Below are 144,179 nucleotides of genomic sequence, written 5' to 3'. Positions count from 1 at the left end.
ATATAATAGCTTCATAATTTTTTTTCTTTGTGATTAGTGCTTAAGTAGACATTTCTTAACTGCCTGTATTATGGTATAGCTTGGCAGTACAAACAAAAATTTTCCTGTGTTTATTTGCATCATGTTCTTGCATTAATGTGTGTTGCTTGTTCAATTTTATTCTATAAACTGTGTTTTTTGATGTGATGAGAAAGAAAACTATTCTTATTATTTAAAGATTTATGCATGCTAAAATTGTCTTGTTTGAAAACAAGTTTTGGCCATTTAATGCATCTCTGAAAGGTAGTAAATGGTTACCTTATGGTTAAATGGTTGAATTTGGATAGTCAACTGAATTTTCGCGTTTTGTATAGATTGTTTTGAGGTAGATAGAAATCTAACTTTCAGCAACTAACTGAGAGAGGTTGCTTTTAAGGTGAGCATTTCGTTTTTTTAAGTATATCTTATAAGCTCATATCTTATATTATGTATGTTATAAACTATGCATTTATTTAGTTAATTAAATATTATTTTAAAGCTTTTAGATTACTTAAAAACTTGTGACTTTATATTGATTTGAAGGTTAGTTTTTTTTCTGACTTGGGTAAATATTTTTTTTTTATAACATTTAGTATTTTTGTTTATAATCGTCGTTGAACAGCCGACCCAATATTTTCTTTACACTTACTTCGTAGCCTTACAGTTTAGAACCCAATCCAGAAGACAAGGAATGTTTTGAATCAAGTATTGGGAGAAATTTGCGTTCGCGAAGGTTTTTCTGATAGATCTAACCCGCATTTGAGTTACATGGAGAGGGAACCCACGAAAACCTCCCACTGTTAGCCTTATTGGAAACTATGACCCATGATCTGTCTATCACTGAGGATATTTTACGTCAGCACGGGGGTTGGTGCAAGCCGGAAGCGGAATTCGTATCGACCAGTCATCATTAGAATTCGAATCCGGGTCACCTCATCGGAAGGCGATCGCTCTATTCCCTGAGCCACCACGACTCCATTTGAATATTTTGAGGTATCACAGCTGAAAACAATAAATAAATAAACGTATGCAAAAAGAATAACATTCAATAGTGTTCTGGTTCTCACTTTATTTTTTTCGTTCTATACTTCGAATATTTGAATAAAACATAATGATAATCGATGTTAGAGTAGAAAAATATTCAACTTTATTACTTGATTAAAAACTTCAGACGCCTGCAAATTGGAAATGACAGTCTACATGTTTCGATCGCTCAAAAACTGGCCCCCATTTTCAAGACTTGCTAAAAGTGTATGAGAAAAAACATCAGTGATCTAAAATGTAAGGTTTCCTCACCACTTCTCCATAGTGCGTAGGAATGCATTTTACCCAAGTTCGTTCCTCTCGGCCACTATGTTTTTTTTCGTTCTGTTTTTCTTCTTTTTCTCTCTTGGCTACTGTGGATTTTTCAGTTTTGTTTCTCTCGTTTATTTTTCCATTTTTCTTTTGAAACTTCAGGGTTTTTATTTCAAGGCACCTTTGTTCTCATTCTGGCAAGTCTTGAAAATAGGCGTCTGTTTTTGAGCGCTTGAAACACTTCGACTGTTATTTCTGAGTTGTATATTTTTGACGCAAATCAAGTTTTTTTCTTACCGCTTCAGCTTCTTGGGATAATTTATTTAGTTGTTGCTGTTGCTTATCCGCATAGATCTGACATTAGTCAGATCAACTCCAAAAAGTTGTTGACAGCCAGAAAGTCGATGACAAGAAGGGGATCGGAAGTTAAGTCCACCCTGGATAGTCGAACACAATCAAGTATATGTTTCGGACAGGCTGGATGGACACAGCAATTTTTACAAGTCGGGTAAATTTATCTGCCACGTTCGAATGTTAGACATTTTAGGCGACCAGTTCAGAATCTGGCCAAGGTAGTCTGGGAGCTTCGATTGCAATTCATTCCCAGAAGGGTGCCAGGAGATGTTGCTGTGTACCATTGGTGGGTAGGTGGAGTTTGCCAGAATTAGTTGACTCAAAAGTAAGGTATAAAACAAAGAAATGAAACGAATTAAATTATTTGAAATAAATCAATATATATAAAGAAACTTACAAATTATTGCTGCAGAAAGTTATTGCAGGTGTAATAATTTCATATGGGCTGCTTTCTTCAAGGCTAGTTGTAGTTGGAAATGTCCAATAAAATGTTAAAAATTCATTTGTCTGATACAAAAACCCTCCTGAGCAAATTAAGAAAACAAGTAATTTCCACATCGTTTTCTTCCATGATTGAGCAACAGTAGCAACTTGGGACAATACTCTAACGAGAAAATCCATAAGCAAAGTTTTAAAATATTTTCTAAACGACACCTTCGCCTTTAAATGTTTTTCAGTTTCCAGCAGATGTGAATCCATAAGAAAATCCTAGATGAGACGAATAAAGATTGGAGAAGTTTTTTGGTTGTCAATGCAAGTGAAATAATTAAAAAGCAGGAATACTTAAGAAGCATTACTTAATTTGATAACAAAGTCAGTTGCGCAAGTTTACCAGGCCTGCCAATACTACGGTTTTTGCAAGATATTTTATAGAGTGGTAGACAGTTAAAAACCAAAGCTTTCAGAACTTTTAAACATTTTGCCAACATTTAAGAGCCTTGAAGAGCTGTATTAAAATGGTGTTGCATATGAACTTTTAAGTCATTTATCGGCAGTGGTGCGGTAAACAAATTTAAAGGAATAAAACATAATACATTAAAGCTTAAACATAGTTATGCCTAGCATAAATTTTTACAAAAAGCGTAGAAAGTTGGCAGCTCTGATAGGCAAAAGAGTGTATTTGAAAAAAACTCATATACTTTTTTCTAATCCAGAAACTTGTTCAACAATCATATCTATTTTATGAGTGCAGCTGCAAAACTAATTAAAGAGAGGCTTGAGTTATTTTTTATCTTAAATATGCGATACCTTTTTCGATGTAGCCGTTAATTCTTCTGATATTACACGTATTCTTCGCTTATGCATCACATCATCAGGCATTTCGTTGGATAACATTCCTGAATACTGTAAACAAAATTTGACAATATAAGATATTTAGAAATTTCATGATCATTACAAAAGTTAAAAAAAAAAGAACTATTAAATTTTTTTTACTGATGTAAAAAAAAATCGAAAAAAATATATAAATATGGAAAAGATAGTTATAGCAATTTAGTTCAATTGTAACGCCCGATGGCTGAGTAATATTCCTTCGTGGTCCCATGCCACAGTTCTGGGGTTCGATCCTAGGACTGGTCAAAGTTGACATGGATTTTCATTTCTTTAGTAGGTCTAAAAATATGAGTACCGAGCATGCTTGATGACTAAACACTAAGGGTTCCGCTTTGGTTTAGTCTTCCTAACGGAATATTTGTTTCTGTACCTCAGAGCTCAAGATCAAGAAAAACTGTGACGGACACAGTAGGCTATGGTCTCCTTTGAGCTGTTACGCCACTCATTCTTTGAGTAATGCTCTTTACTTTAACTGTATCGTAAATAAAAACTTTTCTTTTCATTTATCTATCTACCTTATTAGGAGTTATTGACCTTAAACATATACTATAAATAGGAAAATATAATAAGAATAAGCAAAAAATTAATTGGATTTTAGGATAAAAATAGGTAGAGAGATTAGAATTTAGATTAAAATTTAAAAAAAAGCAGCAATATTTGAAAATGATCTTGCTAATAATCTAATAACACTCTATATTTTACTTATTAGTTTATCAAATATTTAAATTAAAGGATTTATTTAGAAGGAATAATTTCATCCTTTAAATGAATTTTACAAACTGTTAAAAAATCTTCTATTTTTGGTCAATACATGATAAGTGAATAAAACTAGTCAATAGCAATTAAGTGCAAATATTGGTACAAAAATGCACATGCTATAGATTCGTTGCTTCAAAATCCTTAATACTTGGCGGAGCACAAAATGTCTGGAAAAAAAGAGACAAACAATCTGCAACACGAAAAAAAAAATAGTTAAATCACCAGAAGAAGAGGAACAAGCTCAAAAAAGATAAACAAATAAAAGAAGTTAGGCAACATGCAAGTGTGTGGAAGTCGGGTGAGAAACCCACATGTATAGATTATAGAACAATAGAGAAGAATGAAACAGTGTGAAGACCAATTATTAGAAAAACTAAATCATTAGACATTTCCAGAGCATGAAATAATTTCCAGAAATCAAGGTCAGTAGCTGACGATCAATTATGAATTATTTCAGCTGTAGAAAGCTCATACCTATGATTAGAATTCCAATTATGTATCGTGATCGTTTAATATCCTCTTTTGATTATGACGTATGTATTTCATGTTCACCGAGTCGAAGTTAAAGAACGACTTACGTTTTTCCAATATACAATACCACATATATTGAAGTATTAACAATAGGGCCTTTAGAGTTATGTAATTTAATTTATTTTCAGGGGGCGGGGAAACGACATTAAACTCAAATTATTTAAAAACTTTGCAATTTGGGAAATGAATCTGAGATAATAAGGTAGAACAATCAAATTTTGAAAGTTCGAATTAAAGAGTTTGTTGGTTTGTGGATAAAATTGTTCCATCGATATGTCCCAGGAAAATTAACGGCGTAAGTAAAAGCCACTGGGAAAAAAGGGAAATTATTTTATTAACGGATAACATCAAATCTAACAATTAATTCTGATGACAACTTATGCAATTTAGGCTTAATATAGTTTTTTAAAAGGTAAAACTTTTTCTTAAAAAAAATATCCATTAACTTTTTTTATTAGAAAAAATATCAGATATATCGTGACTCAGCTAATGCTGCCTTTAGTTCGATGCAAAAGTATTGACATTTAAAAATACATCAATTATGATGTCACGCAAAAAATTTAATATCCAGCATGAATTGCTAAGTAGTCTCAAAAATTAAAATCAATTCCATTGAAATCACTATGCTAATTACGATTCTAGTTATAATACATTTATTTAACTATAATATAAGTTTTTATAAATTTCGTTTTACTTATATATGACTCTTCAAAAATTGTGACATTCAGGAAGAGTAACTTATGGTTCAGTTAATAACATTTCATACCTGCCAACTTTCACACATTTGAAGTAAACGTTTATTTCTATATTTAAAGTGGTAGTAAAATGTATGCTTGCGATATATTCCTTGCATTTATAAATCTAATTTATAACCTTTTTGAAGACCACTATTTTTAAAAAATTTAAGCAAAAATGTTAATATGTAATACTGTTACATACCAGCGAACTCTTCCGGATTTTCACAAAGATTTTATTTTCATATTTAAAGTGGTAACAATACTCGGGTTATTCCAATTAACTTTTTGAATTATAATGAAAATTATAAATGAGTTTGACCACCACTACATATAAATAATTACAATAAATATATCAAAGCATAATAATCCTTGCGCAAGCGAATTTCAACGAGTTCAAAATATAAATATATTTTTGAGTCAGATTGTTTTTCGATTATTGTTTTACAACCAGTCAGAAAATCCATTCTCGGAAAGAGTGAAAGTTGGCAGGTATGCTGTTGTGGTAGTCAATCAGCTTTTTCAAAATACAGTGCATGTTTCTGCCTAAAATTTGAATTTGAATTGCATATTTCTACCACTTAGGAAAATCATTCTCGAAAGGATTACATGTTGGCAGGTATGATATTTTATAAATATCGACTATCAATAAAATTAATCTCAATTTGTTTGATTATTATCAAATATAATTTGACACAAACTTTACATAAATATATATGATGCAGTCATTACTTGTTTATTTTCATGTTATTCAGATTAAAAAAAGTATCCCCCCTGCCTGAAATAGTTTCTAAATTACTAAATGAATATAGAAGACAGCACTAAGTCGGTTACTAAATGTTTTATTTATGCTTTACGTGTTCTGTAACTTAGTTCTCTATGTGTCTATGTTACGGTGAATGACTGAAATCTCGAGAATGTCGACTCTCACCGGTGAATGTCAACAATCACATAGTCGCTTTGGTGAATGTTCGAAATATTTGTTATATCCAATTTTATATTAATTTATTCGGTGATATTATTATATTTATTTAATATATTTATATTTATTCTATATTTTAATACTTACCAACGATAGATTAGAAGAAACATCAGTGTTTGGAGTATCGGGCAAATATATACCGGCAATGGCACTTGACCTTAAAAAAACATCAGTGTAGGGTATACCTGGCAAATGTATACTGAGCAGTGGCACTTCTTAAAAAAACATCAGTGTAAGGTATACCGGGCAGTGGCACTTAACCTTCAAAAGCATCAGTGTAGGGTATACCGGGCAAATATGTACCGGTCAAATGTAAATGTATGGCCCGATACTCCAAACACTGATGTTTCTTCTGATCTATCGTCACTAAGTATTAAAATAACAAATAAATGTAATTATATCCACGAATAAATTCATATAAAATCAGATGTAATAATTATTTCGGACATTCACCAAAACGACTATGTGATTGTCAACATTCACCGGTGAAAGTCAACAACCACCGATTTCGCTCATTCACCGTAAAATCTATATTACAAAAAAAATGTGTTTTAAAGCCGTCGTGGTAAGGCCGAATAGGAATTTTTTATATTAGCGTATTTTTAAATGAATTTCAGCTGTGTGAAACCTGCGAGAAATTAGATTAAATTTCAGGAGAATGAGATATTTAAAAAATCGATTTCTCAGGAGCTTTTCGACCGATTTTGCACAAATTTTATACTTTGCCATGTAAAATTATATTCTTTAAAATAATGCGAAAAATTGTGTACCGTACCATTCAAAATTTTTTTCAGTATTATTAAGTAAAATAATGATAAACAATAAATATTTACTGAAAATTTTTTTTTGAATTAAATTACCTTTGCACGAGCGAATTTTTTAATTGTATACTAAAATTTTTCAATAAGCTAAAAAAAATTTCGGGATATAGTGAAATACATAAAATGTAAAATTAATATTCAGGGGTTCAAACTTTGATCTCTCCTGAACAAACTAATCTGAAAATAAATTTCCCAGATTGTGGTAACTCCCTATATTTTGGGAGTACGCGTTTTCAGAGAATTATGCTGATTACGCCTGCTCTTTAGTACTAAACAATCACTGTCATCTTTTATGTTGAAATTACATTTAGGAGTTGCGATCTTTCTTTGTTCTGCCAACTAACACTGCAGCCTAATACAGTATAATGATAATCGCATGGTATGCGATGTCGTAGTTCCGCGTACGCACTCATACTTTCAATCGTTCTTACTTTCATCGCTTTAAGAACTCATATTTTATATTTCAAATCGTTCCATTTCGATAAAATTAGTTAAAATATTTTTAATAATTCCAAAGCTTCTGATGATTTTTAAAAGCAGGTAAGATGTTAAATTTTCAAGAAAAAAAAGGTTAAATCAAAGTCATATCGCCCGTAAATTTGACATATCCGACTCACAAATTTAGCCCATAGTGACCAAATATTTGCAGTAAAATTCAATTATTATCATTTTTTTAGAAAAATATCTATGACTGTTTTGAAATTTTCCCCTTTCTACCACTAAGAATGTTGCTTTAAGTATTGCTTTCAAAGCTGCTGTGCTAGATTTTAAAGAACTAAATATTTTTGCCCTTTTTCTAGCTTTAATTTAATGAGACCCTTAGAGGTATAATAAAATTCATCAAAAATGCTTTAACATTTTTTTTGTTTAATCTGATGATTAATTTTTTGGGTGACAACTTGGGTTACTTTGCCCATAATCTTCAAAAAGATTTGGGCAGACAACAACAGCCTACATAGTAGCAGTACTTACTCAACAAGTTATTAAGTATTAGGGTGAGTTGATTAGTAGAGTGTGATAAAAGCGTCAATAATTTCACAAATTTCAGTGAATATATATCATACTATTGTGCCATTGGAAGGAATTTCTCATTAACTATATAACTTTTTGTTTCCTCCAAAGTTCATAGAAAAGCCTCTTTATCTTATTTTTTAAAATTATTATGTTAGCTTCGTAAAATATTCAGAATCTCAAAAACTGAAGTGTAGCTCTATGTTTGTCAATGGTAAAATTTCATTGTATTTGCAAATGCAAACGAGGAATGCTAATGACTTGTCCTACGAAACTATTCATTTACTTTCCCATTTCAGTTTCAAAACTGTTTTCAGACTTGTTAACAAAATTATATTTTAGTCCATAAAGATCACGTTAGTAATGGCGCTAAATGCACGGTTTTTTCTTCTTCTCAAAATGTAAACTAACTCTACATTTGAAATAAATTAAAGGGTTTAATGTGGGACAGTGATAAACTATGCATCTCTGTTCTTGCCAGAACACTGATGCACAAATGTTCCAATTCAGTGTACTTTCGTATCTAAAAAGAATTTTAAAAATGTGATAGAAAATATCTTTTTGTAACATTTTACTAATGAGCTAAAAATATTTTTTTTAACCTTTTTGAAAAGTTTTACCTCTAAAACAAATAAACCAACACAAGTTTTTTTTATTTTTAATTTTTTTATTAATATTTTAAAAAACAAAAGCAGTTTGAGAAAGAGGAAATTTTTTTTGTTGTCATATTATTCCAAACATTTAAAAAAACATAAGAGAGTGAAAAGGAATTTATATAAAATTAAGAATAGATATAATTGAAAATTGAAGTAAAGATAGAGCATAAGTTTTTAATGTAAGCTTTGGATCCATGTTATTCAATTCAATTTTTATTTAGATTCCAATTTTTAATTTATCTTCAGCTTATTTATCTTATAAATTTTTCTTGAATATATTGTGTACCATCTATATTCTTTTTAAATTGTGCGTTTTTAATCTTAAGTGGAATTCACTAAATTATTTATTAAATCTTGCACATTGCAATGTTAACTAGATATAACTCAAGAACACATGTTTTGAAAAAGGATTTAACCACATCAAATATATGATTAGTTGTAGAAATATCTATTTGTATTTAAAAGAATAGTATAACGTAGTATAGTTATTTATCATAATCTACTAATATAACTTATTCATAAAAGCAGCCTTAACAACTTACCTTTTTCTAAAAGGAAAACAAAATGTTAAGTTATAAATTTTAGTTCTATACTCTGGAATTAAATTGCATTTTTAGTTATCATTAGATTTGATATCCTATATTTCAATCTGTTCTTAAAGTAATTCCTATTCTATCTCTTAAGATATAATAAGAAATACTAATAAATAGGATAGAGATGTTTAACCCGCAAATCTGGGACCTCATATCAATGATTATCACTAGAGCCCGGATTTTGATGACCTAAAAAATCTCAATTAATGCCCTTAAAAAGTGCAAAAAATGCCCTTACAAACTGCAAAAAAAGCCCTTAAAAGTGCAAAAAAATTCCCTTAAAATGCGAAAATTGCCTTGAATTGAAATGTCTTATGACATGACTTAAATAGAAGTAAAAATATTGAACTAAAACAATGCTTTACTCTTTAAAATTATTATGAGTCGTTTCAAAAAATATAAAGCAATGCAATACTTGTTCTACGTTCACTAAAGTTTGAAAAATATGTTTTATATCCCAAAATAACAAAAAAAAAAGGAAAATATATTGACACCAAAACATTTTCATTTTGAATAGAAACTTAAATGACTATAACAACTTCCATCTCATAATATTATTAAATATCAGAATTACAGTGGATTATTAATTTTTTTTTAATATTTTGAAATGTAAACGAGTGTCTCTTGCCTGAAAGCAAATTTTTATACCAGGAGAAGCTTCTTTCAACGTCTACTGATGTTATTGGTGAGTACTTGAACAGGACGGTCACACTTACTGACAATTCTTCTTCAATTTGAAGAGATGTTGCTTCACCTGTTAATATCCTTGAGATTTTCTTAATTGTTTAGAAACCAATGTAATAATAAAAAATTATAAAAAATAATAAAAATTAGGAAAAATTAACAAAAAATTTAAAAAATGCAAAATACCCCCCAAAATTTAAATAAAATACCCTATAAATCTCAAAAAATGCTCTAAAGGACAAAAAATGTCCAAAAATGCAAAAAAAAAATGCAAATGTCATCAAAATCCGGGCCTTAATTATCACATTAGATAGTCATATCAATGATTATCATATCAGATAGTCATATCAATGATTATCATATCAGATAGTCAGATCAATGATTATCATATCAAATAGTCATATCAATGATTATTATATCAGATAGTCATATCAATGATTATCTGTTAGTCATATCAGTGAAAGTCATGCAAACCACGTAAATAACAGAGAAATATAACATTTACATAATATGTATGTATTTGCTTAAGGAGATAATGTAAATATTTATTAAATTGAGTTTATTGGAAAAGTCAAACAGATTAAAATAACAAAAACAATTTTGATCAAATCACCTAAAGGGGTAACAGAAAAAAACAGAACTAAATAACTTTTTTAAAATTTAAAAAGAATATCGTTCTAGCTTCAATAATTTTTTTAACAGCACTGAATTTATCTCTGTTTGCCATGGAAGGAAGTGTCACTCATTTTGTTGCCTGGTGAACACCTTTTGACAAAAGTAATGGAGGCGGGCAACATAAAACAACGCCACAGATATCCGTTCATAGGGTGGCCACATTCATACATCCAACACAACACATGACTACACACACAGATAAACGTCCATGCCTTGAGCGGGATACGGACCGGCAGCCATTGGTTTCACAATCAGGCACGCTAACCACTCGGCCCCCTGGCCAGCTCCAGCAATAAAAGACATCAAAAGATAATCATTTTTAAAATTTTAATTATTCAAGAATTGCGGTTTATTCAATCATTTAAACTAATATAACTGAATTTTTTTCTCAGTAGTATGTGTTTTGTTAAACGCAAGTAAATAAATTTACAACTTTACTTACATTTTTTGATACATCTGTGATGTTGCAGGATCCAACAATACGATTGCGACTCTTACCAGACATTATTGCTCAAAATGAAGTATATTATAAATGAATTATATTACATCTAAGAAATTAAGTCATTAGAAAATCATTTTATATGCTAAAATAGTATCGTGCTATAAAATAGCAATTTCAGAATTATAAGAATCGATACAACTTTTAGAGAAGACGGGAAAAAAGCAATTTACTAAGGATATAACCGGCGTGATGGATTTTTTAAAAGTGTAGGTGAAATCATCCAGCAAAAAAAAGGCATGCCTTTATTGTGGCTTTTCTCAGAGGCTTGCTAGATTGCTGGTATGTTAACATGAAGAGAAAATATTGATTATTAAGAACACTTCAATTATAAGATCACGCAAATGATGTTTATTCATTAATTGAGGTTGCTTTATATTTCACTAATAAGTGCATTAGATGTTTTAAAGAAGTTCAGTAGCATTCTGATCTAAAAATGTTATCACCAATCAACAAATTATATTTGATAACATATTTCTATTTAAACTGTTAAAAGATGTTATACTTGAATATTTCAAAATTGAATTGTTACATTCTGAGATTTATAAACGACATCATATGTACACCTGGCATCTACGAGTGTTTTTGGGAATCGTTTTTTCATCGTTGTAGCAATAATGATAGTGGGTGGCATTAAGAGCAAATATAATCTTAATCTAATAGTTAAAAATGAATAGTTTTATGGTTAACACTAGTATCTCCCGCAATTGTTAACTTAAGTTGAAACCTGCATGGAGTTTTTTTGATTCAAACAAAATTTTATTTTAAGTAGTTCTTTCTCTTGATGCTATTTGTCACTCTTCTGAATTTGTCTCTCGAAATTTAGAATATTCTGTTTATAATTTTTACACATTGATTGAATTAAATAAATATTTAAAATACGACTTTTTTGAAATTTGATTTCTCAGGAGCCATTCAACTGATTTCGCTCATTTTTTTTTTATTTTTCCAAGTTAAATTATATTCCTTGAAATTATATTAAAAAAATTTTATCTTACAATTCAATTTTTTTTTCATAAGTATTAAATGAAATAATAAAAAATTATAAGTATTTAGTAAAAAAACTTTTTCGTATGAAATTATCTTTTGACAAATGAATTCGATAATTGTGAGCAAAATGAACAAGAACTGTGAAGATCCGATCATTCGATCAAAAGTTTTTCAGAGTGAGCCATTTTTTATTTATCATGTTGTACAAGTACGTAATACGAGAAAAGAAAACAATTGCACAGCAATAGTAGGGGTTGGTATAAGCTAAGCAATCAGGAGCAGAATTCTCCAGTTAGACATGTATTTCTCTTGCATATTGTTTCCTGGGAAACAAAAGTACTGAAACATAAGAAAATGTACAGAATTTCATACTACCACTCTGACCAGATCAGTTAGAAGGCAATGATTTTTTTTGATGGTATTAGGCTGGCCATATTTAAAAAATTTAGAGAGCATTCTTTGTAATACAATTAAATATCACTTAAAATAACATTTGAACTCACAAATGGTAAAATTTTATTAAAACTTTTACGCACTTTGCTATAATGCACCTTCAGCAGTAGGATAAATGTTAGCAACAAAATTTTCTATCTAAATTGTCGTATATATGGACATATCCCTGATGTACTGTGAATCATGCAATCGATTCATTGTGTATGTACAATGAATCCTGATGTACAATGAATCATGCAATCGATTTATGTCGCAATCATATGTGTCTACTTTTAAAGCAAGAAAAATTAATTTTTGAAAAATATATTTATAATTTTTACTTAGTTACCTATTTTGTGCTTTTTTTTATTTTAACTGTGAAAAATTTCGAACTGGACAGATTTTCAAAATTAGAATGTCTTAAAATTTGGACAACACTTAAGTATTTATAATATACCTATAATTTAACAAACTTTATTGAGCCTTTTAACAATAACCAGAAAAATGTTCATCCAAAATAGTATCAAATTTATGAACTTAGGCTCATCTTTTCCCAATACCAACAACTGGCTTCCAATACCAGCTGGGCTGACATTAAGTCAATTCAGGTGTATTACAGCAGATTTGTTAGCCACTCTTTCGAAGACACGAAATTAGGAGGGCCAACGTTGCTCCCGCAGTAAGGACAGTTAATGCAGAGACGGAAAGAACATCCATGCCTTGTCCGTGATTCGAAGACGGAACCTTTCTGATGCAAGGCCAGTATCCTAACTTCTACGCAGTCTGGTCGGCAACTTAGAATCACTAAAATACCAATTTCTTTACGGAGAATATAAAATTTTTTACAGCTGTTCTTAAAGAGATCATAAAAAGTTTATGACCCAAATTGCATTTGATTGTGATATTTATTGGTAGAAATCGAATTTCTAGTTGTATGCATGTGTATTTCATTTCAAATTATATATCCTTTAGAGAACCAGAAAAACTCACAAACGTTAAAAAAATATTAAAAATAATAAAGACAAAAAGTAAAAAAAAGAAGTACAATTTGCTTTGTAATGAAAAATACTTGATCAACTTTTTTTAATTCTAAACAAGATTCAAGATGAAGGCTTAAAAAGTTAGTGATATCAAAGAATACCAATTTCAGAATAAAGTTATTAGCCAACAGATCCCGTAATGTAATTACGATTCGTTGTTCTCTCACTTAGATATATTTGCTATTTTAGTTGTTTAAAATTTAAGTTCCACTTCCATAAAAATTTCACTCTATGAGGACGATACATATCAAAATCCTTCATAGCACCAAAACTTTTAATTCATAAAAGCTCCATCCATTTTAACTTCATCCAAATAAATACCTTACCCCAAAACAAAATTGCTCTTCGGAATTTTTTTGAAAAAAAATTCACAATAATTCAATATCAATCATTCGCAGAGAGATAAGTAATTTCAAGAAACTGCAGTGGTAAGATTTTACCTGATTGAAAATTACATTCGCTTCGAAGATTCGCTTACGCTGGTTTAAGTACGATTCTTGATGGTTCAACATATGTTGATGCTCACCATCATACAACAATTTCCATCCAGTTTTGATGGCCCATCAAATTTCCATCATTACAAAATAGAAAATGTTGCTTTATGTTATGATGGTAAGCCATCAAGCAATGTTTGATTTTTGATGGACCAACATAAACCTTCATATTTTGATGGCAGATGTTGTTTTACCATTATGATGGTCAATCAACAAGTTATTTTATTTTAATGTTGGACAAACAACGAGCATTAAAATATGATAGAAGATGTTGTATGGCTATTTTGATGGTCCACCAACAAGATGTGTTTATTAATGTTGGACCAACAACAACCATTAAAATATGATGGAGGATATTGTTTTACTATTATAATGGTTCAACCATTAAGTAATCTTTTATATTGCTGGGCCAACAGCAATCATCGCATTAAGATGGAACATGTTGTTTTAGTACTAGGATGGTTCAACCATCATGTGATGTTTGTTGTAGTTGGACCAATTTCAACCATCAAAATAAGTTGGAAGATGTTGTTTACCTTTATTATGGTCAACTAGCAAGTTATGTTTTTATTGTTGGATCAACAACAACTAACAAAATATAATGGAAGATGCTGTGTGGCTATTTTGATGGTCCACCAACAAGATGTGTTGATTAATGTTGTCTATCTATAGATAGGTGTTTTAAGTGCTTCAAAAATAGGGGCCCATTAATATTCTTATTTTTGAAGCACTTGAAAAAAATAGTTGGCATGTTTCAAGCTCTTCAAAAACAAGAATATATGAATTAATCAACGCATATTATTGAAGCGCTTGAAATGAGTCGACTGTTTTTTGATATTTTTTATGTGAATAAAATTTTCAATCAGGTTATATCCCTACAACTATTTCAGAGAGATGTTCTTAAGGTTCGCGAACCTTAATCTGAATTTGTTTGACAACTTAATTGTAAATTTTGAAAATTCTATGTTTTTGAATGTGCTTTTATACAAACTATAAACATTGAAACAGATGTTGATTTATATAATAAAAGAAATATTTAATTCGTTTCTTGAAATTTTGTAATTATCAAAGGGTTTAAATTTAACTTAATTAAATTTCTTAATTAAAGCCTCTAATTGAATAAATTTTTGCTCACGTAGCTTCTTCAAATGCTTAGAAAACTAAATCTACGCGAATATATAAATTAACGAAACTTTGAGTTTCGTACCATTTGAATCATAAAAGAGAATACGAGGTTGACATTTCACTGCATATTTAGTCTTTCATCTTGATTTTTGTTTATTGTTAAAATTGATGACCACTATGATGAACCTGATGACCATGACTTTAGTTATTAAACCTCTTTCTAAAAGAGATTTTTTCTTAAAAAAACCTATCAGGGTTTTATTTAATTACAAAGCAGTTTGTATGATTTTCAATCTCATTTTATTTTAATATATGTGTCTTTTTTTATTTTTTAAAAGGAATTTTCGAGAGGATAAATAATTTACAGATAAATGCAAAGATAACTTATTTTACTAATTTATGTTGATTGCAGACAAACATTTCTGGATCATCTTTGTCAATTAATGATTTTTTTAAAAAAATATTATGGATTATTTTTATTTATTAAGATGTTTCAAAAATATTATAATTAGTGAATTATCGTATGAAAAATGCAATCAACAGCAACATTTTTATTTGTTTTTCGTTGCGTGATTTCTTTATTGAAGAATTCCATGAAGTTGATACATTTCTGTCACGTTAAATTCATGCTATCTAAATAAATTATATTATGATCTCTATTTTTTGATGCATATAAAACTATTTAAAACTATATATTAATCTAATGTAGTTCTTAAAAAAATATTGGAAATTTTTGACGCGCCTTCAAGTGCATTGTACATAATTACAAACTATTCGTGCTGAGTTGGATTCATCTGCACGAAAAAGTACATTGTATTGTATAAATTACTAAAATTGATTAAGGGAGATAGGATTAAATATTTGAGACAATATTTTGTTTTAATCGCTTCGAATTAGTTAGGGAAAGATAGAACGAATGTATTGATGCGTGAATCGAAACAGTGAGTATCATTTTTCTCAATCCATTCTTTCTCTCATAAAAATACAAATGTTATTATGCTAGATAAATTTAGTCCTGGATTTAGGTAATTCAATGATATGGACTTTTTGAGATTATAAGTAATATCTTGCACAAAAAACTTTAAAATTTTTATTCATTTATTTCTGGGTGAACTTTTTTAATTCAATTTCATTCATTCTCTTATGTTGGCTATAGTTTTGAGAAAACTTCAATTAACTGTAGTTATTGAGTAAATAATCTCAAAAAGCTTCCAAGTCTTATCGATAACAAAACTCTCGAATACGATACCAGGGGAATTTTCATACTGGCAAAATATATACTATAATACTTTGATATATCATAATAATTATAATACTTTGATATATTATAATAATTATAATACTTTGTCATTATTATAATAATTATAATACTTTGATATATCATAATAATTATAATACTTTGATATATTATAATAATTATAATACTTTGTCATTATTATAATAATTAGAATACTTTGATATATTATAATAATTATAATACTTTGTAATTATTATAAAAAGCATAACTTTTTATTATAGTCATACTATTTATTTATAATAAACCAATTTAAAATTTAATTCCATTTGTTGTTTATAGACAAAGGAGAAGGATACTAAAATTACGGTTAAACAAAATATATTAGCATCCATTCTTCAATGGAAGAAAATTAAGTTTTTTTTTTTAAACAAAAATAATATAAATACTTCTTTCGATGATTTTCATTTTTTTTGCAATTTATTAATTTTGAATAACAATTTATTTTTTATTGTTTTTAAAGTGTTTCAATAAGTATAATTTTCAAGCCAACAAGTTTTTTTTTTCAACTTTGCATGTAAATAAAGCAATATTAATAAAATTTTAATATGACGAAATCACCAAATTTCTTGTAGAAGAAACTTAAAGCTTGCATGCATGTTTAAATGCACCATTATTATCAGTTATCAAGAAAAAATCAGATTTTACGATACGATTACATGTTCCTTCCCTATTGACAAACTCGCTTCTGCCTAGCTTAATAGTATGAGATTGCCGCAGCTGATAGGGTGAATTTCGGAAGTAATCACATTTGGTGAGAATGCTCTCTCTGGTTATTTCCGTTTCCGTTTTTGAAAGCGCTATATGTAGAGCCACCTCAGCTATATTTGGCATGTGACATTTTTAGCGGCAATCATTGGTCGATTTTCTAGCGTTGCCATTCGGGGAGTTGTAATGAGGCTTTTTTGTCGGCGTGTAAGAGAAATATATATATATAGATTTCCCTGACTTTGACTCTAGAAATTAAAAAAAAAAACACAAAATGTAACAAATTGAAAATAGTATTTTTATTTTGAACAATTTCAATAATTAAACGAAATATTTATTTAGCCGTATGCACTATAAATTATAACATTTGTAACAGAGCAAAACAAAATACTGACTACCATCACAGTATTTACATTTATTCCATATCTCATCTTGTAAAATCTTAATTTAAGCAGCTCTTGTGTTATTTTTCTTGAAATTAGTGCCTCTTTAAAAATCAGTATTATGAATTATTGCTTTGTATTGAGCAGCCATTTCTTTTATTTAAATTAAATTTTTTGAAACTTGAGACTGAAAAGCATGCTTAAAAATAATGTAGTTATATATCTTGCGACTGTAATAAAATTAATTTTAAATTATTCAATAGAAATAAAGAAAATAAAAATAAAATCTTGGTTAAAATCGTCTCCCTTTCACAAGTAGTGATTTCATTTTTGACTATTAGCGTGAGCCGGCCTAACGTAATCGCTTGTAAAAATCATGGTAGAATGGTAGAAATCACATAAATCTCGGTGCGCTGGTGTATGATTAAAATAAAGTAATCATGAAGATTATGATGATCGATAATATTAAGGAAGGTCTGGGTTAAATATAAAATATATATCTTTATATATAAGAGGAGAGTGGAATGATAACACATTGCCAATCACAGAAGACTTCTGGTTAGTAACGCACAAAACAGCCAATCAAAATTGAGAACTGTTGTCTTGAATAATGCTGTCTGCAGAAATGTTACAACTAAACTTACCAGCTAAATCTTGTTGGGATTGAATGTGTGAAATATATTGAACAGAGTTTACCATAAAATACTTATTTTTTATAAAAAAAAATAGATCGCCGTGAAAATTTTAGGAGATATCAACAGCGACATAGGGCTGAACAGAGTTTAGCAGTACAAAATAATCGCAGTACTATCAATACGCGACAGCGAAATGCGCGGCAAAGAAACGTTGAAGAATCAAGACGTTTAAATGAAAACGAATAATATGGAAAAGAAATTGCTAAAAAATGTTGTATATGAGGAGGTTTTGTAAATAATTTTTAATTTTATCATTGTTTTTTCAATTGTTTTTTACTTACTTTCAAAAAATCGTTTAGCCAGAAATATTAATTAACAATTCATATTTGTTTGAGATATTTCTTAAACAATGCATACAAGTGCAAATCATTGGTACACAAAATGATGTGAAAAGAAAAATCAATGAAAAATGTACATAGCTAGGTTTTGTGAATATTTAGAGATCTATTGTAAATAATTTTTAATTTTATTGTTTTCACCTGTCACTGTCATTTTTTTATAACAATTCAGACAAAACTGTTTATTGATCATTGATAACATAATTATTTCATTTTACATTTGTTTTTTTATTCGTATTCAATATGACATAAACATTAAATTGCTTAATTTAATTTGCCGAATTTCAGTTACATATGTTTTTATTACATAATTTGCTTTTTGTCTGATTGAAACTAAAATATTTTGTCAGTTGACAGTATTGTAGTTAATTGGGCAATTACTTGCAATGGGTTTTGCTTTTGAAATATTACTCAGCATCAACTTATTAATATTACATGTTTTAATTTGTTTGCCAAATTTTAAAGTTTTTTCTCATTATGTTTCAATTGTTTTCAGTATAAAATTTAAATTACTAGGGGGAGGAGATAAAGCACCATATAGGGAGCTTCCGGCATCCTCTAAGATCAACAACGATTTGCGTTAGTAGGGGTAAAAATATATATGGGTTTCCCCTTGGCGAAATTGGCGACTTATGTTTGGCGCCATTCCTGATTGCGCGGAACACCGTGGTAACAGGAATGGCTGCCAAAATATAATGATATTTCAATAAAACATTGGAAAATTTCAACGAAACATCGTCCAAAACTTTATAAAATTGCAATGAACCCGATATGAGCAAAATTAATAAACCCAAGAAAATGCATTTTGAATCGAAACAAAAATTAATGGAGTAAGCACAGAAAGAAAAGAAAAAAAACAACTCACTTCTTCGTTAAGCTTGAATATCCTCAGATTTAGGTGCACCGAATTCTCTAATAGCAGTTAGATACTGTCTAAATGATTTGTTAGATACTGTCTAAATGTTTATCATGAATAGAATCTGTGTACCTCCATCGCCACATAAATTCGGCGAAATACGAATAGAAAATGGCGTCTGTGGTACCGGACTGGCAACGACATTTTTTTTCTAAAGTCCCTTTTTATGACTGCCCACATTCCTTCGATAGTATTGACCAGAAGAAAAAGTAATCTTACCAGCCGGTATCCAGCTTAGAACTAGCGGACCTCTGAAATCACATATACCGTTGAACATTTAAAAATAACGCTAAAATCTAAACCAATCAGAATCACGATTGGATTTAAACATCGCCCAGGTTGGTGATCAACCGCGATCACAACTTGGTGAGAATCAAGGGGCACCCTCAAATATAGTCTACACGAGTTAGGCTCTGCCACGTGTGTTTCGAATACGGAGATTAATCTCCGGCTAATGCCCTATAGTAATGTGTTAAATAATATTGCTTCCTCGCTTTGTGTAAGTTGTATATTATTGTTTGCAATTAAATTGCTTTATATAAGTTTATAATGCTGATTATAAGGACCTCTGACATATTACAATCCTATCATATTCTCTCTATGTGATGCTGGTGCAGAAAAATTGCCAGCTAATCTCCAGGAAAGCGACTTTGATTTTGTTCGCGAGGCGAACAAAAATGTAATTGCGTAGCATTTATCGGGGGTTGGCAAACGGTAGCGAGCAGCGGACGGAGCCCTCTAGTGTTTATATATTTACAACGCACGATAATCAACCCAAATTGAATAAAAGATAAGATAAGAATAAAATAGATATGCACAATAGGAAAATAATCAATGAGAGAAAATTATGTCGTGAGCTCTGTTGCAGTGGTGACCCAGCCGTCCTGGTTGAATACCCACTCGTCTACTGGGTTGCTCACCACACTAGTCTTAATCATGCTACATATTCCTCTGGGCGACCCCTTGGGGTTGCTCGGCTTCCTCGGTCCACGTATATATTATGTAATTTTGATAGAAAAACCAAAGTTCGGCTGGGGCTGAGTGTATTTCGTGCACTAGGTTCGTAAAAATCATTATCATGTGAGCTCTATCAATTCAGTTCGACATTCAAAACGGTATTCAGTTCGCCCTCTTGAGTAAACCATTGAGTTGAAAGTAGGTGTTACTATTCTTATGTAAAGTGAAAAGGTGGAATGATGGGAGGGGAAAATGCAAAAAAATTATAAAACAAAAAAAAGGCCAGTAATTTAATAAGTGATTTGATGCACAAATTAGGGTCCATCGGAAGCTAATTTACAATCCAGCAACCCTTAACGATTCATTCACTTTTTTTGGAAATGTATCTGTTGGTTCTAGTTGGTCGCCATTATAATGCAAGCTTTTATTTCTTTCAATATGTGTAGCGAGAACTTAAAAAAAATAAAGATTTAAGTTTTTTTTATTTATCTAAATACCCACCCCATTACACTGTGATTGAAAAGGAGCCTTAATAAAAAAAGTTGTAAGCATTTACCCTAAAATGTATAAATATAAAAAAGCACAACCATGTGGCTCAAGAGATTGTGTGCATGCATATTCAAACGCGACACTAAGGTGACTTGACATCACTTTGCACTACTAAAATGACATTAAACATGCCACTGCTTACATTTTTAGTAAACGTAATAAGTAAATTCTCCGGGTAAATGCCTCACTACTTCTTTCCTTTCAAGTACAGTTTGCAAACACAGAAAAATAGGGCGTGAATTCTCTCGAGCAGAACTTTTCGGTAGATCTATAATTCATAATACCATTTGCGTTTGAAACCGACTGGTCGAAGCATATTTCACGAGTAGGAGTCTGGCTTTACTAACATCTATTGTCCTTCGGGTCCTTGCCCAGTTTAGTTACTAGCTGAGACTGGAGATGTTAATTATCTAATCGAGATAAGTAAGCAAAGCACAGTGGACTTTATTTTTGTTGATTACTCTCAACTCGTTTTTAAGTCATCTCACAGTTTTTCCTCATCATTGCAATGTGCCATTTTTCTCCCCACCTCATCCTTAGCATTGTGCTTTTCACCTCAGGGCTTCACCTCATCGATCCTTACTTCATGATGAAGGGGTAAAGGGCCATCTCGGCCTCAGGCATCCCGACCAACCAACAAGACCAGACCAGATCCATGATAGATGATTTGTTTCGTCGTAGCATCGCTCAGATAATCCTACAAGTTTTGTAGTGATAAATTTGAGCAAGATTAAAAAAGAAAGGAATTGTGGTATTTTCCCCCAACAGGAATCAAGACACTATGCCATCAGTTATTAATTGATTTCTTTTTCTGCTGCTGTGAATATCAGAGTTGAGTGTAACTGCCGTCTGGGAGATATGGCCCCTTTAATTTCACTTTTGCATATTTCACTATATCTCTGTACTGATTTAGTGAATTGCACTAATTAATTAGCATATTTGAGGCCACCCCTTTGAACCAGCGAAAATGAGCGTGAAGATGCAATAATTAGATCAAAAGTTATTCAAATTAAGTTTTTTCATTTTTTTTCTACGCATTGATCCCTAAATCGTTTTAACTTGCCTGGAAAAGTTAAAACAATGTAGGTAAGCAAGTTTGTTCCATGGAAAGTATAGTTATAAAGTTCGAACTGGAATTCAGAAGCTCAGATGGGTAATTTTACCCATTCATATTGGATATGGTGGTCGATCAATACGATAACAAGAACACAAATATGATAACGGAAAGGGTATGAGCGAAACTTCGCTGTAAGTTGATTGAGATGAAAATGATAAGTTTACAGAAACAAAACAATTGATGAAAATTAACAATTGACGAAGAGAGCAGTCACTGTAAGCTTCCAAAAAAGTTCACAATTTTGTTTTTCCAGTTACAAGTTCATTTTCCTAATTTTATTTAGAAAACACAAATGAAGTTAGGATTATGAACGATGCATCTTATTTTGTTTAAGTTTCAATTTTATTTGGAATAAATAAATTGTAGAGCTCCAAGGAGCAATATCAGCAGAGAGCCTAGCCTTTAAAGTAATTAAAATAAAATATTGCAAAAAAAATCAAGACATACAAATATTGCTACTTAGAGAATGAAACTCTCACAGAATCTCAATGATAGTGTCGTGGTGGCTCAGGAGATAGAGTGTTCCAATGAGATAAACCGGGTTCGAATCACATTGAGAGATGTCAATGCTGACGAATCACAGTGCTGACGTAAAGTATCCTTAGTGTTAGATGGTTCAAGGGTTAGAGTCCTTTTTCGGTCAGGTTAACCGTGGGAAGTTTTCGTGGTTTTCCTCTCCGTGTAATTGATTAGTTCAAAATTACAAGTCTACCGAGTTGAACATTGGTAGGTGAAAACCCTAAAGAGGGGTCAAGCAGTACAACGACGACCATAAAATAAAATCCATTTGATGCTAACAGAAAAAAAGGTATTAATTAATTCAAACTACGATATATATTTTAAATGAGTTCAGCAAACGTTTCATCTATAGGTAAATTGTTATTCGTTTTTTTATTTTTTTATTTTTAACTGCCGAAACTATATTTTCATTATAAAGCATGATTTTTATAATACCTATTTGAGTTGTATCCGGTATTCGACGAGATTTACCAATAAATAATTTATATGTCAACCGATTCCTGGGATAGTGATATATTGTGTAGTGATAAAACAAATATAGTGTTAGACTAATATAGTGATAGCGATAAATGTCACAATGATGTCTTCATTGTGACATTTTTGCTGTTTTCTTTCTTACTATTATATTATATATATTTATCAAGAGTATCATACATATATATTTATCAAAAGTATCATATATATATATTTATCAAAAGTTATCATGGATGCAAACATTGGTGTCAAAAATACAAAATATCCTTCAATAGCAAATTTTAAACCTTTCGATGGTTATCTTTTTGTTTTGTAAGAGAAGAAAGCTTGTGAACCTTTCTCGTTTTTAGTTCATCGTAACTGCAGCCAGAAAGTTTGTGGGGGCTGAAAACAAAAAACAAACTAATACCAATCTTCCACGCTGGTTTAAACATGAAAGATTTCCAAACCTGAAGAATAGTATCAATATAAACAATTAAAAGGAATGAGCTAACAATGTAAACAATAAACCGTTTCCAAAATTTTTCTGGATATTTCTCAATAAATTTTAGGTATTCATATATCGACAAAGAAATGGATCGGCTAAAATATTGGAATTGTTCCGTATGGAAACTCAAGATTTTTTCAATTCCCGAATTTCTTTGCATGCCGTTCAGACGCCTAAACACGTTTCCTTAGGTTCAAATTCATGGATACAATTTCCTTGATACAAATGGTGATAGCAAATTCTTTGAATCAAGTTTTCATTTCCTAGATTGGTCGAACTGTAAGTCTGAAATGTTTAGCTGGGAAACAGAATATTTTCAATTTTTTTTATAAATAATGCCAAAGTTTTAAACATATTACCGAAATTAACATCATTAGCAAAAGTTATTACAATTTAACCACTGCATTGAACAACTCAGCCTTTTAAAAAATTGAGTTCTTCAAAATATTTATCCATAATAATAGCGATTAGTTGAATTTACATAAGACTACATATCAAAAATTCACTCTAGTCTTTTGAAGGTTCAATAGAGTGCAATTATATACAGTAGAGTGATAACTATTGTTCTATTAGATAAGAAATAAAGTACTGATTTCCCATTTGAATATTTTATGGTCATTCGTACCATTTCACACACAACACAATTTCATGTTCTATTGTTGTGCTCTTAATAATCGTTGAAAAAAAGTTATCTACTCAACACGTTAAACAGGATTTAAAAATATTTGAAATTTTTTATTTCATTGCAAGATTTAATGATTTGAGTTTATGGCCATTTATTTTTATTTATATTTCGAAACTTTCTTTGCGTCAATTTTCATTAAAATAATAAAAAATTTGAAATCGAAAGTGAGATCAATAATGATAATGAGTGAAAGTGGCTTAATTATTTGGAACTACATTAAAAGTTTCGCTTGATAATTAAGTAAGTGATTGGAAATTACTGAAATTTTGGATAAAAATCGTACCAATTCTGAAAGCTATTAGCATTTCAGAAGAATATCCGACCTAACTTATATGTATTCACAAAAAATATTAATTAATTAATTTATTTATTTGCTTTGTTTTATTTTTATCTATTTATTTAGTTTCGTTCTTTCTTTATTGTTTTATTTAATTTTAAGAAACTGATTATAATTGAAAAAGTTTTTGTCATAGTAAATTTAGAGGGTAAATATGTGAACAAACAAACGCCTTAGTGTTTTTCCTTATAAAATTAAAGATAGAGTTCTTATAAAGATTCCTGATTATTTTGAAGAGGAAGATCCTTCAAAGTGACTCATAAAGGGGAGGAATATGATTTCTAACATAGCATTTATGCGCCACTTTGGTAATTTTTTCTCTTGAAAATGCTACGAGATCCCTTTTATTTTTCAAGTGTTGTTGTTCTCAACCCCATTACCAGCAGAGCTACATCAGGTCCATGAGCTCGTTCATTCTGAGAATGTCTTGCACCAACGGGGGAGCTTGAACCAGGTCCTGCCTGGTAAGTCCCAGACAAGATAAAATGTGGTCAGGGGAGGTCTGGGCAACAGAACACTTATTGCAGATTTCGAAGTGTTTATTACCATCGTTATAAGTCATTGATGACAGATGTCCACTGAGGAAACGAGTAATGGCAGTTTGTTCTCGTCTGCTGCTGCCCCGAGCCAAGGAGCCCCCCGGGCACCTACTCTGATACCATGAGTGTATCGGCGGGACCGTCCAAATGGCCATATTTTTTGCCTTACATTCAGAAAAGTGCTCAAAGTAAGTAAGAGGAGCGACACTCGTAATGGCATCTTCAGCACCTGCATTGGCCAAACTGTCAGCAATCTCACTTCCAGCTATATCGACGTGTGACAGAATCCACTGAAAGTGGATCCGATAAGAGAGGGAAAGATGTTTTAGTTTCCTGAGAATGTCAGCACCAACACTGTCCTTGACATTATGCCAATCGTCCAGGTGATGGATAGCACTTTTACTATCCGAAAAGATCCAGATATCAATAAATCGCGAAAGCGACATGAATAGCGACAGACCCTCTAGAATTGCAATAAGTTCGCTTCGGAATAACTGAGCAGAAGTCCGGATTTGTTCTCTTTATTTTTATTTCCTGATCCCGAAGTTTAATATAAATGCCACTAACAGATCTGTCACCATCAAGTCTACTGCCATCTGTATACAACTGAACAGCGTCCATGGGACATTTTTAATTCTTTCAAGCAGTTCTGTTTTAGTAGGACTGTTTCATGTAGCACGGCAAATCGATATGTTTGTTAACCCGGATAGGAAGGTCAACATAAAAGACCCTCAGAAGGGTCAATAATCTGTGATAGATAAAAATGTTCTACAGAACAGGCTATATGGTTGCCAGAGACAACCTGTCCAAGGGGACTACCATGCTTGAGTCTTTGGTTACTGCTCCATGATTCCGGAAACTTCAAAGTACGGTTCTGAGAGCCTAGACTAGAGAGCTTACTGTAGTACCTCACCAAACATGCATTTCTCCTAAATCTCAAAGGCTGCAGATCAGCTTCATAAAGTACGATATCTCAAGTGCTACTAGATACGTTAAAAGAAGATATAGTTAATTTTATAGAAGGACGATGCTCTTTGAGATAAGCATATAATTATTGTATTTTAATATTGTAATTTTCTCAACAACATGACTTATTTATGATTTCAATACAAATATTTAAGAATTTTTTTTATAATTAGAGGCATTGTTTTCATTTAATAAGGTTAAGATGAACTTTCTTTGTTACTTGGAAACATATCGTAACATATAACACACATAATATTAAATTACACATCATATTATAATAACATTCTCCTTTCAAAAGCAGAAAAAAAAATCTACAAAATTTAAATTGTTTACATATTTTATTGATACAGATGTACTTAAAAATGACTGAAAGTTTATATTTATAAAGACGAAAAAGTAGCAAATAAATTTCCTTTTCACTTTTATTTTTGAGCCGGAATAATAAAAAATCGATGAAGCCGAATCTTTTTTAAGGGATGCAATTTATATACTGAATTTCTTTTTCCCCGTGAAAGAATTGATAGTAATTAGATGATTTTCTCCTTTCTTTCTTGTTTTTAGGCTTGCTCGGAATGATCACTTGCAATGAATTGCAATGACGAAACGAGCGTTGTTCAATTGTTTCATCAAACTTTATTCATGTATCTGTGCAAGTCCATCTTAGTCTTTATAAATCCTGAGGAATTGTTTTTATTAAAAATATTGGTAGATTTATTTCTTCTACTTAATTAATTCTATTATTCATTTTTCAAATGCGTCTTGATTTATCGATTTTTTTCAAATGCGTATTTCAAGCTAAGCCCGTTGAAAAGTGCGTTTAGAGCTATGTCCAACAAAATTGTAGTTTTCGAATAACGTCTACACAGTTCAAAGGATACTGTGGTTTTTACTGAAATTAGTGATGCATTTCTCCAAACACCGTCGTTAAAACGTTAAATAAAAACTTTCAATAAAGGTCACTGCTATGAAGGCTAATAGTGTATCTTTCTTGGAATAAAGTTTTCATCCACTCCATTTTTTTTCAAGCTTCTAGCCATACTGAAATGGAAACGCCTATTTTCTACACATAGGTAATTGACCGATTCTAAGATTACTATATGTAGAAAATAGGGGTATGCATGATAGGCGTTCCTATAATAAACACTAAAATAAAAACGCCCGGCTTCTTATTTTCTACAAATTGCTCATATTGTCAAAAATGCTCGACTATGAACCTGTACTTATTTACAAGGACAAACCGAGCGTTGTCTACAAGGAGGCTCCCCCGAGCAGAGACGTTTCATTGCACTGCGATCGGTTGACTGCGATTAGTTGACGTTCGCCACATCCACAAATTGTGGTTGCTTGGGGTGCATAATTTTTGGTAGTTGGGACTGCGTTCGCGCTGTTCCTGTTTTTCATATAAATTCAGGAAACAATGCTAACTCTAGATATTACTCGTGGTTTTTTTAATCTTGAATAATCGACATTTGAGCGGCACTACTCTATTTCCTTCATTAGCGACTGTGCAATTTCATATATGATACCTAATTGCTAAATAAATAATGGATTGTTCTTTAAATGTAATTATAGGCTTCAAAGTCCATTATTGGTTGAAAAAGAAATTCTTAGCTTCTCTGTTTCCATGGTCATTATATCTCATGGAAACAACTACTGTAATCAGTTAAAAAAATCCATATCAACCAATGGTTCTTTAAGAATACTGATTAATAGGATATTTTCTTCCATCAGATGAATCGGCGAGAATTGATTGGTGCAGAGCAACAAGACAAGTTACAAATTCTGGGACGATTGTCAAAATATTCCGAAATAATTTCAAATTTTTTTAAATTGAGTACCTTGAAATTGCGTCAAAAGACGAATCTGAATTCTTGTAAAGAAATAAAATTGTGCAGAACAAAGGAGGAAGAAATAAATGAAAAGCTGTGCTGTCTGGTAAAATTTATTATTTTCAGTAATGTTTTTTACTTTTGTTCAGTCAATTGAGCACACGATTAGAAGTAACGCCCACATTCTACTCAAAGTTTTATTTGGAATTAAAATGGCATACAGTAATAATGATTGGCGATTAGTGTTAAAAATCACGGGAACTGAACAAAATTTCGTAGCTCATAAAAATCTACTATTCTCAATTGATTTAGCTATAATATTAAAATAATTTATAACTTATGGTTTATATTGAACTTGTTAGTTCCATCGAGTTTTTTTACGATGGCTAATTAGTCACAAAGCTTGAGCAAGGAGTTCCCTGAATTTGCGAGTTGAGGTCAAAACTACAGGGCTATGGATTTGCAGATCAGCGCAAGTTTTAAAATAAAGTAAAACTTAACAATTTGATTTTGATTTCATTTCATTTAGTGAAAAAATTTATGTTACAATTCAAGACCTCCCTTGTTTCTCCTAAAAAAATAATTTGCTTGCCAATTCTCAAAAAAAAAAAAAAAAAAAAAAAAAAAATGCGTATCGAGGTAAGTTTTTGAGTAATGACATAAAAAAGATCTTGGGTATTAATTTTTCCGAAAAACAAAATTATTTTACTTTTCTAGTATCCATTTATTGCGCTGTCTTACGCAAATAATTATAAACATATGCATTCAAGACATTTCTCCCTCAATGTGATTTTTTCGCATGCGAATGAAAGCTTATTTTAAGAAAATATTTCCACAAAGAAAAATCACAAAGCATGTTTGGTTTTTATGTATTTGCGAAAAGTTCTCTGGTCGATTCGGAATATAAAAACTCGGAAAAAATGCCAGGAACACTTTAGTTACATCCTCTTAACTTCTTGAACTAAACCATCTGGGGTTTTCGAAAAACAGTTCTTGCCCAATACTGTTTATATAAAAAATTTAGAATCCTTAGTGCTTCATTCAAAATCCGGCTATTTTCCGTTTCTTCGAACGGCAGAATAACCTTTAATCTATAAAGGAAGAATTAAGCGTATTAAGGAAAGACAGCCAATGAAGTTAATTTTATATATACCATAAAATATAAATTGCAAAAAATACTGGTAAAATGTGTTTAGAAAAAGTTATTTCTGTAGTACTTGACTGTTTTATAACTTACTATCCAAATCTGTTTCTCAAGCGAATGTGGTAGTTTTTGCCTGTTCTTTCAACAACAATATGTTCTTAATTATTTACGCCATTAGCATGTAAGCATTGCTATAGAATCAAGTATACTGTCTCTCCATTTGGTTAGCGCGTGTTCGCCTTTAGATTATAGTCGATTTGTTACTTATTGTTTTGATCTTAGTATATGTTATTTAATGTTGTGCTAAATGACCATGTTCATATTAGCAATATCAAAGTTTTCTGTTCAATTTAACTATAAATATTTCTTTAACCTTTTCTGGACGGGTGAGTCATTAATGTACTCGTACGGAATCAGAATCAGGATAGCAAAAAATAAAAAGCTGTCCCTTAAGTTTGGACTTATTTAAGTTGGACAGACTTATTTCTGCTTTCACTTCCAACTCATCCAATTCTTCATGGAATGTTGGAAATGATGAAAATCTCAGTATTCGGCGCGAAGCGCCGCTAACTGATTCGTCTAAATTTGATAGTCCTAAATTGCATAGGCATAAATTTCATAGTGAAATAAATGAAAAGTTCGCCACAGCCTGGCGCTGTGGAAGTCATGTGAGTGGTAGACTTGTGGGCTCTAATTCTTGGTCTCAGGGAGTAGAGATCTAAGTAGCTTCACTAGCTCTTCGTCCTTGAGTAGCTCTTTCATTTCTTGAAAAATTTTGAGGAATCTGGTTGCGGAGTTAGTGACTGTCTTGGGTTGTCTTTCAGCTTTAGGGATCCTCCTGGGTCTTGCACCGCAGCCTGTAAAACAGGCTGGGTGCTCACCATTACAATTGATGCAGGTCGCAGGTTCTGTAGGTGGTTTTGTACACTCGTACGTGTAATGTTCTCTGGCGCATTTCATGCAATATGTTCTTAATTATTTACGCCATTAGCATGTAAGCATTGCTATAGAATCAAGTATACTGTCTCTCCATTTGGTTAGCGCGTGTTCGCCTTTAGATTATAGTCGATTTGTTACTTATTGTTTTGATCTTAGTATATGTTATTTAATGTTGTGCTAAATGACCATGTTCATATTAGCAATATCAAAATTTTTTTGTTCAATTTAACTATAAACATATCTTTAGCCTTTTCGGGACGGGCGAGTCATTAATGTATTCGTATGGAATCAGAATTAGGATAGTAAAAAATAAAAAGCGGTGGCTTAAGTCTAAACTTAGCTAATTTGGCAGACTTATTTCTGCTTTCACTTTAAATCTTTTAACTCATCCAATCCTTAAGTGTTAAAAGTGTAACTATACAATTTTTAATTCGAACTAAGTAGTGGTGAATTAAATAAAGCAAACTATTATTTCCCCGCCCACAAATAAACTGCTATAAGAAATAATTCGGCTACGAGTTTCATCTTTTTTTTACCCTCATTATCGACACCCTGAAAATGCATATATTACTCGCCCGACTCGAAGAAGTTAATGTTTAACATTTAAGGAAGCGAAGTCCACATTTGTTCACCCAACCAAATACAGGGTACCCAGAAACTGGAAAAATTAAAGATTGGTGAAACACTTTTTTCAAGACTGCTGAAAATGTCATATAGGTATATAGTTAACCATTGCAAAATAAGTTTTGAAGTCCGTATGAATGCGTTCGTGTGAATATTTTTCGAAATTATGCTATTACTATCAAAAGATTTCCAGGCCGTGCTTAGGCGACACCTATCAGGTGAGCCGAGGATAGCAAAATTAAAATTGTCAAACTAGCTATTTATTTGAAATTTAGACAAGCGTAAGCTTTTATTAAAGTATCAAGATGTAAATAATTACGAAATATATATATATATATATATGAGGATAAAAAATACGCTGTATATGTGTTATGAATTGCAAATTTTTTTCAGTAAATTTCCTTATTCATTTGTATGTTTTATTAAAAATTAAATCAAGTGTTTCATGATATCGCCTCTTCAGATAGTTTATAATGTTTATTAATACATCTTTACTAAAATCGTCTTTTATATTCTATATTACACTTAAAAAGATATATCTAGAAAATTATTTAAATAAGTAACATGAAAAGTTACGCCCACTTTAGTATAGATGTTTTGTGTTTTTCTGAAACTAGATTCATCTGGATTGTTTGGTGTAGCTGGGCTCCTGAGTCCAATAATGGCCCTTTTCCCATTCATCTTGTAAATTCCCATTTAAAGACAAACTTATTACGGTTGTACTATTGGTTGAGATGAACCTGAGAAGAGAAATGAATAGGAAAGCACATCATGAGTTATGCTTCAGCATTATGGAGAGGCTCCACAACAACGTTTTTTGAGCTGGAATGACACCAGACCCAAGAAAACAGTAAGTGCCCTGTGTATGACAAACAGCATGCATACATATAGCATTTTTTAATTCCAGAAAAACAAAAACTGTTTTTTTTCTGTTCTTTTCTCGCGTTGGCAACAGTTTTCATTTTTAATTGACATGCTTCGGCACGCAAGAGCACGTAGTGAGCATCATATGGCTAATCGGGTGAATTCTCACCGAATTATCAAAATTATCTTCATCGAAGCCGATGCTTTACATCCGGCTTTCAGTACTATTTCATATTGTTTTACAACACATGGTTTTAGCCCTCTGGTGGGAAAGACTTTAAAACAAAACTTACAACAGTTACTTTTCTCAACAACTGAAATTTAGAATAGTGTGATTAAGAAAAATATGTGAACTGTTTGCAATTTCAAATTAATATTGAAATGCGCAGGTTTAGAATTTTCTACAGTGAAAAGTTTTCGGAACTTCAGTGTTCAAAAAAGTATACAAAAGCTAGACGTTAAGAACGTATCCAATGAGCGAGCATCGGATTGCAAAGCAATCCGAAATGAACTGCGAAAGCAGTTCCGGGGGCTGGTGAGCGCCAGCGAGCAGGGGGCGAAGCCTCCTAGTTTTTAATAATGCTGCTTGCTAAAATGTTTCAACTGAACTTACCAGCTAAAGCTGAGTGGCGATTTTTATTTTATTTTGAGTATGTCTAATGATGGTGTCACAGTATTCCATTTTTGTCCGTACCTTTCTATAAAAACAATACTTTTATGACTTTTATTATTTTTATGCTAGTGAGAACCAAAACAATATGGAAATGAATGAGGGAAAACTGGATCCTACCACGTGATTTCCAGGCCAATAAAAATGTAGCGTTAAACGTTTAACGCAACCTTGTTGGAAGTCGCATAAGAAGTATAACTTCAAAAAAAAAAAAAAAATCAACGAATGTTAAAAAAATATTCAAAATTGAGCTTTGTATATATTCGGCATTATTGTATGATAAGCTACTCATTATAAAACACTGTTTATTTCTCAATTAAATCTTACATTAATAGTTATTTGAAATTCTATTTTACCATTCAGAGCATTAACAGTAGAATAAAGAAAAGATTTGCTAATCCACTTTTTCAAAGTCTACCACGAGGCGTGTTTTTTCATTATTTTTAATTTTATTTATTTAATTATTATTTTTTTGTAATGCCCGGTAGAGTAATAGTTTCTTTGTTGTTCGAGGCCTTTAAGTACCGTAGGGTCCTTTTAATTCTCCATTATGTGATTCAATCACGATCGTTAGTCGCCTTCTGAAATATTTCTAAGGCACTATCATATTTACCTTGTGAATAAGCAAGTTCTTCGGCATTACCCATTATCGAAGTATTTTCATTTTTGTAATGTATATAGATAGACTTCATAGACCCCTTGATAGGCTTCAGAAGCCACGTTGTACTCCCGGGTTTAGGTAAAGGTCTTAGTCTTGCAGTAGTTAAGCGATAATCATGAATTAAGAGACGAAATTTAGAGAAAAGATTGAGTATAAAATCATGAAATAGATGTATGTACGTTGCAATTGCCAGTTTTGAAACACTCTGTAATAACAATATTTTTATTTATTTTTTTGGAATTCATAATTTGATGGAAAGGAAAAGCAACTTGAAACATAAAATAAAACATCGGTATTACAACTGTTCAGGAAGCAATATGTTACTTATGAAATAATGTTAGGCATTTCATACAGCAAAATTAACTCCCCAGCTTCAAAATGGAACTTTTTTCTTTCTTTCTTTTAAAGTTTTATGTTTGGAACTTTTTCAAAAATATTTAGAAAACTATGATGTTTTTTTTATTTTTTATTTTTTTATTTTTAAGTGTTTGCTCTTAGTCGTCGTGTAATGAAACTGCTTTCAATCACAATCTTATTTTTAGACACTTGGAGGGAAAGTGCTTCAAAATATTTTGAGGTTAGAATTTTTGTGTCTTTCGGCAAGAAGAATTTTATTAAAAATTGTTATTAAATCAAAGTAAAGACAATCCTACCAATAGCAAAACCATCAATCAATGAGCGTGCGTGCTTCTCTTGCAAATGAGTTCGGAATATTTAATTGAATACTAGATGTGTATGATTTTTCATTCCTTGCTAAAACGATTGTTAAACGAACAGCCATATCACTAGGTTCAACGACCCAACTAATACTAGGTACAACGACCCAAACTATATTTCAACGCTTAACTAGGTAAGTTAAGCATTAAATTATAGTTTGTCACGTCCTGTAGCATACCTCAAATCGAATAAATTTGTATTTGTAAGCGTACTTACTAGAAGAAAATGAAGTATAATTGAGCACAAGATTTTTAATTGAAAATTCTAATCAAACAGTTTTCTTTTTATTTTAGTGGAGGATAAATTAAATTTTTGAAGTATGGAAGTAGTTTTACTTTTGGATGCACGGAACTTATAAGGCTATAATATAAAAAATAAAATTTTAGGTTTAAAAAAAAATTCTTTCCTTCCACTTTTAATCTTTGAACTACTGTTTTTAAAGAAACGCCTATTTTTTATGAAGAAGTCAATGTAGATGATTTATAAATAAGTTTATTCTGAATTAAAATAAGTTCATCAGCGTAATGTTATATTTTCGTGTGAATAAAGCATGCAGAAGAAAGTATGCGTTAATTTTCCTAGCATATAAAATTTTAAAAATATGACATCATAAGAGGAAAAACAATCTTAATTGAAGAAAATGTTAGCCATTAAACAACAAATTATTCAAAAAACCAAAAAAAAACAGAAAAAAAAACTATTTTCCCGCTATCGGGCATTTTTGATTGTACTCCAAGACATGAATTTTTTAATTTTTAAAAAACATACCAATATATGTTTTAAATTTTAAAGTATATAGATTTATAATCATAAAAGAATTTGTCTAATCCTGACGTCCTTAAAAAAATAAATCTCGGGGAGGTCAACTTCAGTGAAGTGGATTTCCCTGGGTATGAATTTTATTAAACAAATCGAGTAAATATAGCAAGCTGATTCTCTTCTAACATAAAAAGCTTTCCGTGGGGATTAAAAAGTTAGATGAGTGTGTTTTTACAGTTACATTTGGCCATTAATAAAAACAATATAAATGAATAGGTACAAAATTCTGAAAGGTTTTATAGTCGGTCATGTCTGAGTTAATGGGGCTTTACTTCTGTTTATTAATGATGACCCACTTTTCTTTCTTTGTTTGTTTTATTGACACTTTTATCTATATTCATCATTCCCCCCTTTGAAACACATTGCTTAGATGTTTTCATGATTCTGAAAGAAAGCACAGCGTTACAGAAATGGAAATTACCTTAACTCAAAAAGCTAGGCATAGAAATCAGAGTTGGCCGTTGATTACAGTAATCGATTACAACTGTAATTGATTACAGATAATTACAGCTATGTAATCAATTACTTGTAATCACGATTACAAGTAATCAATTACTTGTAATCATGATTACAACTTTCAAAAAATTTTGATTACAGCTGTAATCATGATTACAATTTTGATTACAGTAATCAATTACTTGTAATCACGATTACAAGTAATCAATTACTTGTAATCGTGATTACAACTTTCAAAAAATTTTGATTACAGCTGTAATCATGATTACAATTTTGATTACAGTAATCAATTACTTGTAATCATGATTACAAGTAATTGCGATTACAAGTAATCACAACAAAAACGATTACAAGTAATTATGATTACAAGTAATCAAAATATATGATTACATGTAATCATGATTACATGTAATTTGATTACATGTAATTGTGATTACTTGTAATCAAATTATACGATTACAAGTTATTACGATTGTATACTATAGTCAAATTTTTTATGTAAGTATTCATGTGTTTACATATTTTTATGTACATAGAATGTACGCACGCATGAACGTACAATTTGCGATTCCTATACATACAATGTATGCACAAACGTTGTTTGTACGTACAATATTCATAATTATATTGTAATATACTTAATGCAATGCGCATATGCTTAGTACATATAATTATGCATTTATGATACATGTACGCATGTATGTTAGTTTGTACAAAAAGACAATGTTTTGTATCTTTGTATACATAGACAATGTATGTATGAACGTATATGAAAATAATGTTTATGCGTTTGCATGCTTTTATGCACTTAAGTGCATATATTGTATAAATTTACAATAATAGCACGTATATACAATGTACGTTTGTATATAAAATTGTACGTATTTGCATACAATATGTAAAAATGTTATTTATAGGTACAATATATGCACATAGTTGCGTAAATAAAATGCGTACATGTATACATGCATATTTATATGTACATCGATATATGTGCACGCAAAGTATGTACTTATGTACAACTTACGTATGTACTTGTATAACTACATACTTTGTTAATACTTATGCGCATGTAATGCATGGATGTACAAAAAAATAGTTATATGCACAATGTATGCATGTGCATACAACGTATACATGTACATAATTACAAGTAATGTACAAATGCGTGCGTACATTTAAATATATGTAATTACAATATACACATACATTGTGCATACATTAAAAAAATTTATATGAGTAAAGTTATTAAAAAATTTTTTAAAATTATTCTAAGGTATATGAAACTCGACCTCATATATTTTAGAAAGCAAACGATAATTTTATTTGGAATTTCTAAATATTAATTCCACACATAAAATTTACCGTTTTTCTTACCATTTAAAAAATTTCTATGAATCATGCATTATGTTATAAAAAAATAAATCTGTATTGTCAAACATTTCATGAAAATACCTGAAAATAATTTTTTATTCAGAGAATTTCAAAATGATATAGAACAATTAAAGCTGAAAACTAAATTTAAATATCGTTTGATTTTGTCATTTAACTTGCTTGAGTCATTAAAAGTTAACTTACATGCATTTTATTTATTGCATTGTACACATATTTAGACATAAATGTAATGTACATATGTATACGTGTAATGTATGTACGCATGTACAATGTATGTACATACATTCATGTATTGTACGTGCATATATAGTACATATGGATATGCATACATGGAACATACGTGTATTGTACATGTGTGGATACATTCATTGTACATATATACATTGCACCATATGCATAGATAGGGATAGCATGCATGTACACATGTAAAATTTGTACGAAAGAATTATGCCCAATATATTTATGCACATACGCACTGTATATGTACACACATATGTACATTATATGAACATTATATGTTCATTTCATCATATGTACATTATATGAATATACATCTGTACGCTATATGTATATACATCTGTACGCTATATGTATATACATCTGTACAATACAGTGGGTGATCGGTTAACGAACTGATCGGTTAACGAACAAATCGGTTAACGAACACTTTCACGAAAGATTTTTGTGTTCAGATAACGGACACATATTCGGATAACGAACAATTTCAAGAAAGATTTTTTGTGTTCGGACAACGAAAACATATTCGGTTAATGAACAAAACGAATTCTAACGAACACTTCTCGGCCTGAAAAAAATTTATATTAAACATTTGTGATCATTTTGCATACGAAATAAGATCACTGAAAGGAGAAATGTTTAAAGAAGATGAACTAACGACAGAAGAACTCCAAGAAATTTTGAATGAAGAACACCAAGAAACACAGCGAAATGTGTCTCCTACTCTTGATGTACTAATGATGAAAGAGGACCAATGCCGACATCTGCCATTAAAGATATTTTGAAAAAGTGGGAGGATGTCAGAGCAATGGTCTTAGAATGGTACCCAAACCAAGCTGATGTCAGTAGGGTTGGGAATCTTTACAACGACAATGCTATTAGTTACTTCCGGAAAATCCTGAAAAAGAGAGAAAAGCAATCGACATTGGACCGCCCCATAAGCATAAAATGAAAAGGATTGATTAATATGCAAGACTATATGTATGTATAATTTTTTAAAAAACTTATTAAGAAATTATACATTTTTTGAAATTTAATTTTTAGGGTCTCCAGAACGAATTAATCGATTTCACATAGAAGTCCATGGTAAATCGATGATCAGTTAACGAACAATTCGGATAGCGAACATAGTCTTGGAACGGATTATGTTCGTTAACCGATCACCCACTGTATATGCATCTCAAATGTGTGTACGTACGTTATGCATGTCGAATGCATGTATGAATATATGTGAAATATAAATACGCCCAATGTACGTACAATAATTCACAAGTGTATTATGCATATTTGGATACTTACATTGAGCATGAACATATTATGTACATGTACATAAATACACTGGACATGCATATCATGTACATGTATACATACATATATTGTACATCCAACAGATATACCTATATTGTACATGCATACATATATTGTACAGTTCATAAATAAATTGCACATACATGCATGGGACATACATTGTACAAACAATGTATGTATGTTCGTACAAACACAAGTACTTGTATATACATGCGTACATGAACATAGATATACATTTTACATACACAAATATTTGCATAAAATGCATATATTCATTGTGTATAAATGTACATGTATACATGTACAGTGTATGTACATGTGTGTGATACTAAAATGTCTGAACATATGCACTAGATAAAATCATATGTCATACATTTCAGTTACATTCACTTATACGTATACAAATACGTACAAAATGCAGTACATGTTAATACGTGCAAAATGTATCTTTATAAAATACATTCTACTATCTACTGTAAAATATAATCATTTATAAGAATACAATAGTCTTGTAATCGTGTAATTAGATTACATGTAATCATGATTACATGTAATCAAATTACATGTAATCATATATTTTGATTACTTGTAATCATAATTACTTGTAATCATTTTTGTTGTGATTACTTGTAATCGCAATTACTTGGAATCATGATTACAAGTAATTGATTACTGTAATCAAAACTGTAATCATGATTACAGCTGTAATCAGAATTTTTTGAAAATTGTAATCATGATTACAAGTAATTGATTACTGTAATCGACTATGTACTCATGATTACAGCTGTAATCAAACTTTGTAATCACGATTACAAGTAATTGATTACTGTAATCAATATTGTAATCATGATTACAGCTGTAATCAAAATTTTTGAAAATTGTAATCATGATTACAAGTATAGAAATTGGTACATATTATAGTGCACATAGTAATGCATAAAATAACAAAAAAATTAACAAGACCTTTATGGTGTAATAGAAATTAGCATATGAATAAGTAATATGCTTCAATTTGAAATAGAAAAACTACCTTCAATGTGGAGTAAGATCACCTCTAGCAGCAATTCAGCTATGCTTTCAATTATGCGGTCTGTTATAAGCGCGAACCAATGTCTGGAAAACAATTGCAAGCGTGACAAGGTTCTGAGGAGGATTGAGAGCAATGAAATTAACACCATATATGCAATGCAATTAGCATTTAAAGAAATTAACACCATAGCTTCATAATGGCATTTTTTTCTTTCTCTCTTTAAAAGTTTTATGTTTAAAATTTTTTCGAAAATATTTAGAAAAGTATAAAACTTATTTATTAATTTTTTAAAAGTGTCGTCGTACGGTGAAACTGCTTTTAATCACATTCTTATTCTTAGATATATGGCAGGAAAGTGCTTCAAAATATTTTGAGGTTAGAATTTTTGTGTCTTTCGACTTATAAGGCTATTTTAAAAAAATTTAAATTTTAGGTTTAAAAGGCTTTGCTTCCTATTTTAATCTTTGAACTACTGTTTTTAAAGAAACGCCATTTTTCGATGAAGGGGTCAATCATGATGATTTTATGAATAAATTACTTCATTATTAAATCAGTTCAGGAGTGTAGGATTATATTTTCCTGTAAATAAACCATCCAGTCGAAAGTAGGCGTTAATTTTCCTCGCATATAAAGAATATGAGCTCATAAAAAGTGGAAAGTGAAAAAAAATGTTCAATTGAAGAAACTTTTAGGCATTGAACAACAGACATACAAAGTGAAAGAAAAAAAAACTGTAAAATGAAATTTTCTTCCCGTTACCGGCATTTTTAATCCTACTCCAATTTCCCAATTCATTTTCGAAACTGTTACCAATATATTTTTTAAAATTTAACATATAATAAAATTAATATCAATGTCATGTTCGACAGTTCAGTATACTGCCGACTTGTAATAACATAACATAAACTCGGGGATTTTAATTTCAATGAATTTAAATACCCTGGGTGTGAATTTACATTCGATGGTTTTCGCTGCTCTGAATCTGAGCACGGATGAAAGCGAGACGGAAAAGAGAAAAGGCTGGTAGTAAACCCATTTCAGTTATTGCTAGTTTATGGGAGGAGTTAAGTTAACTATTCTTAATTTAAGCTATTTAACAATATTTTAACTTCGAGGCGAAGCAGATTTATATATATATGCTCAAATCCTAAAGAAATCTTGGTACTTACATATATTTTATTTTTCTCGTAAAAAATGCTATAATAAAATATGTAGCGTACCAGTTTTTCATCTTTTCCGTCTTGTTATATAAGGGCTTTCAGCCATGACTCTGAGGAGATGCTGGCTGTAAAGTGATAGTTAATAGATTACGGTGTAAACTAGTACTTTTTTAAATATTAGTTTATGCCAATAATAGAAATAATTGAGTTTAATTTCTTTTAATACGTTGCATCGATTAACTTCTGATTAGTAAAACAGAAAAGTACTAAACGAGACGTTAATATCTATCATGAATACGATGAAAAGTAACGCCTATTTTATGGAGTAACAGCAATGGGCGTGAAGTCGTTCAGCTTACTCAGTTCAGTCCATAGCTGAAAGCCTTTATATAGCAAGACGGAAAATAGTACAAACTGGTATGAAAGACATTTCATTCTAGTATTTTTTTCGAGAAAAATAAAATATATGTAACTATCAATATTTCATTTATAATTTCAACATACCTAAAAAACTGCTTCGTTTCCAAGATTTAGTAGAAATTGTTAAATCGTTTAAAAAAAGAATAAGTAAGCTCCTCCCGAAAACTAACAATAACTGAAATAGTTTTACTATCAGCCTTTCCTCTTTTCCGTCTCGCTTTCACCCCTAGTTCAGTCATCACCTTCTACATCAGAGAGCCACCACACGCTTTTTTTTATACACGGTGCACCTGAAACAAAATTCTATTTTAAAAGTAATTGAGAAAAAGTTATCACATATATTTAATAATTGAATCTTTCACGGTTGAGAAGTAAATAAGAAAAATCAATTAAATCCACGAATTTGAAAAGAAAAATTAGACGTATATTTACCTTAATTTTCTTATTTTCACTTGATATTCCATGAAATGGCTCTTTCGTAAACTGGTTTACCTTTATAGTGAGTACGTATAAAAAACCGTGTGAAGTGGCCTTCAGTTATGGGAAGCGTTGGTTCAGTACCTACCCTCACTGCTTTATGTTATCTGACATAACTCATAGAGATAAGATAATGACATAACTTATCAAATGGAAGGTGTTTTCTAGGATGCACTAAATTGTCTTTACTCCCGACTCGCTTTTTTTGAGGAAATTTTGAAGCCATTTGGATCACAATCTAAACATTGTATTTTGAGACTCTTTTGAGTAGTATTTCATACATAAGTGTATTTATTACCTGATTTATTGTTTGTAATTTACAAAAGAATCGTTTTAAAACACTTTTTACCTTCTCAACAATATTTGAAATTTAAACGTTAATGATAATTTGTAAAATGAACTTAATTTTGCCACTCGAACAATAGGTTAACACTAACGTATGATAGTGCACGGTTTGCATGAAGGACACACCATAATAAACAAGTCAAAAGAGGTCATATCGGTTCTGACAAAATATGAGACAATTTATTTACATACAATTAAATACAATTTATTTCTTTTATTAAAACAAAGTTATCTCTTTGTAAATTTCACCTTTCAAAGAAAGCTGTCGCAAGCAGCTGTATACTCTCTAACCGGAAGTAGAGCAGGTCAAGAGCTCGAGTTTGTTGTTTACATTGAAAACACCATCCGGAGGTGCACGGTTAATACCGTAGATAATAGAAACCCACCAGAAGAAGTAAAGTGCCCATCTTCTGGGTACTACATACATACTAAACTACAGTCCTAGAATTATTTCCTCGGGTAGGGAATACTAGTACAAGGCAATATATTACGTGGTCCAGTTTTAATATTATTCGTCAATATTAAGGGGAGATATAAGGCCATGTAGTCCTACAGAATACTTCCAGGTTAGCTTTTCCGGTGTATTTCAAAGTCATTTGGCTCACAATATGTTCATTCTACTTTGAGACTCTCTTGCGTAGTATTTCTTGTATACATGGTATTTGTAACCTGATTTATTATTTGAGTTTATAATGGGTTTTATGTCTGAAATTCGAAATGATTCTTGCTGTGTAGCTTAGCATTTGAAAACTTAACATTTAAAAAAAAATACTTGTTATAAACTGCTTATTTCCTTCACAGGAATGTACCAACTCGAAAATTTAAGCTTAAATGATCTTTTGTAAAATTAGCTTAACCTCGTAGCTCGAACAAAATGCTAGCACTACTGTATGATGGTTCAAGGTTCGCAACAAGAGCAAACAGTAATAAGTAAGTAAAAAGAAGTCAAGCCAGGGCTTGCTAAAAACACGAGTTCTTTCTAAGAAACCGTATCATCATTTTTTAACAATCTATCTAAAAATAAATAAAATGTAAATTTTCGTTTCAAACTCTCCAGATTTACTTTATACCATTAATATCTTATGAAATACATTAGACTTGAGCTAGGAAGTCACAAAATTAATCTCTTTTATTGAAAACAAAATTACCTGTTTAAAAACATCCCCTCCCAGAATAAGCTGTAATAAGCAGTTGCGAACTTTCTGGAAGTCGAGCAGGCCAAGAGCTCGTACTTATAATGCATTTATTTCGCGGTTACACATTTAAAAAGTAGGCGTTACTATTCTAATTCTACGAGTTAGGCCATTCTTAATTCGTTACCGTTTTCTTAAAAATCTTGCAGAAAGCGGAGCAGTTGGCATCCCTGTAAAGTTAAATCTTAGCCCAGTTAAGCACCGCTGTGGTACTTGGCCTTTCCAAGAAAATTTTTGGTTGATTTTTGGCCTTGATGACTACGGCGATGGTCTCGTCGAAGTGTACAAGGTGGTTCAGAGTCATGGTGTGACTTTTGCGGAAAAAACTGCGGAAACTAATAATTGGTGCACCGGAGTACCTGGCCGAAAACGCCACCTCCGTAAATTATATGATTACAAACAGAATCGAAGGCCATTGATATTAAAATTATTTGGGTTAGTAAACTTAATGTTAGTAGTTAAATAAAATTGTGGGAAAGAAGATAGAACAGAGATAACACAGACAGGTAATAACATAAACATATGTTTAGGTAATAACATAAACATTTTGTCGATATTGAGGGCAAGTTTCCAATTTTGGAAATAGTCAATGATGGAAAGTAATTACTGTGTGACTTTTGGGCATATGCCTGGAATTTACAGACAATTTCTTTAGTTTTTCACAGGTGGTAGCTCAAAAGTTGCCAAGAATTAGCGATTATTCTGTCAGAAAACAAGGAATGATATTCTCCCCTATTAATGTATAATATATTATTAGAAAAATATTTCAATCTGTTTATTTTCAAACTAAAAAAGAAGATTAGATTTTGTTATCTACCACGAAGAATTTACAAAAAATATTATATTATTTAAAAATTATTGCTCTTACGAACAAACGGTGTGAAAAATTTCGGCCAAACAGGTTTAAATTATGCTAATGCCGGCTTTTGAAGGAGGCTTCTCCTCAAGTCATGGTGCTTCACGATCCTGATATTTCATTCAAAGGTGATGCTCTACTGATGTCCTCTTCTCCCTTGTGATGCCGGTTATGTTGAATTGATGCTGATTATCCTGAACTTTACAAGGTGAGTGATACTGATTTTGATCTCGTCAAGATTCTGGAGTAGGAAGAGATAATACTGTCAACTAGCCATTTTGATGTCTGGATTTTGAGCCCGCCATTTTGTTTTTTCAAGTCATGCCGTATCATAAAACAGCTCGTGGTGGAAAGGTCTCATTCTCTGGTCGTAATTCACCGTCGCATTGCAAAGAATCCACGTCATTAGAAGAAATCATTGCTATCTGTGGGATATCAAAAAAATACTTTCCACCAGTTGAACATGAACATATTGACGATCTCGTAGAGTTTTACACTCAGTTTGATACAGAGGAGCTGATTCGTATAGATAAATTATTTAGCAAACTGCTCATTCAAATAAGATCAAGTTACTCTGGAGACTACGAATACAATTACTTCCTAAAACTGACAAATGCAGCTTATCACGTCAGATGGAAGAGGAAAATTCAAGCAGAAGAAAACATGGAGATGAATAAGAAATCCATCCAAGTCGAATCAATAATGACTGAAACTAATCCAAGCACTGGCGACATAACCATGGAAAATAAAGATGAGAACCTGAATACAACACCAAATACAGAAACTGACACGGACATCAATATCAACAATAATACAGAACCACCAACAAAGAAAAGAAAAAAGAAGAAGAAAAAGCAAAATGCAGTCAAAACAATTGTAGATAACTCTACACTCATGTCTACAAACAGCTGTCCTTCTTCTAGCCAACATAACTCAACACATGACGTCACTATCTTGCCGACAACAAAACCTAAGGAGGATACCGACAAAGTACGGGATCCGCCCAGCAAACCTGAAATAACACCGCAAGCTATATTTATTAAGGTTTTGGTCCGTGGCCTGCCTGTGGACTTTGATACAGATGCCATCAATACAGAATTACAGAAAAACAACGTTGAAACCTTTAAAATAGTGCAGTTTAAGAAGAGAATGGGAGAGGCCTATCGGCTCCTTCCACTCTTTCTCATAATCCTAACATCAACGGCGAATCACCAAAAAATATTCGAAGTCAACAACATACAGCAGATTCCGATCAAAATCGAAAGATTTCGAGGAGGTCGAGGACCTACACAATGTTACAACTGCCAAAATTATGGACATACGCAAAGCCACTGCAATGCGCCTGCAAGGTGTGTAAAATGCGCTGAAAACCACAGGTCTCATGAATGCAACAAAGACAGAACAACACCTCCAAAATGCTGTAATTGTTACAAAAACCACACAGCCAACTATACTGGGTGCGAGACCCGTCCCAGCAGAAGGAGCCCTCGAGCAACATCAAATTCAACACCTAAACTTGCTCACCGATTAGTGTCATTAATCAAAGAATTACAGGAATTGCTCAAAAATGAAGAAGTGCTACGTCTTCTGCGGGATATCATCGGGGAAACATCTCAATCACAGTGAATTCTATTTTTATTTCCAAGACTCTCAAGTTAAATTCACTGAACTTTTCACAGTAGACTTTTACTTATGTTAAATTAAATTACATCAAATTTTATTTTCTGAAAATATAGCCAATTAATGCATATGTATTTATCAACTTATGCACGTTAAATTCTTTTGCAAATTCTATTGTATTTAAGGAACAATATTTCTCTGATAAAATATATTTACTGCATTTTCTCCAAATATGTTATTTTATCATGAATCAAGGTATAATTTATCTATATTCATCAATTATGTTCTTCATTTTTCAAAAATCAATTATTGTACATATCAAATCATGTTATATCTTTATTTTAAATTAAAGTCTACAATCAATATTTCTAATGTTATGTAAAAACGTCAATTTGACATTTTGAATTTTTCATTGTTTTATTATTTCACAAGCGAACGGCTTGATTTTTTTTATGGCTACCACAATGTATTCGAATGAACTTCAATGTATGTCATAATTAAATATGTGCTAGTTAAAATATTGAAATTTAATTAGTGAAATATGTATCAATTTATGTTAATATTTATTTATGTCAACTTACGTATATATATGTCAAATTATGTTTATATTTATATATGTCAACTTAGAATCGATGAATCAGATATTCAAATGTTATATTTACTCAAGCAAAGTGCTTGTTTTTCTATTAGCTACCACATCGACTGCTAAATTCAAAATGTTATTACTATAAATTTTCTGTAAATTTCTAGATGTATGGGATAGGGGCCGCTAAGAGGCCCAGGTGCCCAATTTTTGTAAATAAAAGTAAGTAAGTAAAAAAAGTACTTACGAACAAACATTATTTTGTTTTTAGATTGCAATATTTGTCGAGGCGTTTACTGAGTATTTTTAGAATACTGGTTGCTACCTACAGAAAACCGTGTGGAGGCTTTCAGTTATAGGAGGCGTTGGCTACATCCTCTTAGCTTCTTGTACTAAACCATCTGAGGTTTTCGAAAATAAAAAATGTTAGAATCTTAACCCCTTTGGGACGGGTGATTCAGAAAAGCATTCGTACAAAGAGAGAATGTAACAAAATAAAAAACGATAACTTAAATGTAGTCGTTGCCAGTTTGACGGACTTTGCTTTTACTTTAATTATATATATAATCAATGTTAGTTCAAAGTATAACTAAATACTTTTATTTTATACAAAGTAATTGTGAAAGTATATCAAACAATTATAACCCCGCCCACAAATAAAGTGCTACAGAACTCTACTTTGGTTACCAGTTTTATATTTTCACCCTGATTGATACAGTTTTGTGCTGGCACGTTTTTGTGACAATCGGCGAGAAACGGTAAAGTGCTTCCTTCAATTCAAATTCCAGCTATTCTCCGTTTCTAACGGCAGAATAACCTTTAATCTATATTTCGTTCTCGGAAAAATAGAAGCAAGAAACAACGAGAATGAAGTCAATTTATATAATACGATAAAATATAAACTGTAAAAAAACTGGTAATTTTTTTTTTAGAAAAAGTTATTTCTTTAGTACTTAACAGCTTTATAACTTACTATCCAAATCCGTTTCTCAAGCGAATCTGGAAGCTTTCGCTTGTTCTTTTAGCAATAATAAGTTCTTAATAATTTACGCCATTAGCATGCTATCGAATCAAGTATACTGTCTCTCCATATGGCTAGCCCGTGTTCAATCTTAGATTATAGTCGATTTGTTATTTATTGTTTTGATCTTAGTATATGTGATTTAAAATGTGCTAAATGACCATGTTCATATTAGAGCTATCAAAATTTTTTTGTTCAATTTAACTATAAACATATCTTTAGCCTTTTCGGGACGGGCGAGTCATTAATGTATTCGTATGGAATCAGAATTAGGATAGTAAAAAATAAAAAGCGGTGGCTTAAGTCTAAACTTAGCTAATTTGGCAGACTTATTTCTGCTTTCACTTTAAATCTTTTAACTCATCCAATCCGTAAGTGTTAAGAGTGTAACTATGCAATTTTTTAATTCGAACTAAGTAGTGGTGAATTAAGTAAGGCAAACTATTATTCTCCCGCCCACAAATAAGCTGCTATAAAAATAGGTAGGCTACCAGTTTTGACTACCGTCTTATAGCTTTATTTAATCTGGAAAGAAAGTTACTGTACGTATTCAATGAACAATATTAACACGGTAGCACATGTTGACTTGACACAAAATTTCTATTAATAATTGCCACATACAAGATTTTTTACACTAAAAGCGGTGCACAGTGTTGACCACACCTGCTTTACAATTTAAACTTCCTAAAGAAAAAGAAAATAAATGCAATGCATACCTGCCAACTTTCACTCTTTCCGAGAATGGATTAGATTGGCTGTAAAACAATATACGATAAACAATATGATTCAGAAATATATTTATATTTTGATCCCGTTGAAATTCGCTTACGGAAGCATACCCTCCAACTTATGAGGATTTTGAAAATAATTCTTTCTAGTGGTAGCAAACCAAAGTAGAAATTTTTAAAGCAAATGGATCTCTCATAAAACTTTTATCAGAACTTAAGAATCTAGCCATATGGCCTGCACTTTTATAAGTAATAGTGGATAAGTTACGCTAAAATTAATTTTTTTTAAATATTAAGACATTAATTTTGCTACCGTTAGAAAAGAAGATTTCTGAAACTACGGAAATTCCGTAGCAGTTGGAGGGTATGCGGAAGGATCATTATGCTTTTATATATTTATTGTAATTATTTATATGTAGTGGTGGTCAGACTCATTTATAATTATCATTATAATTCAAAAGAATTGGAATAAGCTGAGTATTGCTACCACTTTAAATATGAAAATAAAATCTTAAGGAAAATCCGGAAGAGTGGCAGGTATATAAATGCATTCTAAGAAATTTTGATAAAGTTATATATCTCTTGTTTTTTTTTGTTTTTTGTGTTCACTGGAATTGAAGATACTGCTTTATGAAATGCAATTTTTTGAAGAAAATAAAATTTCAGTTGCAAATTGACAATAAAGTCAGATTTTGCACTTCTTTTAATGTCATCTCTAAAAGTTACAAGTTTTAAGCTGTGCATGTTTTTAGAGTGCCTTGAATAAGTAGTAGTATATCTGAGAGGTAAATATATCTTAACTTGATATTTAGCTGCTAGAGACCAGTGTCTTTTAAAAACTTAATTACATTTTATATTTTAAGCTTAATATATCTCTCCTGAAATTAATTTTCAACTTCTTTAAATTATCCAGTATAATATTACCTTGCGCACATCCATTTTCGGGCCCATCTTTGGTAACTAACAATAGCACTTTAGTACTGCACTCAAAACGCTCTATAAACAAAACCGTTCTATTTACACTTTTACCTCAATTTGTCTTCTGTTTTCATATTTTGTAATCTGGCAATCTTGTTACGAAAATATTTTAAATCATTCTTAAAAAATTTCCCATTTTCGTAAGTTCATTTGAATTTGCTACTTGCTTTATAGATTTTGTTTTATGCTTTGTTCTGTTTTCTTTTTCTTTCCATTTTATATTCTGTTTTGACGCGATATTTTAATCTTAGGTGTTCTATTTTATTTGTTTCAAATTTTTTTTTGAGAGCTCCTCACACTATTGTATTGATATACTTCGCTTTGTCTTTATTGATACAATATTAGAAAGCATTCCTTTTTGCGGTTATAATCGTGTGAGCTGATGAAAAGATTATATCTTTTATTTTCTGGATTTTATTAATTTCCCCCCTTCTTTTTGGGTATTTATCATTTTTAATATTATTTTTTTCTTTTTTCATTGTTATGCATAAATATTATATACAACATCTATCATACATTATCTGAAGTTCTAAGTAGTGGTACTTAAAAAATGAGTAAATAGTTTTTTAATGGTTGTTAACCCATTTGTGCTTAGCGTAATTTTAAGAGGACGATTTTTTTCTTAAAAGAAGAAAAAAGTGATAGTACAGTTATGTCATTCTTTTGAGATTTATTTTCCAGAAAAATAGTTCAATCTACCACATTTTATTCGAAATATAAATATTTATATTCGGATTTGATGTCAACTATTAGTGTATTTTTAAAGCGTAAGTGATATACAACAGAATGAAATATTCACTTGGCCTAAGCAGATATGTAGTACCATTTATATACGTGCCAACTTATAATCCTTTGAAGGATGATTTTCCCCAGTGGTAGTAAAATGAAATTTAACTTACAATTTTTAGCAGAAACAATCGCTGTATTTTAACCCTTTCGCGCCGACTGTCACAAATACGTGACAGCAAAAAACCGTATCAATCAGGGTAAGAAGATAAAACTGGTAATCAAAGTATTTCTTTAGCAGTTTATTTGTAGGCGGAGTTATAATTTTTTAATTTATTTAATTCACCATTACTTTGTTCAAAATAAAACTATTTAGTTATACGTTGAATTAACATTGATTATATATATGATTAAACTAACAATAATTAAAATAAAAGCAAAGTAAGTCTGTCAAATTAGTAACGACTACATTTAAGTTACCGTTTTTTATTTAATTGCAACTTGATTCTGATTTTGTACGAATGCTTTTCTGAATCACCCGTCCCTAAGGGGTTAAAGAATCTTATGTGGATTACTACAATAGCATACCTGCCAACTCTTCCGGAAGATTTTATTTTCATATTTAAAGTGGTAGTAAATATATACTATTTTTTCTTTTATAAACTTAGTTTTTGAATGATTTTGTTCACCACTATTCTTACAAAAATTAAGTACATATATTAATATGCGTTACTATCATGGTTGTCAATTTAAGTTTTCTCAAATACAACGTATTTGTTTGCTTAAAAGTGAAGTTTTAAATTCATTTTAATACCACTGGGAAAAATGATAATGGAAGGGATACAATAGTATTACATATTATTATGTATGGTTAATTTATTTAAAAATAGTGGTGGATCAAAAATATTATAAATTAAGTTTATAAATGCAAGGAATATATCTAAAGCATACATTTTACTACCACTTTATACACAGAAATAAAATTTTACACCAAATGCGTAAAACTTGGCAGGCATGCATTTATATTCCTGTAATTGTAGACCACATTTTGAGCCTAGTTATTAATGGGTTGAAAAGGCTTCTTTCAAATTTCCCTTTGCACTCGGAGAAATTTTAGATGCTGTTTGATCTAATATCTGCACCACAGCATTTAAAATACGCAATTTAGTACTATAATATAATTTCAAAATTAATGTGCATACCTGCCAACTCTCCCGGATTTTGCGGGAGATTTTTTTTTCATATTTAAAGTGGTAGTGAATATATACTATTTTTTCTTTTATAAATTTAATTTTTAAATGATTTTGATCACCACTATTCTTACAAAAATTAAGCTTATATATTAATATGCGTTACTATCATTGGTTGTCAACTTAATTTTTTTCAAAAACAACGTATTTGCTTGCTTAAAATTGAAGTTTTAATTCCATTTTAATACCACTGGGAAAAATGGTAATGGAAGGGATTAAAAGTTGGCAGGTCTGAATGTGGTTACTAATAAATAAGGTGTGAAATTCTTAAATTTAAAGTGGTGACTGTTGATGGTGCCTCAGTGGAGACATCAGAGCGCAAAGGGTCAATAAGTGAAAATGAAAGGAAAAAAAAAAAAAGAAAAGCGCATGTTTAAGAATTTTATTACACTTTTGAAGAGAAATTGCTTATAAAGCGCAATTTAATAAAATTATAATTGCAAATAACTAAATCGTAAGATCCTTTTTAATTTTTTTTTTTATTTAAAGAAAAAATATTTTTAGTTGCTTTGTTAGTTTCATATTAATTCATGCTTGCTTTTATTTATGTCATAAGCAGGAAATGGAAAAAAAAAATCTATATTGTTGATAACTGAAGAAATTTACAAAAGACAAAGTTACACAATGTTTTGTAAATCGACTTTATCTCTTCTATTAAGAGTTGCTTCAATTTCATTCATTCGCTACAGTCACAACTTTTCATTTTCTTGTCCATATCAATTGTTTTCTCAATAGATAATATCTAGGAGAGGCAAAATTAATCAGTTTTTTTTTGTTTATAATCAACTAGATACGAGTTGAAACGAGAAAGGATATATTTGTGAGACTCCTCTTTGACTTACGCGTGCGCTGAACAAATCAAAACATGCTAAGTCGAGTCTTTTAAAAACGGTGCTGATAGTGAAAGATTATTATTACGTTTATAAAAGACATGTAAAAACACCGTATTTATTGACAATCAGAAAGTGTTAAGATACAAAAAATCTGATTAACAAAGTATGAAGGATCGATTTTGTCAAGACAAATTTTGGGTAAGTTAGGATAATATTTTTTTAGTTGCAATAGATCATGTTTTAAAAAAATCTATCTAAGCAAAACTGACTCAAATATGAAATGATGACTATTTATTACTGATACCAAATTTTTATAATTATTATCTTATTTGTTCTAATCCTTAAAAAAACTATTAAATCATTTAAACTAGGGGGTAGCAACTCGTGCAACTAATGCAAATAACTAAACGAATGGCTCGAGAACTCATCCTAAATTGATTTTTCTTAAAACTATTTTTCTTTCTTTTTTAATTAGTCTCATCTCTTAGTTTAGGAATGGGTATAAGTCTTCTATTTCTACTCCATTTTGAACTTTATTTAACACAAATATAAGCTGATGAACATTTTAAATCCAGTGTTTTTAACTTTAACTTTATCATAGAATGCCGAAGATTTGGTGAAATTTAAAACAAAATGTTACCCTAGTAAATTGGTATAAATTTTTTTATCGTATCTTACCTATATATTTTCATTCGCATTGTAAATTTTATTCTATAATTGTTTTATTATATTTCAGTTTTTAATAAAATTTAACTATGAACTTATTAATAAAATGTAAGTTTGTTTTCTTAAAAGGTAAAATTTTTTTCTTTTAAATTTCTGATGTTATATTATCGTTATTTTATAACATTTGGCAAAGGAGAACTTCTTAAATTATTTTCTGTTATTAACAGTGTAATTATGTTACCTATCCTAAGAACCAAATGAAAGTGTATTTACGGGTTCACGCCGTGAAAAGTGAAAATACTGGTAGAAGAACTATTTCAATATTAGATAATAATCGGGAGGAATTAAACTATTCTCAACAATAACAATTCATTGTAAGGAAATTTATCTCGGCGAAGAAGCAATTCAATATAAAAATTGCATCCGTTAAAAACAATTGGTAGTTATGAATTTTTATTATTCCCGGAAAAAAACTAAAAATTGAAATTTATTGTTACCAGTTTTTACTCCCGTGTGCTGCCAAGATAAGACAATCTAGCGTGACCCACCGGTAGGTCACCCCGGCGTGAACGTGTTAAACGGAAACCCTTTCGCGACGGGAAGCGCAAACGTGCGATTATCGCTGAGGCCGGTAGTCTCTCTCGCGAGTGTCTGTTCAGGCAAAGAATATAAAGGGGAGAAGAAGTAAAGCTAGGGAGAAATCGTAACTCCGTCAAAGAATATAGAGGGGAGGGTCCTCCCCTCTGTATTCTTTGTGTTCAGGGCCGGAGGGTTTTTTGCTATTAAGCCTAAATCCATGAAATAGCCGAAATATCAACTAGTTGTTTGATAATGTTCTGCAGAGTATTTAAATGATATCTACTTTATATATATTTCTATAGATATTTTATTTACTTATGTCATTTCTTGTTTAAATATATATTTTGCACATTTTATTTTCATTATGTACTTACCATTTAATAACTTTTAACATTATATATCTGAAAAGTAAATATATGACTTAAAATTCTTTTTTCAAAACACTAACATTGCACTAAAAACTGGACTGTAAATCGAAATACATAACGCTGTTGCGAAAAAGGAAACAACCTCCCCTGTTTACTGTAAACAAATACCACGCGCGAATATAATGAGCCGTCATAAAACACTTCTTTCTCCTCCTTTCCCCTAAAAACCACGTGTATGTGAGTCATACTACTCTCATTTGATAGAAGGTCAAATCTACATGTATATGAAACCATATGGACATACAATGCCTTCTTCTGGCAGAATTTAGTTTATTAAAACGTTCCAAGACACTGGCACAGATGAGTGACGGCCGGGGGTGAACGTTAAAACGCTCTGGCACACCGGCGTGTTGGTCGGGATGTGAGTGCGTTTCTTGCTGGCATGTACGTGTGACAGTCTTCGCGAAAGGGTTAAACGTATTGAGAACTTTCATCCTCCAAAATTTTTTTAAAATAGTTAACATTTTCTCGTTCTTTAAGTGATGTATAGTAACCTGAAATCTCCTTCAGGATTTGGATCAAACATGGAATTCGCAGGTACCAGATTTTTCAAGTTGTTTTCAAGATGTCATATTTGTAATTATTCCAGCTGCAATTTTCAGTTTTATATTCATCAACTGCATATGGCGATTAAGAAAACGAAAAAGCCTGAATCCACTACCGTGGACATGGCTGAATATTTCAAAACTGGTAAGCATCATTTTAAATATACCATTATTTGTTGAGAGTGATAAAAATGAAAATTGGGTAAAATAATATGGCAATATGAAAAGGGCTCAGTGTAAAAATTATTTTAATAGTCAAATTAATATTGTTCTCCTGTCATTGATTTTGCTGGCAAGAAATAATATGAAAAAGATTATGCATTTAAAAAATTCCGGTTAATCACCAGTTCTGTGGCTTCAGGGCTGAAGATAAAAAGAAAAAAAAACTCAAGAAAATTATCCGTAATTGCATAGATAATTGTAGGATTGCTGCTACTTCTTAATCATAAATTGACACCATATCGATGCCATTAACCATTTGACGCCGATGGGACACCGGTATTTTTTTTAAAATTAGCAATAAAAACAGTCTCACGGCTATTAAAAAATCTGTTATATTATCGAAATTATATTTATATTAAAATATAAAATCCAAAAAGAGCTGTTTGAAATTTTTTTCCCTTATTCATATTCAAAAATTTACCAATAATTGATTTTGTGAATTAAAGAAATTTCACTGATGAATAACTGTTTCTCTTCGATCTAAGTAACTGTAAATCAGTACAAAATTGGAAAATTATTATTTAGAATTGAGCCGTGTTTGGGAAGTTTTCCCTTTAACGCAGAAAAAGGGCATCAGTATTTTATGTTGTATTTCATAAATTAGCAAACTGCTAATATATATTATTTTCATTAACAATATTTTTCAATTATTTCGACCTAAATTAATACAAAATAATGAAACAATTATGAAAAATATGTTTAATAAAAATTTGCGTCAAAGAGTTAACATGTTTCAACACTTGAAGAGCGGAACTCTCAAAAGTTCATCCAAAATATTCAAGTTGTAGCGAGACATTTATTAAAGCAATTTGAAGTATTCCGTCATTTTGCAACACTTTAAGTTAGGTAAAAATTATCTTGCACATATCTGACTTCTGTATACGTAATAATTTTCCTAATATTTGTGAAGATCAAGAAACTACATGTTTTAAAAAAAATAATAATAATAAAGTTCGAAAAACGAGTTTCGTTTTTCCCCCAAAACCTCTTTAATCAATAATTTCCTCACCGAAATTCCCGTAACATTTAGGAGTCAGTAGTGTTCACAATACTCTGATTTGTTCATTTTTCCGCCTCCTCGTCTTTCATTTTTCTGAGATACATTCAAAATGCAGAGGTTTTTATAAAATACTCGCAACTCAGATTTCTCAAAAAACTTTTAAAAACTGTAAGTTTTGATGTTTAGCTTCCTATATGGGGACACTAGTGTCGTAAAGATTTCGTTCTATGTTATCAGTGGTGATGGCTTATTAATATTGGTTTTCACATCTTTTTGCCACTGCAATGGTTTGACAGATGAAGTGGTTCGTTATTTTTAAGGGGATATAGCAGGTATGCAGTTGCCACAAAAGACGTTTTGTAGGATATCTTGAAGTCGTCTGTTCCCCCCCCCCCTTGTGTATTCTTGTTGGCCGATTAGGAAATATATAGACATGAAATATTTTGGTATAAGAAATGTTTCACCAAATTAATTTAAAAATTTCAGCCCGATGCCATAACAGGATGATGCCATAACAGCTCGATGAACAGGAATGATGATTCCTCAAGCGTTTAAACGGGGCATCGTTTTTCACTTATACATCTGCACTGTGTAATAATTCTTGGGAAGAACTGATTGTCATCGGTAGCGATTGGGGGGATAGAGCGTTCGCCTTGCAATGCGGTGAACCGAGTTCGAATATCAGTAATGGCTGGTTGATACGAATTACACAAATGGCTTGTACAGACCACAGTGCTGCCGTAAAATACCCTTAGTGGTAGACGAATCATGGGTTAGAGTCCCCTTGTAGTTCCATCAAAAGTCCTCTTCGTAGGCAAAAAGGAGTCGTGGTGGCTCAGGCGATAGAGTGTACGCCTTCCAATGAGGTGAACGGGGTTTCGAATCCCAGCGAAGGCCGTTCGGTACGAATTCAACCCCCGGCTCGCACCGACCTCAGTGCTGACGCAAAATATTGTCAGTGGTAGGCAGATCATGGGTTAGAATCCCTTTGCCGTTTGGCTAATCATGGGTGGTTTTCGTGGTTTTCCTCTTCATGTAACGCAAATGAGGGTTAGTTCCATCAAAAAGTCCTCCATGAAGGCAAGTTTCTCTTTATACATGATCCAGGAGTTCCCTTGTCTTCTGGAGTGGGTTCAAAATAACAAGGCTACGGAGTTGAACATTAGTAGTCGTAAATCCGAAATTGGGTCTGCTGTTCAACGACGGTTATAAAATAAAAATAAAGTTTTCAGAAAGAAACAGCCGTAGATTCAATCGTCATGTTTGCAAAAAAATGGACATACAGGTAAACCCTTTGTGATCTTCAAATAGGAAATTCTGTTTGTGTGAAAAGACCATTCTTAGTGTTTAATTTACGGTTTATGAAACAAATAGAATTTTCACCCCTTCTTCTTTTCCTGCATTCTATTTTTATTAACACATTAAGAGCTTCTATTTTTATTTCAATTTATCATTCACAGGTGTTGTCATTTAGCCTTCTGATTGTGAGCATAATTCAGTGTAGTACAAATATTCATTTGAAAATCTCAGATGTCGGTGTTCCTCATTCCTCGTTCGTAGCTTCATCTTCTAAAATTCTTCTTTTTGTAAGTGAAATTTTCAACTTCTTTAAATAAATAAACTTTTGAGTTTATAATCTCCGTAATGACAACGTTTTTGAAAGCCTCCACACGATTTCTTATATGTAGTTTGATTGGACCATTATACGATAGGTTAGACTTATAGACTGAGAGCAGCTGATTCGAGGGTAAACCAGTTTACGAAAGAGCCACTGAATACAAAATCTAATAAAAATAAGAAAGTGGTAGCAAATATACGTCTAAAAATTTGTTTAATTTATGAATATGATTGGTTTGTCTTATTCACTTATCAAGCACTGCAGATTAAATTCTCAAATATATATGATAAATTTTTCTCAATTACTTTAAAAAAAAAATTTGGGTTCATGCGCAAAACTGGTTCACTTTTTAAATAGTCTGCGCAGACTACTTATTAAAAACCGTGTAGAGGCTTTCTGATGTAGGAGGACAACAACTCAACATTAAAGACACATTTTAATATTTTTAGAAATCAATGTAAATTTATAGCTTTAAATATCCAACATATTAAGCTTATTTTTTTAGCCCTCGAAAGCAATGTAAATAATTTGCAACCTCTATAATATTCAACATTTAAGACTCATTTTTATATCCTTCAATGGCCATGCAAGTTTATGGTATTAAATGTCTAAAATATTAAATTTATCAAGGTTTACATTCATATTTTTAATAACAACGATTCAAGCGTAAAATTGACTATTCCAATAATTCTTAACTTATTTAAATCTTATTTTCACATCCTTTAACTCTTTCAGTGCGACGGACGAGATAATTCCTCAACCAAGAATATTCTCTGTGCTCTATTGCTGTATTACTGAATATAGTTATTGATTACAATTGATTATTATTTTTTAAAGTAAAATTAACGAGTTCGGGCCTGGCAAGGTCGACTCAGCCTTTCATCATTTCGATAGATTGATTGAGATCGATAGATTGATTCGATCGATAGATAGAGTAAAAAGCATGCTTGGGAACTAAACACTGGGGGTTCCGCGCTCGGCCGACCTTCTAACCGGAACATCTGCTCCTGAACCACAGAGCCCAAGGTCAGGAAAGCTGAGGTCGGCACAGTAGACCTTGACTCTCTATGGGCTGTCGCGCCACTGTGTTTAGTAACTCTTTCATTGCGACGGACGAGATAACTCGTCAACCAGGAATATTCGCTGTGCTCTATTGTTGTATTAGTGAATATGGTTATTGATTACAATTGATTATTAAATATTAATTAAAAGTAAAATAAACAAGTTTAAAAGGAATTTGCGCTTTGTTTCAAATTTAGTAGTCGGGGGGTGGACTCTAAACGCAGAGGGTGGGACAAAGACGCGTGATTGCTGCCCTAAAAGTGTTTAAAATTAGGTAAGCGTATAGTTAGTAATCTTAATCATATTTAACTTGAGACTTATTTTAATAATTTTTCGAAGCAATGTTAACTCACTAAGTTCAGTCACCTTATACGGCTTATTTGTGTTTCAGATCTTAACCATAAAGCTTATGCTTCGACATAAGATGTGTGGAGTGGCTACTTCATATGCTCTATCAGTTTTCTGGCTCGTGTTAACACTGTGCGGCATTGTGTTACAGAGATCAGCAATATTAGATTATTTTTATTTTGTAAGTACCATTTAACTGTTCACTTATAAAGAAAAAAGAAACAGTTTCAAGGTAAAGATACAGTTTAGTGACCTGTAGAGTGATATGTTTACATTACATATGTTACATTTCAGTGATAAGTTTCGTAATAAGGGGTTTAGAAATTTATAGTTAAACAATAATATTTTTGAGCAAAAGAGTATGCGAATATATCCTGTGTGAAATAACAAATTTTATAAAGAAAATACTTAGAGCTCCTTCATAAATGCCTTATACGGAGATGCCAACTTGCTCCGGACAGCGGATACATATTTTGGTGTGGTAGTCTTTCAATGTATGATTCTTAATTTAGTAAGTTCGATACATAAGGTTTTTATGGCTTATCCCAATGGCTTATATGATACGTCCCTTTGTTAGAGCTAAGTCGTGATGAGCCTTTTAAAGCATTTTATTATATTTTATAACTGTCGTTGAGCAGTCAACCCAATCTTTGGGTTTACAACTACTTATGTTCAACTGTAATTTTAAACCCAATCCGGAATACATCGACAATTCTGGATAAAGGTTTAGGAGAAACTTTCCTTTGGGGAGGACTTTTTGATGGAACTAACCAGCATTTGCGTACCATGGTGAGGAAAAATGCGAAAACTTCCCGCGGATTGTCTGACATGAAGGGGACTCTAACCCGTGATCCGTCTACCAATGAGGATATTTTTATGTCAGCACTGTGGTCGATGCAAGCTGGATGCGGAATTCGTATCGGCCTCTCATCACTGGGATTAGAACCCGGATCACCTCATTGGAAGGCGAACGCTCTTTCCCGTTCTAAAAAATTGGCGAAGTCAACCAAAAATTTGCAAATTTTAATTCGTAGGTTGGCTACCGTCAATAGGCTACCGTATATTGAAATATTTTGGCGATTCTGGTGAAGTTGGCATCGCTTTGTCCGCGATAAAAGCGAATATTTTATTTTTAGCTGTATTAATCATTTCTGCTGGAGAGTTTTTTTTCTTCATCAGTTTTTTAATATTTTTTGAAGAGAAGGAAATTCAAAATTATTTGTTAGAATTAACTCTTCGAGACTGGCAAGCCATGCATGCAGTTTCAGGGTGAAGACAATCAGGAAAAAAAAAGGTAAATTGAGAAACAAAACTATTTTTTTTATTAATTTATTTGTGGGTGGTTGATAATAGATTAATTTATTTAATTCATTACTAATTAGCCTGAAAAAATTGTGTAGGTTCACTTTGAACTAACATTTATCAGATATGTAATAAAAATAAGTATATTAAATTAGCCATGGCTATTTTTAACCTACAGTTTTCTACTATTTTTTTCTATTCTGATTTGGTACAATCGCATTAATGACTTGCCCGTTACGAAGAGGTTTAGACCAGAAACAATAAGTTACAGCTCTGAAAATGTATGTAATTCGCCAATAAGAAAAAGTGAAACTAGTGTGGTCATTAAGCTTCTCTCACTAATTTTGTTTTCTTATATTCTGAAGCTACTGAACAACAGTCAAATTTTGATTTGCAATGTTATAATGATCACCCTATTCGTGTAGAAAGATTCAGAGAAGGATGTTTTGAATTCAGTGATTTAAAAGTAAAACATGAATAATAGAGTTCACATGATTTGAGTCAGTAATTTGAATCATTTGACTTTGATCACTTAATTCGAATCATTGATCTGAATCACATGATTTGAATCTTTGATATGAATCACTTGATTCGAATAGTGACCCAAATCGTATGAATCAGTAATCCGAATCATATGATTTGAATCAGGAATCTGAGTCACATGATTCGAGTCAGTGATTTGAATCACTGATTCGAGTAATATGACTTAAACGACTTAATTGTGAGTCACGTAATCCAAATCAAATGCTTCAAAAAAAAAAAATTCGAAATTGTAAAAAATTTGAAAAAAGTTTACTTTCTTATCATTATTTTTCTTTTAACTAATGTCGATAGAAAAAAAATTATTACTTAATAAATATAAATAACTATACTTTTAAGTAAATAAATATACTTATTATATCTTTCATATAGTTATATTGTATGTGTTGCTAATTGCTATACAAACTTGTAACTATGGTAAATTTTAAGAACTACAAATGAATTTTATTTTAAAAATTATTTTCTTCTGAATTCATCGAATTTTTAAATTTTTAAAATCCAATCTTAAGTTCTTAATAATGAAAGCGTAAGAATATCTTAGGTTTTACAAGAAATTTTTAACTATGTATAACATAGCATCACTGTGAAACAAAGCTAACTCTAATTTACGAAGCAATTATTTATTATGATTGAAATCTATTTCGTTTAAAATAATTGATTCGAATCAAGTTGCCAGATTGTGATTCGAATCATCGACTCAGTACCCAATCCCGATGTTAGTTATAGACACTGAAACACAATATGAAATATCAAGCTTTAAGCTTTCAGAATTGGTTTCCTTTTCAGGCAAGCAAAATTAACATTGACCGAAATGAATGTATGAAATTAATAGTTGATTTCTTTTCAAACATCAACTATAAATAAAAAAGTATTCTTAAATATATATTGGAAAAGTATTCTTAAATATAATATATCGAGAAACATTATTATTAAAAAATATATTTACTTATTGACCAGTGTGAAATTCGCCTTCAGAAAGACTATTATAATTTTATACTATATATAGTTTTATATATTTATTGTAATATTTTATTTGTAAGTGCGTGGTCAGACTTTTTAATATTTTTTATTATCATTCAAAAAGTTTAATGAAATAACACCAGTTTCGCTACCACTTTAAATATGAAAATAAAATTATTTTATAAAACCAGAATTATCTGCACTACATCAATTTTAGTGATGTTTCAGCTAAAAAAAAATTATTTTTATAGGAGAATTATTAAAAGGATTATTTATACACTTTGATAGATCCAGACTTAGCAAGGGTAAAAATGCTATCCTCTCTATTATCTTCAAGCATTTTCGTTTAAATTGTGTCAAGAGTTTTGTCATGTAAGTTCTTCCAAAACTTTAGTTGCTGAATGAAAGATTGTTTACGTAGGGTTAGTATTTAGAAGTGCTTCCAATATTTTGAATAACACTTGTAAATGCAATGGTTCACCAAGGTGCGTGAAATGTGCGGATGGCTATTATTTCTAAAAGTTCAGTCTACTATTCAGAAAGATAGCCATCGAAGTGTGCTGATTGTCAGAAAACTAAACTGCTAACTTCTTTGGATCTCCTTCTCCCCCAAGAAAAGTTTTTCAAGCACAACTTCACTTTGCACAGAGACTATTTTCCCCGTTATGGAATTTAAAAAACTCTTAAAAATGATAAAGTTAATGTTATATACATAGAAATACGTTAATGCTTAATTATGAATCGATAAAAATACATTAATATGCCATAATGAATCGATGAATTGGTGAATTATACTTTGATCCAATACGCCGTCTTTTCGTCATTTCTAATATTTCTAAATAAAGCTTCTTTAATATTAATATATCTTGACAGATACGAATGTTTTTGTTTCACTGAAATAATTTTTTTAAAAAATAGACATGAGTTAGCAGATTTAATCTTTTTGCAAGAAACTTGGACGGCGTGCGACGTTGTGGGCCGTAAATGGGTTAAAGTAGAGCCCCTGAATTAGACAGGCCGACTTATCATTTATTGTTGGAGCAAAGAGCTAGCATAAGCACATCGAATAAATATTTTCAAGTGGTAGTATATTAATTGTAATTCTTGGTTACTTAAGTTCGAGTTATTAGATTTTAATCCACCACTATTTCTAAACAATGCGTAGGTTTATATAATTCACCACTTCACAGTAATTAAAACATGCTTTACATTTTTAAAAGCAAGCAAATATTGTCAACTATTTGCAAAATTCACTTTGTAGTTATTTATCGTTTTTTAAATTATTTTGGCGTGGTTGCAGCAGTTGGCATTTCTGTAATAACATAACGAATACTAAAATAACGTTAACTTGCGAACTTGTTTGCTCCAATATTGCTTGATAGGTCAGCTCTGATAGTATAGGAGCCTTAGGTTAAAGGAGTAAATTATTTATTTTTGAAAATTTTAGATAAAATATATATTAACCCGTTTTGTCCCAAATTTATCAATTGAAATGATACAAAAAGTGGTATAATATATTATCGAAATTAATTGGTTTTTCTACTGTTAGGTCTTTCTAAAAGTCTTCGATAGATCAAAAAATACTTGCTCCTTAGAATTGTAGATCTAATCAGAAATAACTAAATCATTGTGGTATCTGAGAATCTTTTAATACACCCAGATAAAGGAAAATACTGAAAAAAGTTTCCTACCACAATGAATGTCTTTGAAAAAAGGAACTGTCCTAAAATATATGACGCTGGGCGTTAACCGGTTAACCCATTTAAATCTACAGTTGTGAAAATACAACATTTAATTTTAAAGCCCTTTTTGAGAAAAGTGATAATTAGTTTGATGGGAAATTTTCGAGCGTTGACTTTAGTTATTCAGTATCACAATAATGAGATCCTAACAGGGCTGAAAGCCGATATATATCGAGACGAAAAAGAATAAAAACTGGTAACTAATAAATTTAATTATTTTTTTTTTCGTGAATAATAAAAATCTATAACTAGCAATTTTTTTTAACGGATACAATTTTTTATATTGAATTGCTTCATAGCCGTGAAAAATTTCATTACAGTTAATTGTTGTTATTGAGAATACTATAACTCCTCCCGAATAATATCTAATATTGAAATAGTTATTCTACCAGTATTTTCTCTTTATCGTCCCACTTTCAGGCCTGGATCCTTACATAAATATTATTTAAATTTCTAAATAAATTTTTCTGAATGCGACTGTTTTGTTTCTCCCAGAAAAATATGGAGGATGAAACAATTGAGCTACCAGTTTTAATCTTTTCGAAAAGACTACATGGAACTTTAGGATTGATTGGGTTATACCAACGCCTCCCATAACTGAAAGCCTTCACACGCTTTTTTGTAGACAGTCCGATTAGTGAAAGAACCACTTAATATGAAATCTATTAGAAAGTGGTAGCAAATATATGTCTAAAAATTTTTAATTAATGAATATAACTGGTTTGTTTTATTTACTTGTCAACCACTACAGATTCAATTCTCAAATAAATATGATAAATTTCTCTCAAGTACTTTTAAAATAGAATTTGGGTTCATGCGCACAAGTGGTTCGCTTTTTAAATAATCTGCGCAGACTACTTATAAGAAACCGTGTGGGGGCTTGTTTTTTTGCAATGAGACGGTTCCATTGAAATTTTTACTTCTCAATAAAAAAAATTTTAGTTTTCATTCTAATTGCAGTAATATTATTTTGTGCTTTCTGGTGTAAGGCATACCCTCCAACTGCTACGGAATTTCCGTAGTTTCAGAAATCTTCTTTTCAGACCGTAGCAAAATTAATGTCTTAATATTTAAAAAAAAATTAATTTTAACGTAACTTGTCCACTATTACTTATAAAAGTGCAGGCCATATGGCTAGATTCTTAAGTTCTGATAAAAGTTTTATGAGGGATCCATTTGCTTTAAAAATTTCTACTTTGGTTCGCTACCACTAGAAAGAACTATTTTCAAAATCCTCATAAGTTGGAGGGTATGTAAGAGGTGATGGTTAAACCCATTCAGGACTTCAGTTCAACTTTTTCGCAGTCAAAATGTTTCATTTCATAACAGCGAAAATACTACATTTTGACAAGAGGTACTGTTTAAAAAACAGGTAGGACATTCGTGTATAAAATAATCCGATATTATTTACTATAAGCAACTGTATATTGTACAATAATCTAATTTCAGATTAAAATAAAAAATTCACTTATTTAATTAAATATGGTCATGCAATAATGTCGTTTTCCTCAACGATAACTTTCGAAAGTGAATTGAGTTTCCAGTCGTATTCTTTTTGAGAGGAGTTTAAGGGTGCGTCGATCCTCAATGATTTAAATTTAAGGAGTCAAAGGGTATTTCTCAAAATCGTGACACACGACATTAATCAGTCATTATTTCTCTATAATACCAGAGATGCCAACTTGCTCCGGACAGCAAATATATGTTTTAAAGTGGTAGTTTATCAATTGTAATTCTTGGTTTAATAAATTCAATTTGGTAGATTTTTATCCACCAATATTTCTAAATAACTCGTAGGTTTATATAATTAACCACTTTATTGTACGTATGGAATGCTATACCTTTTAAAAAACAAGCAATAATAGTCAAAAAACTACAAAACTTACTTTGAAGTAATTCACCGTTTTTTTAAATATCTTTGTAATACGTTCCTTGCTATTTACATAGCAATTTTTTAATACTGTGCAGAAATGAAGGACCTAGTGGCACAGCTATAACGGGACTATATAAAAATATATTAAGTCTCATTTAAAATAAAAGCTGGTAGTTTTTTATTGAAATTTTTTTCATTAAATGCTTTTTTATTGTAATGTGAGCCAAAAAATAAATAAATAAAAACTGATCACCCTGAATAACTTTTGATTTAATGATCGGATCTTCACCCTCACGAGCACATTCTTAATGATTCGAAGGGATGACCGTAAATATCCTACCTTATGAAATTTGAGATTTTATATGAAATTTCAAGCTATGAAATCGGACGCAAAAACGCACTATCCCTGAATAAACATACCTTTTTTACGACGGATTCGATTTTCTGACCCACAAAATTTAGGGGGTTGCTGTAATGTAGGAAATATGGTCCCCATAATTTGGTCTGGAGAGCGACTTAACGTTTGAACCTCATAATATTAATTTTATTTTCTGTACATTTAGCCATATCTGGATAACTTTTTATGCGAATGGAATTTTTTTTGTTCACAATAATAAAATTCAGTTATCCATCGATAATTGGAGGCGAAAAATAACTTTTAGCAAAGATTTATTGTTTTTCATGTTTCTTATTATTCATTATTTTTTGTTTTCTCCTGAACAAACTATTGGGACCATAGGTTGCTGCTATTCCCTATTTTTTGGGGCTCAGACATCCGAATCCGTTGGAAAAAAAAGGCATATTTATTCAGAGAAAGTACGTGTTTGTGTCTGATTTCGTAACTTAAAATATCGTCGTGTGCAGTTATTAATTAGAATATTTGCAGTCACCCACTCTAGCCATTATGATTGAGTCCTAGAGTGTGATGATGCGATCATTAGATCAAAAGGTATTCAGAGTGGTTCGTTTTTTTTTGACGCACTGTACATTTCTTAAATGCACAGAGTAAAAGCAATTGTAAACTTGCTAAGTTTTCCTGTTTTTCCCGGAAGATATTATTTTTATACTTAAGTTGGTAGCAAAATTTATAGCATCACATTTTATTCTTCAAAATAAATACGGTTTAAAATAATTTCGACAACCATTATATTTGAATAACTTCAACATATATATATATATATATATATATATATATATATATATATATATATATATATATATATATATATATATATATATATATATATATATATATATATATATATATATATATATATATATATATATATATATATATATATATATATATGATTTGCGCTTTTGTTTTCATATTTTGTAATCTGGCAATCTTTCTGCGAAAACATTTTTAAATCATTCTTGAAAAATATCCGTCCTTGTAAGTTGTTATGATTTTGCTACTCGCTTTTTAGTCCCCCTTTTTAATGTTTTTTCTTTTTATTTTATTTTATTATCTGATTTTACATGTTATTTTTACTTTTTATGATCTATTTTATTTGTAGTTATTTTATAAAAAAATATTTTTTTTTTTTGAGTGCTCCTCACACTATTGTATTAATATATTTTGCTTTATTGATACAATATCAGAAAGCACTCTGTTTTGCGGATATAATCGTGTGGGCTGAAGAAAAGATTATATCTTTTTTTTCCGGCTTTTTAATTAACATTTCATTTTTTTTTCTTTTAAATAAAATGTTGTTTGTTATTTTTTACTTATTATTTCCCACCCCCTTTTTTTCATAAGTCTATAATTTTTCTTTGTTTTATTCTTCATTTTGAACTTATCTAATGAGTGCTGTTTACTTGCAGCTTAAGCGCAATAAATTATACTTATTGTTTTTCTTAACTTTCTTAGTGTTTTCTTGTATTTATTATATATATATATATATATATATATATATATATATATATATATATATATATATATATATATATATATATATATATATATATATATATATATATATATATATATATATATATATATATATATATATATATATATATATATAATAGGCTTGCTAGCTCTCCAATAGTGCTTTTAATTATTGACTAAATTTGTATGAAACACATACTTACAATCAAACACCTTTTTGAAAAGCGTGAAAAATGGCGGTATTCAATTGTTATTTAGAAACGTGGTTTTTGAGGTATGTCCTTGTTCTGTAACATGCGTTTTGATAAAGTAAAGATGAGTACTTCGAGCTGAGTAGCTAAGTTCCGAGTGATCTGGGAATGTTTTTTTTTTTTTTTTTTTTTTTTTACAGCAAGCACAAAATTTTTCTTCGTCGTCGTGGAAGATGCCGCAAGTGTTGCTCATTTAATGTTCCTCGGTGGGCACCTGTGAACCTAAGACACGAAGTCGAACAGAATTACCCATGCCACAATGCACACAGATACCTGTTTATAAGGTGGGCCATATTCACACATCCCATAACAGAGAGCACAACACGCAGAGAGAAACATCCCTGCTCTGAGAGGGATTCGAACTCGCAACCACTTTCTTCGCAGTCTGGCACGTTGACTGCTCGGTCGGCTTCCGAAAAAAAATAAAATGTAGATTTATATTAACAAATAGCGTTTCTAAATTACAAAAGTTACTCAGAAAAAGAACTTGTTCGCCACATTAATTCTGCTACTTAAATTCGACCATGGAAATATATTACCTAATGCGCGAAAAGTGTTGGATTTAAGTAAGTGCTAAATCAGGAAATTTCAAATAGTTTTAATATTAGTTTCTTCATACCAATATTTTTGGCGTGCGTTTGGGATTCCTTCAGAAATCGGCTTCCATAAAAAATATTGAGATTTCTTGTTTTTATACCTAAAATCATTTTTCCTCGTAGGGAAAAAGACCATTGCCAGAAGTCATTTTCGTTGTCAACATGATTTATTTTTCATTCGTATATATTCAGCTTTTCTTAACTATGTTTGTGGATTACAGGAGCTTTGATTCTTTCCAGGTAGTTAATTTTATTTTTCCTACTTCTATTTGAAAAATAGTTGTGCTAACGATTAATTTTCTTACAATAATGCCTAGCAATGGAATAAAAGCAATGTATAAATTCAATTTTTACAGGATAAATATCTTACCACTTTTCTTAACTAAAAAAATAATAAAATATTTTAAATTACTGTAAGAGGAATAAATTTAATCATTCTCTTCCGTAAATATATATTGACTAGTGTTCCAAGAAAATGGAAAACTAGTAGCATCTCAAGAACTTTTTCAGCGAATTTAATAAGTATTGTAAAAAATTGTAAAATACGTTTATTCAAAGAAAATTCCATGTAGAAAATAGATTTTAATTGATATTTATTATTTGCTATTATATTATTAAATAAGAGTCGAAAAAAATTTCAATTGAAAGGAACAGAATTTTTACATCATGTTAAAAAATGTAATTTTAAATGGCAAAATCTGAGAGAACTCGGTCGAATTATTCCTGTAAAATCAAATTTTGTAAACACGATTTTTTTTCAAAATTCAATTTCTAAGGAATAATTCGACCGATTCCTATCCACATTTTGTAGTTAGTCATTTAAACCGCATGTAAAAAATTGTATACCTTCCAATTCAAAATTTTTTCGTCTAGTGTTAAATAAAATAATAATCATTAGCTAAAAGCTATTTTTGAATGAAATTATCTTTAGATAAACAAGTTTTATAATTTTGTGAAATTTTTTTTTTAATTTGACTAAAAATTTTCGAGATATGGCGAAATACGCAAAAAGTGAAATTAACATTAAGGAGTTAAAACTTTGGACATCTCTCCTGACCAAATGTTTCCCAGATTGCGTTTGCCACCTATATTTTAAAGGTCAGAAATTCGAATCCGCCGAAAAAGTCAGTAAATAAGTTTTTATGTCTGATTTCGTAACTTGAAATGTCTTCATTTTGAGAAACTTTAGGATTGAGTCCCATGTGAAGATCCGATCAATGGATCAATTGTTCTGTGTGGCCCGCTTTTTATTTAGTACTCTGTATATAGAGATTGTATTTGTTTTTGAATTTTTTTTCGTTTGTTGATAATATTTTATTTTTTTAATCTTTAGGACGCTAAAGTCATAGAAGATGTGTCATTTATTTCTTATGTTACCATATCCTGGTTCATCAAGTATGTTGAAAATTTTATACAGTTTAATTTTATTCCCATTCCTGTAATTCTGAAAAGTGTTGTTATCAGATCGTTGCGAATCAGTTTAAAAAGGAAAAATATTGAGTAGTCGAAATTCGTTATCATGTGTGGAAAGTAAAGTTCTTTAACTTACTCTGCACACTACTTTTTTTAACAAAGTAATTTAACCCCTTCTTCTTCTTCTTCTTATTGGCATGACAGCCCAGGATGGGCCTTGGCCTTCTCAACAAGCCTATGCCAAGACATTCTTCCCTTAGCCAAGGTTCTCCAGTTAATTATCTTTAAAATTTGTAGGTCCTTCTCAAGGCAGTCTAAAAATCTTAGGTTTGGTCGTCCTCTTTTTCTTGTACCTGTTGGCCTTGCACAGAAAACTTTTTTGGTTGTCCTGCTATCCTCCATTCTTTTAATGTGGCCGGCCCATTTAATCCTTTGAATTTTGATAAATTTAATGACATCAGGTTCTTTATATCTTTGTAGAGTTCCGTATTTGATCTTCTAAACCAGGTACCGTTTTTACTTATTCCACCAAAAATGCTTCGCAGTATTTTTCTCTCAAAATTAGCTATCATATTTTCATCTCCACGGGTCATTGTCCAGGTCTCACATGCGTATGTAAGCACTGATTGTATAAGACATTTATAGAGTAACACTTTTGTTTTTCTTTTTATTAGGCTTGACTTAAGATATTTTCTTAGGCCATAAAAATACTTATTGGCCATCGTGATTCTCGTGTAGTGTCATTTTTGTTGTTAATCTTAGACCCCAAATAGGTGAAGCTATCAACGGCTTCGAATTTGTATGCTCCAATTTCAATTTTCCAATTTAACCCCTTAAGGCACATTTTTTGAAGAAAAAAAATCAATTTTTTTTAAAGTAAAAAAACACACTTCAGAACATTGACTTTTCTTTTGATGGGTAATTTTGATGTACTGCGCTTTTGTTCCATGGAAAAAGGCTATATTCAGAGATGCCAACTGCTTCGGACACGCCAAAATAATTAATAAAAACAGTAAATAACTACAAAGTTAATTTTGCATATATTTGACTATTTTTGTTTTCTTTTTGAAAGGTATAGCTTGAATGTGTACCTTGACTTGATATGTATTGTAGCAGAGTACCTGCCCGCGAAGCGGTCATCTCACTCCTTCTTCTCATGATATAACTTTTGCATACCTGCCAACTTTCACTCTTTCCGAGAATGGATTTTCAGAGTGGTTGTAACACAATTAACGAAAAACAATCTGACTCACAAATAAATTTATATATTGATCCCTTTGAAATTCGCTTGCGTAAGGATTATTATGCTTTCATATATTTATTGTAATTATTTATATGTAGTGGTGGTCAAACTTATTTATAATTATCATTATAATTCAAAAAGTTAATTGGAATAACATGAGTATTGCTACCACTTTAAATATGAAAATAAAATCTTCCGGAAAAGTTGGCAGGTATGAGGTTGGCTACAAAATGGCTTTGGCAAAGAAAAAAATTCGAGTGTTGGCTGTGAAGCCTCTGTTAAAAAATAGTCAAATCTGAGTAAGAATGTGAACTTTTACTTTATTTACAAAAATTGGGCACCTGGGCCTCTTAGCGGCCCCTATCCCATACATCTAGAAATTTACAGAAAATTTATAGTAATAACATTTTGAATTTAGCAGTCGATGTGGTAGCTAATAGAAAAACAAGCACTTTGCTTGAGTAAATATAACAATTGAATATCTGATTCATCGAATCTAAGTTGACATATATAAATATAAACATAATTTGACATATATATACGTAAGTTGACATAAATAAATATTAACATAAATTGATACATATTTCACTAATTAAATTTCAATATTTTAACTAGCACATATTTAATTATGACATACATTGAAGTTCATTCGAATACATTGTGGTAGCCATAAAAAAAAATCAAGCCGTTCGCTTGTGAAATAATAAAACAATGAAAAATTCAAAATGACAAATTGACGTTTTTACATAACATTAGAAATATTGATTGTAGACTTTAATTTAAAATAAAGATATAACATGATTTGATATGTACAATAATTGATTTTTGAAAAATGAAGAACATAATTGATGAATATAGATAAATTATACCTTGATTCATGATAAAATAACATATTTGGAGAAAATGCAGTAAATATATTTTATCAGAGAAATATTGTTCCTTAAATACAATAGAATTTGCAAAAGAATTTAACATGCATAAGTTGATAAATACATATGCATTAATTGGCTATATTTTCAGAAAATAAAATTTGATGTAATTTAATTTAACACAAGTAAAAGTCTACTGTGAAAAGTTCAGTGAATTTAACTTGAGAGTCTTGGAAATAAAAATAGAACTCACTGTGATTGAGATGTTTCTCCGATGATATCCCACAGAAGACGTAGCACTTCTTCATTTTTGAGCAATTCCTGTAATTCTTTGATTAATAACACTAATCGGTGAGCAAGTTTAGGCGTTGAATTTGATGTTGCTCGAAGACTCCTTCTGCTGGGGCGGGTCTCGCACCCAGTATAGTTGGCTGTGTGGTTTTTGTAACAATTACAGCATTTTGGAGGTGTTGTTCTGTCTTTGTTGCATTCACGAGACCTGTGGTTTTCAGCGCATTTTACACACCTTGCAGGCGCATTGCAGTGGCTTTGCGTATGTCCATAATTTTGGCAGTTGTAACATTGTGTAGGTCCTCGACCTCCTCGAAATCTTTCGATTTTGATCGGAATCTGCTGCATGTTGTTGACTTCGAATATTTTTTGGTGATTCGCCGTTGATGTTAGGATTATGAGAAAGAGTGGAAGGAGCCGATGGGCCTCTCCCATTCTCTTCTTAAACTGCACTATTTTAAAGGTTTCAACGTTGTTTTTCTGTAATTCTGTATTGATGGCATCTGTATCAAAGTCCACAGGCAGGCCACGGACCAAAACCTTAATAAATCTAGCTTGCGGTGTTATTTCAGGTTTGCTGGGCGGATCCCGTACTTTGTCGGTATCCTCCTTAGGTTTTGTTGTCGGCAAGATAGTGACGTCATGTGTTGAGTTATGTTGGCTAGAAGAAGGACAGCTGTTTGTAAAAATGAGTGTAGAGTTATCTACAATTGTTTTGACTGCATTTTGCTTTTTCTTCTTCTTTTTTCTTTTCTTTGCTGGTGGTTCTGTATTATTGTTGATATTGATGTCCGTGTCAGTTTGTGTATTTGGCGTTGTATTCAGGTTTTCATCTTTATTTTCCATGGTTATGTCGCCAGTGCTTGGATTAGTTTCAGTCATTATTGATTCGACTTGGATGGATTTTTTATTCATCTCCTTGTTTTCTTCTGCTTGAATTTTCCTCTTCCATCTGACGTGATAAGCTGCATTTGTCAGTTTTAGGAAGTAATTGTATTCGTAGTCTCCAGGGTAACTTGATCTTATTTGAATGAGCAGTTTGCTAAGTAATTTATCTAAACGAATCAGCTCCTCTGTATCAAACTGAGTGTAAAACTCTACGAGATCGTCAATATGTTCATGTTCAACTGGTGGAAAGTATTTTTTTTGATATCCCACAGATAGCAATGATTTCTTCGAATGACGTGGATTCTTTGCAATGCGACGGTGAATTACGACCAGAGAATGAGACCTTTCCACCACGAGCTGTTTTATGATACGGCATGACTTGAAAAAACAAAATGGGGGGCTCAAAATCCAGACATCAAAATGGCTAGTTGACAATATTATCTCTCCCTACTCCAGAATCTGACGAGATCAAAATCAGTATCACTCACCTTGTAAAGTTCAGGATAATCAGCATCAATTCAACATAACCGGCATCACAAGGGAGAAGAGGACATCAGTAGAGCATCACCTTTGAATGAAGTATCAGGATCGTGAAGCACCATGACTTGAGGAGAAGCCTCCTTCAAAAGCCGGCATTAGCATTTCAGGATGTAAGAATGTGAACTCTACAGTGGTGAATGATTTAAACTTGCAAATTATTTAGAAATAGTGGTGGATGAAAATCTACTAAATTGATTTTATTAAACCAAGAATCACAATTCATAAACTACCACTTTAAAATATATATTTGCTGTCCGGAGCAAGTTGGCATCTCTGTATATTTTATTGTTGAATAAATAAGTGTTATAGCTTACAATCCTATGTTAATGATAAATATCAATAAAACGATTTTGTTTTCTTAGCTTTCACATAGTTATTTTCATTTCTCGATTATATTCGAGTGTGAAATATTATAGCTGCATAAAATACAACGCCGCTCGAATTATCTCGAGTGTGCACAGTTTGACCTGTTTAGCGCGCTTGAATTGACTTGAGAGCACAAGTTTTGGGGTTAACAGCATGAATTTTAAAACTTATAACCAAGAATGCAACTGATCAATACCAGAAGAAAAATATTAAAATTAACTGTAGCAGCTAAAATGGGTATGGCAAATTTGAGGACTAATTTTACTTATTGCTAATTGTAATCTTTTTTAATAAATTTTTGCTTTACATTTGTTGTGGTGTCGTTTTTACAGCTTACTTCGCACGTGGGAAACTTAAAATTAGCATTATCCCACACACAAATAAACTGATAAAGATACAGTTTAGCTACCAGATTTATCTTTTTTACCTTGATTGTCGCCAACCTAAGAATGTATTAATGACTCGCCTTTCTTGAAGTGGTTATTCTTATATATACTTTTCAGTCCTGAGGTATATATTTGCTCACCCCACCAAATGCAGAATACTCACAAGCTGGAAAAAATGGAAGAAAGTGATCAAACTTTTCTCAAGACTTTTGAAAATGTTATTAAGTTAACTTTAGCTCAGATTTAATTAAACCGGTTTCATGGTTTGCACGCCATTGAAAACTGGAGGAAAATAATTTCAACAGAAATGCATGCACATTTTTCAAAGAATGTATATTTTTAAAAAAAATTTAGCTTTCAGTTAAAAACAATTGAAAAAAAAGTCAAAATATATCAGGTCAGAAGCGGTCATACTGTTACTTTCATGTTTAAAATACGACTTTTTCAAAATTCGACTTCTCAGGAACTATTTGACTGATTTCGTTAAAATTTTCTATTTTGCTCAGTAAAATTACATTTTTTAAGATGATGTCAAAATTATGTACCTTACCATTCAAAATGATTTCGACTATTAATATAAAACAATAAAAAATAGTATGAATTTATTAAAAAACATTTTTTGCATAGACTTTTCTTTGTGTGAACATTTTTTTCAATTCTCTTAGAAAGTTTTTGAGATTTGGCGAAATGCGCAAAAAGTTAAATTAATATTAAGTGGTCTAAACTTTGCACCGCTTTCCTAACTGAATTATGAGGACCATATTTCTCAAATAGCTGCTACACCGTATATTTTGGGAGCCGGAAATCCGAATCCATAGAAAAAAAGGTGTGTTTATTCAAACAAAGTAAGTTTCGTGTCTTAAAATATGGTCTGCACTAATTAATTAACATATTTGAGGTCAGCCCTTCAAACCATTAAGATGCACTAATTAATTAACATATTTGAGGTCACCCCTTCAAACCATTAAGATGCACTAATTAATTAACATGTTTGAGGTCACTCCTTCAAACCATTAAGATGCACTAATTAATTAACATGTTTGAGGTCACTCCTTCAAACCATTAAGATTGAGTCTTAGAAAGTGAAAATCCGATCATTAGATCAAAAGAGATCCAGTGATTTTTCAGGTTCAAAAGTAGTTATTCAGAAAGGTCTGTTTATTTTTTTCCCTTTGTACATAATATTCACAGGACAACAGATTTTTTACATATCTTACATTCGTTCACGGATCTTAAATACTTTCGCTCTAATATTTTTATTATAATATTATATTGCCTCTTTTTAATTTCACAAACTTTAAAAAAAGTACACACACAAAAATTTAAGATAATTTTATCTCTTATAGTATTTTTTGTCGAATTATTAGACTTAATTAGACATTTAAATTACTGACTAATTTCAGTGTGGTTGTAATATTTCCTACCTATTAAGACCTAACCTGTTTTCCAGGTACGTCTTTGAAAGTAGACGGAAGCTTCTGACTGTGCTTGATCTAAAGTTTATAAGTGTCCGACTAGTGGCCAAATTTGCATACGCAGAATTCCTGAAACGATGGAACATAAACAAGTACGTAAACAAGAACATTTTGAAAACTTAGCAAACGATGTCTCTCTGTGATTCTATAATGACGTAGAGAATATTTTCAGGGAACCAAAATCTCTTGAATCTCGAAGTTTAGGACTTAGTTTAATCAAAACTTTCTGGCCTTGGATAGTGGCGGCTACGATTTTCAATTTTCTTTTTACGTTGTCCTTGCTTGTACCACCTTTACTTTTAGAGTAAGTTTATTAATATTTCTTATTTTAGGGAATTCATGAATGGTTTGCCAAAAATGCATACCTGGAAAAAAAAGCAGCCACTTTGTGCAATTTTTGTAAAATTTGTTCTAGTGGTAACTAAGTTCATGCTTCAAGGAATTGTTTTTTATTCATTTCAACTTCCTTTCCACACTACTATATGCAAATGATTTAGAAGTTTGTATCGAACGCAACTTTATCTAGCTCAAAATTACAGGAAAATTCTGAAAGCTTTGATTTTTAAATGTTTATCACGCAATAAAATATTTTGCAAAACGTGTAGTTGGCAGGCCTGCAAGAGTGTAAAACATGATGTTTGACGGTATAAATATGGAGTCACTACGATTTAAAACAAATTTTTTTTTTAAAGTTTTTGAAAAATTGTGAAAAATTCAACTCATCATTTTTAATTACTGTTAGAGAACTTGCTACCCTTTATTTTCCTATTTTTCAGATGGTAACAACCCTGTAATATTTACATTTCATTTAACAAATTATGAAAGATGCAACTTTTTTTAATATTGCGAAATGGCTATTTTGCACTTTGAGAATTATTTTTAAATTGGATTTTTTGGGGTTTGATACTCAACTGATGATCCTTTGAGAGGAAAATTAAACCATTAAGAAAAACAAAATTTTTATGCATTGATTGTTTTTTTATTTCTAAATATCATTAAGAAATGTTAAAATGTAAACCACATACTGATTAAATAAATAGAATATTTTTTGCAATTGTAATACTTTAGTGTTTGCGATTGTATATTTTTTATTCAGGTGTGTCAGGATTTGATGGAATATTTGCCCACAAAATTATAATTTATTCAACTATCAAGATTTTCATATATTAATGTATGCTTTTAAAAATTGAAATAATAAGTTCACGCAAAACTTAGACAAAAAAAATACTACCCTAACTTCGTAAATATTCTTATAAATGCACCAAAACCACTTAAAATAAGTCATTACTATTCTCAATACAATATAGAAAATATTAATTTCAAGAATATGAAACCCGTTGGTCCCAAGGAAAGATAAACTCATTATAAAATTTTAATTAAAGTCAAATATTTAATATTTTCTTTCCTAACAGATTGAAAATGTTAATGAATTAATAAAAAATATGAAAGAATTACTGGCAAAATAGATCGAGATTTTATTCAAAGTTGAGAATTAAAAAGGAGAGATTAATTATAAAATTTCAACCTCAAGCGAAATATTAACCCATTAGTTCCATAGGCAAAGTGTAACTGCAAATTTTTTTCTTGCTCTCAACTATGCAGTTGTTGTTATGATAATTGGAAAGTCAAATTGAAAGAACAGACAAGTGACAATACGATATTTAAATCCGTTTCATAATAAATATTAGTGGAGCTTTTAAGACCAAATGGTTTCTGGAGGACAAGGACACATTCTCCCACATTTGGGCTTCGGGCGAAAATGTATTTGTCAGTGTTAGTGACCACAAAATACGATATTTATTTCAAACTAACAAAACTTATAAAATTTTTTATCAAGACTATCGAGCGAGTTAGACAAAATTCATTGAATTTAAATTTATTAAAATATTTTATTTTATAACCGTCGTTGAACAGCCGACTCAATTTTGGGTTTATGACTACTAACTCCGTAGCCTTGAAATTTTGAACCCAATTCAGAAGAGAAGGGAACTCCTGGATCAATTATTGTGAGAAATTTGCCTTCGTGGAGGACTTTTTCATGGGACATACCCGCATTTGCGTTACATAGAGAGGAAAATCACAAAAACCTTCCACGCTTAGCCTGACGGCAAAGGAACTCTGTCCCATGATCCGTGTACCATTGATGATATTTTACGCCAGCATTGTCGCTGCTAGCCGGGGGCGGAATTCGTATCGACCTGCCATCGTTGGGATTCGAACTTACTCATAACGGATTACCTTTTTTATACAGGAAAAATTATTTTCCGAAAATATGTGGTAGTTGGTAAAAGGCTTCTATCCTTTTCATCTTGAATTTTAGGTTAAATTTCTAATTTGTGTATTCTTGTATTTTTTTCTTGTACTTAATAAACTTTCGATGATATAGTATTATTAAACAACGCAATATCTCTTAAAAAAGGAAAAAAATAAAGGATTTATTTTATTAAATTAGGAGACATTACGTTTGATAATTTTTAGAACTTCTATGAATATTTCCTTTAAAAGCAATAAAATGATGCGATGAATGGTTTTGAGTAAGTAAATTAAAATCACATGTTTCTCAAATATTAGAATTTTTTGAAATCTAATTTTATTATTGTTTTAACTGATGAAAACAGATTTTGATGACGCTAATTTTTTTTAAACGTTATTGCATAAAAACCAAGATACTTATCAAAAATCTATAAAACAAGCAATTATATACTATTTAACTATTAAACAAAAAAACTGTCGATTGCAAAAATGTATTGGAATGATTTCGTCAGAAAATATTTATAGAAAATCTAAAATACCGCACACTTTATATCTCGATTCGTGGTTGTGTGGAGGCCTTGCGTTTTGCATGTTTTGAAAGATATTGCCAATTAGAGTAAGTATCCATCATCTGACAATTAAGGAAAATTGTTTAAATTAGTTAAATATGAATCAGGATTGAAATCATATTTAATACTTTTTCTCCCCGTCCCCACCCCTTTGATTTGGTAAGGTGCGAAATGACCTTTTGTTTCAAATAATCAGTCTGCGGAGTTAAAAAAGTAATAAAAAGAAAATAAAAAAAAGTAGTCTATACATGAAAAAACCCGATCTGAAAAAAGTTCTAGTAAATGACTGTTTTTAACTAGTGAAATTTTTTCCTGTTACCTATTATTTCAATTTTAAATAGGCATTATGCTCTGACTTTAAAGCCAAGTATAAATAGATGTTTTGTTAAAAAAATATTGACCAATATCTCGTTTCTGCAAAATGAAAAACTCTAATAATTAATTACTTATGCTGCTACTTTCTACTTTTTTTTTTTATAGAAAAAAGAGCGTGTATGGGTAGATTCACGCCGTACTGAAAATCAATTATTCCTTTCCGGAATAGAAAATTTCCATTTAAAATTTTTCTTAAACAAGTCATCAGATACTGGAATCTTAGAGTGAGCATTCGTAGTCAAAGTTATAGTTGTTTGGTTGTTCGTGGCCTGTAGGTCCCGTGCGGGCCTTTTACCTCATCACCAGGTTTTACTTTAATCATGAATTAAAATAAGAAAGTAGGGAAAAATAAGAAAGTAGGGTCTTATAAAATCATAAAATGGATGCTAGAAAATAATTGGTTATAGCGCTGTGATTGCAGTGTCCGTAATTATTAGTGTGTGATGATTAAAATCAACCGCAGTGCCAATGAGTAAGACTGCAGTGCCTATAAAATTATCAATTAAAATCGATTAGAGCTCCTTGAGCATGTAGTAATTAAATAGTGAAGTTAGATGGTCCTGGGGCAGTCCCTTCTTTAAAAAAAAATCTATTAATGAGAGTGAAATTTATTTTAAAATTTATTTGAGAGAATTGCATCACTTAGGAAAAAGTGAACTAGGGGTTCAGTTTTTGAATCTTTTTTGAGTATTTTCAGCATCAAAGATATTGTTGTAATTAGCAATAATACATTTGTGAGTTTTTTTATTTTATAAAATTGAATATTTAAGTCTTACATGTTTCATCTGAAGTTTTCCATTTAAATTCAGTATCCAACTCTTTATTCTTAGCAAAGTGATATACTTTAGCTCTTTGTTGCCTAATGAATAGTGGCTGCTAAAAGTTTAAAGGCAATTAGTTTTACGTTTTCGGTGGTTTGTTGAATTAGTGTTACCAGACTAGCTACACTAGGGGATCGAAAAAATATTTAGGCCACATTTTAAAAGGATCAGCAGGGACAAGTGACAAAATTTTGAAAATATTGTCTTGCCAAAACCTATTTAGGATAAAATATAAACTATCATTTAAAAATAAAATAACATACAAAAGGGGTCTAATAATTGCGACTATTTCGACGAAGCACTCTTTTACCATTAAAATGATTTGAATGCAAATATCTTTAACTTTTAGTTCGAAAATCTATCGTATTTCATCTACTTATGCAGAATAAGCTGTAGTAGCAGCGTTTTTATGAAGTTGTGTACGGATTGGCAAGGAGGGCTGCGAGAGTGCTTTGACCACCGACTACTCTTTCACTCTTCAAGACCTATATACTAATGAAAAAGTAAAGCTTAATTCATTATGGCACATACCAGCTGTGCACCACTGATGAAGCAGGACACACCCTTGAGCACTATATTCCTTGAACACTATACTCTAAATACAACAGAGGTACTCAGACCACTGTGGCTAGGTTTGCAAGATGGTCCCTCTTGAGTGCCTTTCTTTCAAGGGAGGTTTTCCTGATGACTGGGATTTTCCCAGTTTGCAAATAATACAGTACCCATTGTACTTCACCCGAGCATACACTGAGCTGCCTTGGGCTAACAAGAGATGATTTGTCACCTGATTTCCTGACTATAATGAACTTTCAATAATATGTCAACGATATTTTGAAGTATATCTGACAAAGGGAGATTTCGAGGATAAGCCACAAAACAGCATTCTATCAAAATCAAAATATTTGCAAATAATTGTGTACTAAATTTATGCTATTTTAAACTTACTTTCAGACGAAAAGAGACAATTCAACTACCACGGTGTGTTAACAATTTAAATAATGTTATTTAGTTCTAAACATTATAAAGAATTTTTAAAATATGCTTATTAATTTCAAATTTTCATAAAATTATACATTTATTAATTTTTTCTTTCCTTATTTTTACAGTCGTCTCATAGACTTTGTTGAGCATGATCATTTTGCATGGAGGGGTATGCTGTATGTGAGCTTGTTTTGCATAGTTGATGTCTCTGGAAAAATTGTTGATAATTTCAGAGTGTACTTCTTCTTTTACGCTGGTGCCCAGATGAAGTCAGCTCTTATGAATGCAGTCTATAGAAAGGTAAAACAATGCAATTATATAATCTTAATATTGTATGATATACTAGTGCCCGGCATCTGAAACAGATGAATTAGGTGAAAACATAGACAGTGCGGTACCGCACTATTTTGATTAAATTTTCTATTAGTACTATATTAGTACCAGGGTTGGGTTTTTGACGTCAAAAAGTGGTTTTTGACATGACAAGGGTATAATACTGGTTTAAACCGTCAAAAATGTCAAAAACTAAAGTTTGCCAAAAAAATATATAAACTTCAAAACTACCAACAGTTGCCATGCATTATATTGAAATTTAATTATACTATAGGCAATCAGCAGGTTTTAAAATATTTTTTAATTAAAATTAAGGTAAAATAACAGATTTAAAATCTCAGAAATTTATATTCAAATGCATGTGCAGAAAAATTTTGCACAAAATTTTTTTAAATATTTATATTTTGAAAAAAAAAATTTTTTTTTTTGATACTTAAGAAAATTAAAAGTTTATTACTATGCATTTTTGACATATAAGGAACATATAAGTAATATTTATAAGGAACTTACAAGTTATGTTGTTTAAATGCAAACTTGATACAAGTGTGAGAAAAAATTTTTTTAATGTTATACCGAATATCTTTATTATCCAGTATGTTAATTTGAATTTAAAAGTAGTTATATTTGGGAATAATGATAAATATAATTCATATTGTTTATTATATTTATTTATAATTATTACACTTATCATTTAAAACAATTTTTACCTCTTAATTTGTTTCCCCCACTTGTATTAAGAATACAAATAATGCATATCTTGAAAGCAAGAAGTAATTATTCAACAGCTGAATATTTAGATATTCAACAAAACTATGTATACAGTATTCAGCAAAATGAAATTCACAAGTATTTGGATAAACTAAATTTTCAGCATAGTAAATGAATAGGCTGAATATACTGTAAATCGACACTAACTACTCTGTGTATTTAACAGAGAGCACTTAAATTTGTATTGTCTTATGTTAAAAAGATTATTAAGAAGATTTAAAAGAATATTAAAAAGATTTTTCTTTAAAAGATGTCTAATGTACAAAACTGCTAATGTTTATCTTTAAAAATGTCTAATTTTTAGTATAATCTATACTATACACTAAATTTGGTTATAAATAAATTTCTTAATAATATCACTGCAGATTTTCAATAACACATGAAAATGAATACATAATATTACAAAAGATGTGAACTTTCAAAAGTACAAGATTTTGGTTACTATTCAAAATATAAGTGTTTCTTCAAAATTTTAAATTTATTTTTTCTAGAACATATTTAGAAACACTATCCTTTATAAAATATATATAAATTTTGTGTATTAATTAAATTTCACATATGAATATAGGTTTTTGACATTTTCGACATTTTTGACAGTGAGGTTTTTGACGTGACGGTTTAAACCATGGTTTAAACTGTCAAAAACTGTCACATGTCAAAAACCTGCCAACCCTGATTAGTACTATTTTGATTAAATTTTCTGCCCAATCAAACATAAAACTAATAATAAGAAAATTAATAATTAAAATAAAAACGAAATTGCCGAAAACAACAATAAATTTGATAATTGTGATATCCACTTCGAGAAGCATGTAAATATTTTTAAAATGAACAGTAATACATCCGAAAGCATTCCGTAAATGAAATGATTTCCGGTCTAAAATTTTTGCTATCTAAAATTTTTGAAATCAAAATAATGGGTATCAGATAGGAAACAAAATATTTAATTTTTGCTGCAGTAACAAATATACAAGTAAGTTGTTAAGTGTTTTAACTCCTGTTTAAAGCTTCACAAGTTTGTTGTTCCGTTACACTTTCAATAAAAAAGAGCTTTATTTTTTAGCTCTTTTCCTGTTTTCGTTAGTAACAACGACTTGGCATTTTTACACCATCTGAACATTACTCTCTAAAAAAGGAAAAGCAGAAGACTGTGGTGAGGGATTTAGTCTACTCTAGCACGGTTCGATTGTGGTTCGATTCATTTTCCTGGAGGCTGGATGTCTGATTAGATGTACTTTCTCTCATCATGTCGTAGTGGTTTGAGAATCCAATATGCGACGTTTGGGTGGTCAGGGAGCTTGGTTCGTAGACCAGGAAAATACAATCACCATCTGTCCTCCATATTTAATTGTGGTAACATTGTGCGCATGGGCCATTATTTTTTTCAGATCACCAATAAGTATGAACTTCATACCGTCAGCAATAGCTTATTAGTGCAGCTACTTTAGTAACTAATATAAAGGAATCGAAAAAATATACAATAATGGTGCTATATGTTGCAAAACCACCAGGGCTCTCACGACCTGAAAAAAAAACAAATGAGTGGTATCTAAGATTTTTCAAGACTACCAATATTTATCTCATATTTGTGAATGATGAAATTATTCAAGGGTAATTTTTTGAGTCTATTTATATTTCCCTTAAATTAAATACTTATTGATTGCCTAAAACATCTACTGGCTTTTGCTACCACTTTACTTTTCCAGACCGTGGGAGCCCTGCATTATTCTATGAATAATAATTACTTTCTCTAATATTTGCAGAACTTTTTATTGTCACCTGTTGCTCGTAAAGAATTTACCAGCGGATCTATATCAAATCTTCTGTCGGTGGACATTCAAAGACTTACCTATTTCACTTATTACTGTGCAGATTTATTAACTAGCCCAATCAGAATCGTTATCATCCTTGTAATTATGTGGCAGTACATTGGAATAGCTACACTTGGAGGTCTAGCTGTAATAATTATCTTACTTCCTGTTGGTTACTTCGTATCAAGGTACAGCGAAAAATTTACAGTAAGTTTCAGCTTTAGTTCGTTTTTTTTGCATGGAAGTTATGTTAGCCCATTAAATTGCCCACCTACAAAATGTGGTCTTTATATGAGGAACACTTATGTAAAAAAAAAAAGGATTCCATCTTTCTGTTAACTGCTCCTTTCTCTTTAAAAAGACACATGGGTATAGATTTCAAATTAAATATAAATATTGTTATACTTAATATGTTATGATAGATAGAACTATTTTTTTTAAAAATAAATCAATAAAAAAACATTTTAACTCTAATTTATTTTATTTTTGAAAAAAAGGAACTGTTCTTTTTAAAGGACGCTAGGCATAAATGAGATAATACATATTGTTTGACATTTTGCACATAGTTTATAAACAACATAGTCTAATTGAATTATTTAACTTTTTGATTAGAATGCCAAGCTTTTCAGAGTGCCTAGCTAATTGAAACAGTCTGCAGTATTTTCAATTAGAAATTAATTAATTTATTCCTCTATTAGCTTTAGTTTGATTGTAATGAGGAGTAATGTAAATAGACTGGTTATAGTTTCATTGCTGTAAACTTAAGCTATTTTATTGTTACAATCTTAATTTTTGGCACATTTCCTAATTAGCCTAAGGGCAGAGAGGCTGATAGTAATTAGTTTAAATTCAATCAGGTAGATTAGAAAACGCTTAAGACTTTTCCAATTAGCCATATGCATTTCGAAATGCTGACTATCTTTTTTTTTCAAGAGCTAGATTTTTCAATTAGCTAGCGTCATATGTATAATTCTCATGTGTTTTTGTTTTATTTTTACAAAGGATGAACAAATGAAAGTTAAAGACACTCGACTGAAGTTTATGAATGAAATCCTCAGCGGTATAAAGGTAATAAACAGCATTTCCAATTATATTCTTTATAGAGTTCCGGTGTATTGATTCAGTATTCGTATTGAGTTAATCTTTGCTTATGAAACAATAACGTAAATAATCCATCAAGCTAATTTAATCAGTAAAATGCTTAACCTTCAGTTAATCAGTTAAATATTTAATATATTATTTTTCTTTACATTTTCATCAATAAAATAAATAGGGCAGCTATTTATTTTCCCTGGTTTTGCATGAATCATTTTTTAATTTCTTTATAATCAGTGAGAGAGAAAATGGGGATCTCTTTTCAAAAATCACATTGAAGTTGTAAAATTATATGAAACTATGAATGAAGGCTTTAAACTACTGCAGTATAAAAATTATTTCCACGGTCAAAAACATGAACAATCAATAACAATAAGGAAAGTATAATTATTTCTGAAGTAACACCATGAAGGAGGTGTTAACATGGTGAAGTAACACCATGGTGGCACCATGAAGTAGCGCCTTACAGAAGTGTATAACAAAAAGTCACATTTCAGATGTAAAAATCTTCTAACCACTTTCTATGGATAACTCAAGGATAATACTAAGAATACTGTATTAATAAATTATTTTATGTATATTTCTTCATACTTTAGTTGACTAAAAACATTGATTATTATTGCGCATAAGCGACTTCATTGTTTTGAGTTTTGTCTACACACCACAAATTCATGCTCATGGAGAAATGTTTTATAAAATGTTCTCAAAACATTGATTGTTTGTAAAATTTGCCCTAAGCTGTGGCGATTTCTAGCTGCTTAAAAAATATAAAATGGTAACAAAATCGCAAAGTGTGTATAAAATTTCCCTTTAACACAAAAAGTGTTCCTTATCAAACAAAAGACATCCATAAACTTATAATACAGTATTCATTTAAAACTTTATCATTTATTCCGAATGTAATTTCATTCCTATTTCGTAAAAGAGAATAAGAATTTTAAATCTTTATTTCCTTTCAGATATTGAAATTATATGCCTGGGAGGCGACTTTTTCAGCTAAAATATCTGAGACCAGAAAAAAAGAGCTGAAATTGATTTTTTACTCTCAAATGTGTACAGTGGTTAATGTTTTTCTTTTTTACTGTGCACCCATTATGGTAAGAAAACTATTTTATTAGTTATAAATTAGGAAGAATGTTATGAGAAATTTTATGAAATTTTTTATATTACCTAATCAAAATAAATGTTTGGGAGAAATAGTAGATGGTGAAACAATGAAAGATGTTTCCCGACCAACATCACCACCTCCTACATCAGAAAGCCTCCACATGGTTTCTTATAGGTACTCTTATAGGTATAGGTGCAGATTATTTAAAAAGGGAACTAGTGGTGCGCATGAAAAAGTACTCATACTTATATGTGGTAGTTATCTTAGCATCAACCCAGCGAGGGGCTCTAAGTTATCTGAGTGGGAATGTATGATAAATCGTCCAAGCGCAATTGAATGGTGAAAGTAACATTAAACAGAAACTGAAGAGAAAATTAAAATAAAGTAGCGAGATTAAACAAATAAACTGAAGAGAGAGAAGAGATTTTTGTGGCATATATCTATAAAATATATATGCACTGCTCAAAAAAATTAGGGGAGCTATGTGCTCCTCTAATTTATTTGAGTAGTGTATATTTAATGTATTTTGGTAGCATTATACACTGCTCAAAAAAATTAGGGGAGCCATGTGCTCCCCTAATAATTTTGAGCAGTGTACATATGTGTATACCAAATTTGCCTTTAGTATATTTTAATATATGTTTATTATTTGAGTTTGAGATCTTAACATTTTATATAAGTGCAATAGACAGCAGTTGTAAACATAAGTATTTTCCTTCAATCAACTCATTAATTGTTCTAATGCCATTAGTATTAATTTGAAAATCATTTTAATACTTAAAAAAGCGCTTGTTATTAAAAACACAATTGTTTTAGAAAAAATTGGTCAATAAACTTTTTGGAGATGGTTTTTTTACTTATTTATGTTTTTAAAAATATTTTTGCGTAACTCATCAAAACACAAACTAACTTCGAAGCCATTTATTACATTTTCAGTTATGTTTATTATTCAAAAGAAGCACGTAATACGTGATAATACGTAATACTAAAATCAGCCATAGATAATGTTTAACTAAATATTTTCTAGAAAATGTGTTTCTTACTCGTTAGCTCTATAAATTCAATTCCCAACCGTTGCTGTTAAAGATCTCTCGCCGCCGGATTAACCATGAGAGGTTTTCGAGGTTTTTTCTCTATGGAACGCAAGTATGAATTAGTTTCCTAGATAATATTTATTGCATAGAAGCAATTTTGCCCCTTATTATTTTTTTTATCTAGTAATAACTTGTCTTTTGGAGGTTAAAAATTACTAGGACACAGCGATTGAATTCTAACATTAAGAAAAGCTAAACAGAAGGAAAGTCGACTTTAACCCTTTTGAGAAAAATTTCTCCTAGTCGTAAAAAATGTTTATGTTTCAATGTCTGATTCTTTGTGTCGTAAAATTTATTTTTCGTAGCATTACATATGATTCAAAACTTCTTATAATGTAACTCTTTGTTCCATTTCTCTATTAGTGAAGTTCTAAAATATTTAGCAAAATTGCTAATTCTGAGAAATTTAGTTTTCTTGTCTATCACTCTATAAATTTATTTTGAAAAAAAGGTATTAACACGTTGAGCGCCGCGTCAGACATCGGTGGCTGACACTGAACCTTCCATTTGGGCCGCGTCAGCCACCGGTCGCTGATTCTGAAGCGACATTTAGGCTGCGTCAACCACCGGTGGCTGACACTGAAATTACATTTAGGCTGCGTCTGCCACCGCTTGCTGACACTGACCTTTCACATAGGCCGCGAAAAACAGCTGGCTGACAGCGTATAACATGATATATAACTATAAAATTTACACTATTCCTATGGAATTGCAGAAAATTTATTCAAAATTTACTTAATTATTGTGATTCTTGGTTTAATAAATTCAATTTAGTAGATTTTTATCCACCACTATTTCTACATAATTCGTAGACTTATATAATTTACCACTTTTGTCATATATGTCATTCTCAGAATACTAAGATCAACACTGAAACCAACCATCAATATTTATTTTTGGAACGCTAATGGTATAATCGAAAAACAGCATGAACTAAAAAACTTTATAATAGAACACAATCCTGATATATTCATAATAACAGAAACTCATCTAAATGCAACCCAAAATCTTAAAATAGCCAACTATACAATCTACAGATGTGATAGAAGGTACAGAGGGGGCGGCGTAGCACTTCTAGCAAAAAACCAACTTATTAACAACAGAATATAACTCAAAAGATGATAATGGATATGAGCAAATTTCTATTTTATTAAGCTACAGAAACAAGAACATCAAAATCACAGGAATTTATAATTCTCCAAAAAATAAATTATCAGATAATGATATGAACCTCCTATTTCCAGCCACCCTAGATACAATAGTTGCAGGTGACTTTAATTCCAATATGGGGCTGCAACAACTTCAATCACAGTGGTTCAAAATTGAAAGATCTTATTAGCAAATATCAATTAACAGTAGTAGCACCAACAACTCCAACTTACATTCCAAATCGGATTAACCATAGTCCAGACATACTAGACTTCGCAATAACAAACATGCATGTTCCTATGCTCGCCTGCGCTCATAACCATTTGTCATCAGATCATCTGCCAGTTCAACTGCTCGTTGGGGAAACCATAGAACAATCTGAGAAACCAAATTATAAAACTGACTGGAGCCATTTTCAAAATACTCTTACAATCAATGGAACAGACCTACCATCCTTGGAAAACGAAACTGCAATAGAAAACTATATACAGCAAATCCAGAATGAAATAACAGATGCTTTTAAAAACGCTTCCACAGAAACCAAGTATATTACCCATCATTACAGATTACCACCTGAAATAAAGAATATAATAAGATTAAGGAACTCGCACAGGAAATGGTACCAAAGAACTTACGACCCAGCTCACTTGGACGCAATAAAACAACTCAATAACCAGATTAAAAAACACAGTAAAAATTATAAAAAACAACTGTGGCAGGCAAAAATCGCCTCACTCTTCACTACCAACAACTCTATATGGAAAATGGCCAAGAAACTGAAAACAACTCCTCAAATAGACAGACCAATAAATGGACCATCAGGCTCAGCTTACACAATATCAGAAAAAATCGAAATATTCGCAGATTCACTTCAAAATCAATTTTCAGCAAATATCAACTCTGACCAAAATCATCACAATATCATCACAGAAGAAGTTAATAATTTTCAAACTGAACATCTCATCCCAGAAACAATAAATTCAACCAATAATCAAGAAGTTAGCTGCATCATACAAAAACTGAGAAACAATAAAGCTCCAGGTGAGGACGGGATAAAGAATAAGATGATAAAACTATTACCAAACAACTCACGCATATTTTTAACGCATATTTTTAATGTCACGCATATTTTTAATGTCTCCCTTGCTCATAATTACTACCCACAAATCCGGAAAAACGCATCAGTCATTCTATTTCTCAAGAAAAATAAGAACCCAAGCTGCCCTGAGAGTTATCGCCCAATCAGTCTACTTAACATACTTGGAAAAATATACGAAAAAATCATCTACAATAGAATAAAACCACTTCTTACAGCCCTCCCCGACGAACAGTATGGATTCCGACAAAAACTAGATACCACCAAACAGTTACTCCGAATAATAGACTATACTGGTAGAGCAATCATAAATAAAGAAACAATAGCCTTCCTGATGATCGACATATCCAAAGCATTTGATAAAGTATGGCACACTGGTACAATATATAAACTCATACAGCTGAATTTTCTACCCGGCATAATCAAACTCCTATCCTGCTATCTTTCTAATAGAACATTTCAAATCACCATCAAAAACAAAAAATCCACAAAGAGAAACATCACAGCCGGAGTACCACAGGGCAGCATTCTGGGACCGATATTATACATATTATACACTTATGATTTTCCTATAAACAAAGCCGATTATAACAGCATAACAGCCTATTACGCAGACGATACCGGTATTATTATTCAATCTAGAAACCCAAATCATGCTCCTCAAAAACTACAAGACCATATAGACGAAATAGAAGACTGGTGCTTAAAATGGAAAACTGCAGTAAATGATGGAAAATCACAAATATTAATTATACAAAAAAGAAGAATTAAAATACTTCCACAACTTCAACCAAAAATGTTCAACATACCAATACCAATAGTTAAAAAAGCAAATTATCTTGGCCTTATAATCAATGGCAAACTCACCTGGAATGATCACATCAAAAGCACAATAGATAAAGCAAATGCAGCAATAATAGCCATACAACCATTAATATATAATCAGAATATGTCACTTAAACTAAAGAAGCTACTATATACAGCAATGATCCGCCCAATACTTACCTATGCCTCACCTGCCTGGACAACGATACCTCAACATCTACTGAAGAAATTAAACCAATGCCAAAACAAGATCCTTAGAAAAATAACCTGTGCAAGATGGTTCATCCGGAATACCAATTTACATGCAGACCTCAAAATACCAACTCTATCTCAGCATATATACAAGCTAAACGCAGATTTTTTCGATAAAGCCATAGAATGTAAAACAGCAAATTTTAATGAAATCTTTAAATTTGAAAATTATATCAAAGATAAAAACTACAGACCAATAGCTGCACATTTCACCTCCGACGCCTCATATCATAACTATCAAAACAAATAATTTCATCAACCTCTCTGAAAATAACGTTTACTCATGCTGATACAATTCTGAACAACTCCAAAATCAAACAAACACAGTTTAGAGCAAGCTGCTCAATTTATTTTTGATTCCTTTTTAGTTATTCAAGCAAAGAGCTTGAAACATTCATAAAAGCAACTCCATTGCCTGCTTACCTTATTGCTCAACCAAAACTGTTCAAAAATTCCAGATGAATGGGATAGGGGCCGCTTCGCGGCCCAGGTGCCCAATTAAATCTAAACACTAGGACTAGGACCATATATGTCATTCACCAATTATGTCTGTAAATAAGTACCAACGTATATTTTCAAATCATGCTTGTATATAATTATCATACATAAATTTCTTGTAATGCAAATTGTGTTTAATTTATCAAGCAAAGAGCTTGACTTTTTTAAAAGCTACCATAATGTCGCTTACATCAAAATGTTTAAATCAATGTATATAGTTATTTCATGATGTATGGGATAGGGGCCGCTGCGCAGCCCAGGTGCCCAGTTTTTGGTAGATAAAGTAAGTAAGTAAGCAGATATATCATGATGAACCTTCTAAAAAAATAGCAAAATCTGTCTAATAATTGCAAATTTAGTTTGTAGTTATTTACCGTGGCCTAACGGGCAAGCCATGTAAAATTAGCGTGGCGTTTAACGTGTTAATCAGCAACTGTGACATTTCTGAAAAATAGTGTAGTAATTAGCAGCCTAAACTGCAAGGTTTTATTGAGTTTTACGCTGTACGAAGTTCAAAAAAAGCTTTGTCCCTTTGACTTTTACAAAGTAGTAGAATATTTTTTAAATGTAACAAAGTTTCATGCGCTTTATTGAATAATACATTAAATAATAATAGAAATACCTGAAACAGGAGAAAATTTTTTCTACTGTTTTAAGTTTTCTATTTTATTCGTCAAATAAAGGTATGTTTATTTGGGGGAAACTACATTTTTGTGTCTGATTTCGTAACTTAAAATATTGTCTGCAGTTATTTACTGTACTTATTATTCCTCATATTTGAAGTCAAGTTCTCGAGCCATTACGATTGAGTAACAGAACGTGAAGATTCAGTCATTTCCTCAAAAGTTATTAAAAATAATTCGGTTTTTTATCCCCACTGTGCGTCTGAACAAGACAAAATTTCCGCCCAATTTAAATTTCACTCGATCATGACATTAATCTTTTGCACTGCAAAATGGAAAAAAAAAACACTCAATGAGCATGTGCGAAAGAAAAAGTACCACAACTCTGAATAGTATTCATGTGAATGTGTCTGTAGACGACAGTATAAATTAAAAGCCAAGCACTGTCACTTGCCGCAAGCGAACAAAATGGTAAGAAATATTCAACAGATTGTGAAACTTATTGCCGGAACCTCGCAATTTTTTTTACAATATTTGTAATTTTGCTATCCTCTATGCTTGGGTAATTTTCGAGAAATCTTTGGTCGCTTTTATTACGGATTGCAAATTTATTCTTGTGCTTGAACTGCTAAGTAGAATTTTGAGCATCGGGTAGCCCGTGATTCACAAAATTCAGTCTCTAAAATAAAGAAACACATCTTTTAACATTGCAAGGACAAAATAAAACTTGTGAGCCAAGCTAGAAACCATTTTGTTGTCACTTTTACGTCGCGTGGATATATCATAAGTCTTCGATAATGTTGGAACTTCCACATCTTGAAATATGTGTGCCAATACGCGTTGTTTATATTCATGTATTTTATTTATTTACGTATGACTTGTGATCCTGCTGAGGAATAATCTGCGATACAATACGATACTGTATTGTTATATTGTCATTACTTCCGTAAAAAAAATAAATAACAAAAACATTATTATTTGAAAAACCCTATTTATCATATTTTTTTACAATATTCATTAATTTAGAAAATCAATTACTGGAGAATAACATCAAATTCTCAAGAGGCCTTATAAGTGATATCTCTTCGCTTCGCATCACAAGAAAATTTGAGATTTTCATTTATTCCTAATTTAGCTACATGCGCGCTTTATCTGCCACCTCGTTAGAAGCAGCAGACGAAGCTTTGGAAAATTCAATTGTTTTTATATTCTGAAGTTATAGTAACATGAGTGCATTACAAATATTTAATAATTTAATTATTTTAATTTTACTGGTAGGTAGCTATTAAGTACATTATTTAAAAGTTTTATAGCTTTTAAAACAATTTGACGCTTGCTAACTCCACGAACTTTTTTTTAAAAAATTGTAAACAAATAAATATACTTTATAATCAAATTCCCAGCGTTTTTTCTATAAACGTAAGAAAGAGCATCTAAAACATAGAAACATACCTGCCAACCCTTCCGGATTTTCGGGAAGATTTTATTTTCATATTTAAAGTGGTAGCAATACTCAGGTTATTCCAATTAACTTTTTGAATTATGATGATAACTATAAATGAGTTTGACCACCACTACATATAAATAATTACAATAAATATATGAAACCATAATAATCCTTGCGCAAGCGAATTTCAACGGGATCAAAACATAAATATATTTTTGAGTCAGTTTGTTTTTCGTTTATTATTTTACAACCACTCTGAAAATCCATTCTTGGAAAGAGTGAAAGTTGGCAGGTATGTAGTATGATGCGTCTATCAATTACACCTGCCAACTTTTATTTACAACCTGTAAAATTTTATCCCCATATTTAAAGAGGTAGTAAAATGTATGCTTTCTATATATTCCTTGCATTTAAAAGTTTAATTTATAGTGCTTTTGCCCACCACTATTTTCGAAACAAATTAAGCATATATACTAATATGTAATACTGATGTTTTAGTCCCCAATGATCACACCTAGACCAATCAGATCAACCCAAAATTTTTAAATTTAGATCTTAAAAGCTTTTATCTTTCTTTCCCTGTATCTAGTACCCAACTCATGATGTTAGTATTTCATGATTTCATTTCATATGGAAAGGTTAGAGCCCCTGAATTAGACAGGCCGACTTATCATTTATTGTTAGAGCAAAGAGCTAACATGAGCACAGCGAATAAATATTTTCAAGTAGTAGTTTATTAATTGTTATTCTTGGTTTAATAAGTTCCATTTAGTAGATTTTTATCCACCACTATTTCTAACCAATGCGTAGGCTTATATAATTCACAAATTTATAGTACTTAATACATGCTTTACATTTTTAAAAGCAAGCAAATACTGTCAACTATTTGCAAAATTTACTTTGTAGTTATTTACCGTTTTTTAAATTATATTGGCGTGTCCGCAGCAGTTGGCATCTCTGTAATAACATAACGAATATTGAAAATAACGTTAACTGGCAAACTTGTTTGCTCCAATATTGCTTGATAGGTTAGCTCTGATAGTATAGGAGCCTTAATCGGGCTCATCAGAGAATGACGTCCAACCGACTGATGAAACGAGGGAAATGACGCAGCTGAGTTTGGGGTTTTGTATGGGCAGTTTTCCCCATAAGGCAAAGATATTCTATTGTTCTGTTCATTGAATTAAAAATAAATAAATAAAAAATTTAAATTTTTTTCTTCTAAAAATAGGTAAATAAATGAAAAAGAATAGAGACCCAGCCGTCCTGGTAATTACCACTCGTGCCGGGTTGCTCTCTAACTTAAGTTACAGGGATTAATCCCTGTAACTTAAGTGCTAACCCTGTAACTTGGGTGCGCCGCCCGGTGAGACAATCTAACGTGACCCACCGGTGGGTCACCCCGGCGTGAACGTGTTAAAATAACAATCATCTTCTAGTATTAACCTAAATTTACTACCACTACTAAATCTTTTTAAGGACCGCGGGAACTCTGTAAACTAATAAACCTTCATAGTAGTCTGATCGGTCTACCAGTAAGAAACCGTGGGGAAGCTTTGCCTAGTTGCAAACTGCCCCTGACAAAATATTTCAAAAAACGGCAAAAAACTACAATTCCAATTTACAAACTTTTGACTTATTTTGCAGACTTTTTAAAGCCCTCAACGCGACTGAACTGATACAAATTGGTTTATATTATAAGCTTCTAAATTATTTAGCAGGAGTGATGAGTAACAACCCGGCAGATCGATTTTAATAAACTAAGAGTCGTACATTACAAGACTACCACTCTAAAATATTATTCACTTTCTGGGGCAAGTAGGCATCTCTGTCTCGATATAAAATAACAAGAAGCAGATACTAATTTTTAAAACTGATTCAATAAAAGAACATCATACCTTCCAACTCTTCCGGATTTTCGGGAAGATTTTATTTTCATATTTAAAATGGTAGTAATTATACACAAATTTTTTCTTTTATAATTTTAATTTTTAGATGATATTGATCACCACTATTCTTACAAAAATTAAGCACATATATTTATATGCGTTACTATCATGGTTGTCAACTTAAGTTACATGGTTACAACGTATTTATTTGCTTAAAATTGAAGTTTTAATTCCCTTTTAATACCACTGGGAAAAATGATAATAGAAGGGATTAAAAGTTGGCAGGTATGGAACATTACCTCTTTAGCCAACGCTTCTTACAACTGAAAGCCTCCACACGGTGTTTTTTATAGGTAGTCCGATCAGACCACTATGAAGGTAAACTAGTTTACGAAAGAGCCTTTCAATAGAAAATCTAGAAAAAATAAGATAGTGGTGGCAAATATATGTCTAAAAATTTGTTTAATTTATGAATATGATTAATTTGTTTCATTTACTTATCAACCACTACAGATTCATTTCTCAAATATATACGATATATTCCTCTCAATCACTTTTAAAATAGAATTAGGTTTAATGCGCTCAAACTGTTCACTTTTTGAATAGTCTGCGCAGACAACTTACGAGAAACCGTGTGGAGGCTTTCTAATGTAGGAGGAGATGCTTCAGCCCGTAGAGGACCACCTGGGTTATAGAGGCTCGAGGTACCACAATTTTAAATTTAATTGCATGATTGTGAAAATGTGGTCAGGTAGCTGTTACTTCCCAAACAAGCGAGTACCCATAAATCTGAAGTTGGGTGAAGTCTCTGTTAAATTACCAGAGATGCCAACTTGCTCCGGACAGCAAATATATATTGTAAAGTGGTAGTTAATTAATTGGGATTCTTGGTTTAATAAATTCAATTTAGTAGATTTTTATCCACTACTATTTCTAAATAACTCGTAGGCTTATGTAATTCACCACTTTATAGCTTTTATGCCATGCTAAACTTTTAAAAAGCAAGCAAGAGTAGTCAAATATTTACAAAATATACTTAAAATTTATTTACCGTTATTTTAATTATATTGGCGTGTCCGGAGCAGTTGGCATCACTGAATTACAGTCAAATCTGAGTGAGAATGTGAATGCTTTTTGTAAAATATTTCATAGACATTTTAAAAAAAAAGATTTCAGAAGTTTTGGTAATTTTGACATTATATTAAAAGCAGAACTTGATAGAGTTGGAGCAAGTGGTGTTGCGTATGAATTTTTTAAATCATTATGTGTTGTGGTGTGGAAAATATGTCCAGGTTAATAAGAAGCAATACATTAAAATCTAAACTCAGATACCACTAAACTTAGTTTCATCAAAAAGTGTGGAAAGTTGGCCGACCTCATTTTGCCGAGTTTTTAAAACGCTAAACACGGCTTAACTGTGACGAAGTGGCGTATTACACACACCTTTGAATTATTTAGATGTAGTGGAAATAAAAAGCTTATAAAGAGAATTCACTAAGCCATAACTCACACACTAGAAAGACTTAAAAATATTTAAACGCTGTCCGGTACAAGTTTGCATCGCTGGAGCTAGAGCCGTGAAGTGCTTTGGATATAATTGGAAGCAATTATAATATGATTTCTTTTCAACGAGAAGAAGCTATGCTAGTTACTAATAAAACAAATTTATTTATATTTTATGTGGATATTGCAAAATGATTTTTCAAAACTATAAAGAATGTATAGTTTCACTGTATTTCTTTGCAAACTTTTAATATTTAATACTTATGTTTGCGCTTGTTTTCTCTGAAAAAGCAAAGCCATTAATGGCAATGTTGCTTTTAACTGAAAATCTTACTATTTTCTTAGAGATAATAAGCATTGTTGACTGTTATATGACTCAAAATGTCTTTATATTGTTCAACAGATATCTGTGACATGTTTTGCTGCCTACTTATTTATGGATAAAAAAAATGTCCTGGATCCCACAAAAGCATTTGTTACAATCACCCTCATGGAGCAGCTGAAATACGCCTTATTTAACTTACCCGAGTCTATTTCAGAGCTGATTCAGGTGAGCATAGTTAAAATTTTTAGTGTTCTTCTGTTGACTTTGTCGTAGGACATTAGGGCACTGGGGGTGCGATTGCTCTTTTTTCCCAGTGGTGCTATCTATTGCCAAGAATTCGACTTCTGCCATACCCATCTATCACACCCTTTTATAGGGCGGACCTATTAATACATCCATTCATTCATCCAAAAATCGTAGTTTTGACCTGAACGTGAACATAATCAATCTCCAGTCCAGTACCCCGAGTGGCATAGTTTGTTATGGAAACATGGAGGACTTAGTTACCCGACAGATTTAATGTGCACCAGTCACCATGTACTGCACGGGGAGTCTTCGTCCACTGGATTCTAACTCCCATTCTCACAAACGTGAGTCCCTATCAACCATGCTATCCCAGTCATAGAGTTACTTTAAATTATTAGAAAAAATACGTAATTTATTGGAGCCTTTTTTCTTTCTTTATTTAGCAAAAATTGGCCGCCTGGGCCGCGCAGATGCCCCTAGCCAATACATCATGAAAATTAATTAAAATCAATGAGTAAAAACATTTTGAGTTAAGCAACATTATGGTAGCTTTTAAAAATTTATTAGAACCCACCACAGTTTTACCATTTAGGGAATCTTTTTATTTAATTAAGAGCGGTAAAGAAATACGATTGTTTCTGATTAATAACATACCTGCCAACTCTTCCGGATTTTCGGGAAGATTTTATTTTCATATTTAAAGTGGTAGCAATGCTCAGGTTATTCAATTAACTTTTTGAATTATAATGATAATTATAAATGAGTTTGACCACCACTATATATAAATAATTACAATAAATATATTAAAGCATAATAATCCTTGTGCAAGCGAATTTCAACGGGAACAGAATATAAATATATTTTTGAGTCAGATTGTTTTTCGTTTATTGTTTTAGAACCACTCTGAAAGTCCATTCTCGGAAAGAGTGAAAGTTGGCAGGTATGTAATAAGTTAAAGCAGAACGTCTTTATCAATTTATTTATTGTTACACGTGCATATGGAAGCTGGTGTGTTCTTTTTCAAGTGGCACCCAAAAACTTATAGTTATTGCAATAAAAAAAATATTCTAGATTAATTCCGATTTTTTTTTAAAAAAAAAAACCCTGCGTATTATTAAACATTAGAACATAATTCGGATGATTCATTTGAAATATGTAGTTATGATTATAAACGTCTTTGATTTTTAAATAAGCTGCTTACAAAAAAAATTTTTTTAAACATTATTTTATCGTAAAATATTTACAATTTTTACATATATTTTTAGCACAGCTTGCAACCCGGTTTATGTAATAATTCAGGTAATAACACAGTTTGCAAAGAGCAAAGCAGTTGGCATTCAAGTTATAATATAATTAATTTTTTATGATTAGACTTTATTCAGGGTTCGCTAGAAACTTGAGAAAAAAAAAATTAAAAACTCGTGTCAGTATTATTTTGAAGAAGCAAATTTATCAGACTTAGCTTGCATTTCAGCATTAAAAATTCAAACCCTTTAATTTCGCATCTAGATATTTTTACTTAACACGTTCACGCCGGGAAAAGTAAAAATACAGGTACGGAAAAAGAGAAAATGCTGGTAGAAGAACTATTTCAATATTAGATAATATTCGGGAGGAGTTAATCTATTCTCATCAATAATAATTCACTGTAAGAAAATTTATCACGGTGAAGAAGCAATTCAATATAAAAATTGCATCCTGTTAAAAACAATTGGTAGTTATGGATTTTTATTATTCCCGGAAAAAAACTAAAAAATTAAATTTATTGTCACTAATTTTTACTCCGGTGCGCTGCCAAGATGAGACAATCTAGCGTGACCCACCGGTGGGTCACCCCGGCGTGAACGTGTTAATACAGTTGCGATATTTCATATTATCCGTTTCGTGCCAAGTGCTTACATAAGAAAGAATTCTCAAAATTTTCTGAATTTTCTCAAAATTTTCTGAAACGATAATTTTCTTAATATTACTGTTATTTTTCATGTTTTTCTAGGTACATATGGACCTTGTTATGCATATTCTGACATGTATGATCTTCCAAATCTTCCAAAAAAAGTAGAGGTATACAGAATGATCTGTAAGCCTCTTCCAAAAAAAGTAGAGGTTTACAGAAAAAAATATCCGCTTACTTTAAATGTAAATACGAAACCTCTTTTTTCATAACACCCAAATATCAAAAGGGTAAAATGAGATATATTAGATAAAAAAAAAAAATATTTCCCATGCAGAAACAGATTTAGTTGCAGGGTTTTTCCTAAAAGTATCCTTCACAATAATACAAAAAAAGCGTCAAAGGCTTTTTTTTATTTAAAAGGTACTTATATACCATTATTAATATAATAATATTAATTAATTTTAATACTAAATATTAAAGTTCATTATTTGGACAAACTCTGTGTCCCAGTACTTCCCTGGGCTAGTGATAAGTCACTCCAAACTTTCAAAAAATATAAAATCTGCAAATTTTTTATATTTAGCTTATCTCAAAACAGCATAGTCTCTGTCAAAAAAAAAACTTTATTTTAGTTAAAGGTTTCTACTGACATGGACGGGATCTTGAGAATAAATTGAATCTTGATCAAGAAAAAAAATGACCTAAGTTGCATACAAATTGCTATGTTAGAAATCATATTCCTCCTCGTTTTTGAGACAGTACTAATAGATATTCCCCTTCAAATAAGCTAAATTAAAGAGATTTAAAAGAACTAATCTGGAATTAAAAGATGTAATTTTGGAAGAAAAAACACTGAGGAGTTATTCCATAATGAAAAAGTACAAAAAAGCATGGTTTTCTTAACATTGTATATGCATAAAATATAGTTAGAATTAAACAATAAAAAAACAATACTCTGTTTTCTTTCGCTTATTATTTGGTTTTTTCTTCATGCAATTTAGTAAAAAATTTTAAATTAATTTTTTAAGCGTATTCAAACATTTAAACATTTTTAGCATATATTTTCACAGTGAATACATAATTTTTTCCATTCTTTCCCAAGACTAGAATAGCTCTAGGACGACTGAGGGCGTATTTTTCAGCTGAGAACATTAACCCAGGTGCTATTGGAAATCATCCAGATGAAGGTAACTATAAATTAATAATCAATGATATTTAATGTATATATATATATATATATATATATATATATATATATATATATATATATATATATATATATATATATACGCGCTCCCGTGCCACTGGTCCTGGGTTCGATTCTCGACCCGGGCAATGTTGACTCAGCCTTTCATCCCTTCAGTGGGTCGATAAATGAGTACCAAGCATGCTTGGGAACTAAACACTGGGGGTTACGCGTTCGGTTGACCGCCTAACCGGAACATCTGCTCCTGCACCCCCAGAGTCCAAGGTCAAGAAAACTGAGATGGGTACAGTAAGCCTTAGCCCTCTATGGGCTGTCGCGCCACTGAGTTTAGTTTAGAGTTATATATATATATATATATATATATATATATATATATATATATATATATATATATATATATATATATATATATATATATATATATATATATATATATATATATATATATATATATATATATATATATATATATATATATATATATATATATATATATATATATATATATATATATATATATATATATATATATATATATATATAAATACAAGAAAACACGAAGAAAGTTAAGAAAAACAATAAGATGTTTTACGGATATAATCGTTTGGGCTGATGAAAAAATATATCTCTTTTTTCCGGTTTTTTAAATAAAATTCAATCCTTTTTTTTTTTTTTTTTTTTTTTTTTAAACTGTTTGTTACTTTTTTACTTATTATTCCCCCTCCCACACCTTTTTTTTCATATCTCCTTAATTTTTCTTTGTTTTATTCTTCATTCAGACGTATGATGCCTATTTTTTTATATATAATGATAAGTTTGATGAGTTTATGATGTACCGAAATAGTCGCAAATTTAATAAAATTCCCATTAAAATGAAATATTTATGAACAACCACTCATTTTGTTATGCAAGGGTCCTAGCCTCATATTAAAATGTATTGTAACTAGTAGTAAGAGAGTTATGACATTTCTCATTTATTTTTTGGATGAAACGAGATATCCTATTTACTACGACGTTAAGTTTATAATATAATTAATGATATTTAGTTCTATAAGATGGGGGTAGCTGATACTATAAAATTAAGATTACAGCTAAGTACATTTTCTTTGTTAGATAGTTTAAAGTAAATCGTCTATCGTTTTTTTTTTAAACTTTTTCATGGGAATTCAATAAGACTGGTAATAATTTTTTTCATATTATTGTGATATGAAATGACTGGCTTTAAAAGGCTTAGTAAAATGTTTATTTTACTTTTTATTTTTTAAGGCATATGCTTACGGTACAAAGAGATACGTAGTTATTTAAATAAATTTTTTTTTTAATATTTAAAATGGCAGAGGGTAGTAGATGTAAGCGTTTAATGAATAATTTGTGATTTTATAATTTGTGATTACTTTTTCACGAACACAGTTTACATCTGTGTCTAAAGTATTCAATTTTTCAAGTTTTTGCAAACGAAGTTAGATTCAGCTCATCTTGCATGATTCTTCACCACCGCTAAAATTCCCTGGTTAGTGACAATGTGCTTTGATTTTAATTTTGTTGTAAAACAGTGTTCCCATGTCCTGGAAGAGACAGGTAGCTAAGATTTTGCAAGACAACTTAAAAATGAAAATTTTTACCTAATTTGTGAATTGCGAAATTATCCACGAGCTATTGTCTGCACCCATATATATTTCCTATAAACTAAACATTAATTGATAGCTTGAAACATCTAGGTATATATCACTTTCGCTACCATTTTGAAAATTTTTCCAGACCATGGGAATCCTTGTGAAAACTCTTGCAAGAAAAAATTAAAGTGGTAGATAATATAAGAATCTATCCAACAGGAGATATTTTGACGATAAGGAAAGCGTCATTCAAATGGCCAGGAGAAGAGGAGTGCACCTTACATGATATCGAATTGCATATTCCTAAAGGCAAATTGGTTGCTGTTATTGGATCCGTGGGATCGGGTAAATCATCATTACTATCAGCATTGCTGGGAGATATCAATACAACGGATGGATCCGTAGATATAAAAGTAAATATAATAAATCTTTTCCTTTCCAAAAAAAAGAGAAAGGAAGAAAATATCTTCATTAATCCACTTGATTCTTTGAGAAATCTCATTGGTGCAAAAATTTATTTATTACCATATTAGAAATTGTTTCTTTTTGTAGTAGCAAAATTTGAATTTTTAAGATTTCATTCTTGGTTTGTTATTTAATTTTAAGTTGCTTTGCTATAACACACTATCTATGAATAATTTAGAAATTGAGGTAAAGCACCACTTTGTAAGTCACGTCTGACTGGTAACTACAGTAGGTCGCTTGAGAATCATAGAGTGAAGCTTTGCAAATCAAGTGATGACATCTACAAAGCTGCCAACTTTCTCCACTTTCTTAGAAAATATCTTCTAGTGGTAGCAAAAATTATGTTTTAATCTATGATCCTTTATTTCGTAAATTTGAATTAGAGTGATTTTTCTTACCATTACATGTGAATTATTCAAAAGTTCATATTAAAAGCTCATCAATTGTATTACTATCATGGTGAAGCTTTTAAAATGTTGGCAAAATCTACCAAAATTCTGAGAGCTTCAGTGTTTTATTATCAAACATTTTATGAAATATTTTACAAAATCCGTAGTAGTTGGCAGCATTGCTTCTGGTATGAGAAAAGGCGAACATTATATTTTAACATCCAGGTTGTCGAATAAATATGAATAGAACTGTGAAGCACTTAGATGCATGATGCTACTGCATGTGTATGTATGAGATACTCTTCTTGTAGGCTTCGAATTTCAACTTTGAGAATTAACCCTTTCGGGCCGACTGTCACAAATACGTTCCAGCATAAAACCGAGTCAATCAGGGTAAAAAGATAAAACTGGTAATCAAAGTATTTCTTTAGCAGTTTATTTGTGGGCGGAGTTATAATTGTTTGATTTATTTAACTCACCATTACTTTGTTCAAAATAAAACTATTTAGTTATACCTTGAATTGTCATTGATTATATATATGATTAAGCTGACAATAATTAAAGTAAAAACAAAGTAAGTCTGTCAAATTAGTAACGACTACATTTAAGTTACCGCTTTTTATCTAACTACAACTTGATTCTGATTTTGTACGAACGCTTTTCTGAATCACCCGTCCCCAAGGGGTTAAGATGAATGAATGCAGTGATTGTACCAGACAGAAATTTATAACTGCCGATAAACACATGAGGTGACCAGCAGTCAGCAAACAACCAAACAGAGCAGCCAAAAATCCAATCAGGCAAACGGCTACCGTTTATAAAATAGCTAGTAGGAACTGATTTTGATGAAAATTATAGGCACCATCAGTACAATATTACGACAATAAACTTCAAAATACACATTTTTTATTTTGCAAACTTAAACCTAATAAGCTTCAAAATTTATAAAGTAGAATTCAATTATATTTCTTCATATAAAAATAAAGAAAATTGTCAAGCTTAACTTTTATTTTATAATTTTTTTTCCAGGGTAGCTTGGCTTACGTTCCACAACAAGCCTGGATTTTAAATCGCACAGTTAAAGAAAATATTTTGATAATGAAACACTTAGTTGAAGAAAAATACGATAAGGTGTTAGATCTTTGCTGTTTGAGGCCTGATTTGGAAATTTTGCCTGCTGGTGACAACACAGAAATTGGGGAAAAGGTAAAGTTCCTTCTAATAGATTTGAAATATTTTTTTCAAAATTTTCCTTCAGTGGTGGTGTTGGCGGCTTGATACGATACCAGCTTCAGATAGATGGTTACCAGCTTGTCTACTAAGTAAAAGTGGCTTGTGAGCAATGCTGATCACATTTCTACAATCGTTCCGTTGATTACCAAATTGAGGAGCCTTAACCTCATGGTTCCCTGGTGCAAAATAGGCTGCTGTGGGAATTGTTAATATACACCAGCACAGCTATTGGCTCATGTTTATATTCTTGAGACCAATCTTGTTTAATTGTATGGGTACCTTGTTTAATTGTAATTCAGTAAACTCCCACAATCATTTTTTATTTTGTAGTTATCTTGTAGAATTAATTATATGCTGCAGCATTTTCTTTCTTAAAGACACTTAGACACTTATTGAATAAGAAGAAAGAAAAGAATATTCTTTTGTGATCACAAAAAAAGAAGAAATTTCCGACCAAAATGAAAGATTTGTCAGCTTTGGCACTGTCCCTCCCTTATTATGAACAGTGTACGTACAAAGTTAAAAAAAACTGAACTATTCTGATTCAGTTTTAATTTATTGATCGGATGTTTATTTGATATATAATTTTAATGGTTTGAAGGATAGATCTTAAAGATGTTGATTAACTAGTGCAAATGACATTTAAATTAAAAACAAATCAGATGCAAAACATTCCTTTTATTCACACTGATTCAGTTTTCAAACACCAAACTCTGAAGGTAGTAAAATCCTGGAGAATACAGTACCAATAGTTTAGTCTGCATAAATTTTCCAAATTTCAGCTGCCTCTCATATTTTGTGGGTCAAAGATATAAATCTGCTTAAAATAGATTCAGAGGAAGTTTCTTTGTCTGTTTTTTATAATTTAAAATATCGTACAAACTATTAATTATCATAAAGTTCCAACCATTACACTTGAAGATTACAACTTAATAAAAGAAAATCTGAACTATTTAACAAAAGTTTAATTGCCTTAATGTTGAGGACCATTATTTTCCAGGTGCGGTCATCAATCATCAGATAATTTAATTTGAGTAATGTTCATCTTAATTTCGAGTATAACGAGTTCAAGTGGTTCTACTTGCTTTAAATGTACCTTTTTAAGTATGTTTTTGTGTTTCGTAGGGAGTAAATTTGAGTGGCGGTCAAAAACAGCGTGTCAGTTTGGCACGTGCTGTATATCAAGACAAAGATATTTTCCTTCTGGATGACACACTCAGTGCAGTAGATGTTCACGTTCGCAAAGCATTATTTGATGACATCATTGGAAACGATGGATTACTGAGAAAAAAAGTAAGATATCAAGCATATTTTATATACAAGAAATCATCAAAATTTGTCCAACAATAAAAAAGAGCTTAATTTACCCCGAAAAATTCAATTTACTTCTCATTAAAAAAATTAGATTCTGTAAAATAGCAATACACTTTATTTAATTATGATAGAATGTGATTCGGAACCTTCCTGCTCCCATAAATTAGTACATAGCCTTTTAAATTAGTTCATAAAATCATTAAAAATTCTCCGACAGTAAAAAGAGTTCAATTTACTCAAAAAAATTCTATTTACTCCTCATTAAAATAATTGGATTCTGTAAAATAACAACACACTTTAGTTAATTTCAATAAAATGTTATTCGAAACCTTTCTTCGCCCATAAATTAGTACATAGCCTTTTAAATTAGTACATAAAATCATTAAAATTTCTCCGACAGTAAAAAGATCTCAATTTACTCCAAAAAATTAACTTTACTGCTCTTTAAAGTAATTAGATTCTGTAAAATAACAACAAACTTTAGCTAATTTCAATAAAATGTCATTTGGTACCTTCTTTCGCCCAGAACTTCATATTGTGGTCTAATATTTCCAGACCAGAATTCTTGTTACCCATGATGTCTCAATGCTGCATAAAGTGGATATAATTATAAGCATGAAGGATGGTAGAATCGAAGAAGTTGGCTCTTATCAAGATTTGTTAAGTCAAAATAAATCTTTCACTGATTTTATTCAAGAACACACTAGCCAAAAGAATTTAGAGGAAAATACAGATGAAAATAAAAAGTAACTATGGAGGAATTTTTCAGTTTTGCTATTTTCATAGATTCTAATTTCATTTCGTTAAAAACTATTTTTTTTAAAAATTGAAACTTAAACTTTAAATCATTTTTTAAACAAGTAACTCTTTTCCGAGATAAAGTCGATATGTGTTTAAAATTTCAGACGAATATTTAATTTTAATAATTCTAATAAACGAAAATATTTGTTCTAGTAAACGACAAAGATTGTAAAACAAGAATAAAAAACAATAGTATTACTGATTATAAAATATTTACTACTAGGGGGAGCACTACCCCCCGCTCGCTTCGTTGCTCCCTCAAAATATTTTATTGAATTGGTATAGATTTTGATTTACAGTATACGGTTTTATAAAATTTACTTTATTGTGCACTTTGTTACCATTGCAACTTCGTCTACAATTTTTTTTCTTTAAATTTCTACTTTCATTTTTACTTGACCATGATTCTCTTGAAAAAAAGAGATTCAAAACTGTAGAATTTTTGTTGATTTTTACTATTTTTTTTAAAAAAAGATTACGTTTTTAGCATTATTTTTATTTTATGGTCGCTTAATATAGAAGAAATTTTGTTTAAAAACTAAAACTTTATTTTCCAATATTACTGCTTTATTTATGAAACTCAAAAATTTTGTATTTTCTACTAGGAAGTATATATTATTTAATACAATCCCTTAAATTTGTGTTTAATTTCCATTATTAGTTCTCGAAACTCTATATGTAATAAATATTGCAGAAAATTAAATTTCTTTATAACAAATTGAAAGTTTGTGCTGCTGAAAAATTGTTTTAAACGTGATTATAATTATATTTTATGCATAGAATTCAAGAACAATATTATTTTAAAATTTTCTATTACATTTCAAGAACTTTTAATTTTATCCGTCCTTATTTGAATTTTTAAAATTTAGCTACACAGTAACTTTAAAATCAATAATTTATTCTTAATCTGCTACCAAGAAGTAGCATATTTCAATTACATAATTACTACATCAATTACAGTAAAAACTACATTTACATTTTATTTTTTAGAATGCTCTGCAGGTACATATCAACAGATTCAACTTCCTCCAAAAATTCAGAAGATGGCTTGAATAAGGATCAAAAATTAAATCCATTTGACGCCATCGAAACAGAAAAAACGTATCGATTGATTGAAGAAGAGAGAATGGTAGTTGGAAAAGTAAATATCAATAAATATATTTATTGAGTAATTTTTAATGATAGAACTGTATTTCTTCTACTTTTTTATAATCTCAGAAACAAAATTAACGAAAATAACTTTTTCAAACCATCAAAATGTTTTTATTTAACACGTTGAGCGACGCTTCAGCCATCGGTGGCTGACACTGGACTTTCCATTTAGGCTGAGTCAACCACCGCTGGCTGACACTGAAATTATATTTAGGCTGCGTCAACCACCGGTGGCTGACGCTGAAATTACATTTAGGCCGCGTCTGCCACCGCTTGCTGACACTGACCTTGCACATAGGCCGCGAAAAACAGCTGGCTGACAGCGTATAGCATGATATAGAACTATAAAATTTACACTCTCTTATGGAATTGCAGAAAATTTATTCAAAATTTACTTAATTATTCTGATTCTTGGTTTAATAAATTCAATTTAATAGATTTTTATCCACCACTATTTTTAAACAATTCGTAGACATATATTATTCGCCACTTTTTTTAGATGTGTAATGCTAAACCTTTTACAAACTAGCAAAATCTGTCTATATTTGCAAATTCAGTTTGCAGTTATTTACCGTGTGGCCAGACGAGCAAGCCATGTAAAATTAGCGTAACATTCAACGTGTTAATATTTATTTTCTTTTCGCAACGAGGGAGAGATCCTCTAGGTCAGGGGTTTCCAACTGGCGGCCCGGGGGCCGCACCCGGCCCGCGAAGCCTTTTTTGGTGGCCCGCGAACTAAAAAATATTAGTTGTCATTTTTTGAGGACAATTTTCGTCAAAAATCTATATGGGTTTAAAATAATTTTCCCGTTAATAAAAACTTAATTTCTTCGTTTCTGTGAAATTTAACATACCGGTAGTTTTTATGCAATTGAATAATGTATTCTTAACCAGAAATTTTTTAAAAATTCACGCGGATTGAATATTAAGTGTCTCCACTTCTTTGCTATGTAAGACGTAGTAGAAGGAAGACGAAAATACATTTCAGTTTATGATGCCATACGTTAAGGTCATATGCGTTTTGTCTTTAGTGTTACTTTCAATTGAACTAACAAGCATATATGTATGTACATAAACCTATAAATTCCTTTAAAACATGTAGGAAAATATAAATTAAGGAAAAAAATAAATTAAGTGCCATTGAGAAAAAAAATCTTTAGCTGTCGTCAATAAACTAATTTCAGACTTGAAATCCCCACACCCGAATTAAGTCAGATCAAGTACTTTCTTAAATGTAACATTAGAAATAATTTTCACAGTGTAATTATTAAGAAAGGAAGGAATAAAGAAACTAATACCTAATTTATTACCTGGTGAAATCAGAATCTATTTTTGACAAATATGTGTAGTAGCTTAATGAAAAGTATGTTTCAAAATCGTAGGAATCAACTCTCTAGAAATAAGTATGTTAGTAAAAGACATGGAACATAATCACAAAATTTACAAAATGATAAATAATTGAATTTTCTTAGAAACAATGTTTAATTATTTGTTTATAAATTCATATTAATTAGGATATCAATTATGAAGCATTTTTATAATAAGCTAATAATTTCCCATTCATATCAATTACTTAATTTTAATAAAAAAAATGTAAATATTTTATAAAATTACTTATGAGCTTTGAAAAAAATAATCAATATGAACTGTGATTTCTTAAAACAAAATTACTAAAATAATTTCAAAAAAATATTTTCGTAAATTTTATCAGATAGTTTATTCAAATTTTGAATTTGTGATTATTGTGAATATTTCTTGCATTTATATGAAATTATTAAAAGTATATTAAGAAATTGGTATACGTCAAGGATAATGTGCTAAACGCAAAAAGTAAAATTACTATTTGCAGCCATAGGAATAATATGTTTTTCGACTGACTTCGCTGCATAGATATCGACTATAAATTTACCTGTTAACTTTACTCTTAACTTCTGCCTCTTGAAGTCATATGTTAAACTCTGTAAATCAAAGCTCAATAAAAATGATTCTCTCTTATGTTTTTGGACGGGCGACTATCTAACATGCTTTTAAACAAATTTACATTTAATAATATATTCAATGATGTTCTATTACAGGTACATCGCCATGTGTATTGGACTTATATGAAGAACATGAGTTGCCCTTTATGGGTTATAACTGTATTTGGATTTTTGTGCTACGTTATAATGGAGGTAAATTCTTTATACCTTTTTAAAACTGACAAGAATTTCATGAGATCGGTTTAATTAAATATGTTAGACTCGTATTATTTTACTTGAACTTGGATTTTTTTTTATTCTAAGGCATTCGTATTTCACATAATGTTAGGAATAAATTACAATCCTTCAATTCCATATTAAATTGAACATGCTTCAATTGTATTCTAAATTTTTGTTGTGTATAGAAGAGCCAAAATGTATCATAAATATTTCTACTGTTATAAATTGCCTTTTATATCTCTTAACCCTTTAACGGACCCTCTATTTCTAGTAAAGGTAAATTAAAGTATTTTTGGAATTGAAATTGTTTTAAGAACAGTAACTGATATTAAAAATAAAAAACTCATTTAGTTTATAAAAATGTCATTTTTTTGGTGGTAAATGTATTTAACATGACCTAATAGGAACTTACTGACTTTTATTTTTGTTATTTATAAAATAAATTCCTTAAATGCTACATACTTCAAAAGGAATTATGTATTTTATAACTTTCATACGTTTTTTAAAAGCGATAAATGGTTACCAATTTTATTCAAACTCACTTCAAGAAAGCTGAAATTATTGAAAAATGGAAACCTAAATTAAAAGTGGTAGAACGTGGTGATAAGTATACTTACCACGGCCTTCAAAAGGGTTAAATTAATATTTTCAAAACTTATTTGAGCAAGTAATCTAGTGCTGTATTGAGATTACGTTAGACTTGAACGAATCCTGATATTGAAAGTTACAGAATCCGAACGGTAACGCTCTTAAATTTATCTATAAAAAACCCATTTTATATCATAAATTTGCTTTTTTTTATAATTATTGGTTTCCTTTTAGACCTACGGCAATATTTGGTTAGGAAAATGGACATCTGATAACGGAGTGAATGGAACACATAGTATTTCCACCTCTACGTATAGATTGGAAATTTATAGTGCATTGGGATTAGGACAAGGTAATTAGGTATTTAATAATTATTAAACAATTTTATTAAATATTATATTATAAAAAATTATTATAAAAATATTTTAGTTAGAGATTTGAGCATTTTATTAAGAAACATAATTTAATCTTTTTACTTGTTGAAAAGTTATTTACGTATATTTTGATTTTTTAAAAACCATTTGAAGCAGAATATTTATTTAACGTATTTTTCATAATTTTTTTCTTTATTGTGTATTAATTTGGGACAAAATAAGTTAAAAAATATTATACTTAACATTTTAATAATTTATGGTCATGAAATATATTGTAAAATATCACTGTTTTTTTTTTTTTTTTTTTTTTTTTTTTTTTTTTTTAAAGATAAAATTTTCCAAACAATAACTTTCAAATTTTAAAATTTGCAGTTTATTCAGATCAAAGAGAAACAGTTATTAATTATTTAAAATTCTTCAATTCACGAAAAATCAACCATTGATAAATTTTTGAATATATATGAAAAAAAAAAGTTTTTTTTCAAACTACTTTCTTTGGGATTTTATATTTTAGTACAAATATGATTCCCATTAACTAACAGTTTTTTTAAGTAACTTTTAGACTGTGTTCTTTATAATTAAAAAATACTAAAATATATTTTTGCCTGTAACAAAGATCAACAAATTTGAAAAGGTTATATATGTAATAATATGCCTTTAAGGGCTAGATAATTTAAGGGACTTTGGCTGATTCAGATAAAAAGGCATTTTATTAAGTTATAATAATAAGTTAAGTAATAAGTTAAGTTATAAGTATTGAAAACATTGTTCGCTGGAGTTTCCATCGCTTAAATGGGTGGGTTTCCCTAGCAGGCCCAGTTAGATTTGACCCAGATTTACCTAGCTAGGAAAATATGAAAAAGCCACGAATTTTTGGGGCTCTTGATATTTAAAGTGTTGGTACTGAGTGTTGGTTGGGTGTTGGTTGCAAGAGTATCCTTATCTTACTGAATCGTCATTCAAATGATAATATTTAGACATTTTGATTCACTAAAGGGATGGCGCCATTCTCGCCCTGGGAAGTTTTTGGGACTATCTTAATGAGTCTTTTATCTACGAATTATTGCCCATTAACTTCAGAAAATAATCTTTTATCTGGCCTTATCTGGTTTATCTTGACTTTTATGGCTCTTTGTGAGAGACCGACTTCTACATCTTAAAATTGATCAGAAACATCTGTTTTAAGCTTATCATTTAATATAGAAAGACTCCTATGAGGAATAATATATATATATATATATATATATATATATATATATATATATATATATATATATATATATATATATATATATATATATATATATATATATATATATATATATATATATATATATATATATTTATATACACACATATTAATAGTCTGCTTTTCTATGAAATATTTTTACAAACAGAGTATAGTTCTAGGACGACCTGCTTGAATAAATCAAATAAGTAATGTCATTTATTTAATCATATTTACAATACAATATCATTGCTTCGTGAAGTATGACTTGTTTCAGGTCGTTTATCTTTCCAATTAACAAAGCTCAATAGTGGTACTATATACACCGAAAACGATCATGTATGACTTTTAATTGTCTGGGATCTGACATCACATGCATTGTAAGATTATAAAAAAGCATGGTTCCTTTTTTTTACACTTTATGAAAAAAAATCAAATACTTGTAAATATGTATTTGGAAGAAGCAGAAATTTAAAATAGTTTATAAATTGGAAAGAAACACTGATTTATTATACATTTTTAACAAGCGATCCTTATAAATACAAAATAGTATAAATTTTAAAGTCTGCTCTTTTTTTAAAAGAAACTTTTTTGTTTTTAGCTATTTTCATCATCGTCGGAAGCTTGTCTTTAGCATATGGAGTGATTACAGCTGCTGGTCGATTTCATAATAAAATGCTGAATAGCCTTATAAAATCTCCGATGTCTTTTTTCGATAGCACACCAATGGGAAGAATTACGAACAGGTTAGCTTTAACTCTTTTGTATCATTTTACAAGTTTATAAAGAACGTGTAGGTTAATGCACATACAGTGTACAAAATAGATCACACCGAATAACTTTTGATCTAATGGTTGGATCTTAATGGTTCGACTGGTTGACCCCAAATTTGCTAATTAATTATTGCAAACGGTATTTTAAGTTATCAAAGCAAACACAAAAACATACTTTAAAAAACTCCAATTTATAAAGTTAGCACATCTAACAGCAGATATCTCATGAACTTTACGACCGATTTAATTAAAATTTTGTATTATGCCATGTAAAATTACATTCTTTAAAATGACATAAATTGCATACCCTATAGGTCAAATTTTTTCGACTATTATTAAATAAAATAATAAAAAATAATAAATATTTACTAAAAGTAATTTTTAGCGTGGAATTGTCTTTGGATAAATGTATTTTATATTTGTGTGCAAAAGTTTTTCACTCCCCTTAAAATTTTTTCGAGATATAGTGATATACGCAAAAAGTAAAATTAACACTAAGGCGTCGAAACTTCGACCGTTCTCCTGACCAAACTATTGGGACAGTATTTTCTTAATTGTGGCTACTCCACATATTTTGGAGGTCAGAGATCTGAATCCATCGAAAAAAGAAGTACGTTTATTGAGAGAAAGTATTTTGTGTCTGATTTCGTAACTTAAAACATGGTCAGCTCTTATTACTTAACATATTTAATGTCACACACCCACGCCATTAAGAGTGAGTCTTATAACGTAAAGATCCGATCATTAGATCAAAAGTTATAAATGGTGACCCGTAATTTCTTTCGCTTACTGTGCATATACGCCTGCTGCTGTTTTGAAATCAACACTGAAGACAAAAAACATGTAACCTTAAAGTAGAGCATCATAATTTGAAATATACTATCGCCTTATTCTTATCAGATTCGATAGTGGGTGCACTTAGTATTCACTCTAATGTATTTTAAAAAACCTTAATTGGAATTACATAATTAAATTACATTAAAACTGTAGTTTGTGGAGAGAAACCGACTACAGATCTGAAGTCTGCAACGCAAAAATATCTAAATCTCATGCAACAAACAACAAGAAAAATTATTTCCCAGTGTAATCAATCCCTCTTTATAAGTTTAATCAGTTTTAACTGAATGATGTTTTTATCCATCACAGGTTCAGTTCTGATTTGGATGTTATAGATACTGAAATTTATAGTCAAATTGAAAGTTGGCTGAACTGCATCCTATACGCTTTTGCCTCCTTTTACATGATTGGAAGAAATGCTCCCATTTTTCTGGCTTCACTTCCTCCTCTGGGCATTATTTACTACATATTTCTCGTAAGCAACTCTTTAAAGTTATTTCACTTCAATTTTGCAAAAAAAAAAAATTAGTTCAACGCATGATGAAAACTTTTCAGAAACTGCATCTGAACACTTATCGTCAAATCAGAAGACTGGAATCGACAACAAAATCTCCCATCTACAGTCAGCTGTTGGAATCCATACAAGGAGTGTCTTCAATTGGCGCTTACAAGGTGCAAGAAGAATTCATTGAAAGTTTTGAAAGGAAACTGAACAATCATATGGTTTGTTTTTGTTCCACCATAGGAAGTAAGAGGTAATTATTTATTTATACAGCGATATAAAAGCAAGAAAACAGTATCTTTAAGATAATTATTTGATAATTTTTTTTACGTATGAAATACAAGAATTATTTCAAATGTCAATTGTAAGGAAGAAGTGCGTTTGATTAACATGTAGATGGGGATTATACTAAGGTAAATTTTTTTTCTTTATTCTTATTCAGAGTTAGAATAAAAATTCCACAATTTTTTCCCACTTGTGTATACATGAAACACCAGGAGAAATATTTCGTAAAAATCTTAAATGTTGGAGGATATAAGACTAATTATATAGACTACTAATGCCCGGCCACAAAAAGTGGTTTATATATTTTCTTAAATGCTAAATGGATCTCCTTTTTCTATCACTTCAGCTTTTTTTTTTAAATACAATGTGTTTAGACATCACATTCAAATATAAGTATTTCATGCATAGATTCCAATCTGTAATGTCGTTGAGAAATTTTTTTCGCAACAAAAACACAACAGTTATATAGAAATGTATGTATCTTAATTTTAATCGTTAAATCTTAAATTGTTTTTCTCCCATGACAAATTAGTAATCCAAACATAACAAAATAAATTAGTTATACTAATATAAGTAAGTGTTATGCTTAGTTTTTCTATTTTATAACCGTCGTTGAACAGCCGACCCAATTTTGGGTTTACGATTACAAATCTTAAATTCCGCGGCCTCGTAATTTTGACCCTTGAACAGAGGACAAGGAAACTCCTGGATCAAGTAGTGGGAGAAATTTGTCATTATGGAGGACTTTTTGATGGAATTAACCCGCATTTGTGTAACATGGTGAGGAAGACCACGAGAACCTCCCACAGTTAGCATGACAGCAAGGGGGCTCTAACCCATGATCCGTCTACCACTGAGGATAATTCACGTCAGCACTGTATATACAGACACTCACGTCAGTACAGATTTAACTTTACAATTTAAAAAGCGTGGAGAAATTGGAATCCCTGCTAATCAAGACTACACTAAAAACGATGTCTAACAAAATAACCCTAAAAAATGTTATTAAAAGCTCTTATTACATTTTTAAAAACATTCTTCTAAAGTGTTTTAAATGGGTACTTTTTTAAATTACTCTGTAACTGCCTGCATGTTTTTAATTTTCAAATTTAAGCAAGAGAGAAAAATAACCGTCACATATTTTAAAACGTGACTAAATGACATGGAAATTAAAAATGGAATACAATAAGAATTAGGAAAAACAAATAATTGAATTAGATTAGAAAAAAGATCATAACTGAAAAAATTTTGAAAAAAAAAAAAAAAAACTATTTTGTTTAGAAATGAGGAATTATTATTATGGCTTTGTTTTTTTCTCATTAGTCTTACATAAAAAATACTTTAATTCAAAGATGGTGTCTTAATATGTATTTATTTCTTATAGGTGGTTTAATTTTTGGCTCAATATGCTTGGCAGTATCATTGTGTTTATTTCAATTTTCCTGGCTGTTAATAACCGTCATAACTTGACTGCTGCTGATATCGGATTAATGATAACTTACACTTTAAATGTAAGCTATACATTTTAATCTTTAATTACAATACTTTTAAATAAATGCCACTGCAAGATTAATTAATTTTCATTTCACTGGTCCTAAATATTGAAATGATGAGAAAGTTTTGTTAAGAAGAAGTGGTAATATCATATTTTTCAATTCAGTAAATATTTTTTATTAGCTATCACTCTGGCTTTGAAGAGCATTGAACTAAAACAGTTGAGACAAGATGAAGTATTTTATTATTTGTTGTAAACACAAAAAACTTATTTTTATAAATTAATTGCGAATAAAACCATGATGGTACCACTTTTTACTTAAAAAAATTAATAAAATATATACGAAGCATAAGCAAATGTAGTTATGAACTAAGAATAATTGTTTCAATTATTGGAGTGTGTTAATTTCTTAAAATTAAAGCGAAAGTTGTTCCAACGAAAGGTTTATTAGTGTGAATATTTTCTATTGCTATTTACTACTTAAATTTATTTTAAAAACTGTTGCATGAGTGATTTCAGATCGAAATAAACATATTTATATTATAATTAACACTGGTAAACAAATGTTTTGCTACAGTCATGCACGTACACCTCTTACTGTTTCGGGAGTGGGGATTTCATATCTGAAATTAATATTGCTCCGAAGGCCACATATTTCCTACAAATTGTTATTTTTAACCCTTTGTACTTAAAAATGCTGTTTGAACTTATATAAACACTAAATTATTTAAGAAGCATAATGCAGTATAGATTCCACAATTTAACCTGTAAAATTTATGCCAATAATCCAACTTACCAACATTACAGGTGGGTTAATTTGCAACATAACGGTATTAAACGACTTGCTCTCTTTTTTGGAGATTTTCCTCTTGGCGGTACTTCGTCTTAATTATAATGAGAACATGTAATCTTTATATAATATGTTACCTGAACTAAAACAAAAATCAAAACTCATGTTTTTCTTTATTTAACAAAAATACCAAATAGGAGAGCAATTCGTATAAAACCGCATGGAAAATAGCTCCCAGTCCTTGAAAAGACTTAAAAATATTTCACATGTCCTTCGAATAGACCAAGTTGAGAAACGCTGATCTATAATACTATAGCAAATAAATCTTTTTATACGGTTAAATAAACATAAATCAATTGATACCATTAGAAATACCTTTTCCCACAGATCACAGACGCTATAAAATGGTTCATAAGAAATAGCTGTCATCTTGAAGATAAATCTATTTCCGTTGAAAGAGTTGATGAATACTGCAAACTTGATTCCGAAGTAGGAACTTGCTATTTTTTTCCTTTTTATTTTTTAATACTTTAAAACACGAGCCTGTTTTTTAAGGAATTTTTAAACAAAGATTTAAACAAAAAAATTGTTTTGTATTTTTTTTTTTAAATTTATATTTTGTTGCAATCTAGGCTGCTTGGGATACACCTTCAGATTCCCAAAATATTGATTGGCCATCCACTGGACAGATTTTGTTTAAGAACTATAGTACAAGATACAGAACAAATCTGGATTTAGTATTAAGAAATGTTGATCTTTCTATAAGTGGAAGTGAAAAAGTATGAAAACTTTTTTATTTCTTTTTATTTTAGTTCATTTATATTTTCATGATGGGTCTGTTTTATTTACCATAACCTTTCCTAATTACTGTTCTTAATTCTATTGGCATTACCTGCAGATGCAATAATTTAAAATACAAATGCAATAACTATTAGCCAATGTCTAAGATAAACTGGATTTCTGTGCTCTAAAAAACATACTAACTACTAGTAAATCCATACTTGGATAAGCAAAATAATCTAAATTATATAAAACTCTAATACGTATGTATCAATAAAATCGATGATATTTCTTTTCTCGCGTTGGCAACAGTTTTCATTTTTAATTGATAGACTTCGGTGCGCAAGAGCACGTATTGAGCATCATATGGCTAATCTATATTATATAAAACGCTCATACGTTTTAATTGATAGGCTTCGGCGCGCAAGAGCACGTATTGAGCATCATATGTCTAATCGGGTGAATTCTCACCGAATTATCAAAACAATTTTCACAAAATTATCTTCATCGAGGCCAATGTTTTACATCCGGCGTTCAGTACTATTTCATATTGTTTTACAACACATGGTTTGAGCCCTCTGGTGGAAAAGACTTTAAAACAAAACTTACAACAGTTACTTTTCTCAACAACTGAAATTTAGAATAGTGTGATGAAACAAAGTATGTGAACTGTTTGCAATTTCAAATTAATATTGAAATGCACAGGCTTAGAATTTTCTACAGTGAAAAGTTTTCGGAACTTCAGTATTCAAAAAAGAATACAAAAGCTAGACGTTAAGAACGTATCCAATGAGCGAGCATCGGATTGCGAAGCAATCCGAAGTGAACTGTGAAAGCAGTTCCGCGGGTTGGCGAGCGCCAGTGAGCAGGGGGCGAAGCCTCCTAGTGTATATTTATTTTACAGACCGGATTAATGCGCACCTAGAAAAAACATTGAAAAGAAAATTATAATATTAAGATTAATAACACAGAAAACAATTTATTTTTGTTTTATTTCTGGTGTGTGAGATTTTTTTAACAGATTTTGGACATTTTCGTGCTGCAGTTTTCAAATCTTCAATCAGTTTCTCTCCACAAGCTGCGGTTTGAAGTTTGAATGCAGCCATCCTCACCGAGATTTTTTAAAAAAAATCACTCGAGTTAATACTATATGTCCCCTCTTCTCTGCAACGTAGAGAGTAGTAGGAAGATATTTCATATTACATATCACTTTATGATGGAATTAAATGATTTCAATATGTCGTCGAATTTTGCAACGATACAGAGGCGCAAACACTTACTGAAATTTTCAGCAATCAGCCGCAACTCTTCTACCTTTCATGTAGTCAATTCCAGCCGAAACGAATGACTAAGAGATTCTGGAGAGTATATATATATTTTATTCTATTCTATTCTAGAATTTTAGCAAATCATATTAAGAATATAATTTCCAAATTTCCATTCAGGTCGGCATTATAGGACGTACTGGTGCAGGAAAATCATCAATCACCATGGGTTTGTTTAGAATTATAGAGCCCGTGACAGGAACGATATTCATCGACGATGTGGATATTTCTAAAATGGGTTTGCACAAATTGAGATCAAAATTGACTATAATTCCTCAGGTAAGTCAACTATTTCTTTTATTTGTGAGAATTAATTGATTCAATGTAAAAATAACTCATTTCAATTTTAATTATATACTTAATATAGTTGCGTCATATTTCGCCACCGCCAAAAACACTTGAAATTTATTTTATTAATTCTTGCTTGATTAACCATCTTGTATTTAATTTTTCGTAAAACTAAGAGAAACTTTTCTAGGGAAATATTGTCGATATTTAGTTTCGTAATATTTTTTTTTTTCTCAAGAAAAACTTCACCAATTTTCCATTTTAATTTTTATTCTCCATTTTTCTAAGAACGTTCTGCGGCTGATAAATCTTTGAAAGTATTCTTTATAATTTTAATATCGAAATGAGAAAAAAGTTATAAAATAAATAAGAAAACTAGAAAAAAGTATTATGCACTTTTTTCATACAGAATAATAGAAGATAGCTGAACAGAGCAGATCGATTGGAGAAAGCAAATAAGCAAAAACTTATATTTCTAAGAACATAAATTTTCAACATGTGAATTGAATTAGCACGGCATTCTTTATTCACAGAATTTAAGTTACGTCTATGTTTAAATTTTATTTATGAAAAGAGGTCTTCAGCTCTGATTTAGAGGGTAATAATATAATATTATAAGCATCGTTGAACAACAAACCCAATTTTAAGTTTATGACTACCAAAGTTAAACTCCGTAGCCTTGTAATTTTGAACCCACTTCAAAAGACAAGGGAACAAGTTCAGGGAGAAATTTGCTTTCGAGGAGAACTTTTTGATGGAACTAACCCGAATTTGCGTTGCATGGAAGGAAAACCACGAAATCCTCCCACAGTTAGCCTGACTGCAAGGGGACTCTAACCAGTGAGCCGTCTACCACTTAACATATTTTACGTCAGAACTATGGTCGGTGCGAGCCGGGTGCAGAATTCGTATCAAAGTAGTTATATAGATGGAATTCGAAAGTGTGTCCACTTCGAGGCGATCACTCTATCTGATCACCTGAACCCCCACTGATATTTAGAACAAAGTCAAGCTGGGAAAAGCAGACATAAATTTATTTCCGTTAATCGATTCCGTTAATCGATCGAGCGTCTGTACGCTCTCCAGCACGGAAAGGAGCGCTGCAGATTATCACGGCTTATGCAGATTATTCTTCAGACCAATTTTCTTTTCTCAAAAAAGGGTGTCTTAAAATTGTTTAGTGGGAGGACATAAAATTATTTATTTTCTAAATTAACAGGAATCAATCGAATTTTTTCTTTCATTAATTTAATTAACCGAATAAATTTTTTTAATTAATTTAATTAACCACATTATTTTTTTTAATTAATTTAATTAAACAAATTTATTTTTTAATTAATTTATTTAACCAAATTAATTTTATTTAATTAATTTAATCAACAAAGTTATTTTTCTTTAATAAATAAAATTTTTTTAATTAACTGGAATTTTGTGAAATAAAAAAAGTTAAAAGAATACAATTTCTCAATGTTCAGGGTGGTTGAAAAAGGCAGTAAAAGGATTTATTTCATTGACATAGTAAATTCTGTTACTATTCTAGGCTGGCGAATAATATTGATATACTATCATTAGAACAAAACTTATAAAACTGCTATTTCTTTATAAATACCGCGATAAGAAATTTAATTGTTAAATTTTTTAATTTGAAAATAAAATTGTGTGTTTGTAAGGTTCCAAAAATAGTAACTATAATGGCGGAGTTCTCAAAAGTTTATTTCTTTAAATATTTTCTTATGTGCTCTATAAGACTGTCAAATGATGCAAAGCATTAAAAATATTGGCGAAATATAAAAATAACGACCAAATATAACAGGCGTTTTAATGCATGGGATAATTCTGTGGCTTTGATTTCTTTATATAGGATCCAGTTCTCTTCACGGGTACCTTAAGATCTAATTTAGATCCCAGCAATGAATACAGCGATGACGCATTGTGGCAAAGTTTGGAAAGATCTCACTTAAAGTCATTTGTGACAACTCTGGATGATGGTTTGAATCATAACGTTGAAGAGAATGGTGGAAATCTGAGGTATATATGCTCTTGAAATAAATTCCACAGGTTTCGAAAATTTTGCTTATATTTTCACAGTTTTAAATTTTTTAAATATTCTTATTTTATATGAATCATCGCTCATATTTTTATAGATATTTTTTTAATAGTTGAACCGAACAGTTATAAAATCTTCTAACATTGAAATTCATAGCGTGTCTAAATTAAAAGATTTCCTTGCCCATATTTAAATCGAATTTTCACCATATTATGCAGCTTGAACTATTACATAAATGATGATATTAGTATAAATTTTTTTTAACTCAATGAAATAGTCATAAAATAATCAAGTGTTAAATATTTCTGGAAAAATATGTTGCAGATAAAATTTATACCAATTTAAAGAAAAATTGAAGGAAAATTTCATTACTCAATCCGTAAGTAAAAATTCGAAGCTGGAAGAGCCTTTTATTTCTAAAAAGAAATGCACTCTTGTATACATTAAAAATTTTATGAATGCGAAAAGCACAGTGCTACTTGGATTTACATGAGTATGGATAAAAGATGCTTAGATAAAATTAAAAGATATTTTTTCAACACAATGTTTTTAGTTTTTGTAATACAGCCATCCTTACAATAACTTTTTTACTTAAATCTTTGAAGCATGTACATAAATTATGTTTTCGCGAATGACGCGTATAATTTTTCGCAAATTAAATCTCTAACCTTACAATTCAAGGATTTTTCTGTAGCAGTCAATTATTAATCAAAATCTTTAAAACGAACCAATAACCAAAATCAGTTGTGTTTTTTAAACTGCAAGGAAAAGTGCTGCTGTTTTAAAATTAGCGAATAAATCCTCTGTTTTTGTGTTCATTTGTAAAAGATTTTTTAAGTATCTTATATCTCATAAATAGTTTTTATAATGAGCTCTAATTTTTTTCTTTAAATGAATGATTAATGTGTTTTACACTATTTTTTTTAGTGCCGGACAAAAACAACTGGTGTGCTTAGCTCGAGCACTTTTGAAAAACACGAAAATTTTAGTTCTGGATGAAGCAACAGCCTCGGTTGACATACAGACAGACAACTTCATTCAAAACACAATACGCACAGCATTTGCAAAGAGTACAGTTATTACAATAGCACATAGGCTAAACACTGTACTAGACTACGACAAGTAGGTATACTCTGTTTAATAAGAAAAAATATCAAATTTTATAGTCTGGAAAAAAAATCGCACTCCCAGTAATTTTTATGACGACGTGGACGTCACTGACGTGGTTAGACGACGTGGACGACGCCTGAGGTGACAGCACTATCAACTAGAGTACTTTCAAAACAAATTTAATGAGCACCTTACTACGTATACACGTTGGTTGTATTATCGGCTATCGGGTTGTATTATCGACTACCCTCAGCTCTCCACACAATGGTGCGAGCGACGCCTTAACCGAATATAAGCAATTGAAACTTTTTAAAATATACCATTTTATTTTAAATGCACTAGAAGAACTTTTTTTAAAGAAAAATAAATAAGTTAAAACCGGAATTCTTAAGGCAATCGCTGATTAATTGATGTATATTGTTCGCACTAGAGTCATGTTTGACTAGAAACGCCTAAAACGAGGTTTAAAACAAAGCAAATTGTTTAAAATTTAGAAAACTCGACTATAATCAAGATGACTAAGTTAATAACCGAATTGTAAAAAAAATGAAGTGATTTTTGTCACAATGCTTAACATCTCCGTTTATAAAGATATTTTATTTAAAAAAAATATTTATTTATTTGTACGTTTCTCAAAAGCGCATTCCTTAAAAAATTCTTATTCAGTTTTATCAACACAATATATTCAGCTCAGTTTTCAATCTCTGCAAAAACGAAAATTTATTTTCTTTTTTATTTCAGAATCGTTGTTTTGGAAAACGGAACAGTGTTAGAAGTTGGAAAGCCTTCAATTTTACTTCAAGACAAGGGATCGAGATTTCACGAAATGTGCGAAGATGCAGGACTTATTTAACAACAGTAACATATCAACAACAGTATTTGCATATCTTTCAAGACGATAATGTTTAAAACGTTCGCCGCGCATATTCAGCTTTAAATTGTGCATAGCATACAGCTGTTGATATGTCTAATAAAGTGTTTTTTTCTTGCACCACCAGTGACGTCATACTTTGTTTTTCGTATTTTTCTCGTAAACTATGGATCGTGCAGGAACGCTTCTTTGGGCAGTTTTTATGTACTCCCAACGAGGAATCTAGCTGTGCAGAGTTTATGCGTTTCGGGACATATGTTAGCCAATTCTTCCACTGAGTATCTTTCGAATGAATAGATTTAGTAAAAATATGTGAATATTATATATTTAATTAAGGCTAAAATAAGAGCTTTCTCTGAGAAATTTAAATTTTTTTTTAAAAAATGTCACAGAGTCCATTCTTTTAGAAAGCGCTGTATTATCTTCTAAAACTTTTCAATTTGCTTAAGAAGTTTTTGAGTTATGCGAAAAACGCAAAAATTAACATTAACAAAAGAATTTCAAACTGTAAATCGGTATCCTGGCCGAGCTATTGGTAACATATTTCCCAGATTGCGGTTGCCCCTTATATTTCGAGATTCAGAAATCCGAATCCGTTGAAAAAAATGGTATGTTTATTCAGAGAAAGTAAGTTTCTATATCTGACTTTGTTAATTAAAATATCATCTGCAATTAGAATATGTGAGATCACTCCCTCGAGAGATTAAGATTGATTCCTAGAACGAAAAGTTTGGATCATTAGATTAAAAATTATTCTGGGTGTTCCATTTTTTAAAAATTTGCTTCCTGTACTATAATGTACAGAAATTTTATGTGCCAATATAAGTTATCACTTTCTTGATTGTTTTTAGCATGCTTCTGAATTTGACAGTCAAATTAAGGAAGATCCTTCGTATTACATATATATAAACAGTGTCAACTGTGGGTAAACCTTTTCTTGAGGAGAAAGTAAAGGATGTAGATAAACGTCTACCTCAAAAACGTCTATGTTTCGTTAATTACAACTTTTTTGTTTTAGTTTACACTGATTTATTTTTGACAAAATACGATTTAAGAATTTGTTAACTACAGATATGAATAAGAAGTACAATATAAATATGAGTAAGAAGTCATTAATTTTTAACTTAAAAATTTATTTTATTCAACATAAAACAGATATTAAAGATTATAAAATACGCTTAACTCTTGTTTACTTTGCCTCTGAACCTGTAAAAAAAATTCATATTAGTTAAAAAAAGCAATAACGATCAAATTTTCAAATTAAATGGAATATACCAGTATTTGTAGTATGGTTTAAAAAATCTAAATCTGCTTTTGGGCGGGCGTCGAAAACAACATGTTATTTTTAATCGATAAGACTAAAATTATCCGCTTTAGCGAAAGAAAATATAGAAATGGATGTAGTCTGTAGTAACTGGTGTTTTCAGCAGCGAAATCAATTATAAGAATTCGAACCGCGTACAATCCAACCATAAATATTTAAATTTCTCAATTTAATAATTAATGCGTTAATCTCTTAAAATTTTGGGATACAAAATTAAATGCCATTAAATTTGATAACAAATATGTAATGAATCTCATTATTTTTTTCATTGAGAAAAATCTCACTTTTCAAATAAAACTCAAAAGATTATCTGGCTTATAATCCATAGCAAAAGTTCATGAATTACATTTTAAATTGCCGAATTTTTTTTTAACAGTTCTGAATATTATTTGACACAATGAGAAAATTTCTGATTCACAAATAGAAAAATTTAAACTGTTTTTTAAATTTATTTTTAAGACTTGAAAGACGAAGGAGTTGAGAGACGGTTATTAAAAACTTTAAGTTTCAACATTCTAATCAAAATTGTTTGAAGCTAATTACATCCAAATTTTTCTGAGTACAAATTTATTTCGGTAGAGTTTTTGTTTTTTTCTATGCTTTAATAAGAATTAACTACCCTCCACTTATGTATACTTTTTTGTTTTCGTTTTTGATAAAAATTCTAAAAATATGTTTTAAATGCGTCTATCTATGGGAAGAACTCCCCCGACCACAAAGTCTAAGACCATCTACCGCTATGGGAACAAGAAATAGCGAATTTAAACGAAGGAAGCTTCTCTCTCCCCTGATTTTTTAATCTCGGCAACAGAACCAAAATCTGTCTTAAATATTGATCCAACACTTTACTTGAAATAGATAAACCCCGTAGCAGTAGTCATTGTCTCAGCTCCAGACAAATGGAGAGGGGAGTTCATTCCATGTACATACTATAACTTACTTTCGGCTAGCAATGATTAAAGTTAATGTTGATACAAGGAGGACGCCTGATGTTATGCACAATAGTATGAATAACAATAAGTTTTGTTTTTCTGTAAAATAAAAAGAAAATGTTAAGATTTTCGTTATTATCATATACTATTATTAAATAACACCTTTGACATGACTGAGTAGAACAATAATAAAAATTCTGAATGAAAAATAAAGCTAAAAATTACTAGTTCACGAATGAAAACTGAACAAATTTTTAAGACAACTCTTACTTAAATTTGTTTTATGAATAGAAATAAAAATAATTTCAAGCCAAATTCATTTGATATTTGATGGCGCTATGTTGAAATATTGCTCTACACTCAATTTATTTCATCATCACCCTCTTTAAAATGAAATAAATGACACATTTTGTTATGACATACATCTTTAAAATAAATAAAATATGAAGTTAATATTATAGAAATAATAATAATCTAAATCAACCTCACATTTTCCTTGTTATCGAGAAACGTTCTATTTTTAAGCTTCTCAACCGTTATCATCAGCCCCGTTACTATCCAAATTTCTATATTTTAACTGAAAATCTTATTTCAAACTCAAAAATATACTTCCTAATTACTTTACATTCGGCAATTCCTAATTGTCTTGGATTGTCATCCAGATTATAAGTTTCGGGGTACGTTGCAAACAATGGCTTAGTCGATCATTATAACAAAGTACTAAAGAATGCTCTACATCGCGTTATTCATTTGGATCCTCACGATTGGGATAAATATTTACCATTCATATTATTCGCTTGCAGAGAATTTACTAAGTTGCTCTACTGGTGTATCACCTTCCAAACTAATGAATGGTAGGGAAGCGAGAGGACCACTTTGTGCATTGAAATCTAACTGGTGCGGAGACAATCCTATCACTTTAAATATGAGTCAATTCATGGCTAATTATCTCCAAGAATTTAAAATACAGCTTGAACAAGCAGCATAAGAAGCGAAGCTGATAGTAAAGGGAAAATAACAAGCCTATACAGATTACCATAATCAGAGAACAGCTTGCGAAAGTTTCAAGCCTATAAATCAAGAATACCTGCTTATCCTCGACGATAGCAATAAATTATATGCTCGATCCTGGAGAAGGCATACAACACTATCCGCCACTCTCTTATATGGTCAACCAACCAGACGGTCAAGTAAACGTGTTCATGTAAACAAGGTGAGACGATATTATTAGACTAACGCAATTAGAGTAATATTTCAAAAAGAAGTTAAGAATGAGAAGTTAAGAAAAGAGTTAAGAATGAAAATGAGAGATGGTAACATTTCTCGAGAAAGACTATTAAGTTCCAACAGAGAGGATAAAAATTAACGAAGAGGTAAAACTTGATCTTCTGAATACCAACCAAAGAAAAAAAATTGTGTTTCTTATGTGCCAACAGCAAGCATTTTTCATGAGTAAAAAAATAAAGAAAGCTAATGAGTAAGAACACAAAATTCGACTGTATCCAAATAAAGAACGGAAGAAGCCCTGTAATTAAAGTAATTATTTTTGTTTATATGTTTGAATGTAAATTCATTAACTATTGACAGAATATTTAAGAAATGTTTAAATGTTTAATTATAGGTAATTAAATATTTTATGAAATTATTTAATTTGATCCCAAGAAAACTTTAACTTTTTTTTTTCAACTTTGAATTTTCAATAATTATAAATTTTGTTTTAAGAATTTTTATTATGTTATGTCAGTGAATTGAGAGTAAATTAAACTAAATGTTTTGAAAATAATTTAATGGTAATTTATGGTACATAATATACTTCTTATTTACTATCGAGTTGATTACCTCATAAAAAAATTAGTGATTGTTTATTTGATATTTGATGTTGATTATTTCAGATTTAGATTTTTTGAGAAAAATATTTTTAAATATTTAAATTATTATTTGATTTGTATATTATATTATTTTCTTGGTATAAGCATGACTATTTTTATGGATAATTTTAATAATTTGTACATAGTGTTTTTATGCAGTAAGTGTTATATGTGTTTATATCCTTATTATTGAGCGATTTTTTGTTTTACTGTGCTAATTTCCAATCTTCAGTATCAGTATTATTTAAAATCCAAACCCATAACTTAGGGGACAACTATTTGTGTTAATTAAGAGATGGCGCTGTCATCACAAGACTTTTGGGCGTTGCATTGTTCCTTAAAGGTGTTAGTCTTGTTCCGAATTTGAGCGAGCAAGGTTGTCCGGCTTAAGATAGTTTGTTCATAATGTGTTTTCCTATCGAGAAATAAATGTTGAATTCAAACTCCAAAATATGTTTATTTTGGAGTTTCTTTAATAAATCCATGGAAATGACAGAAGGAAATAACAAAACAGTAAAATGTAAAAGATAAACGAAAATGGAAATTTTTTAAAAATAACTCAAATATGTTGGATAAAGTTATTATTCTTATCTAAAAAAATTTAATGCGTTGGTCAAACAAGTCAACAATCGTGAGTAACCCTTAAAATGAGTATAACTGTCTACTGAAACAAATGCGTCGTCAACAACATATGTTTCAAACCATGAGAACTTCAACAGTTTAAAGAATGTTGCTTCGAAATAAAGCTTAGAAATGTCAGAGAAAGTAGGAGAGAATATTTCCCATTCATAAAAGACTCAATACATTATGTAGAATTTGTTATTTTGTTTTAAATGCTCAAAATATGTTAATTTTTTTCTATCTGAGTACTTATGACGACACAAAAGAGCGACACCTAGATATCTACAACCTAGATCAGCTTACCTACAAGATAGCAAAGTAAAAATTGTAAATAAGGATTAAAAAAATCTTAATTATAAAAACTAAAGTTGTTAATTACCTTCACAGGTTTCATTCTTTTGAATGTATCCTTCGTAGCATTCACAGTATTTTTGTCCATTCTCTTTGAGAGTACAACTATAACTTTGCTTGCCACAGTAACAAGCTAAAGAAATACATAAACGTTATTCGTTAATTCGATATTTTGCATCTTTTCTGAACAAAAACTTAAAATAAATTTAGCGGAATTTGTTTCATAGAATTTTGTCGTTTAAATTAACTTTGTAACTAACAAAGGAAACGATATAAATATATAATGGATTTATGAAAATTAATGAATCTGATTTATCAAAATAATTTCAAATTTTTGAGAATCTTGCAATCAAAATTACGATACATAAATTGAAATGTTTGGGACAAAATAAGGCATTTTTAAACGAAATTTATGATTAATGGATACATTATTTAATTTTTAATGAAATACAAATGAATGTGTAGGTCTCGCTGAAACAGACCTTCGTGACAAAAAGCATTAATGAGGAATTTAAAGACGAAATTTTAATTACATTCTTAGAAATGTATCTAAAAAATTGGTGAAATATCAATTCATTTACTTGTTGTTTGACCATAATAAACAAAATAGTCAAATAACCGTAACTAAACCATTAAAAAAAGTCAAATAACCATGAATAAGATTGTATAAAAACTTTTAACTGTGAGAAAAACCGTTTATTAATTAATTTCATCTAATTCGGTTGAACAAAAAGAATCTTATCGTACCTACAAGGACCACCTAATAAGACACTTAATGCTCGCAGCTGGGTACATATTATATCCGAGAAGGCAAATTTGCTATTCTCATGACCGACAGAACAGGGGTTCGACTCCCAGTATTGATATCACAATACTTCCTCCAACCCTTTTAACACACGAAGAGTTTCAATGTCCTGCCTTCCCCAACTTATGACCCTGGACTATCAGAGTATGATAATATCCTTTACGCGTTGATGACAACCCTATAAAGCAGCTTAACACTGAAACGTTTAGAATTTTAAATATCTTTCAATAGAGGAAACAATCAGATAAAATAATTAAATCCTATTTAATGGTTCATTTAATGAAGCACAATTCAACCTCAACTTAACTCCATTACGCCTTAACTAAATGCGTTGCTCCAATGTCCATTAAATTTTTTACAGTATCGAAACCATTCTAATTTTGAATGGTTGATAAAACCTTGTTTTGTATTCATGGTGTTTTAAACATACTGGTTGTAAACGGTTCCAAACCCAGAAAAGGTTAAAAAAATTTCTGTAAAATTTGCAGTTAATTGGATGGACATACACTTGTTGTTTCTTTTACCGCTAATTTAGATTTAATTCTAACAGTTGTTACTTTAGGTGAAAAAGTAAGAACAGTATCTTTTTATACATAAATAAAGATGAACAGAAAAAGTATAAAAAATTAAAATATATTAAAATTATTTCATAATTTTTATCAAAATTTACCAAAAATATTTAAACAATTTCATCAATGCATCCTGAACCAAGCATTTCGAGCAATATTGCACATTACGTAAAATTCAACATTTAAATCCTAAAATAACTTAAACGTTTTCGATAAAATAACTGAGACTTCATGCAAAAGTTAGACAATCGTTTTTTAATCTTATAAAATTGGTCTTTACTAATGGAGTTGGCAATGGAATTTAAATTTAACAAAATCCAATATCAAAACAATTCCGGTATCCAGAAACTATTAAACACGCTAAATATTAAAATTATTAGAGAATGTTTTTCTGTTTTATAAGTGGTGAACATTTTCGAAATTTAGGCTCACTTTAAAATAACATTTCACAAATCACTGAGAAAAGGTAACATAGTGTAGCTCTAACTGTTATGTAATATCTCGAAACTCTTTATCTCGAAATTTTCCAAAATTCCCTACATTTACTGTCTAAAATCAATGCATTTTCCATGCTTATGACGAATTTTTTTTCTTCAAAACCTCGGCTTCTCGAATTTTCAATAATAGAGCACAAATGTCAAAACTTTCGTTATCAGCAGAACGCGTAGACAAGGATGAATTTCGTGATTCCACAGGAAGTAGGGAAGAACAGGTTGGAGGTGTTTCTTGAAACTTCAATCACTATCCCTGCATTTCCTTAACTAGAAAGGAATGCAATGATTCTAGCAGTAAGTAAGGGGTTAAGGAGTAGTGACCACCCGAGGTTAGATTTTCAACATAGACAAGAAAGCTAAGAATAGAAATTCATTTCGATCTCAAAATTGCTAACAAAGCATCAAAGATAATAAAGAATTTTAAAGTGAACTATCGACAGCAGTTGGTACGCAAACTTGTAGATGCAATCGACGAAAAAAGTTAGACGCTATCAGAATTACTGTTTTGCCTGGAGAAATGTGTCTCTAGAAACTATCCAAAATAGTTTTAAAAAGCTGGTTTTAAGACTAGCTGTGAAGATGATGAATAAGAGGTTGAAGGCATCAATAAAAAAGAAGAAAATGTTAAAGCTGAAAATGTAGTGCCAGATTTGCCAGAATGGAATGCAATGAAATCTGGATTCAATGTAGACTTTAATTTTGAAGATTTTTACAAGTGGACAACTGCCTGGCAACATGTGGAACATTGACAGATGCGGAAATCATTGATAATGTCAAAGGAATATCAGATGATTATCAAGAACCTTGGCGAACAAATAAGACGTGCTACTCACGTGCTATGAATGCTTCAACTGAAGACTGACATGAAGGCTTTACGATGAGGTTGATGACGAGTCAAAATTTTCCGAGCAGGACCAGGACTTGGCAGACTTAACCGAAAATCCGATCATCAATTCATGACTATGTGTGTCCGAAATTTTTCGGATTGAAAATGATATGGAACAACGTGATTTGCTTTTTGAAATGTACAGCATGACAAAACTAATTTAAAGTGGTGAATTATATAAGCCCATGAATTATTTGGAAATAGTGGTGGATAAAAATCTACTAAATTGAATTTATTAAACCAGGAATCACAATTGATAAACTACCACTTTAAAATATATATTTGTTGCATATATATATATATATATATATATATATATATATATATATATATATATATATATATATATATATATATATATATATATATATATATATATATATATATTTTACAGATCCTGCGAGAATTATGGTCGGATAACTGATGCTGATCATGCTCTACTGACGTTCTCTTCTCCCTTGCGATGCCGGTTATGCTGAATTGATGCTGATTATCCTGAACGTTACGAGGTGAGTGATACAGATTTTGATCTCGTCAGGTTCCTGAGTCGGGAGAGACAATACTGACAACTGGCCATTTTGATGTCTGGATTTTGAGCCCGCCATTTTGTTTTTTCAAGTCATGCCGTATCATAAAACAGCTCGTGGTGGAAAGGTCTCACTCTCCATTCGTAATTCACCGTCGCATTGCAAAGAATCCACGTCATTAGAAGAAATCATTGCTACCTGTGGGATATCAAAAAAATACTTTCCACCAGTTGAACACGAACATATTGACGATCTCGTAGAGTTTTACACTCAGTTTGATACAGAGGAGCTGATTGGTTTAGATAAATTATTTAGCAAACTGCTCACTCAAATAAGATCAAGTTACTCTGGAGACTATGAATACTCCTACTTCCTAAAACTGACAAATGCAGCTTATCACGTCAGGTGGAAGAGGAAAAACTTTCAAGCGGAAGAAAACAAGGAGATGAATAAAAACTCCATTCAACTCGAATCAATAATGACTGAAATTAATCCAAGCACTGAAGACATAACCATGGAAAATAAAGATGAAAACCTGAATACAACACCGAATACAGAAACAGACACGGACATCAATATTAACAATAGCACAGAACCACCTGCAAAGAAAAGAAAAAAGAAGAAGAAAAAGCAAAATGCAATCAAAACAATTGAAGATAATTCTACACTCATATCTGCAAACAGCTGTCCTTCTTCTAGCCAACATAATTCAACAGATGACGTCACTATCTTGCCGACAACAAAACCTAAGGAGGATACCGACAAAGTACGGGATCCTCCCAGCAAACCTGAAATAACACTGCAAGCCAGATATATTAAGGTTTTGGTCCGGGGCCTGCCTGTGGACTTTGATACAGATGCCATCAATACAGAATTACAGAAAAACAGTATTGAAACCTTTAAAATTGTGCAGTTTAAGAAAAGAATGGGAGAGGCCTGTCGGCTCCTCCCACTTTTTCTCATAATCCTAACATCAACGGCGAATCACCAAAGAATATTCGAAGTCAACAACATACAGCAGATCCCGATCAAAATCGAACGATTTCGAGGAGGTCGAGGACCTATACAATGTTACAACTGCCAAAATTATGGACATACACAAAGCCACTGCAATCCACCTGCAAGGTGTGTAAAATGTGCTGAAAACCACAGGTCACATGAATGCAACAAAGACAGAACTACACCTCCAAAATGCTGTAATTGTTACAAAAGCCACACAGCCAACTATACTGGGTGCGAGACCCGTCCCAGCAGAAGGAGCCCTCGAACAACATCATATTCGACGCCTAAACTTGCTCATCGATTAGTGTCATTAATCAAAGAATTACAGGAATTGCTCAAAAATGAAGAAGTGCTCCGTCTTCTGCGGGGGATCATCGGGGAAACATCTCAATCCCAGTGAGTTCTACTTTTATTTTCAAGACTCTCAAGTTAAATTCACTGAACTTTTCACATCTGACTTTTACTTAAGTTAAATTAAATTACATTAAGAATTATTTTCTGATAATATAACCAATTTATGCATACATATATATCAACTTTGCATGTTAAATTCTTTTGAAAATTCTATTGTATTTAATGAGCAATACTTCTCTGATAAAATATATTCACTGCATTTTCTCCAAATATGTTATTTCATCATGTATCAAGGTATGATTTATCTATATTCATCAATTATGCCTTTCATTTTTCAAAAATCAATTACTGTACATATCAAATCATGTTTTATCTTTATTTTTAATTTAAGTCTACAATCAATATTTCTAGTGTTAAGTCAATTTGTCATATTAAATTTCATTGTTTTATTATTTCACAAGCAAACGGCTTAATTTTTTTTTATGGTTACCACAATGTATTCGAATGAACTTCAATGTATGTCACAATTAAATATGTGCTAGTTAAAATATAGAAATTTAATTAGTGAAATGTGTATCAATTTATGTTATTATTTATTTATGTCAACTTATGTATATATATGTCAAATTATGTTTATATTTATATATATCAACTTAGATTCGATGAATCAGATATTCAAATGTTATATTTACTCAAGCAAAGTGCTTGTTTTTCTATTAGCTACCACATCGACTGCTAAATTCAAAATGTTATTACTATAAATTTTCTGTAAATTTCTAGATGTATGGGATAGGGGCCGCTAAGTGGCCCAGGTGCCCAATTTTTGTAAATAAAGTAAAGTAAAGTAATATTTTACAGAAATGTTTTCAATATGTACGTTTAGGGAATAGACTATGAACTAGTGAATTTAATTACTAGTTTTTATTTTACAGTTACAGTAAAAATAATTAATCGCAGTTTTCGACCACTTTTTGTTGAATAAGTTTTTATATTTGCCATAAAATATATTAATATTATGTCTAATGCGTATTCAATTCCCTAAATTGAATTTATATGAGAATTATAAAACAAGATTAATGAAAAAATAAATCATTTTAACAAAGTTATGTGATTTTGAAAAAGAAAAAATAAATATTTTTTGTCAATTTTGGCCAGTTTTCCCTCTTTCTTTATTTTTTTTCTGTATTTATATTATGTTTTAATGTATAATAAAATTTTTTTCCACTGACGGTATTTGGGTACCTTATGAGAAAAATATTAAAAAAAAGTTAATGAAACCTGAAGAATAAATGAGGTTTTTAATAATACCAGAACTAATTGAAGTGCCACGTGTAGTTACGTAATCAACTGCAGGTTGGTGAAATCTGCACTATTCTCCTCATATATCGAACGGCTTGGTCAACCGAACACTTAATGAATTCTCTTGTTTCTGAAATAAAATCTCAATATGGTGAGAAAGTCAATGATTGAAACAATAATTATTTAAAATTAGTCGCAAGAGAATTTTGAGGTTGTTTATTTAGGCCAAAAAAATTAAATTACATAATTAAAATGAAATTTCATTTAACATAAATGCATGAAGCAATTTAAAGTATGAAGTAATATAAATTAATCTGAGATAAAATTTTAAGTTGTTTTCCTTTTTCTATTGAGTTTCTTATTTTTCGGGGGAATTTTCTTGCTTTTTTTTTCTTTTCTTTTAACTCTTATTTATTTTTTTTCTTCCGAGACACAAGATAATTCTCAAGACAAAGGACAGTTATATTTTTAAATTTTTTTTTGTTGTTTTTCCATTTTACGATTTTTTTGATAGGTTAGGTGTGCACGGAACATCCATCTTCTTTTAAGTACTGCACGTTTTCACTTTCTTCGCTATAGCGACCAAACCTTAATTCATTCGGTATCTTTTACATCATCTACAATCTCTCCTACTTCTTATTCTCTCTTCCTGGTGGTTGGCTATCTGCTATTGATGGTTCAATATCTGCTTCTGATGTTTGAATATCTCTATTAAAGTTGATTTTTGGCTATCTGCTGCATTGTTGACTATCTGCTCCTATTGGTTAACTATCTACTTCTAATGATTGACTACCTGCTCTTGATCGTTGTTTATCTGCTCCTGATGCTTGAATATCTCTATGGTTCGCTTTCTGCTCCTGGTTGCTGTTTATATGCTACTGATGGTCGACTGTCTGTTCCTGATAGCTGTTTAACTGTTGCTGATGAATCTGCTCTTGATGGTTGACTGTCTACTTCTGATGGCTGTCTATCAACTGTAGGTTGACTATCTAATCATGATGCTTGACTATCTGCTATCAGACTTTCCTCTTCTGGCCATTTACGAGGGTTATTTTTTTCAAGGTAGGATTGTTCACTTAGGGAAAACTTCGAGAAAAATCCGCTAGGTCTATGTGCAGACGTCTTGCGCTGTGTCTTCAGTTGGCCAGGATAGAGCGTGGATCAGCGGTTGTCATTTCTGAGTACGTATGGAACACATCAACATGCTTCGAAAAATATATCTCCCGCCAAATATGAATTGCGTTCAATCATTCGATCTCTACATGCTGCAGGCAGCAACGCAGCTAAAATTCATAAACGAATGAGTAAAGCGTACAAAGAAGCGTTCGTGAGTGACAACAATGTGCGGAAATGGTGCAGGAACTTTGATGCTGGACGCAGAGATGTTCATGATGCAGGCGGCCATGGAAGGAAGTCAGTGTCAACCGATGATCTTGTTCAGACAGTGCATCAAGCGATTCGCGGAAATCGTCAGTTCACAATTTCTGTATGGAGTGAATTGATTCCAAAGATTACCTCGGTAACCTCTATACCATTGTGAGTGAAAGACTCGAGCACCGCAAACTCTGCGCGAGATGGGCTCCCAAGATGTTGTCTGACCATCACAAGAGTTAACGAATGGGCGTCGCATTAACCTTTCTCCAGCGCTACCATCACGACGGAGATGAGTTTTTGGACAATTTTGTCTCAGGAGATGAGGCATGGCTTCATTACGAAACTGAAGAAACACTGGCTAGGAGAGCAAACTTTCGCCACAGACAACGAGCTGCAAACCAGCGTATAGAATTGGCTGAAAACACAGGCGGCTGCACTCGATGATGAAGTTATTGGAAAATTGATACCACACTACGACAAATGTATGAATCGGAACGGCGATTACGCCGAAAAGTAGCTTAATGCTTTATCACGTTGTTCCATGTAAAATTTTCTTGATTCTGACTGTGATTTTCCCTACTCGATCAATCGGACCTTAAAAAAAGTAGCCCTCATATTTGCTCCTGTATTACAGCCAGCTTGATAAAAAAGAACTTTCAATTCGAATTAAAATTTGCTATTACAAGGTAACTAAATACCTTAAGACATAGGTAGAGATATACCTAAGTATGCTGGTCCAATGAAATTGTGCTATATATTTAAAATTCAGGTATAACACTACCTGATACATTAAGAAATTTAGATAATACGAGGGCTATTCTTTTTCAAGGTCCGACTGGTCGCATAGAGAAAATCACAGTCGGAATCAAGAAAATTTTATATGGAACAACGTGATGTAATATTAAGCTACTTTTCGGCGTAATCGCCGTTCCGATTCATACATTTGTCGTAGCGTGGTATCAATTTTCCAATACCTACATCATAGAATGCAGCCGTCTGTGTTTTCAGCCAATTTTATACGCTGGTTTGCAGCTCGTTGTCTGTGGCGAAAGTTTGTTCTCCTAGCCAGTGTTCCTTCAGTTTCGTAATGAAGCCATGCCTCATCTCCTGTGACACATTTGACCAAAACCTCATCTCCGTCGTGATGGTAGCGCTGGAGGAAGGTTAATGCTGCGCCAATTCGTTAACTCTTGTGATGGTCAGACAACATCTTGGGAGCCCATCTCGCGCAGAGTTTGCGGTGCTCGAGTCTTTCACTCGCAATGGTATAGAGCTTACCGAGGAAATTTTTGGAGTCAATTCACTCTACCCAGAAATTGTGAACTGACGATTTCCGCGAATCGCTTGATCCACTCTCTGAACAAGATCATCGGTTGACACTGACTTCCTTCCATGGCCGCCTGCATCATGAACACCTCTGCGTCCAGCATCAAAGTTCCTGCACCATTTCCGTACATTGCTATCACTCACGAACGCTTCTCTGTACGCTTTACTCATTCGTTTATGAATTTTAGCTGCGTTGCTTCCTACAGCATGTAGAAATCGAATGACTGAACGCAATTCACATTTGGCGGGAGATCTATTTTTCAAAGCATGTTTATGTGTTCCATACGTACTCAAAAATGACAACCACTAATCCACACTTCACCCTGGCCAACTAAGGACACAGCGCAAGACGTCTGCACACAGACCTAGCAGATTTCTTTTGAAGTTTTCCTTAAGCGACCAATCGGACCTTGAAAAAAAATAACCTTCGTAACTTTTCAAACTATTCTCTTTTTCTTTCGCTGGTTCTTCTTTTTTTTCCCAAATTTTTCATCTTCTTTTAATTAATCTCTTTTCAAAGTTCTTATGTCTTCCTCCTCTCTCTCGGTTTTTACTTTCTTTTCTTTAAATTCTTTCGTGATCTCTCTCAAAACTCGTCATTCCTGGAACACATTTTTAGCCAAGCGGGTTTCATCGGACTGGTTGGTTCTAACCTTGTTCTTGTGCACGCATAGTTTTAAAACATAAACACATAAAATTAAACTTGAATAGAAAAAAAGGTGAATCTTAGATTTTGCTTGCAATCAATGTGTTTGCGTCTTCTTGAACTGAAAATATTTTGTAAAAGAAATCAACTTTTTTTTGAACGATTTTTTCTTCTTAATTTCTGTTTCGTCTATATTTTCAGCAGATTTTACTACTTTGACCAAGACTGATGGAAGTTGCTGACTAGATGGATTTTCTCTTTTCTTTTTTTCTAATTCTCTGTCAGCCTGTCTTGCTTTAGCAATGATTTCAAAATAAAATTCAAGATTTTCTGTTGATCCAAAATCTCTATAAATAGGGTCATCATATTTGGAACTGTCGGGGATTACGTTTGATGTTTCACTTTGAAAACCAGCACTTTCCTCCCCTAATTCCTGGGCAGATGGTACATGGGGGGAACTGCTGAAGTTTGGTGCTTTAGAATGAATTCCGGCATTTTCCTCTACTGAGTATTGGATAGATGGTGTTAAGATGGAACTGCTGGGGTTGATATTTAACGTTTCATATTGAATCCCGACATTTTCCTCTGAGTTCTGGATCGATGGTGGGAATGAAGAACTGCTGGGGATGTTGTTTGTTGCTTCATATGAAATCCGAGCATTTTCCACTGAATTCTGAATAGGTGGTGTCAATGAAGAACTGCTGGAGCTGATGTTTGATGTTTCATATGAAAGAAAACCAGCATTTTCCTCTTCTGAGTATTGAATCAGTGATGTCAATGAGGCACTGCAAGGGATGATGTTTGATGTTACAGTTGGGATTTCATCATTTTCCTGCCATGGGTGTTGGTTCTCCTCTTCTAATATTTTTGATTTCATTGCTGGGCATAATTTGAAGAGTCTTTCACGGATGTCATTCCAGTCTATGTTTATTGGATCTTCATCTGATTGGATAAGATTGGGCACTTCGGTTTCTGTGGATAGTGTTAGTTTTGGTTTGATGTTGATGCTATTGCAGGATGCTATTGTTTCATAAGGTTTATTACAGTATTTCTCATTTTCAAACACTATGTGGATAGGCTTAAGGGAAGTATTTTTCTTTTTGAATCTGAAAAGTAATTCAAATCTATCAGCATATCTGTTGTCCATAACTATTAATGTTGCACATAATTATTTCACATAACTCTTCAGTTAAATGTAATTCAGCGTGTTTCACCTTTTTAAATTTTTTGTACTCAAATAAACTTTTAGGTGCATATTTTTAACCATTCCCCAATTTGAACTTTTCAACTCAAAAGTTTTGTTCTATTGAAAGTGGGAATTAAAATTTTAAACGCTTTAGGGTTTTCGAATTCTAAAAATTTTACGAAAAATTTTTTACTTACTAAATTTTCTAGAAGTGACAAATTCTGTTTTATCCCTTTGTATTTTTATGACCGATATGTTTAACAACATTTTTATAAACCTTGAAATTCATTTGTTCTGAAAATAAAACCTCAAGTGTTTTTACACTAAGTTCTTCAATCATTTCATACGAGTCCTACTGTGGACTGATCATAAGACACGGTTCCCATTGCATCACTGAAGTTAAGTATCCCTAGCAACGGTCAATGAGCTGGTAGGTGATAATTTTGATCAACTTACAAAGACATCGAAGGTAAAAAGTCGGTCTTTGTTAAACTGTTCTAAATGCTCGCACTAAGATTGTCAGGCTACCGAACAGGGGGAGCTAACCCCTTTTACAGAAGATCAAAATTAAGACTGCATGTCTCCTGATCATCCTCAGGAATGTTTCCCAGGCCGTTACCATTAACCTAATGTAAATGCCTGCTTCTACTACATTACATATGAGATCGCTTTTCATACTTTGACTTCCATAAACAGATGCAATCTAGAGGTTATTCAAATATCACTCAAAAAAGGATTTTGCGATCGAACATCAATGGTAACATTTTATTAAGACATGTAATAGTGCCATAATGGAGCAAAGCTTAAAAATGAAATAAAATTAAAAAATTTAAAATAACTGCTTTTAAAATAAATGAAATATTACTTACAATTTGGAAAAGACAGTTCTGAAGAAGTTCTTCATGATTAGGATGCTTCAGCGAGTTTTTTTGCAGTTTGAAACAGGAAATTTCTTATGGCAATGATTTGTCGGAAAAGTAAGGGATCGAAAAGAAAGACTGCTAACAATCAATGCTTTAATTGTTACACTTTATTAAAAAGATTTTCAAAAATTTAATGCGGTTACATTGTTGTTAAATATTGACAACAATACCTTTATTATCTTGGGCATAACGTGGAGAATAAGGGAAGGCATGCTGCCCGGCTATTGTTTCAGGGCTATTCACTATCATGTATTTTACAAATATTTCATAGATTGGTAACTAAAAACTAAAACTCTCAGAAATTTTTGTAAATTCACCAACATTTTAAATGCTTAGCTACGAGAGAGTGACGTTTTATGTGGTTATTGGTAACTTTAGAAACATTTACATTTAGTTGTGGGAAGATAACTTTAAATTAAATTTACAAAACAAAATATCATACACTTAAACACAAACGTAGCAACCATTGAAACAAAAATTATTCAAAAAAGCGTAGAATGCTGGCAACCCTGTAATTTTTCTTAAACTTCAAGATAATTTTTAATGCTGTTGTTTTCAAGCACAAACTATTTCTTATTTAATAAAAAATTAAAATTAATGGTTAATTAATCAAGATGAATTTTTGGTTATACTTTTACATATGTCAAGTTATATCTTAAATACAATTTAATGACTTTAAAATGAAATAAAAATCTCACAATATAGACTGAATGATTTCACAAAGAAAAAAAGTTTCTATTATTAGTTCATAACTGAATTTAGTATATATTTAGACCATATTATGAAACAATAAACTATTTTTAATTGTATTTAATTTTTATTAATACAGACTCATTCCATCGGAAATGGACCAATGACAGTTGACTTCATATCATTGATTTTTATTAAATTTTTTGTGAAAAGTGAATGTTGAAAAAGGAGTAAAATAATTGTTTAAATATTTTTGAGACAAATCTTACAATTAAAAGACAAGCTTAAAGTTTCATTAACTTTTTTTAAAAACATGATGTATTTCTGGAATATGAATAATTTTAAACATCTATCACTTTTTTCGTAGTTACACCCAATTTTCTTTATTTTAATTTCATTGGATAGAAAAAAAAGCGAGAACTATGTTATTCAACTAATGAAATTCTGGAAATTTATATAATATTTAAAAATCAGCATTTATAAAATATTTAAAAATCTGCACATGTGGAACATTGACAGATGTGGTAATCATAGATAATGTCAAAGGAATATCAAATGAAGAGGAAGAAGCTGAAGATCATATCGATGAATCAAAAGTGAATGCAAAAGAAGTAGAAAAAGCTGTAGAATTCTTATAAACTACTCTTGAATCCCAAGAAAATGTTTGCTATGAGCAATTTGCGATCTTTCTAACCTCAAAAGAATAATCGAAACAAATAAGGCTATGCGTAAAAAAATCCGGGAAAATTTATTTTCAGTGTTAAGCGCATGTTAAAAAACTGTTACGTAGATAGATGTATGTGGTATAATTAAGTCAAAGAAATGTCTATATTTTTCTACTAAAAGCAATTAGAGCCCTCTTAATAGAATTTCTTAATTAAATTTTATTTTTTGAAAGTACCTGTATAACTCGAAACCTCTTTATCTCGAATTTTTCGCCTTTCCCGTCAGATTCGAGATAAATAGGTTCGACTGTATATAAATCATTCATTCATAAAAATTGTCAGAAAAAGGGTTTTATAAGATTACCATTTGAAAAGAGCACGAACTGAATATTCACTGAGGCATTTATAAAGACGTGGAACACAAATTATTTATTTTTCCCCACGAACTTACTTTTGCAGATCCCATTGTATTCCTTCAACTTTTTATTCCCATCGCAATTACAAGGCTTAGGTTTACCATCAGCGCCAAATACACATTCCCCATCACCACAGTCACATTCTGTCAAAAGAAAAATAGATATTTCTATTTCTACATTTAAAGTGTTTATTTTATTTTTAATACATGTATCATAAAAACAAATCAATTTCAAAAACATTTATAAATATTTTTTTCATTATATTTTACAATATTAATTCAGATAAATTGTGAGAAAAAGCACTTCCTATGATTATCATTTGAAAAAGAGACGGAATTAATATTTATCTAAATATTACGACGTGGAGCTTAATTTATTCATTTTCTACCACAAACTTACTTTTGCAGATCCCATTATATTCCCTCAACTTCTTATTCTCTTCGCAATTACAAGACTTAGGTTTACCATCAGCACCAAGTACACAATCCCCATCTCCACAGTCACACTCTACCAAAAGAAAAAAATAAGTTTCTATTTCTACATTTAAAGTGTTTATTTTATTTTTAATACATGTAACATAAAAACAAACCAATTTCAAAAAACATTTATAAATATTTTTTTCATTATATTTTACAATATTAATTCAGATAAATTGTGAGAAAAAGCACTTCCTATGATTATCATTTGAAAAAGAGACGGAATTAATATTTATCTAAATATTACGACGTGGAGCTTAATTTATTCATTTTTCCCCACAAACTTACTTTTGCAGATCCCATTATATTCCTTCAACTTCTTATTCTCTTCGCAATTACAAGGCTTAGGTTTACCATCAGCACCAAGTACACAATCCCCATCTCCACAGTCACACTCTACCAAAAGAAAAAAAGAAGTTTCTATTCCTACATTTAAAGTGTTTATTTTATTTTTAATACATGTATCATAAAAACAAATCAATTTCAAAAAACATTTATAAATCTTTTTTTCATTATATTTTACAATATTAATTCAGATAAATTGTGAGAAAAAGCACTTCCTTTGATTATCATTTGAAAAAGAGACGGAATTAATATTTATCTAAATATTACGACGTGGAGCTTAATTTATTCATTTTTCCCCACAAACTTACTTTTGCAGATCCCATTATATTCCTTCAACTTCTTATTCTGTTCGCAATTACAAGGCTTAGGTTTACCATCAGCACCAAGTACACAATCCCCATCTCCACAGTCACACTCTACCAAAAGAAAAAAATAAGTTTCTATTTCTACATTTAAAGTGTTTATTTTATTTTTAATACATGTAACATAAAAACAAATCAATTTCAAAAAACATTTATAAATCTTTTTTTCATTATATTTTACAATATTAATTCAGATAAATTGTGAGAAAAAGCACTTTCTATGATTATCATTTGAAAAAGAGACGGAATTAATATTTATCTAAATTTTACGACGTGGAGCTTAATTTATTCATTTTTCCCCACAAACTTACTTTTGCAGATCCCATTATATTCCTTCAACGTCTTATTCTCTTCGCAATTACAAGGCTTAGGTTTACCATCAGCATCAAGTACACAATCCCCATCTCCACAGTCACACTCTACCAAAAGAAAAAAATAAGTTTCTATTTCTACATTTAAAGTGTTTATTTTATTTTTAATACATGTAACATAAAAACAAATCAATTTCAAAAAACATTTATAAATCTTTTTTTCATTATATTTTACAATATTAATTCAGATAAATTGTGAGAAAAAGCACTTCCTATGATTATCATTTGAAAAAGAGACGGAATTAATATTTATCTAAATATTACGACGTGGAGCTTAATTTATTCATTTTCCCCACAAACTTACTTTTGCAGATCCCATTGTATTCCTTCAACTTCTTATTCTCTTCGCAATTACAAGGCTTAGTTTTACCATCAGCACCAAGTACACAATCCCCATCTCCACAGTCACACTCTACCAAAAGAAAAAAAAAGATGTTTCTATTTCTACATTCAAAGTGTTTATTTTATTTTTAATACATGAATCATGAAAACAAATCAATTTCAAAAAACATTTATAAATCTTTTTTTCATTATATTTTACAATATTAATTCAGATAAATTGTGAGAAAAAGCACTTCCTATGATTATCATTTGAAAAAGAGACGGAATTAATATTTATCTAAATTTTACGACGTGGAGCTTAATTTATTCATTTTTCCCCACAAACTTACTTTTGCAGATCCCATTATATTCCTTCAACTTCTTATTCTCTTCGCAATTACAAGGCTTAGGTTTACCATCAGCACCAAGTACACAATCCCCATCTCCACAGTCACACTCTACCAAAAGAAAAAAATAAGTTTCTATTTCTACATTTAAAGTGTTTATTTTATTTTTAATACATGTAACATAAAAACAAATCAATTTCAAAAAACATTTATAAATCTTTTTTCATTATATTTTACAATATTAATTCAGATAAATTGTGAGAAAAAGCACTTCCTATGATTATCATTTGAAAAAGAGACGGAATTAATATTTATCTAAATTTTACGACGTGGAGCTTAATTTATTCATTTTTCCCCACAAACTTACTTTTGCAGATCCCATTATATTCCTTCAACTTCTTATTCTCTTCGCAATTACAAGGCTTAGGTTTACCATCAGCACCAAGTACACAATCCCCATCTCCACAGTCACACTCTACCAAAAGAAAAAAATAAGTTTCTATTTCTACATTTAAAGTGTTTATTTTATTTTTAATACATGTAACATAAAAACAAATCAATTTCAAAAAACATTTATAAATCTTTTTTTCATTATATTTTGCAATATTAATTCAGATAAATTGTGAGAAAAAGCACTTCCTATGATTATCATTTGAAAAAGAGACGGAATTAATATTTATCTAAATATTACGACGTGGAGCTTAATTTATTTATTTTTCCCCACAAACTTACTTTTGCAGATCCCTTTGTATTCCTTCAACTTCTTATTTTCTTCGCAATTACAAGGCTTTGGTTTACCATCAGCACCAAGTACACAATCCCCATCTCCACAGTCACACTCTAACAAAAGAAAAAAAAGATATTTCTATTTCTACATTTAAAGTGTTTATTTTATTTTTAATACATGTATCAAAAAAACAAATCAATTTCAAAAAACATTTATAAATCTTTTTTTCATTATATTTTACAATATTAATTCAGATAAATTGTGAGAAAAAGCACTTCATATGATTATCATTTGAAGAAGAGACGGAATTAATATTTATCTAAATATTGCGACGTGGAGCTTAATTTATTTATTTTTCCCCACAAACTTACTTTTGCAGATCCCTTTGTATTCCTTCAACTTCTTATTTTCTTCGCAATTACAAGGCTTTGGTTTACCATCAGCACCAAGTACACAATCCCCATCTCCACAGTCACACTCTAACAAAAGAAAAAAAAGATGTTTCTATTTCTACATTTAAAGTGTTTATTTTATTTTTAATACATGTATCATAAAAACAAATCAATTTCAAAAAACATTTATAAATCTTTTTTTCATTATATTTTACAATATTAATTCAGATAAATTGTGAGAAAAAGCACTTCATATGATTATCATTTGAAAAAGAGACGGAATTAATATTTATTTAAATATTGCGACGTGGAGCTTAATTTATTTATTTTTCCCCACAAACTTACTTTTGCAGATCCCATTGTATTCCTTCAACTTCTTATTCTCTTCGCAATTACAAGGCTTTGGTTTACCATCAGCACCAAGTACACAATCCCCATCTCCACAGTCACACTCTAACAAAAAAAAAAAAAAAAAGATGTTTCTATTTCTACATTTAAAGTAAATATTTTATTTTTAATACATGTATCATAAAAACAAATCAATTTCAAAAAACATTTATAAATCTTTTTTTCATTATATTTTACAATATTAATTCAGATAAATTGTGAGAAAAAGCACTTCCTATGATTATCATTTGAAAAAGAGACGGAATTAATATTTATCTAAATATTACGACGTGGAGCTTAATTTATTTATTTTTCCCCACAAACTTACTTTTGCAGATCCCATTGTATTCCTTCAACTTCTTATTCTCTTCGCAATTACAAGGCTTAGGTTTACCATCAGCACCAAGTACACAATCCCCATCTCCACAGTCACACTCTACCAAAAGAAATAAAAGAAGTTTCTATTTCTACATTTAAAGTGTTTATTTTATTTTTAAAACGTGTATCATAAAAACAGATCAATTTCAAAAAACATTTATAAATCTTTTTTTCATTATTATTTACAATATTAATTCATATAAATTGAGAGAAAAAGCACTTCATATGATTATCCTTTGAAAAAGAGACGGAATTAATATTTATCAAAATATTACGATGCTGAGCTTAATTTATTTATTTTTCCCCACAAACTTACTTTTGCAGATCTTATTGTATTCCTTCAACTTCTTATTCTCTTCGCAATTACGAGGCTTAGGTTTACCATCAGCACCAAGTACACAATCCCCATCCCCACAGTCACACTCTACCAAAAGGAAAAAAATGTTTCTATTGTTCATGTAAAAATGTTCATGTAAAGTAATTATTTTATTTTTAATATTATATGTCATTAAAAAAACAATTTCAAAAAACATTTATAAATTTTTTGTTCCTTATATTTTACACTATTAATTCATATAAATTATAAGAAAAAGCACTTCATATGATTATCATTTGAAAAAAGAGACGGAATTAATTCTCACCTAAATATTACGACTTGGAGCATAATTTATTTATTTTCCCTAAAAACTTACTTTTGCAGACTCCATTATATTCTTTCAACTTCTTATTCGGATCGCAATTACAAGGTTTAGGTCTACCAACAGTATCAAGTACACAATCCCCTTCCCCACAATCACACTCTGTTAAAAAATAAAGTTTTTTTATGTATTAATTTTATTTTTATAGTAATTAATTTGTTCAAATATATGACTTAAAATATATATAGTCTTAAATCATACTAATTTTTTGTAAATTATACTTTACCCTATCATAAATCTTAAAATTTTCAAGAAACAGCACTTTAAGTTATTATTTTTTTAAAAGGAGATGCGACTAATATTCATTAAAGTATTATATTGTAATGGGTATAATTTTCCCACTGTCACGAAGTGCACAATACCCCTCCTCACAACAATATACTATATATATATATATATATATATTATTCTCATAGTAAGTAATTTTATTAAAACAAAATGAGTAAAAAATAAATGATGCTCTGAGAATATTTGTTTAAATTTTTTTTTCACCTTATAGTGTAAATTTGCAATAAAAGGGCAACAAA

General features: G+C 30.7%; 1 protein-coding gene and 2 long non-coding RNA genes across 4 annotated transcripts; 1 reads left to right on the top strand and 2 right to left on the bottom strand.

The window, feature by feature from the left end:
* The first annotated feature begins 50,804 nt into the window (after window positions 1-50,804).
* Window positions 50,805-120,716, top strand: LOC107441881 (multidrug resistance-associated protein 1). 2 transcript variants are annotated; one of them, XM_087163521.1, is made up of 31 exons: window positions 50,805-51,071; window positions 53,057-53,236; window positions 55,774-55,899; window positions 57,385-57,522; window positions 66,623-66,739; window positions 67,833-67,894; window positions 73,946-74,062; window positions 74,143-74,274; window positions 79,095-79,269; window positions 81,834-82,088; window positions 82,884-82,949; window positions 83,936-84,073; window positions 94,864-95,010; window positions 98,028-98,112; window positions 99,965-100,158; window positions 101,629-101,805; window positions 102,958-103,125; window positions 103,702-103,892; window positions 104,938-105,088; window positions 107,175-107,270; window positions 108,120-108,237; window positions 110,089-110,233; window positions 111,407-111,572; window positions 111,653-111,852; window positions 113,269-113,395; window positions 114,557-114,658; window positions 114,802-114,948; window positions 116,395-116,553; window positions 118,424-118,590; window positions 119,537-119,731; window positions 120,461-120,716. In XM_087163521.1, exons 1-31 carry the CDS (start codon window positions 51,039-51,041, stop codon window positions 120,570-120,572), a joined length of 4,386 nt encoding a protein of 1,461 aa, XP_087019647.1. In that variant the 5' UTR covers window positions 50,805-51,038; the 3' UTR covers window positions 120,573-120,716. The 2 variants fall into 2 exon arrangements, with proteins under 2 accessions (XP_087019647.1, XP_087019648.1); XM_087163522.1 differs by lacking the exon at window positions 114,802-114,948 and having other exon boundaries at window positions 50,829-51,071.
* Window positions 120,717-121,703: 987 nt separating this feature from the next.
* On the bottom strand, window positions 121,704-128,613 carry LOC122272666 (uncharacterized). The gene is made up of 4 exons (XR_006227200.3): window positions 128,388-128,613; window positions 125,715-125,819; window positions 122,855-122,945; window positions 121,704-121,796 (listed from the first exon to the last, which is right to left on the bottom strand). It is a non-coding gene; the product is annotated as an uncharacterized LOC122272666 (long non-coding RNA).
* Window positions 128,614-142,202: 13,589 nt separating this feature from the next.
* LOC147808688 (uncharacterized) lies at window positions 142,203-143,006 on the bottom strand. Its single transcript, XR_015434348.1, has 3 exons — window positions 142,905-143,006; window positions 142,535-142,642; window positions 142,203-142,276 (listed from the first exon to the last, which is right to left on the bottom strand). It is a non-coding gene; the product is annotated as an uncharacterized LOC147808688 (long non-coding RNA).
* Window positions 143,007-144,179: the final 1,173 nt, after the last annotated feature.

This window comes from Parasteatoda tepidariorum, chromosome 5 (genome assembly GCF_982258835.1).
Source record: "Parasteatoda tepidariorum strain Cologne lab strain chromosome 5, Ptep-v5.0, whole genome shotgun sequence".
NCBI classification, from domain to species: domain Eukaryota; kingdom Metazoa; phylum Arthropoda; class Arachnida; order Araneae; family Theridiidae; genus Parasteatoda; species Parasteatoda tepidariorum.
Note: the sequence above shows the minus strand (reverse complement) of the source record. Positions and strands in the feature narration are given on the sequence as shown.

What these genes read in the sequence shown, in the direction of transcription:
- LOC107441881 (XM_087163521.1), top strand. Translation starts at nt 51,039, where the DNA reads ATGAAGGATCGATTTTGTCAAGACAAATTTTGG. An exon ending in TGCATTGGGATTAGGACAAG is followed by an intron (nt 108,238 to 110,088) that starts GTAATTAGGTAT and finishes TTTTGTTTTTAG; the next exon opens with CTATTTTCATCATCGTCGGA. An exon ending in CTATAAGTGGAAGTGAAAAA is followed by an intron (nt 114,949 to 116,394) that starts GTATGAAAACTT and finishes ATTTCCATTCAG; the next exon opens with GTCGGCATTATAGGACGTAC.